At 44.0% G+C, this 121,896-nt stretch overlaps 2 protein-coding genes, 1 long non-coding RNA gene and 1 pseudogene across 4 annotated transcripts; all 4 read left to right on the top strand.

Annotated features, from left to right (window-relative positions):
* Positions 1-1,087: 1,087 nt before the first annotated feature.
* lrrc15 (leucine rich repeat containing 15) lies at positions 1,088-9,934 on the top strand. The gene is made up of 2 exons (XM_078564607.1): positions 1,088-1,345; positions 8,443-9,934. The coding sequence occupies exon 2, from the start codon at positions 8,447-8,449 to the stop codon at positions 9,932-9,934; it is 1,488 nt and encodes a 495-aa protein (XP_078420733.1). The 5' UTR covers positions 1,088-1,345; positions 8,443-8,446.
* A 447-nt stretch (positions 9,935-10,381) lies between these two features.
* On the top strand, positions 10,382-16,312 carry LOC144694262 (uncharacterized; annotated as a pseudogene). Its single transcript, XR_013579696.1, has 3 exons — positions 10,382-10,428; positions 10,581-12,491; positions 14,456-16,312. The product of XR_013579696.1 is annotated as an uncharacterized LOC144694262 (transcript).
* Positions 16,313-44,371: 28,059 nt separating this feature from the next.
* LOC144694261 (uncharacterized) lies at positions 44,372-102,093 on the top strand. The gene is made up of 5 exons (XM_078564606.1): positions 44,372-44,586; positions 51,688-53,157; positions 87,939-88,018; positions 94,356-94,368; positions 94,944-102,093. The coding sequence occupies exons 2-5, from the start codon at positions 51,692-51,694 to the stop codon at positions 97,675-97,677; spliced, it is 4,293 nt and encodes a 1,430-aa protein (XP_078420732.1). The 5' UTR covers positions 44,372-44,586; positions 51,688-51,691; the 3' UTR covers positions 97,678-102,093.
* On the top strand, positions 53,841-59,557 carry LOC144693825 (uncharacterized). The gene is made up of 2 exons (XR_013579606.1): positions 53,841-55,736; positions 58,609-59,557. It is a non-coding gene; the product is annotated as an uncharacterized LOC144693825 (long non-coding RNA).
* Positions 102,094-121,896: the final 19,803 nt, after the last annotated feature.

Below are 121,896 nucleotides of genomic sequence, written 5' to 3'. Positions count from 1 at the left end.
AGTGGACAACTTATAACAGCAAAAGATGAACATGTTTAGACTTAAGTGTGATATCTTTAGCTGCATATGTGTTTGCCAAACAAAGGCATGTGGCAGCATGTACTTTGGATGACATAAGCAACTTTATCAAGAGTTTTCAGAACTAGAGGATGCTCTATGCTTTTCTCAGTTAGCTACCAAGCAAAGCCCAGAGCAATGTCTTGACAATCAGAGTCATGCTGCCTGGTTTAACTTTCAAACATTGCTTGGCAGTTAACTGCCAGTCACAGTCAACCATTGCATCCTCCATGGCAATGCCTCTACCAATCAGAGTCAATTTGCCAACCAATTCAGCACTCTCTTCTTGTACAGTATATTTATGTACTGTACACTGTTGCTTCCCTGATATTGGTTTTCTTTTGCAAGTTATCCTGATGTGTGCAAGATGAAAAGCTTTGATGAAAAACATCCCTTTTTTCAGCAACACTCAAGTTCTGACTACCGAACGACAAGTTAGTAACTTTCAACACGAGACCCCAAAATTGGAACTCCTTAGTATCCTCAGTGTACAGTTTAATGTTGTCAAGCCACTTATTTTTTAACCTCAGGATACCTCCTACATGCCAAGCTTGGTAGTGTTGGTCTTCTACCAAGGTTTTATTATTTAGAAACAGTATAGAGGAACTTTTAGATAAGGCTGCACACCTGAGAGGATGCTTCCTCTTGTGGGGGAACCTAGAATTGGGGACAAAGTTTCAAAATAAGGGGTCTCCTATTGGAGACAGAGATGAGAAGGAATTTCTTCTCTCAGAGGGTGATTGGTCTTTGGAATTATCTGTCCCAGAAAGCAGTGGAGGTCAGATCATTAAATATTTTCAAGGTTGGGTCAGGCAGGATTTTGATCCACAAGTGAGTGGATAAAGGGTTACGGGGGCTGGCAGGAATGTGGAGTTAACGCCACAATCAGATCAGCCATGACCTTATTGAATGAGGAGCTGAATGGCTTACTCCTGCTCCTATTTTTTATGATCTAATGATTTTATGATCTTATGACCCACGCACTATTAGGTCATAATTCAGCCCAATAGCTCAGGGGAGGAGAGAGAGAAGAGGACACCATTTAACACCAAACTTGTGGTACAACTATTGATCAACATCTTTAGACAAAGGTGTGGTTCCTTTAATTACCAATGTGTTTATCAAACTAAGCCATGAGGCAGCATGTACCCTAAATGAAGCAAACAAACTTATCAAGAAGTTTCAGAACCAGAGGGTCACATGTTCTATGTTTTTCTCCATAGTGCGGACAGTAATTTGTGACAAGGCTGTTTGAATCGCTTTCTTCAGGACATTCCTCACTAACAAGGCAAGTTCCACTGTACAATATTAAAATGTATTAACGGTTGTTTTCTGAAAATGTTTTAAGTCTTTTGAATATTGATCTAGGGCAGTGGCTTGCAAAGATTTAGCTATTCAGACATATTTGTACATTGATTACCGCAAGGCTTTATTTTTCAAAGATAGATGTATTTAGCATGTTACGACCTGGTGAGGAGGGATTGAAGGGCTCCCCCCCTTTTCTCTCTCCTTGTTTGAGCACAACAGGTTTTTAAAAAAAGACATGGATATCTTTGCCAATTTAGTGTGCACCTAACTGTTTACGTGTTATGACCATAAAATAACTAGTTGGAAAGGTTTTCTTGAGTTTAACAAAGAAAACATTAGTTTTATTAAGTTAAAACTGACTGGGATGAAAATAACAAAGACAGTCTCCGACTTCCACACACACTCGAGGTTCACACACACAAATACAGGTTACAGAGGAGGGGGGCATAGATTTGGCCAAATTACAATCCATAAAAATTAAAAGAAATTCACAGATCATGGCTTGGAGACTCTGCCGGCTGCAGGCTGCAGGCCAAATCCGGTGCTGTCACTTTCAGTTCCGAGGTTGTTTAAAACTGCAGCTGGGGCTTTCTGTCCATCTGGAGATACTGCAGTGGAATTGAATTATTTCAAGCCCCGCTGGGATGTCCTGTAACCCCTCTCTGGCCGCAGGATGGGCAGCAACATGACCAATCCGGCTTGGGAGTGGGTGGCAGCGGTGGTCAGCGCCAATGCCCTTCTGAAGAGGACAGCCGCCCAGTGCCGTAAGAGGATGAATGATCTCCTCTGTTCCGCCAGTGTAAATCACTCTTTTCATCACTCTCAACTCACACACTCACAAACCCATCACACATCCACAGGGCCCTCACTCACTGCCAGTTCAAGGGACATCACCATTCACTCTCTCACGCACACCATTATTGTTCTCATCCTGTCCGTGGGACCACTCACCACCCGCACAGGTCAGGCACATTTATCACCTGGTCCATGACCCACAGCCTCTAATCAAGCCCCGAAGAAACCACCGAAGGGGAATCTGAAGACATCCTCCTCGAAGTTCCATCACAGCGCTCACCCACACCCTCCACCAAGGCAGACACACACACCTCGGCGGGACCGAGCTTTAGAGTAGCCTTGGGATTACAATCTGGTGAGCACATCACAGTGTCTGATCCACAGCAGGTGACGGCAAAAGGGACTTCCCAAGTCCTCGGCATTTGTAGGACTGCAGGAGGCCAGAAATTTGCTGAGTTCGAGTCAGCTGATGGACCTCTGGACTTGATCACGTCATGGTTGCTGCAGCCGCAAAGGCAAGCTCGGGAACATGAGGAAGGGATGTCCACTGCATTCCTCAGATTGCAAGGCATAATGGAGGAGTCCGTCCGCCTTCAGGCTGAGGTGATAGCACCGGCATGCCAATGCCCAAGGTCAACACTGGTAGGATGGTGGCCGCCATGGGGACCTTGGTCCAGGACATCGCTCCTGCACTGCTGCGTGGGCTCAACTCCATCGCTGATGCCATAGTTGGCCTTCAACAGTGTGTACGTGGGAGAGGTGCGGGGCAACTTGGTCTCACTCCAGCTACCCCTTCCCCTCACGGAGTCAGCCAGTGGCCCATAGGCATCCATAGGGAGGAGGATCAGCAGGTCCACGGTCCAGGCTCATCCATCCAGGTGACTCCAGGAATGTGCAGCCCATCCGAATCCCCTCTTCCTGTGACCTCAGCAGCTCCAACTCCACAGGCTGAAGAGGGTGCCACTGCCACACAGCAGGATCCCGAAAGCAGGCCGGGGCCCTTCAAGTCTCAGCCCTCCAGAGGACATCTGCCAAAGTCATCACAGACAGGGTGATGCAGTCAGCAGGCTGCCTCTATCTCCGTTGTGTATGCATGGGGAACCAAGATGTAGCATGTAGGAATGTTAAGGAGAATTAGTTGCACAGCCTGTGCATGGGTGTTAATCACTTGTACATACTGTTTACTATTGTCAATGAACTCTCAACAATGTCTCCCTGCCTATGGCTCCTTGTTCTGATAAGCAGGGTTCCTGTCACTCAGATGTGAAATCTTTCTGCACAAGATAAAGGAAGGTGTCTCAATCCAGGGCCTCTTCCCTGTGTTCAGTGCAGCTTTCAGACAAAAGTGATGGTCTGGCCTCCCTGGAAACATTACCTCAGCGATGCTGGTCATTGCTACCAGAATGTCGTAGGCAGATGCCACAAAGTTCTCTCATTCTCTCAATGTGCTCTCAGCACCATTAAGGAGGGGCTGGCCCCCATCTCTTCAGCATCTGTGACCACTGATGCTGTGCTCCAGCTCCTGAAGGGCTCAGGTTCTGAAGGCAGACAAAGCATCAGATGCTTCTAAAGTTTCATGACTGTGTCTCTACTATATGACCCTGATCACCGAGCGCAAGCGAGCTGCCCTCGGCCAGACAGGAGTGAGACATTCTCAGAGGCTATGTGTGAAGTCTTATGGAGTGTTCTACTGCATGTCATCATCATCCTCCTGCAATCAAGCGACTATTAAGGCCTCCACTGCATCTCCAAGACAGGAGCATTCTCACAGAGGTTAGTTGCGCTGCCATAAGCCAGACTGGATTCGAACGTTCCCAAATGCAATTATGAAGAACTATGGGGTCACCTCAGTGCATGTCAACATCGCCCTCCACAAATCTAGCAGCTATGAGGACATTCTGAGTGCGCCTGGCTTGTCTATCCAGTGCAAGGCCTCATCCCAATCACCATTGCTTCCGAGAACTTCCTCACCTTCATCCTCGTTGGTGTCCTCCACATCGGAGGAGACCTCCAGCTCCTCCTCAGCCAGCTCATCTCCCTGTTGGAGTGCCAGGTTGTAAAGAGCGCAGTGGACGATGATGATGCATGACACCCTCTGTGGTCTGTATTGCAGTGGTCCACCAGATTGGTCCAGGCACCGGAAACTGATCTTCAGCATCCCAATGGTTTGCTTCACCAAGTTGCGAGCTGCATTGAGCCTTGTTATACCTTCGCTCTGCTGCAGTCTGAGGCCGCTGCATGCGTTCCATTAATCAGGGCCTCTGCAGGTAGCCCTTGTCCCTGAGGAGCCATCCCTGCAGCCTCTGTGGACCCTGGAAGACTCCAGGGATCTGTGACTGTGATATCCCACAGAGGTCACCTGTGGAGCCCTGAAAGGCATAGAAATTGAGCACTGTGGACACTTTCACGGCCACTGGCACTGGATGACCTCCATGTCCCCTTGGTGCCAAGTGGCAGATGTGAGCGACCAGGTCCTTAGACATGAGCAGTCATTGGCAACACTGGTTCTCAGTCATTTGCAGGAATGTCAGGCAGCATCTTGAGTCCCTGGCTGTCACTGGGCGCTGACCAGCCACGGCTTGCTGTCGCTTCTGGGCAGCATGTGTAGGATCCCCAGCAGCCCCTTCTTCCTGAGGTTGCTGCTCCTGCCTTTGCACGGCCAGGCACCTCAGTCACTCTGTCCTCCGTCTCCTTCACTCTCTGTAAGCCATCAGGCATATATCTAGGTCATCAGTCTCCATGATCCTGATGTGGTTCTCCTGTGGCATGAAAGAGGGAGATGTGGTTAGCATGGGTGTACTTAGCACCTTTCTTGGCTCTGTGTGACAGCCCCTTAATGCTTCCTGGAGAGTGCAGATCACCCCTTGGATGGTCACAGATGAGTGCACTGCATGGCTGCCCTGTCAGCCTGTGACATAGGGGAGACAGCTCCCCTAGTGGGCAGGCTAGGAGCCTGACCCCAATCATATCACTGTGGCTGCGCCCGAACTGCCTAAGTTGCAGAGGAATGGTCATTTTGTACAGGTGTCCCAAATGCGTGGCCACTTCCCTCGCCTACTCTGCCCCTCTTGTGTGTGGGGTCCAATGCCACGGCAGCAGTTGCCCCCCCCACCCCCCCAGACAACAGGAACAGTCACCTCCGAGGCTGGGCAGCAGTTACCCCTGGACACAAACCATCCCCCACCAACAACAAGTCGCCTCCGAGTCTGGGCAGTTGCCTCCGGACACCACTCCCACCACCTCCCATGACAACAGTCACCTCCGAGGCTGGGCAGTTGCCTCTGGACACCACGCCCACCACCTCCCATGACAACAGTCGCCTCCGAGGCCGGGCAGTTGCCTCTGGACACCACCCCCACCACCTCCCATGACAACAGTTGCCTCAGTGGCAGGGCAGCAGTTGGCCACGGATGCCATACCCTCGCAAACAGTCACCTCTGAGGCCGGGCAGCAATTCATCCCAGCCCCCCAACACACCTGAAGGCTGCAAAGCAACAGGCGGCCCTGTTGAGCTGTGGAGAACGCTGCTGCTCACTTGCCTCAGTTCCTCCATAGTGAGGGCTGCCAAGTGCACGTCGCCTGTGAGCTGTTGTGAAACACGTCGACGTGCTTTCCCGCCGACGTGGCCGGACGATCTGGCAGGGGTCCAAGAGCCTGGCAGGATGGCCTTTTAAATATATGCAGCTGTATTCCAATGAGCTCCCTGACGACTGTCGGCAGGAAACGCGGCCCGCCATCGGCGGGCTGACTGGAAGATCACAACCTGCCTTCCTGCTGTCGTCAAACCAATCGTGCCATAGTGTCTGCGAATGCCACCTATCACGCCCGCTGCAAGTGGGCACAGAAAATTCCGCCCTTAATCACAGCTGGCAACCCTATTCTCATTAATTAGAAAACAGAATTACTATTACCTGTGTAGTTTATTTTGCAAAATACATTTGAATCATTGGTTAAAGAAGATTTCCTTAAATTCCCTATTGGATTTATTAGTGACAATCTTGCATCAATGGTTGCTAGTTTTGGAGTGGCCAGCAAGTGGAAACAGCTTCTCTATGTTTATCCTATGGGGAGATGGTTCCGTAGGGGTAATGTCGCTGCACTAGCAATCCAGAGGCCCAGGCTAATGCTCTGTGGACATGGGATAAGTACCACCACAGCAGCTGGTGGATTAATTAATCTGGAATATGAAGCTAGCCTCCGTAATGGGGGCCCAAATGGCTCTTGCTGTCCATTAGGGAAGGAAATCTGCCACCCTTACCTTGTCTGAGCTACATTTGACTCCAGACCAGCAGCAATGTGGTTGACTCTTAACTTCTCTCTGAAATGGCCTAGCAAGTCACTCATTTCAAGGGCAATTAGGGATGGGCAACAAATGCCAGCCTTGCCAGCAACACCCACGCCCCATGGAAGAATAAAGAATACAAAATCCTATCAAAGTCTTTCATAATGTTGGAGGCCTCTATCATGCCATCCCTCAACCTTCTTTTTCTAAAGAAAGGAGGCCCAGCCTGTTCAATCTTTCCTCTCAGTTCTGTTATCAAATTCACTTTTGCACTTTTATTAGCAACTTCTACGTGTCTCTGACACTATTAATCACCCCAGTGTTTGTTCTGACTGAGCCAGGGACATGCAACCTTGTCACTCGCTATGAAACCCAGAGCTCGAACTCCTCCAGTTGACAACATTTGCTGTACATGTAGTCGTTCAGGACACGAGATTCAATTACCAAATAGCAGGATGTGCATCCAAAAGGACTGACGGTTCTGCCTTGTCTTTATTTACTGAGCAGGAAAATGAAACTGATCAGAAATAATAATAATAATGACTTACTTAGAATTAAACTGACTTAAAACTTACCAAATTTAAAACTCATCAGACTTAAAAACCTATTAAATCACTAATTAAATTTTATAGTTTAACCCACTGGTCTAAGTTAGAGAAAATAAAACACAATGGTAATACAAATTAACCAGTCACCTACCTGTTGCCCACAGAAGAAGGCCCAGCACCTCATTTTAGGGGAATGACGTTTAGGCTATAAATGCTGTCCTTTCCAGTGTCACCTAGATTTTGAGAGTGAATAATAAATATAGAAAAAATTCTTTTGTTAAAGGCACAAAATAATTTTTGGATATTAGGCAAATCAGTTAGTAATGTTGAACCTGAGACTCCAAAACTGGAACACCTTACTATCCTCAGTGTACAGTTTAATGCTCTTCAACTACTTATTTTATCTCACTATACATCCTACATGCAAATCTTGGCAGCTTTGATGTTCTGACAATTGTTTTTTATGCTTTAAAAACATTATATGGAACAAATTCCATAAGTCTTCACACCTGAGAGGATGCCTTGTGGGGGCAGTGGAGGCTGGGTCATTGAATGTAACCAGGGCTGACTTAGGGATTTTTGATCTACAAGGGAATCAAGGATTACAGGAGACAGGCAGGAGAATGGAATGAAGGCCATGATCTTATTGAACAATGGAGCAGGTTTGAGGAGCTGATTGGCCCACTCCTGTTCCTATTTCTGATGGTCCTATGACCTCAGCAACAGGATGCAATTTTGTGTGAAGCTAGCACCACCTAAGGCCAGTCTGGACCTCTTAAGGGGAAGGTGCATTCTGGATGCAGCAGTTGCTGGAAGTGGCTAGGGGAGATGGAAGAGTTTGAGGAGGAAAAGGATTGGAAATAGCACAACATTGCAGGTAGTGGGCTTTAAGTTTCCCTAATGCAGCACTGGAGGCCTTGGTGTTGGAGGTCGTCAGAGGGGGAGAGATCATCTATCCACATGGGAGCAGGAGGCCTTCCAGACAGACACTGAAAAGGCAGTGAGGACAGTTAGGCTGCTTCAGTATCTTGGGGATTGTGAATAGAACTGAATACTTTCAATTGTCAGCAGCCTCCATTTAAATGGCGCTGATGGAGGGGGTGTCGTTCTGTGGCTGAACGCATGGTGATCTGTCCGTGTCTAAGGGTGGGTGTGCACTGGAGTGCTAAATGCAAAAATGACAGTGCTAATGACAAATCTGCATTACATGTTGACTGATCTTGTGTGCGCGCCCAATGTGGATGTCATTTTGGTACCATAGTGCCAAAACTATGGCGCTATAGAGCCGAATTTTGCAGTCTTTGAGAATGATCATGTATGGTATTATTGACTCCTTATAATTGTTACAGATCTGATTTGTGACTGAAATAACTTTCTATACGAGTAGCAGTCTGCTCTCTAAATCGAAATTATTTACTTTCTAAATGTACTTTTCATTATTTTGTTTTACAGGACAATGATTTGCACACATTGCTTGGATTTGCTATTTTTTACACAGTTGTATGGTTTTGCCATTTCTACTTCTGAATGTGAGTTTAATTTGAAAGGGTTGGTATGCAGCAAACAAAGCATGACAGAAATTCCACCGATTGTACAATCTAATACAACTCGGCTGCTGTTTCTCAAAACTTCTGTTTCTACAATAAGATCTGGAGCCTTTCAGAGTTATCCGGCTTCACTGACAGAACTTGTATTTAACTATAATCCATTAAGAACAATAGAAACTGGGGCTCTGGATGCTCTGACTCATCTCACGCACCTTGAGATTACAAGTGGTTCATTGGAAAGATTGAACCTTGGAATTTTTGACAACCTTATGCAACTGACAAATCTTTACCTGTCCGATAACAAGATCAAGGACTTGAACAATGGATTATTTGATAAACTTCTCAATTTAAGTGAACTGCGGTTGTTTGGTAATAAAATAAATGCCCTTCCTGATCAGATATTTGACAAACTTACACAACTTACAAAACTGGAATTGGGACGAAATCCGATAGGCAACTTTTCTCAGGAAATATTTAAAAAACTTTCCAAGCTCAGCATCCTCAGACTTAACGACAATCAGATTACAGATCTCCCGGAAGGTATTTTCGATAATCTCCCTGAATTAAAAGAGCTTTCTTTGAAAAATAACAAAATATCACATCTCCCATCTAGAATTTTTTCCAAACTCCTTAAATTAGAGAAATTGTACTTGGAGAACAACTCCATCACAGAGCTTCCATTAGGACTTTTACATAACTTGACGAATATAGCTAAATTGACGCTGGCATCTAACATGCTCTCAAGCCTTCCTCCTGATTTATTTGGATTAATGCAACGTCTCACTGAACTTTCATTGACTAAAAACAGACTTGCCACTCTTCCTGATGATGTGTTCAGTAAGCTGCCTAATCTAAAAAAACTGATATTGAGCAAGAACCAGATTACTCTACTTCCAAAGAAGGCATTCAATGGCATTAAGAATTTGAATGATCTTCATCTGCAAGAAAATAATCTTAGTGCCTTAGAAAAGGACATCTTTAAAAATTTACCCAAATTGAGAAGGCTTGACCTTGCTAAAAACCAATTATTAAATGTACCCAATGGAACATTTGATAGTTTGAGAACTCTAATTGGCAATGGACTCAATCTGCAGAATAATTCTTTGGTGTGTGACTGTCAATTATTGTATCTCAGAAATTGGATGAAGTCTAACGAAAAGAAAGTGAAATCTTATTCTCAGATACAGTGTCACGGTCCTGGTGATCTAACTGGACGGAGTATTGGGTCTTTAAGAGAGGAACAATTTATCTGCTTAACCACAACAGAGAAAAGCACCACTGCAGATGTTTCAACTTCTACCCTGACCACGTTGACATCTACTGCTATTAGCACGGTTCCAACTGGGAAAACTATACCACAAATTTCACCCGCTTGGCACCCCATCCACAAACATTGACTCCCTCCACCACCGACGTACAGTAGCAGCAGTGTGTACCATCTACAAGATGCACTGCAGGAACTCACCAACGCTCCTTCGACAGCACCTACCAAACCCATTACCACTACCACCTATAAGGACAAGGGTGGCAGGCACATGGGAACACCACCACCTGGAAGTTCCCCTCAAGCCACTCACCATCCTGACTTGGACATATATCGCCTTTCCTTCACTGTCGCTCAGTTTAAATCCTGGAACTCCTTCCGTAACAGCACTGTGGGTGTACCTACACCACATGGACTGCAGCTCACCATCACCTTCTCAAGGGCAACTTGGGACGGGCAATAAATGCTGACCTAGCCAGCGACACCCACATTTCATGAATGAATTAAAAAATTCCAAATTTTTTATTTTCTTGTTCCCTTTAACATCTGTTCCCCTCAACCACACTATTCCCAAACATAGATGCACTGGCACCAATCATTGTGTCCCACTACCTTGGCTGGGATCAGGTACCTCATACAGATACGGCCCTGAACCTAGCTTTGTCTTCCCGATCTGTGTAGCTCAGTTTGAAAGTAGATACAACATTTATCCAACTGGGCCATTGTGGTGAAGCCTCCAATATGTATTAACGTTCAACAAATTGACCAGAATTTAAAAGTATTACTGTGCTACACCTTGTAGACACGAAGATAACCAAGCTAGAAGAGAACAGCTTTGCAGGTCAAATATTTTTGAAACAACTTGAGCTGAATGGCAGTCTCCTGACTTGTGTTTCTGAAGGAGTTTTCAATAATCTTAACAATCTTAGTTCACTTATGCTGGCAAATCGTTTACTGGAAGTACTGCCTATTGGAGTTTTTCCACATACTGGTTAATCTTAAGCAACTTTATTTAAATATGAACAGGCTAACCACAATAGATCCAGGTCTATTTGATTACCTTATAAAACTTAAAGAACTTAATTTACATCAAAATAAACTACAAACCCCTCCAAATGGCATTCTTGACCATCTTGAATGTCTTACTAAACTGCATTTAGGGGGAAATGTACTCCGTGTTCTTCCAGCAAACATATTTGACAAGCTAAGAAATCTTCAAATTCTTAGACTATATGAAAATAGACTTACTGATATTCCTTCAGGCCTCTTTGATAAATCGTTAAATCTTACTGAGCTTAAATTTCATGTTAATAATATTAAAAATCTTTCTAGTGATGCCTTTTCTCAATTGCAGAACCTGGAGAAATTATTCATATCCGAAAATAGATTAGTTGAACTGCCACCAAGACTTTTTCATAGCTTGCCCAACCTTAATATATTGTCAATGTTTTCTAATGAACTAGTGCAACTTTCAGATAGCACATTTGGTAAAATGAAGAAACTGGAGAAATTATTTTTGTATGATAATCAGTTTGTCAATCTTCCAGATCATGTCTTCAGTAATTTGACTAATTTAAAATTGTTGGCCTTGAATCAAAACAAAATTGCCATCCTCTTAAAGAATAAATTTAGTGGCCTTAATGACCTTCAAGTGCTTTAACTTCATGAAAACCAGCTTTCTGTTTTAAGTGAGGATATATTTAGTAACCTGCGGAAACTGTGGTACCTCTCACTGTTTTCCAACCAACTTTACGCTCTTGCTGGAAACGTTTTTAAGAACTTGAATAGCCTGAACATCATTCAATTAGACAAGAACAGATTGCAAAATGTCCCACAAGGACTATTTGATTTCTTACCAAGTATAAAGGAAGTTCGTTTGTACAATAATAGTTGGAACTGTGACGGTTGGATTTCTTATTTAAAAAATTGGATTCTGGAAAACAAGGAGAAAGTAATTAAGCTCAATGAAATAATTTGTGAAACACCAATTGATTTTTATGGCCAGCCTATTCAAACATTACATGATAACCAACTGAGCTGCAATTTTTCTGTGCATTCCATCCTTTCAACAAGTCCAGCTACCAAGAGAACACAGCCCTCAACTAATTCCACTCACCAACAAATATTACCTCAAAAATGGACGCTTACGTTCAGGCAACCAAGTGCTCAACAGAACAGCATTGTTCTGAGTATACTGCACAATCAGAAACATTGCAAACATGGAATGTGAATGATGCATCCATTCAGACAGTCACAGATTCTATCTCCCAAACCAGCGAAGACACCTCTACAGAGCTCATGAGCTTTACAACAGTGGATGATCCTTCTACCGCCTCTGTAACCAACGGCAACTCAACACCTGGAACAATGCTTCATAATGAGAGAATGAAGAATATTAAGGACATGGGACATGCAAAAATTCCATGCAAAATCATTCTGTTTTTGCATATCATTCTGGGTGCCATACAGTTATGTCTTACAATTATTGTTTTCTATATTCTGTTTGTTGTTAGAAAAATCTTGCACCATCAAATGAATACATTAATTGTACCTGTTGTTCTTTTGAGACTTACTGAACATGCCCAAGATGAGAGTGAATAGATTTTCCTGGGTATGAATGAGGCATAACTTACCAGATGTTTGGATGAAGAATTCATATAACAGGCCTCCGCCATTATGCAAATATCATGGTAGGTGATGAACACAGAAAACTCATTCCCTTAAAAGCCACTTATGACTTCATTTAATGGTCAGTATAATTTCATGTTTTAGATGTGGGAAATTCACTCTTTTTAAATTTTGTTGACATAAAATATGGGTGTGTACAGTTGCCAAATCTGGTGGTGTAAGTTTAAGTATTTTAAGTTGGCAGATGTCAATGGAGTCGTTAATGCTTTTGTAATTGGCATTTAAAGCATTTTGCTGGAGACTTTTCTGACAGCAAATTTTTGCCCACTTAAAATGACAAAAGGTTTTGTGCCATTGGTTTTGGAACTGCTATTTTTACCCAGAAATTGGGAAACCTGTATGTATGAAAAAGAAGAACACAAGCAATGGAGGAATACTAAACAGGCACAATGCAGCAGAGGAATCTTAGAATGGTCACAAAACAGAAGGAGGCCATTTGACCCATTGTGCCATGCACGATCTCTGCCAGAGCAATTCAGCTAGTAACGCTCCCCCACCCTTTTCTGGCAGCACTTTGAAAGCCACGATTGAATCTGTAACTTTTTACAATAAACAGCTTATCCTCATGTCACTATTGATACTTTTGTCAATCACTTTAAATTCATGTCCTCTGGTTCTCGAACCTTCCAGCAATGGAAACTGTTTCTCTCTGCCAGCTCTGTCTAGATCCCTCATGATTTTGAACATCTTCATTAAATGCCTTCTCAACCTTCTCTTCTCTAATCTAACTATTTAACTGAATATCCCTGACCCTGGAACCAAGCTCATAAGTCTTTTCTTTGCAGGCCAATTGTAAATTTACATAATAGGAAATTTGTAGCCACAAAAGAAGGAAAGGCAACTTAGTAGTAGACAATAAATTATAGTAGCCAGGCATTGTAATGTTTCCTATGGTGCTGAATTAATTCAAAGGCAGAAAATGTGCATGCTGCTATCAGCCAGTAAGTATATAAAGAAAGACAAACTTGCATTTATATAGCACCTTTCATGACTACAGGACGTCTCATAGCTCTTTACAGCCAATGATGTGCTGTTGAATTGCAGTCACTATTGTAATGTAGGAAACACAGCAGCCAATTTACATTCAGCAAGCTCCCGCAAACAGAAATGTGATAATGACCAAATAATCTGTTTGGTGATGTTGATTGATTAATGGATAAATTTTGGTCAGGATAGCAGGGATAACTCCACTGCTCTTCCTTGAAATAGTCCTATCTGAGAGGACAGACAGGGCCTTAATTTAACATCTCATCCAATAGAAAGCACTTCCACCAGTGCAGAACTTCATCAGTACTACATTGGAATACGAGCCTTGATTTTTGTGCTTAGCTCCTGGAGTAGTTGTTGAACCCACAAAATTTTGAGTCAGAAGCAAGAGCATTACCAGATGAACCGCCACTGACACATATATGTATGATATAATTACTGTGGCATCATAAATTCCATTAATTGAATTAGGTGGCCTTGTGACCCCTGCTCCTCATCTGAATGAAGTTTGAGACTCAGCTGCTACAATGGACTACAGTATCTATTATTACCCTCCCAATGTTACATAAGACAGAGTTGGAGTTGCCTTGACATTTCATCTCTCAACCTGCTCTTTTCCAGTGAGGAAGGAGTGTAATTTTCACTCTACATTATCGGTCCCTTCATCCCTCCATCATTCTAATTCTCTTCCATATCTTTTCAACAGCTGCAATATCCCTATTATACTGCGGTGACCGGAACTGTACACAGTATTCTACACGTAGTTACATCAGTTATTTGTAAAGTAACAGGAACATCTTAATTTCAGCTCAATATTAAATTTTTATTAATTATTAATATTAATATTTTTAATATTTAATACCTCCTAATATCTGATTTGCTCTACTCTTTTCGGCCAGTGTTGTGATAACTTCAATTTATTGTTAATCAGGACCCCTAAACCTCTCTCATTTTCCATGAATCTTATTTTATTTTTCAGCATTCGTGAATACAAAGGCCAACACTTTACCCATGTGTAGTTTTTATGAGAAGTAGGTAACCAGTAACAGTAATCAGGCCAGAATGGGCTCCTTGACGAGTTTGATCCCCTTCGAGGGGTGAAGATGTATTTTCCAATTCCTCCCCCGCCTATACCTAGGTTTTAAGTCTTTTTTTGTCTCTCCCAGAAGATTGCAAGGCTCCAGCTGAGTGGAGAGTGTATATATTGTGGTACACAAACCATAACAACTGTGGGACAGGCTGGATTGACTAACCTGTTCATAGGTTCATTTACTGCTGTGGCCACCAATGCCAGATTCCTGCTTTCCAGACAGCTGTCATGATTGCATTATTTTAAAACAATAATTATGTGCTAAATGGAACATACGAGTGTCCTTTATGTTTATATTATGGAAGTGCTTTTATTATAGTAGTGGCTTATAGCTTGACATAGTGCTTCTTGCTCCAAAGGCAAGAGTGTGAACTGTGTCCATGACAGCCTCTTCAGATTGAGGTTGCACTAAAGCTCTGTATACTGGGTGCAAAAGCATTCCATCTACTGACTCTGAAATGGGTTCAATAAAAGCAATTGTATTATACCTTTAAAATCAGCCAGTTCGTTTTAATGTGCTAACTGGTTTATTTTAGAAGCCATTTGATGCCTGATTTAACTGTTTAATTTAGATCCAAATGAATTAAATGCCAGTTTAAATGAAGCTTCCAATTAAAATAAGTAATCTGCTCTTTGTTAGTATTGCTTTCTTAGAGTAGGTTTAATAATTGTGTTAAATGGAACATATGAGCGTCCTTTATGTTTATATTATGTAAGTGTCGGATTGTGGCAATTTCAAAATATCCAAATCGTCATGAAAATACGCTTTATGTTAAATATTGATTTTTAATCCATAGATTGGAAAACCTGAATTGAACTTTAAAAAAACAAAGACTTATTAAAGGAGAGACTAATGGTAATTTGAGCTCGCAGCTAAAGATGGCTACCACAATGTGCATCATTTTATATTGCACATTCCAATCCATCGTGATGGTGACAGCATTTCTGCAAAGATTCCTCAAGGACGATGACTTGGGGAATATGAGTGAACCATACACCCTGTCCCCATTAGCAAGGCATCAAAACAATCATCTGAAGTATTCAACTGGTGAAGACAAACCATGAAGCCTAATCACTTGGACAAAGGACGTTAGCTGAGAGGGGGTCCCAAGACATGAACTCATTGTGCTGTAATGGGAATGTCTTAAACCCAATCACGTGAACAATTGGAGGGGGAATCCCAGATATGAACTGATTAAAGTTGCAAGGGGGACTACACTAGGGACTAGCACATTTGAATCACCGGGTGATGGTCATGTGACAGGCCCACCTTTTGTGTGCTTAAACTTCTGCTTGCTCTGCAGTAAGAGGACAAGCAGCTGAGATGCTGACAAGAGAAGTCCTGACTGGGGTCCCTCCTTCCTCTCTCTCCAACTCACTTTGCAAGCTTGAAACTCTGTTTGCTGACTGGGACGCTCCCACTGCAGACAGAGACTTCTAAAAAGAATGTAACCAGTATTACTGTCTCCAGCAAATCAGCCATCCCTATCTGTAAATCAAAAGCATTGGGACCATCAAAAGAAAGTCACAAGAACAACGAATTCAACCTGAAACCAGCCAAATCACCAAACTACAGATTGTATATTCCTTTTATTTATATGGACTCTATTTTGACCAACCTATCCTTCCCCAATCTTTAATCTATTTGTGTGCACGTGTGACCTTCGAGTGTGTGTGTGAAAGTCGGATTGTATTTTATTATTTTACTTAGATTGGTTTAACTGTAATAAAGCTAACCTCTTTCTTTGTTAAACTCAAGAAATCCTATCCAATTGGTTCTTTTATGATCACAGTGTTTAAACCATGAAGTACTCAGGTGTCTTCGTACTGTCATGGATTTCTGGACTCTCAGCCAAGAATACATAATGAGGCTTGGCTGAGAGCTCAGAAACCCATTAGCCTATTGAAAGAACAGGGATGAAGGGTTGTTTTGGCATGGAGTTATGGCGAAGTTTCTCCTCTGTATGAAAGATGGAACTGTGCAAGGGAAGAAAATCAGTCATGACCCAGTTAAGCCTAACTAATTCTCCAAGTAAGAAAGTGGTTTGAAAGCCAGATTGACTACTGTTTTGGAACGAGTCAATCTATTTTTACATTTATGCAGTTTACATGGAGCTGTTTGTGAATTTTGTCATTTTCTGCTCAATCACATCCCCACTGCATATCTCCATGGGGTCAACAAGAGATTAATTTTCTAGTTAGTTATTATAAAATGGTGGCTATAATAATGTATCTGACTATGGTGCAAATTTTCAACATATTCCACTCTTCATCTCCCGGAGACTGGCCTTTGTTCCATGAGTTGAACTTAAGAACATAAGAAATAGGGGCAAGAGGAGAACATATGACCCCTTGAGCTTTCTCCAACATTCAATAAAATAATGGCTGATCTTCAGCCTCAATTCCATTTGCTGCCTGCTCCTCATATCCCTTGATTCCCCAATATTATGTATTCACCAGTATGCTATATACCTTAGATGCCTAATTTATCTCAGAGCAATGCAAAGCTGACCCTCATTTCAAACCCAAATTTACAAAACTTTAAAATATCTCAGAACATACAGGATTTTGATTACACCTTGTCTTAGCTCAAATCCCCAGGTCTTTTCTCTGTAAGCTTCTCAGTTCCATAAGCACTTTAGCTCAAACAACAAACTTAAGCAATCAAATAAATTTACATAGATCAGAGAACAGACCAAAACAATCAAACACAGATCAATCAAACCATTGAACACTACACTCAAAGAAACATAGAAACTAGGAGTTGGAGTAGGCCATTTAGCCCTTCGAGCCTGCTCCGCTGTTCTTTATGATCATGGCTGATCATCCAACTCAATAGCTGCTCCCAATTTCTCCTCTTACTCTTTGATCCCTTTTGCCCCAAGAGCTATATCCAACTCCTTCTTGAAAACATACAATGTTTTGGTCTCAACTACTTTCTGTGGTAACGGATTCCACAGGCTCACCACTCTCTGGGTGAAGAAATTTCTCCTCATCTCAGTCCTAAATGGTCTACCCCATATTCTCAGACTGTGACCCCTGGTTCTGGAGACCAAAAATCTGCTTATCTCAGCCTTAAATATATTCAATGATGGAGCATCCACAATCCTCTAGGATAGAGAATTCCAAAGATTGAGAATCCTTGGAGTGAAGAAGTTTCTTCTCATCTTCATCCTAAATGGTCAATCTCTCATCCTGACACTGTGTCCCTGTGTTCTCGATTCCCCAGCCAAGGGAAGCAACTTCTCTGCGTCTACCAAAGAGACCATTTAGAACCTTGTATGTTTTAATGATATCTCCTCATTTTTCTAAACTCCAGAGGGTATAGGTCCAATTTACTCAGCCTGTCATCATAGGAGAACACCCTCATCCCAGGGACCAATTTGGTGCTGATGCTGTCACTTGCACTCTTCCCTTTAATCACCTTGAAGCCTCGTAGCATCCTCTTCACCACAAACATTCCCACTTAGTTTTTGTCATCAGCAAACTTGGAAATATTACACTTAGTTCCCTCATCCAAATCATTGATGTATATATTGTGAATAGCTAGGGCCCAAGCACTGATCCCTGCAGTACCACACTAGTCATCGCCTGCAATTCCAAAAAAGACCCACTTATTCCTACTCTGTTTCCTGTCTGCTAACCAATTCTCAATCCATGCTAATATATTACCCCAATCCCATGTGCTTTAATTTTACACACTGACCTCTCACGTGGGACTTTATCAAAAGCTTTCTGAAAATCCAAATACACCTCATCCACTCATTTTCCCTTATCTATTCTGATAGTTACGTCCTCAAAAACTGCTGTACGATTGTCAAACATGATTTCCCTTTCATAAATCCATGTTGACTTTGTCTAATCCCGTTGATATTTTCTAACTGTCCTGTTATCACAATCTTCATAGTAGACTCTAGTATTTTCCCTACCACTGATGTTAGGCTAACTGGTCTGTAATTCCCTGTTTTCTCCCTTCCTCCTTTTTTAAATAGTGGGGTTAAGTTTGCCAGCCTCCAATCTGCCGGGATTGTTCCAGAATCTACAGAATATTGGAAGTTGACAACCAAAGCATCCATGACTTCCATGGCCACCTCCTTTCTGGGATATAGATTATCAGGCCCTGGGGATTTATTAGCTTTCAGTCCCATTAATTGCTCCAGCACTAATTTTTTAGGCATACTAATTTCCTTCAATTCCTCCTTCTCACTAGACCCTTGATTCCCTAGTATTTCTGGGAAGTTATTTGTGTCTTCCTCCGCGAAGACAGAACTAAAGTAATTGTTTAATTGCTCTGCCATTTCCTTGTTCTCCATTATAAATTCTCCTATTTCGGACTGTAAGGGACCTATTTGTCTTCACCAATATTTTCCTTCTTACATACTTATAGAAGCTTTTACAGTTTTCTTTTATGTTCCTTGCATGCTCTATTTTCTCCTCATAATCAATCTCTTGGTCCTCCTTTGCTGAATTACAAACTGCCCCCAATCCTCAGGCTTGCTACTTTTTTTTAGCAACTTTATATGACTCCTCTTTGGATCTAATGTTATCCTTAATTTCTTTTGTTAGCCATGATTGGGCCACTTTTCCTGCTGTGGTTTTGTGCCAGAAAGCAATATATAACTTGTGATGCATACATTAGTTCCTTAAATGTTAGCTATTGCCTATCCACTGTCATGCCTTTTAATGAAGCTCCCCAATCTATCTTGGCCAACTCGCACCTTATCCCTTTGTAGTTTCCTTTGTTTAGATGTAAGACCCTAGTTTTGGATCAGACCACTTCACTTTCCATCCTAATGAAGAATTGTAGCATGTTATGGTCACTCTTCCCTAAAGGACCCTGCGCAACAAGATTATTAATTAACCACTTCTCATTGCACAAAACCAAAGGTAGGATAGCCTGTTCCCTAGTTGATTCCACTGGTCGTACACACTCCAGGAATTCATCCACCACAGTATTATTGCTAATTTCTTTTGCCTAATCTATATGTAGATTAAAGACATCCATGATTGCTGTCACACCCTTGTTACATGCATCTCCAATTTCCTGTTTAATACTGACCCCTACATTATAACTATTGTTTGGAGGCCTATAGACAACTACCACTAATGTTTTCTGCCCCTTGTTGCTTCTTAGTACCACCCAGACTGATTCTACATCTAGATTTTCTGAGCCAATATCCTCTCTCACTATTGCACTGATTTCATCCTGAACTAACACCACCACACCACCTCCTCTGCCTGTCCTTACTAAATATTGAGTACCCTTGGATATTCAGTTCCCAGCCTTGGTTGCCCTGCAGCCATGCCCTTGTAATCACAATTATATTGTACCCATTTACATCTATGTGCACTGTTAATTTATCTACCTTATTGCAAATGCTCCATACATTCAGATACTGTACCTTTAGATTGACTTTTACACATTTATTTTTGTACTGTGGCCCTATTTGCTGCTAGCCTCTGTTTCCTCTGCCTTCCACATTTGTTTTCTAATTTTCTGTCCTTCATTTCTACCTTTGTTTCCCTCTCCTGTGTCTCCCCGCTCAGGTTCCCACCCCCTTGGCAGTCTTGTTTGAACCCTCCCCCACAGTACTAGCGAATACGGCTGTGAGGATATTGGTCCCAGCCCTGCTGGGGTGCAACCTGTTCAGCTTGTACAGGTCCCATCTTCCCCAGAATCAGTCCCAATGCCTCAGGAATCTAAATCCCTCCCTCCCAACCCATCTCTCCAATCACAGAATCATCCGGTCCATTCTCCTCTTCCTGATCTTGTTAGAATGTGGCCCTGGTAGTAATCCTGAGATTACTACCTTTGAGGTCCTGCTTTTTAATTTATTTTTTAACTCACTATATTCTGCTTGTAGGACCCTCATCCTTCTTATTACCTATGTCATTGGTATCGATGTGGGCCATGACCTCTGGCTGTTCACCCTCCCCCTTCAGAATGTCCTGCAGCCGCTCAGTAACATCCTTGACCCTGGCACCAGGGAGGCAACATACCATTCTGGTATCACGTCTGCAGCCACAGAAACGTCTATCTGTTCCCCTTACAATAGAATCCCCTATCGTGATTGCTCTCCCACTCTTTTTTCTCCCCCTCTGTGCAGCTGAACCACTCGTGGTGCCACAGACTTGGCTCTTGCTGCATTCCTCTAAGAAACCATCACCCCCAGCAGTATCCATAATGGGAAATCTGTTGGAGAGGGAGATGGACCTAGGGGACTCCTGCACTACCTGCCTAGTGCCTTCACTCTGTCTGGCAGTCACCTATTCCCTTTCTGTCTATGCACTCATTACCTGCGGTGTGACCACCTCACTGTATGTGCTATCCACAAAGATCTCAGCCCTGCAATTGCTCCAAAGTGACTCCAGCCGTTGCTCCAGATATGAAATGAGGATTTCAATTAGCTGCAGCTGGAGACACTTCTTGCACACGTGGTCACCATGGACACTGGAAGTGTCCTTGACTTCCTACGTCGCACAGGTGGAGCATTCCATTTGACTGAGCTCACCTGCCATGACCTTTAAATTACACCCTTTACTTTTACTTCCTCGAGTTCAGAGAGTATTAAGGACAATGGAAATATTCACTGAGAGAGATGACGAGCCTCTGGTTCCGGCCTTCCAACTCATGGTGGAGAGTCAGCAAGAGGCTGGGGAACATCTCACAGAGCTGATGGAAGCCCTCAGATTGGCAGATGAGTCGGAGGAGTCCATCTGCCTGCTCACTGATGAAGTGGTGCCCACAGGTGCACGCATGGAGGTCTCCATGGGGAGGGTGGCAGATGCCATGGAAACCCTCATCCAGCAGAACGCCCGGTTTCTGCCGGAGATGCTTGCAGACCTGCAGTCCATCGCTGTTGGTATGGGTGAGCTCATGCAGTGGCTATAAGAGAGGGAAATGACACACCTTGACATCCCTCCAGGTGCTCCTTCCCCTCAATGAGTCAGACCAGGGCACTCGGGCAGCCAAAGGGAGGAGGGGTGGCAGGTGGACAGCCATCCACTCAGGAGTCCCAGAGGTTGTCCGCTTCTTCCGAATCCCCTTTGCCTGTGACCCCTTCAACCTCGTCCTCTGTCACCGCCGAAGGAGCACCTGGCCCACAGGGGGGCAGCCAAAGTAAGCCGGGGCCCTCAGGGCCTCAGCTCTCCAGAGGGCGGCCACCGAAGTCATCAAAGGCAACAGGGTAAACAACTCCCCAGGCTGCCTCCACCCCTGCTGCGGTTGTCAGGGCAGCACCTCGATGTGATAGGCTTTGTCAAATCAAGAAAATTTGATCTCAAGTGGATTGACGGGTCGACACTGTCACTGTATTAGCTCAAAATATATTCACTCTCATTAAATAATGTTTGCTGTTCTCATCCAGCATCATTATCTAGTCTTTGTGAGACCTCCACCCCCACCCTGCACAATCCCCTCACCCCGCTCAAGCGCAGTGCAGCTGCACGCAGCTGGACCATGAGTATTTCTGCAGGGAGAAGTGTGTGTGTGGCTGGGCCTTTCAGAGCCTCGTGCAGGCACTCTGGCACACGGAGCCTTCCCCCATCATACTCATCTCACTGTCTCCAGCATTTTCAATGTTGCCTGCTGGGATTCTCTTTCAGTTGTCCGTCTGAGTTGACCTGCATCTCCGCCCACCCACTGACCACACTCCCATGCAGCACCTGTGCCCGTCCACCACGAGGCTCTGCTCACTTTCAATTTCACAAGGATGACAGTGGTCAGATTTCTGATCAGCTCCCCAACCATTTCCCCTCCCAGGGTCACCCATCTCTTTTCCTCCATAACAATAGACCCCCCTGCATAACCTTCGATCTCCCCACTGTCACCTTCCAGCCTGAACCTTTCTCATTCCAGGGTGTCCAGATGAACGTGCACATTCCCGACCTTCCAGAGAACCCAACCCCTGTCGACGTTGAACTGCCCAAACTCCTCATTCCTCCCCTCCCCCTAGGGTCCGTGTCAGCCTCCGTGTCCCGACCAACCACCCTCACCCTCCCTTCTACAGTTACCGACACACCCTCAACCTCCCACCCCAACAGCTCCCTCTGCCCCCTGTCACTCTAACCAGCCCCTTCTACCATGCCCACCCTGAGTTCACTCCCCAGGAGGTAGTCATTGATCCTGCCAACAGAAGGCATAGGAGAATTCTGGCCTTTCTCTCTCTATCCCACACTCTCTATCCCAAACTCACTCTTTCTATCCCACACACAGTCTCTCACTCTCTCTCCACACACACTCTCTCTCTCTCACATGAGTCTCTTCACCCTGGGATCTGCAGCCAGCCTTTTCCATCCCGGGCCTCTAGGCCAGACTGTTCCATCCTGGGCCCCGCAGCCACTGTTCCTCTGTGGTGCCCGCAGCCAGTCTGATCCTCTGTGGTGCCTGCAGCCAGTCTGATCCTCTGTGGGCCCCGCAGCCAGTCTGATCCTCTGTGGGCCCCGCAGCCAGTCTGATCCTCTGTGGGCCCCGCAGCCAGTCTGATCCTCTGTGGGCCCCGCAGCCAGTCTGATCCTCTGTGGGCCCCGCTGCCAACCTGTTTGTTCTAATTCATTCACGGTGTGTGGGCATCGCTGGCTGGGCCAGAATTTATTGCCCAACCCTAGTTTCCCTTGAGAAGGTGGCGGTGAGCTGCCTTCTTGAACCGCTACAGTCCATGCGGTGTAGGTACACCCACAGTGCTGTTAGGGAGGGTGTTCCAGGATGGTGACCCAGCGACCGTAAAGGGACGGCGGTATCGTCACGAGTTAGGATGGTGAGTGACTTGGGAGGGGAACTTCCAGCTAGTGGTGATCCCATCTATCTGCTGCCCTTGTCCTTCTAGATGGTCGTGGTCATGGGTTAGGAAGGTGCTGTCTAAGGAGCCTTGCTGAATTCTTGCAATGCATCTTGTAGATGGTACACACTCTTGCTACTGTGCGTCGGTTGTGGAGGGAGTGAATATTTCTGGATTTGGTGCCAATCAAGTGGGCTGCTTTGTCCTGGACAGTGTCCAGCTTCTTGAGTGTTGCGGAAGTTGCACTCATCCAGGCAAGTGGAGATTATTCCATTGCACTCCTGTCTTGTGCCTTGTAGATGGTGGACAGGTTTTGGGGAGTCATGAGGTGAGTTACTCATCGCACGATTCCTGGCCTCTGACCTGCACTTGCAGCCACAGTATTTATATGGCTAGTCCAGTTCAGTTTCTTGTCAATGGTACTCCGCAGGATGTTGATACCTGGGGTTCAGTGATGGTAATGCCATCGAACATCAAGGGGTGATGGTTAGATTCTCTCTTGTTAGAGACAGTTATTGCCTGACATTTGTGCGGCACGAATGTTACTTGCCACTTGTCAGCCCAAGCCTGGATATTGTCCAGGTCTTGCTGCATTTGGACATGGACTGCTTCAGTATCTGAGGAGTCGTGAATGGTGCTGAACATTGTGCAATCATCAGCGAACATGGTCACTTCTGACCTTATGATAGAAGGAAGATCTTTGATGAAGCAGCTGAAGATGGTTGGGCCTAGGACTCTAGTCTGAGGAACTCCTGCAGTAATGTCTTGGAGCTGAGTTAACTGACCTCCAACAACCACAGCCATCTTCCTTTGTGCTACATATGACTCCAACCAGCGGAGAGTTTTCCCCCTCATTCCCATTGACTCCAATTTTGCCAGTTCTCCTTGATGCCACACTTGGTCAAATGCGGCCTTAATGTCAAGGGCAATCACTCTCACTGTCCCATCCCCAGCCTGCAGCCAGCCTGTTCCGCCATGGGCACAACAGCCAGTCAGTTCCAGTCTGTTCCATCCCAGGTTCCTCCCGGGCCCTGCAGCCAGCCTGTTCCATCCAGGGCCCTGCAATCAGCCTGTTCCACCCCGGGCCCCACAGTCAGCCTGTTCCATCCAGTGCCCTGTAGCCAGCCTGTTCCATCCCGGGCCCTGCAGCTAGTCTATCTCCTTCCGCCCTCGCAGAATTCCACTCTTTTTCCCCACCACACTTAGCGACGCTGGTGTTTTTTGCTTCTCCACTCAGAGACAGTTTCTCTCCCACATTTCCTGTTGATAGGCACCCAAGTGAGCATCTCAGTAGCAAATGCAGAGTGATTATGTGATTGGCAGAGCAGTTTTTTGCCTAGTCTTCCACTCCACTTATTACCCTTCTGACAGGCATTTTGAACAGTGGCTCTGGGGGCCACATAAAATGGAATCGGGAGGGCACAATCCGGCCCACGGGCCATGCAATGGGCAAGTCTGCACGACAACAACTCACCAAAACATGGGCAAAAAGAGCCGAATTGAAAATAAAACATTCTGAAGGGTTTTGACAGAGTTGATACTGAGAGGTTATTTCCCCTGACTGGGGAGTCTAGAACATCCAGAACATTGTGGGGAGGCAATGATGTGGTGGTATTGTTGCTGGACTATAAACCCAGAAACCCAGGGTAATGTTCTGGGGACCTGGGTTCAAATCCTGCCATAGCAGATGGTGGAATTTGAATTCAATAAATCTCTGGAATTAAAAGTATAAAGATAACCGATGTCAATTGTTGTAAAAACCCATCTGGTTCACTCATGTCCTTTAGGGAAGGAAATCTGCTGCCCTTACCTGGTCTGGCCTACATTTGACTCCAGACTCAGAGCAATGTTGGTGACTTTTAAATTCCATCTGAACAAGGGCAATTAGGGATGGGCAATAAATGCTGGCCTAGCCAGCAACACCCACATCCCATGAATGAATAAAAAAACATTACGGAACAGCATCAGGATAAGTAGACAAACATCCACGACTGGAATGAGGAGTAATTTTTTCACTCAGGGTTGTGAATGTGTGGACTTTTCTACTCTGGATGATTGTGGATGCTCCATCATTGATTATATTCAAGACTAGGATAGATAGATTTTTGATTTCAGAGATTCAAAGCGTATGGGGAGCGGGTGAGAAAGTAGAGTTGAGACAAAGATCAGCCATGATCATAGTGATGGTAATGCTTTTGACTATCAAGGGACAATGGTTGGATTCTACTTTGTTGGAGATGGTCATTGCCTGGCACTTGCTTGGTACAAATTTTACTTGGAACATATCAGGTCAAGCCTGAATGTTGTCTAGATCTTGCTGCATATGGCATGGATTGCTTCAGTACCTGAAGAACATTATCTTAAGTTCTTATGATAGTACCTCCCAAAATCCATGATCTCAAGAGGGAAGGTACTCCCATAGTGTTTTTAGGTAGGCAGTTCCAGGATTTTGAAGGGTAAGCTAGAAGGATAAGAGCCGCAGGCATATGGGAACACTGCCACCTCAAAGTTCCCCTCAAAGTTATTGTAATGACTTGACGTACTGGACAGGTTTCTACTTGAAACATACAACTTAATTACAGAGCTCTTTTGGAAGCTACATGCTTGAACCAGGTCCACAACTAGAAAATTCGCCCCCGGATTACCTGTGCTTAGGGATCATTCGTCAAGAACAACCACGTCGCCCCTAATAGGCAGTACCTTCAATCACTACATTTCCTCCCCCCTTAGCTTTTTACATTTCCTATTTACGAAGAACATTTTAATCCACAACATATACATATATACATTGGTCAGGTGATTAGAGATTAAGTCTCTGAGGTGGTTTTCTGATTCGGTTAGAGTGGCATAGCTCTACCAATTTAAGCTCTCCCACTGGGTCGACATGATCAGGAACTGCAGCATCAGGTACATTATTAGAAAGTGGCAATTCAGGGTTAGGCAACTCTACAGAGACATCAGGTACGTTTATTCTAGGTCGACCTGTCACCTCTGAGACTAATGGTTTGACCTAAATTACAGGCGGAATAACTGGTCGTTGGAATGTCTCTCTACTCCTTAGATGATCCACGTGTTTTTGAACAATTTGGTCTTCCACTTCCACTTGGAATGACAAGAGTCCAATTTCTGAGGCAATTGCACCAGGAACCCAACTAGGTCCATTTCCATAATTCAGCATGAAAACTGTATCTCCTACAGTAAATCTTCAAGCTTTGCTATGAATATTGTGATTCAATTTTTGGTTACTCTGATCCTTCTCTACCTTCCCCTTTAAGTTTGGAAACACCAGACTTAACCTTGTATGTAGTCGGCGTTTCATCAATAATTCAGACCGCATCGAACCTGCAGTTGCACGAGGAGTTTAGAAAGTTGAGTTTCTAAAATACCTTCGGATAGATTCTTCATTCCTGATTCGAAAGTTTGCACAACTCTTTCAGCTAACCCTTTTGATGCTTGACGATATGGTGCTGTTTTAATATGTTTGATCCCATTTAAACTCATGAACCTCTGAAATTCTGTACCAGTGAAGACTGTATCATTATTCAAAACAATGGTAGGCCATGTATACTAAAACATTGACGCCGCTTTTCAATAGTTGCACTTGATGTTGGTGATCTAACTTCATACATATCCATCCACTTAGAATGCGCATCTACGATCAGTGAAAACATGGCACCTAAGAATGGTCCTACATAATCATTATGTAGCTTAACCCAGGGTCAACCAGGCCACACCCATGGGTGCAGTGGAGCTGAAACAGGCAATTTCCTTTGTTGCTGACACTGAAGACAGTGCTTGACCATGCTTTCAATGTCACTGTCAATGCCTGGCCACCAGACATAGCTTTGTGCAAACATCTTCATCATCGAAATGCCTGGATGCACAGTGTGAAGCTCTGTCAAGAATGATTCTTTTCCTTGCAAAGGGATCCCCACAACGAGATTCCATCTTGACAACTTAACTCTATCTCATGGGCATGGAATAGTCTTATCCCTTCAGACACTGGTGAATTTGACCACCCTTGCAATACAATGCCTCGGAAGTTTGACAAAATTGGATATCTGTTCATCCAATTCCTTATTTGCTTCACACACACAGGTGAAGAGTCTATGAAATTCAGCACAAGCACAACTTCTTGTGGCATTGGAGCATGTACAATGCTATCTGGTAACGGGAGATGAATGAGTGCATTCACGTTTGCAATATGGAAGCCAGGACGGTACATAAAACTATACTCATACGCAGATAATATCAAAGCCCGACACTGAATTCTTGCTGAGCTATTGGCAGAATGGCCTTATCCTCACTGAATGGTTTATTAATGGTAACCCATTAATAGTTTATGGTCTGACACAATGGTGAAATGTCCTCCATGCGGATACTGGTGGAATTTCTTCACTCCAAATATCATTGATGAACCTTCCTTTTCAAGTTATAAATAATCCTTCTTGGCTGCAGAGAGGGTTTTCGAGCCATAACTGATTGGCCTTTTGGAGCCTTCTTCCATTCTGTGTAACAGCACAGCTCCCACAACATAAGAAGACACATGGCAGGTTAATAGTAATTCTATTGATGGGTAATAATGTCCCAGTAGACATGATGAATGTAATGAGAACATAAGAACATAAGAAATAGAAGCAGGAGTAGACCATTCGGCCCCTCAAGCCTGCCCCGCCATTCAATAATATCATGGCTGATCTGCCCCAGGCCTCAATTCCTCTTTCGTGCCAGCTCCCCATAACCCTCTTAACTTTCACAATGGCTTCTTCTTGTTGTGAATTCCATGACCAACATTTTCAATAACAAGTGCGATGGCGCTGACACTGTTTACAAGTTTGTCAAGAAGCGGCTATAATAATTAATCATGCCAAAAGAGACTTGAGTTCAGTGACACTAGTAGGAGGGTGTGCCTCTTTGATAGCCCTGACTTTCTCCTCTACTGAATGCAACCCCATGGCATCCGCCCGGTGACCCAGGTAAGTGACTTCTGGCACTTGGAATGTACATTTCTCTTTCTTTAATCATACATTGGCCTCCAGAAATCTTTTTAAATCCTCCTCCAGGTTGGCCAAATGTTCAGCTTCCGTTGACCCTGTGATCAGTACATCAATGTATATTACTAACACAAAAACAAAAATAGCTGGTAAAACTATTACTACTCTGGGAAGTCCTGGCAACAGACTTTCCATGTCCTTTGGAAGATTGCACATGCAGATGATACACCAAAGGCTGGCGCGTATATTGGTGCAGGCCCTTGTGGGTGTTGGTACAGGCCCTTGTGGGCGTTGATGGTTACATACCCTCGAGAAGTGCTATCCAGCTCTAGCTGTTGGTATGCATGCCTCATGTCCAATTTGCTATAGGATTTGCCTCCAGCTACTTTTGCGTACAAGGATATTTATCTAGTTTAGCTGCAACCAATACCTATTCCCTGTACAATGTCAAAGCAGTAAAACTCCCCACAAATGCAAATAGTTTGATCTGGTTTCATCACAGGGACTATGGATGCTGCCCATTCCAAAAATTGGACTGGCTGGATGATGCCTCACTTCACTTAGCTGCACATTTCTGCATCCACCTTCTCCTTTGGGGCATAATGCACAGGTCTGGAATTAAAGATCCGGGGTGTCGCCTCCGAAGCTACATATAGTTTTGCTTTTACGCCTTTTATCTTCCCCAATTCTTCACAAAATACACTGTCATATTTCCTTAACAGTTCAAGAACTCCTCCTGGTTCTCACTTGAAATATTTCAGACCAGTTGAGCTTAATTTTTTGTAACTGGTCACAGCCCAGAAGACTAGGTCCTTCACCTGTCATTATGATCACTGGAATCTGGGCTGCCTGTTGCCTTTTGGACACAGGTACTGTGGTGATGCCCTTTACCTGTATGGACTGTCCAGTGTATGTCTTCAATTGTGCCGTGGTTTGCTTCAGATTCAGTGGCTAGGTACCTTCATTTAGGTATTAAAACTTGTGCTCGCCCACTACTGTGGTTGAGACTCCCGTATCCACCTCCATGACTAGAGGCTTCCCATTCACTTGAATGGTGACGGTTATTGATTCAGTTTTACTGCTTTGACATTATACAGGGAATAGATATTGGTATCAGCAGCTTCAAGTTCTGTTGTATTAATCACTTCAATCATTTTGGTCTGCTGTCTGCTGGGCTGTCTTGATTTCGCCCTGCATTGCTCTATTATGTGGCAGTAATGGCATTCTGCCTCCTTGAATCTGCAGGGGTCCGGTATGTGGTTACCCCCACATCTGTAACAGAGTAACCTCGGAGTCGCTGCTGAAGTGCTTCCACTAGGCCTTTTCATTTTTCAAGCAGCAGAGACTGTCACTCGCTTCACTGCTGTGTTTCTGGTTGTTGCGCCATGCCTAGCAGTAGGTTCCCACCCCGACTGAGAACGGCGCCATGTTGCACATTCTGTAAAGCCTGTGAGTCTTCGCAGCACTTTCCATGGCTAGTGCTGTTTCCATGGTGCGCTTCAAATCGACGTTAACTTCTGCGAGTAAATGGCACTGAATGGTGTAGCCGTGAACGCCACAAACTAACCAGTCCCACAACATGTCATTGAGTGTCTCCGAAGTCGCAGTGCTCAGTTAACTGCTTTAACTTTGCCATATAATTTGTGATGGACTCTCCCGGGGCCATTACCCTGGAGTTAAACTTAAACTTCTGCATTATTAGCAATGGCTTTGGCTGAAAATGCATCTTCACGAGGTCTACCAATTTGTTAAAAGATTTAGAATTGGCCACATATGGGGCCATCTGACTGCGGATGAGGTTTTATGTCCTGCTACCACAGACACTCAAAAGAATTGCTTTCTGCTTCTCTTCCGCATTTATTTCATTCGCCTTGAAATAAAAGCCAAGGTGCTCGACATACTGGCTCCAGTCTTCCATGGTCACTTCATAAGGGTCGATTCTGTCGAAGGGTGGCATGACTGGTGAGTATACTTTTTTTTCTTAAGCACTGGTGTACTCACATTCACAAGGCGAGGTGCAGCGTCGGAGCTATTTTACCCTCTTCGCCTAATGTAATGAACTTGATGTACCGGGGAGGTTTCTACTTGAAACAGATAACTTTATTACAGAGCTCTTTTAGAAGCTACATGCTTGAACCAGGTCCACGACTAGAAATCTCTGCCCCCCGGATTATCCGCGCTTAGGGCTCATTCGTTAAGAACAATCATGTGCCTCGAGCAGGCAGTAGAAAAGCTATACCTTCAATCACTACAGATATGCAGCATCCTGATTTTGGAAATATATTGCTGTTCCTGCATTGGCACTGGGTTAAAGTCCTGTAACTGGAAGGTACCTACCTAAAACACAATGGGAGTAGCTTCCCCCTACATGGACTACAGCAGTTCAATTAGGCAACTGACCAGCACCTTCTCAAGGATAATTAGGGATGGGAAATAATGCTGACCTTGTCAGCAATGCCCACATCCTGTGAATGAAAAAGAAATAGCAATCGGGATTGTTAATATGGGAAATTGGGAGAGTTCCCAAGTGCCCCTCTGAATGGTTTCATGGGCCAGAATTTCCAGCCCCTCCCACTGGCAGGATCTTCCATACCTGCCGAAGTCAATAAACGTTTGACTGGATTGCCGCAGCTGCCGTGGGGGAATCTGCTGCAGCGGGGCTGGAAAATTCTGGCCATGGTGTTTTATTGTTGACATCTCTTCTTTCTGTGAAAATGAGAAAGAATGGAGGTGGTCATAGAAATAGTGGACGCGTTGGCTGTCATCTTCCAAAATCCTGCAGATTCTGGACCAGTCCTGGCAGATTGCAGGGTGGCAAATGTAACCCCACTATTTAAAAAAGGAGGGAGAGAGAAAACAGGGAATTACAGACCGGTTAGCCTAACCTCAGTACCAGGGAAAATGCTAGAGTCTATTGTAAAGGATGTGATAACAGGACATTTAGAAAATATCAATGGGATTAGACCAAATCAACATGTATTTATGAAAGGGAAATAATGTTTGACAAATCTATTGGAGTTCTTTGACGATGTAACTAGCAGAATAGATAAGGGAGAGCCAGGGGATGTGGTGTTTTTGGATTTTCAGAAAACTTTTGATAAAGTCCCACAGAAGAGGTTAATGTGTAAAATTAAAGCATATGGGATTGGGGGTAATATATTGGCATGGATTGAGAATTGGTTAGCAGACAGGAAACAGAGAGTAGGAATAAATGGGTCTTTTTTGGAGTGGCAGGTGGTGACTAGTGGGGTACTGCGGGGACCAGTGCTTGGGCTCCAGCTATTCACAATATATATCAATGATTTGGATGAGGGAGCCAAATGTAATATTTCCAAGTTTGCTGACAATATGAAACTTGGTGGCAATGTGAGCAGTGAGGAGGGTGCTAAGAGGCGATTTAGAGAGGTTGAGTGAGTGCGCAAATACACGGTAGATGCGGTATAACGTGGGTAAGTATGAAGTTATCCAATTCGGTCAGAAAAACAGAATGGCAGAGTATTATTTAAAATGTGATAGATTGGGAAATGTTGATGAACAAAGGGACCTGGGTGTCCTTGTACACCAATCATTGAAAGCAGGCATGCAGGTGCAGCAAGCAGTTAAGAAGGCAAATGTTATGTTGGCCTTCATTGCAAGAGGACTTGAGTACAGCGGCAAGGATGTCTTCCTACGACTGCGCAAGGCCTCGGTGAGACCACACCTGGAATATTGTGTGCAGTTTTGGTCTCCTTACCTAGAAAGGATATAGTTGCCATCGAGGGAGTGCAGCGAACGTTCACCAGACTGATTGGTGGGTGGCAAGATTGTCGTATGAGGAGAGATTGGGCTGACTGGCCTTATATTCACTGGTGATTAGAAGAATGAGGGGAGATTTGATTGAAACGTATAAAATTCTGACAGGCGTGGACAGACTGGATGTAAGGATGATATTTCCTCCGGCTGGGGGAGTCTAGAACAAGGGGTCACAGTCTCAGGATATGGGGTAGGCCATTTAGGACTGAGATGAGGAGAAACATCTTCACTCAGAGGGTGGTGAATCTGTGGAATTCTCTACCACAGGAGGCTGTGGAGGTCAAGTCACTGAATATATTTAAGAAGGAAATCAATAGATTTGGGGGTTCTAAAGGCATCAAGGAGTACGGGGTGTGTGCAGGAGTACGGAGTTGAGATAGAGGATCAGCTATGATCATGTTGAATGGTGGAACAGGCTCGAAGGGCAGAATGACCTCCCCCTTGCTTCTATTTTCTACGTTTCTTTGTTTTGAAGTAGCCAATCCACCACTATCCCTTTCGACCTTTCTGTGGTTTGGACAACCAAAATGATTTGTGTGACAAATTGTTTCATTAGTTTCATTCTATGGTCTTCAATTTAAGTTGACACTTCTCATGGTGATATAATGGTCAAATTTTAAGTAGTTGTAAAAGGCCAGGTTCGTTATTGGTTGTTTCACTTTTCTCTTCTGCAGTACTTAAACCAAAAATCAAGGTGCTTAGACCGAACTGGGGTAACATTCTTAAGGTCCTGTTGCCCACGTTTCCATAGAATTTCCACTGAAATTACGAAGGATGATTAGGAAAAAAATATATATGAATTTAACCACAAAGATTATTTCTTTCAGAACACTAACGTATTTCTAGAAACTCAATGATAAGCAGCAACAGGGAAGCCTGTACAGAGCTGATTACAGTAAAGTTTTGGACAACATAATGGGTATGTGAGCTCTTGGTTACTCCACCCAAACTGTGTATAACCAAGCAATTTTCACTAACTTACTTTGCTATTGGGAATTCTGTCTGACAATTTAAAAGTAATAAGTTCATAAAGAGATTCCTGTGATCTATTTCATTTGAATATAAAGTGCAAATTTCACTTTTATTCCTTTGTTACAGTTTTCATGTGCATCTTTTCTCTAATCATAGTTTACAGTGGAGCAGCTTTATTTCATTTGTTGAAATTTAATTGTTGCACAAAAGAGCAACATTGTTATGTTATTATGAATAATGAATGCAACACTGCACCTCTTCAAATCTTCTAGTTCAGTATCAGAGAAATATACAGCCGGGCTTTGATTACGGCATTGGGCTTGTAACCCAGTGCTCATGAGTTCAAATGACAAGTTATGAAATTAAATTCAAGAGATCTGATAATTTATGCGCTATCACCAAAAGCAAAATGATCAGTTAGCTATGGTTTTGTCATAAAAACCCACAGGAAGGGAGCCTGAAACCCTTAGTATTCCCACACTACAGGCTGGATTTTTGTGGAATCGGGATGATGCTGGAGCCGTTGAAAAATGGTGGGCATACCCGATTCTGGGATTCCCGCCCCTAATCCCTGCTCCGGCAATTTTTGCCAGTGCGGGATACGGGTGCAGCTAATGAGCCTGCATTCTGCACTCCTGACCTGGCCTGTTCCATTGCGGAGTGGGGATCCCCTAGCTCCCCCATAATTTCATGACTCAGTCCGGCTTCTCCATGACTCGTGGTTCATGGCGCCTCAGAGGAGTCGTAAACCACAGCCTGAACCTGATATGTTTTGAAAGATAAGTTCAAAATGCCTTACCCATACAACCACTGCCACTTCCCTTGGTCCCTTGGACTTCCGTGGCAACTCAGTGCCACCTCACACCCACTGGCTATTCCTCATGGCCCCTCGTACTCTGCATGCAAACTCAATGCTAACTCATAAACCTAGCCACCCCCCTTGGCCCCTCATACCCCCATGCCAACGTATGCCCACTGGCCATTCCTTATGGCCCTTCAAACTCTCCGTGCCAACTCATTGCCAACTTATGCTCTCAGCCAATCCCATGGCCCCTCATTCTTTCCATGCTCACTCAACACCAAATCATGCCCATTCACTTGGTATGCAATATGTACATAACCAATGAACTATATAATAACAATAGCATCTGGGTTTCCATCCATCCTCATTATGAACGATTGGTTGAGAGCTCAGACTAATAAAAGCATTAGCTCAGCAGGAATTCTGTTTCCATAAATGAAGTGAATTGATGACTTTGCCTGATTGATGTCTTTAAGTGGTTATAATGAGCTATTCATTCTGTGACAAAAACAGAATTACCTGGAAAAACTCAGCAGGTCTGGCAGCATTGGCGGAGATGAAAAGAGTTGACGTTTCGAGTCCTCATGACCCTTCAACAGAACTCAAGTTCTGTTGAAGGGTCATGAGGACTCGAAACGTCAACTCTTTTCTTCTCCGCCGATGCTGCCAGACCTGCTAAGTTTTTCCAGGTAATTTTGTTTTTGTTTTGGATTTCCAGCATCCGCAGTAGTTTTTTGTTTTTATTCATTCTGTGATCTAATTTGTAAATATTGCAATATTTATTTGGACAAGATTATGAGGTGTGAAGTGGTTGAAGCCTCAGTTATTGGCACTTTAATAGTCTGTCTGTTTGAAACCTTTATAGGGTTGTAGGAAGAGCAGATTTTTTTTCAAAAACCATTTCTGAATGTTTTTTTTTTAACTCTCTCAACTTTTCGACATTTCCCATTGTTATTCTATAGCTCATTGGTTATGAACAAAGTGCATACTTGAAGAATGGGCATGGAAGGGAAATGAGTAGGCATTGAGTTGGCATGGAGAGTATGAGGGGCATGGGGAGTGGGTGGGAAGTGAGGAGAGTGAGGGTGCCTGAGCGGTGAGGGCTAGAGGGCCTAACTATCTTTATTACAACTGGGACAAAGTCCCAAGGAATCAATGTGTGCTTTCTAACTAGTCTGCCTCAGCACTTGTCTGTCACCGGGCAAAATTAAATTCAAAAGATCTGATAATTTATGCACTATCATCAAAAGCAAAATAATCAGTTAGTTATGGTTTTGCCATTAAAACAAGATCTGCTTTCTGGGTCAACAGGCCCGACTCCTTCGTGCACCTGCCCCCTACGAGTGAAAATTGTGAGAGTCCGGGGGCCTTTAAACTGAGGCAGTCCAACAAGTCGGGAAACTTCCTGACTTGAGTTATCCACCTCAGGAGCGAAATACCGGCTCTGCTTATCAAATCTAAACAACCTTCAAAGTGGCCTAGAAAGACATTTAATTATAAAGCAATCACCATAAAATAGAATTAATAGATGGACTTGGCAATAATCCAAGCGTTAGATCAAGTCTGGGAGAAGTGCATCCCAGTTGAAACTGTAAATTGCTCCCCACTAATATCTAGGAACCACTACCCAATTAATAATTTCTAAAATGTCCCATATCTACATATACATGCAAACCTAGTTAACATTGACTTATCATAAGGTACACCACCAAAAAATGAACTATATTGCTGTGCCTGAGCTTCATGTTGTATTTGTAAACCAGCCCCATGAGTTTCACATTCCTGAGCTTAGCATCTCTGCTGTCATGGCAAGCCTGGGTGCCAGGGACCAATCAAATGATGGGAAATACATAATTTGGATATGCATTGTTAGAAATATTTGTGCACTTAGTACAATGAAATAATGGTGCACAGTTCATTCTAAATCTAATTTACGGTATTAAAAAGTTTTTCGCTAGTATTGATGGAAGTTCATGCTACTGGGTTACAACTTGCCTATTTCATTTTGTTCATATTTTTAGACATGGAATAATAGGAACCTAATTGGAATTTGAGTTGAGAATTTGATACAAACAATGTTGTGTTTGATGTAATTTACAGTATGAACTACAGTGGAAAATTGTGATGCTTAGGAACATGAGAAGTTGACATCCCAAAAATACCTAAATCCAGTAAAATTAACAGCTACATTATAATGAGAGCGTCTATGCAGATTTTAAGCAGGATTTGCTGGAGGATGAAAATCACGTAATATTCAGACTGGAAAGTTTTGTCCATTTTGGGTATGTTCTTTGATGTCCAGTTTCTGGACTAACATGTTCACTTTTGCCAGATCATTGTCGAATGTTTACATTTCCTTCTTACCGACTATGAGAGTAATGAGTTTTAATTGACTTTGGACCTTTGACTGTGCTGACTTCGCAAGCACTGGCAGGAGCCATAGAACAGAGCAGATAATTCAGAGAAGTCAATGGAGCACTGGTGAAACTGACCATGGGAATGTTAGTGTTTAAATGTCTATTCCTTCCACTGGTCAGGAAACTGGTTCGATCAAGTAGATATAAAACTAATTTCTTGAATGTAGCTTGATGTTTCTTTTTTTTTTTGTCACAGTTTTTCCATTTTTACCTCTATTTCTTTTCGTGCAATGTTTCTGCTTTGTCTTCTCTCCCTTAATTCATCATTTATGCTTCCTTTTATAAAATTTTGTTTTCATCTGTTTCCTTCCCTCTTTGATATTTCTTCTCCAACTGCAGATTAGGAAGCCCTTTGCTGAATTCATACTTTCCACTGCTAAAAGTAGTGTTACTTACTGCTAGATTAAGTTGGATATCACAATTAAGGAGCTCACCAGCCAGTGTTAGGATTCCTCTGACACCTTACGTCACATCAACAATTTCCAGTTCCCTGGCCCCAACCGCTTCCTCTTCACCATGGATGTCCAATCCCTCTACACCTCCATCCTCCACCAGGATGGTCTGAGGGCCCTTAGCTTCTTCCTTGAACAGAGGCCCGAACAATCCCCATCCACCACTACTCTCCTCCGTCTGGCTGAACTTGTTCTCACACGGAACAATTTCTCCTTTAATTCCTCTCACTTCCTCCAAATAAAAGGTGTGGCTATGGGTACCCGCATGGGCCCCAGCTATGCCTGTCTCTTTATGGGGTATGTGGAACATTCCTTGTTCCAGTCCTACTCCGGCCCCCTCCCACAACTCTTTCTCCGGTACATCGATGATTACTTCGGTGCTGCTTCATGCTCTCGTCGGGGCCTGGAAAAATTTATTAATTTTGCTTCCAATCTCCACCCCTCCATCATTTTCACATGGTCCATCTCTGACACTTCTCTTCCCTTCCTTGACCTCTCTGTCTCAATTTCTGATGATAGACTGTCCACCAATATCCATTACAAGCCTACCGACTCCCACAGCTACCTCGACTACAGCTCCTCACACCCCGCTTCCTGTAAAGACTCCATCCCATTCTCTCAGTTCCTTCGCCTCCGTCGCATCTGTTCTGATGACGCTACCTTCAAAAACAGCTCCTCTGACATGTCCTCCTTCTTCCTTAACCGAGGTTTTCCACCCACGGTCGTTGACAGGGCCCTCAACCGTGTCCGGCCCATATCCCGCGCATCCTCCCTCACGCCTTCTCCTCCTTCCCAGAAACATGATAGGGTCCCCCTTGTCCTCACTTATCACCCCACCAGCTTCTGCATTCAAAGGATCATCCTCCGCCATTTCCGCCAACTCCAGCATGATGCCACCACCAAACACATCTTCCCTTCACCCCCCCTGACGGCATTCCGTAGGGATCGTTCCCTCCGGGACACCCTGGTCCACTCCTCCATCACCCCCTACTCCTCAACCCCCACTTATGGCACCTCCCCATGCCCACGCAGAAGATGCAACACCTGCCCCTTCACTTCCGCTCTCCTCACCGTCCAAGGGCCCAAACACTCCTTTCAAGTGAAGCAGCATTTCACTTGCATTTCCCCTAACTTAGTCTACTGCATTCGTTGCTCCCAATGCGGTCTCCTCTACATTGGAGAGACCAAACACAAACTGGGCGACCGTTTTGCGGAACACCTGCGGTCTGTCCGCAAGAAAGACCCAAACCTCCCTGTCGCTTGCCATTTTAACACTCCACTCTGTTCTCTTGCCCACATGTCTGTCCTTGGCTTGCTGTATTGTTCCAGTGAAGCCCAACGCAAACTGGAGGAACAGCACATCATCTTCCGACTAGGCACTTTACAGCCTTTCGGGCTGAATATTGAATTCAACAACTTTAGATCTTAAACTCCCCCTCCCACCATCCCCACCCCGTTTCTCCCCCCCCACCCCCCTTTTTTTTTCAATAATTTATATAGATTCTTCTTTCCCCACCTATTTCCATTATTTTTAAATCTAAAACTAAAACCTTGTTAGTCTGTCCACCCCACCCCCACTAGAGCTGTACTTTGAGTATCCTGTCTTCCATTCTTAATTAGCACTTTTCTTAGACAAATATCACCACCTTCAACACCTCTTTGATCCTTTTGTCTGTGACATCTTTTGATTATCTGCTCCTATCACGGCTTGCTTATCTCCACAATCACCACACCCTCAACTTCTCTCTTCCCCCCCCGCCCCCCCCACCTTAAACCAGTTTATATTTCTCCTTTCTCCTAACTATGCTTCAGTTCTGCCGAAGGGCCATGAAGGCTCGAAACGTTAACTAATTTCTTCTCCGCCGATGCTGCCAGACCTGCTGAGTTTTTCCAGGTAATTCTGTTTTTGTTTTGGATTTCCAGCATCCGCAGTAGCTTTTAGCTTTTTGTTTTTATCTCAGTGTTAGAATGACTTGCTTTAAGAGCAAAGGGATTATGTGACGCAACTTGATTTGACTCCAGCATTTTATTTGGGTGGCTCTCCAACCAGATTTGAAGCTTGGGAATGTCACTATCGCACATCCCAATATTTGCATGTCAGCTTAGCTCCTTCATTTTATTTTGCAGTACAAACACTTTGAGATTATTTGTTCATCAAACACACCAACAGGCAGTTCTTCCAGTCTGTTGTCTTCTGAATTCAACCTGCTAAGATCAGTCAAATTGCTAAATGCTCCTAAAATAAATTGAGAACCATAGTTAGCACAGGTTGACTAGTGCTGACAAATTTTGGTTTTCAGCACCATTGTCAAAGTATGTTTTATCTGTACTGCTTTTAGACCAATGCAGTTCATGGTGGATGCTTCCAGTTTTGTTACCAAGACTTCTATTTTGTGGGAAGAGATTATTAGAGTAGGACTTCAACAAAACACTTGAAAGACGATGCTGTTCTCAGCCCTAAGAGAGGCAGCTTTTGTAGTGACTGAAGAGCTACCTGAAGAAAAAGTTCTCTCCGCTCTTAAATGACACCCCATACAATTCTCATTACATTGGATATGTTTGTTAAGGAGGTCGACAGCGTGGTTCATTTGCCACTTGATACAATTGTGCTGGTCCCTCTTACAGTATTTCTGTACACCATTAAAATTTAATGCTAGTCAAGCATTAAGCTAAAGGGGGTCCTGTTTACATGGTACCTATGATAAATGACATATTTAACACAGAGGTATATTAGAATTTGATATTCAGGAGGAGTTCCCTCTATTATGGTCAAAAATAGAAGTTACAATTCAAGTGAAATTGAGACAGGTTGCAATAACTTGTCTGTAAATGAATTAATGGCTTGAGTCTGCAAATAATGTACAAATCTTTCATAGTACTGGTGTAATTCCAAAAATGCAATGTTAAGCAGCAACAGGAAGCCTGTACAGGGCTGATGACAGTAAAGTGACAGTTTGTACAGCATGATTTGTGTCTCCATTGCTTGCTGTGCGAGTTAACCGTGTAAACTCCACTTATTTTCACTAACTTCATTGCTGTTATGAGCAATTCCATTTGACAGTTTAGAAATGATAGATTTATGAAGAATTTTCTTTGATCCATTTTATGCGTTAATTCAAAATGTTACTTAAAATTTCTTCTTGCACTGCTCAGTAGCATCTGTTCTTCAATCACAATTAGCAGTTTTCACTTTTGAATAACTTCTTGTGAAATGATATAAAAGCAAAATGCTGTGGATGCTGGAAACCTGAAACAAAAACCAGAAAATGCTGGACATTCTCACAGGTCTGGCAGCATCCTTGCTGACAGAAACAGAGCTAAAGTTTCAAGTCAAGGACCTTTCTGCAGAAGTTAAGGAAGATAGAAACGTAATAAGTTTCGAACAAGTGAAAGGAAGGTGAGGGGTGGGTGAACAAAGGGAAATTTCTGTGGTGGACAGCAGGAGAGAATAACTGCCAAAAATTTCATGTCCAGGATTTTCCATTCGTTGGGTGGGCTCGGCAGGAGTGGGCGGGGGCAGTCACGGATTTCAGGTGGGCGGGCCAATTCACAGGGGTGAGCGGTGGTGCTGATCACTACCTGTGCGGGTGGGGGGAGGAGGGAGAGCCGGGTCCAGCGCATGCGCGAAAGGGTGCTTCAATCTCCCTGAGGCACGGTGCTACCTCAGGGAGTTGAAGCACTTTTTAAAAACATAAATAAAGACATGAAAAATTTAATGAAACATGTCCCCTCATTTGCCACTTGTGACAAGAGATGGTACATGTTTTTATTTTGAAAATAACGGCTTTATTTAATTAGTATTAGCTTTAGGAAACCTAACCCACTCGTGGATGAGGTTTCCTAAAAAAGGTAAAGTCCGCTTGGACTTTTCGCCTACCCGCCAACCGTAAGGTTAGACAGGCAGTGTAAAATGCAACTTAATTACCTAGTCAATGGCCTTAATAGACCTTTCAATTATCGGTCGAGTGCACCCGCCGAACAAAATATCGCGTGAGTTCACGATGATGTCGGGACACACGTGCACACGCCGACCGTAAAATTCTGCCTTATGGTATAGAAGGCAACGGATTGGTAATGGTTGTAGTAAAGAAACAAAAGATTTGTCCAGAATGGGTAAGAATGATGGATTAATGAACAACCATGTCCAAGAGCAAACATATGGAAAACAAGATAAGATTTGAAAATGTAAATAAAGAAAGCAGGAACAAAATGGGGGCCAGATCAAGTTTACTAGCCTGAAAGTGTTGAACTCTTTGTTGAGTCCAGGAGGCTTTAAAGCGTCTAACCGAAAGATGAGAGGGGGTGAAACACAGATTGGGTGTATGTAAGCACAACCCCAAACTTCCGTGTCTTACCATTTTCATTCTTCACCTTGCTCTTAGGGTGACATCTCTGTCCTCAGTCTGCTGCAGTGTTCCAATGAAGGTTAACGCAAGCTTGAGGAAAAGCACCTCAACTTTGAGTTTAGCACGTGAAAGGCTTCTGGGATCACCACCGAGTTCAACAATTTCACACTATAAACTCTGTTTTTTTTTGCATGTGCCGATCTTGATCTTGTTGTTCCCATATTTCCTTTTGGACACAGCTGTTCATTCTTCCGCCATTCACACTAATTCTGGATAAATCTTTTGTTTCTTTACGACAACCATCACCATTTCCTTCGCCTTCTGTACCATCAAACCTTTCGTCAGTTAATCTCTCCTGCCCTCTGCCCGATCACAGAACTTCCTACTTGTTCATCTTCCTCCTCCCCTCTTCCACTTGTTTGAAGCCTATTACATTTCTATCTTCCTCCAGTTCTGAAGAAATATCCATAACCTGAAACATTGGGCAGAATTTTGCCCGTGGCGGGCGTGCTCTGCAGGGCTGGCGGGGATGGTCAGGGAGCTGACAACCACCCGCGATCGACACCGCACTGCAATTTCACGCTGGCGGGCCAATGAAGGTCCGCCCAGTGTGAAACGCAAGCGGCAGTGCTGAGCGCTGCCTTTGCGGGAGCCGGGGGAGAAGTGAGATCCGGCCAAGCGTGAACGTCACGCATGCGGGCGAGTGAGCACTGCATAATCTCCCTGAGACACGGAGCTGCCTCAGGGAGATGAAGAGACATAAAAAATATATAAATGCAATAAAACGTGTCCCCTCATGTGACTCTCTCATGAGCAGGGACATGTTATTAATGAAGAATTTTTATTTGCATTAGGAAACCTCATCCCACCCTTAGATGAGGCTTCCAAAAAAATGCAAAGGCCGCTTGGCCTTTTCGTCTGCCCTCCAACCATTACGTTGGATGGGCTGCAAAAATTTTAATTTAATTGACAACTTAGTGGCCTTTACAGGCCTTTTAATTGTCGGCGGGTGCGCTGTGAGCTCCGGTCTGTGCCCGCCGATTGAATTATCGCGTGACTGAGCGTTGACGTAGGCACGCTCGGCCAACCTCGACAAGCGTCATTTCACGCTCGAGCATGTTGGGTGCGCGCCCGCCCGCCGAGCGAAAATTTCTGACAATAACTTTTGTCTCTGTCTCCACAGGTGCTGACAGACCTGGTGAGAATTTCCAGCATTTTCTGTTTCTATTTGTGAAATATATTAGTTCTTCAAAAGGAAAACATATTGTTACAGCTATTAACTGCAAGTCTGCACCTGTTTACATCAACCTTGTTCAATAATAGACAAATGTTTTGTCATACGGGGAACAGTAGAGCTGAGGGTCTGGTACTGGGCTGACAACTCAGAGGTCAGGAGTTCAAATGGAAATTTGTTAAATTCCATTCAATAGATCTGGTCATTTATGGGATATCACCAGAATAAAATGGTTATTATTGTTATTGTTTTATCATAAGAACCAAACACGGAAGAGGCCAACAACTGTGACAGGGCGGGAGTGGGAGGTGATGGTGACGGAAGGAGAGGGATGTGGTGATCTTTACATGCAATGCAGATACCACCACTTCAGGGTACAATTCCTGAGGTGGAGCGGAAGGAAGGTTAGGGGGGGTAGGGGTGGAGTCCTCCTGATGCTCTGGAATAACCTTTGATGGAAGATCTAAAGAAATCCTGGCTTTAATTCGACATCAAACTTCTGAAACTCACAAGCGAGAAATGACCTTTGGCACTGTAGAGGAAAGTTACCAAAAGGCGTAGTACCATATAGCAGAAACAATCAATGGGCTGCGTTTTAATGCTCCTACCAGCTCATAGATGTAGGAGGTCAGCAGTGCGTCAGGAAACTGGAAATTTCATCAGCCAATTTGTCGGTGGCTTTTTAACACAACCATGGCATTTGCTCTCATCTTCTAGGTTTCATGACCTGTTGGAGGTGGGCTCCATGCTGACCCACTGCAGCCTGTTTCTGCATCAATATTTAAAGAATCACATGTAAAAATGATTATGGACAATGCACAGGAAATATGACAAAACATACAGAACCAAACAGCAAAAACAGTTAATCTCAGGACAGGAGGGAAAGATAAGTGGACAACTTATAACAGCAAAAGATGAACATGTTTAGACTTAAGTGTGATATCTTTAGCTGCATATGTGTTTGCCAAACAAAGGCATGTGGCAGCATGTACTTTGGATGACATAAGCAACTTTATCAAGAGTTTTCAGAACTAGAGGATGCTCTATGCTTTTCTCAGTTAGCTACCAAGCCAAGCCCAGAGCAATGTCTTGACAATCAGAGTCATGCTGCCTGGTTTAACTTTCAAACATTGCTTGGCAGTTAACTGCCAGTCACAGTCAACCATTGCATCCTCCATGGCAATGCCTCTACCAATCAGAGTCAATTTGCCAACCAATTCAGCACTCTCTTCTTGTACAATATATTTATGTACTGTACACTGTTGCTTCCCTGATATTGGTTTTCTTTTGCAAGTTATCCTGATGTGTGCAAGATGAAAAGCTTTGATGAAAAACATCCCTTTTTTCAGCAACACTCAAGTTCTGACTACCGAACGACAAGTTAGTAACTTTCAACACGAGACCCCAAAATTGGAACTCCTTAGTATCCTCAGTGTACAGTTTAATGTTGTCAAGCCACTTATTTTTTAACCTCAGGATACCTCCTACATGCCAAGCTTTGTAGTGTTGGTCTTCTACCAAGGTTTTATTATTTAGAAACAGTATAGAGGAACTTTTAGATAAGGCTGCACACCTGAGAGGATGCTTCCTCTTGTGGGGGAACCTAGAATTGGGGACAAAGTTTCAAAATAAGGGGTCTCCTATTGGAGACAGAGATGAGAAGGAATTTCTTCTCTCAGAGGGTGATTGGTCTTTGGAATTATCTGTCCCAGAAAGCAGTGGAGGTCAGATCATTAAATATTTTCAAGGTTGGGTCAGGCAGGATTTTGATCCACAAGTGAGTGGATAAAGGGTTACGGGGGCTGGCAGGAATGTGGAGTTAACGCCACAATCAGATCAGCCATGACCTTATTGAATGAGGAGCTGAATGGCTTACTCCTGCTCCTATTTTTTATGATCTAATGATTTTATGATCTTATGACCCACGCACTATTAGGTCATAATTCAGCCCAATAGCTCAGGGGAGGAGAGAGAGAAGAGGACACCATTTAACACCAAACTTGTGGTACAACTATTGATCAACATCTTTAGACAAAGGTGTGGTTCCTTTAATTACCAATGTGTTTATCAAACTAAGCCATGAGGCAGCATGTACCCTAAATGAAGCAAACAAACTTATCAAGAAGTTTCAGAACCAGAGGGTCACATGTTCTATGTTTTTCTCCATAGTGCGGACAGTAATTTGTGACAAGGCTGTTTGAATCGCTTTCTTCAGGACATTCCTCACTAACAAGGCAAGTTCCACTGTACAATATTAAAATGTATTAACGGTTGTTTTCTGAAAATGTTTTAAGTCTTTTGAATATTGATCTAGGGCAGTGGCTTGCAAAGATTTAGCTATTCAGACATATTTGTACATTGATTACCGCAAGGCTTTATTTTTCAAAGATAGATGTATTTAGCATGTTACGACCTGGTGAGGAGGGATTGAAGGGCTCCCCCCCTTTTCTCTCTCCTTGTTTGAGCACAACAGGTTTTTAAAAAAAGACATGGATATCTTTGCCAATTTAGTGTGCACCTAACTGTTTACGTGTTATGACCATAAAATAACTAGTTGGAAAGGTTTTCTTGAGTTTAACAAAGAAAACATTAGTTTTATTAAGTTAAAACTGACTGGGATGAAAATAACAAAGACAGTCTCCGACTTCCACACACACTCGAGGTTCACACACACAAATACAGGTTACAGAGGAGGGGGGCATAGATTTGGCCAAATTACAATCCATAAAAATTAAAAGAAATTCACAGATCATGGCTTGGAGACTCTGCCGGCTGCAGGCTGCAGGCCAAATCCGGTGCTGTCACTTTCAGTTCCGAGGTTGTTTAAAACTGCAGCTGGGGCTTTCTGTCCATCTGGAGATACTGCAGTGGAATTGAATTATTTCAAGCCCCGCTGGGATGTCCTGTAACCCCTCTCTGGCCGCAGGATGGGCAGCAACATGACCAATCCGGCTTGGGAGTGGGTGGCAGCGGTGGTCAGCGCCAATGCCCTTCTGAAGAGGACAGCCGCCCAGTGCCGTAAGAGGATGAATGATCTCCTCTGTTCCGCCAGTGTAAATCACTCTTTTCATCACTCTCAACTCACACACTCACAAACCCATCACACATCCACAGGGCCCTCACTCACTGCCAGTTCAAGGGACATCACCATTCACTCTCTCACGCACACCATTATTGTTCTCATCCTGTCCATGGGACCACTCACCACCCGCACAGGTCAGGCACATTTATCACCTGGTCCATGACCCACAGCCTCTAATCAAGCCCCGAAGAAACCACCGAAGGGGAATCTGAAGACATCCTCCTCGAAGTTCCATCACAGCGCTCACCCACACCCTCCACCAAGGCAGAGACACACACCTCGGCGGGACCGAGCTTTAGAGTAGCCTTGGGATTACAATCTGGTGAGCACATCACAGTGTCTGATCCACAGCAGGTGACGGCAAAAGGGACTTCCCAAGTCCTCGGCATTTGTAGGACTGCAGGAGGCCAGAAATTTGCTGAGTTCGAGTCAGCTGATGGACCTCTGGACTTGATCACGTCATGGTTGCTGCAGCCGCAAAGGCAAGCTCGGGAACATCAGGAAGGGATGTCCACTGCATTCCTCAGATTGCAAGGCATAATGGAGGAGTCCGTCCGCCTTCAGGCTGAGGTGATAGCACCGGCATGCCAATGCCCGAGGTCAACACTGGTAGGATGGTGGCCGCCATGGGGACCTTGGTCCAGGACATCGCTCCTGCACTGCTGCGTGGGCTCAACTCCATCGCTGATGCCATAGTTGGCCTTCAACAGTGTGTACGTGGGAGAGGTGCGGGGCAACTTGGTCTCACTCCAGCTACCCCTTCCCCTCACGGAGTCAGCCAGTGGCCCATAGGCATCCATAGGGAGGAGGATCAGCAGGTCCACAGTCCAGGCTCATCCATCCAGGTGACTCCAGGAATGTGCAGCCCATCCGAATCCCCTCTTCCTGTGACCTCAGCAGCTCCAACTCCACAGGCTGAAGAGGGTGCCACTGCCACACAGCAGGATCCCGAAAGCAGGCCGGGGCCCTTCAAGTCTCAGCCCTCCAGAGGACATCTGCCAAAGTCATCACAGACAGGGTGATGCAGTCAGCAGGCTGCCTCTATCTCCGTTGTGTATGCATGGGGAACCAAGATGTAGCATGTAGGAATGTTAAGGAGAATTAGTTGCACAGCCTGTGCATGGGTGTTAATCACTTGTACATACTGTTTACTATTGTCAATGAACTCTCAACAATGTCTCCCTGCCTATGGCTCCTTGTTCTGATAAGCAGGGTTCCTGTCACTCAGATGTGAAATCTTTCTGCACAAGATAAAGGAAGGTGTCTCAATCCAGGGCCTCTTCCCTGTGTTCAGTGCAGCTTTCAGACAAAAGTGATGGTCTGGCCTCCCTGGAAACATTACCTCAGCGATGCTGGTCATTGCTACCAGAATGTCGTAGGCAGATGCCACAAAGTTCTTTCATTCTCTCAATGTGCTCTCAGCACCATTAAGGAGGGGCTGGCCCCCATCTCTTCAGCATCTGTGACCACTGATGCTGTGCTCCAGCTCCTGAAGGGCTCAGGTTCTGAAGGCAGACAAAGCATCAGATGCTTCTAAAGTTTCATGACTGTGTCTCTACTATATGACCCTGATCACCGAGCGCAAGCGAGCTGCCCTCGGCCAGACAGGAGTGAGACATTCTCAGAGGCTATGTGTGAAGTCTTATGGAGTGTCCTACTGCATGTCATCATCATCCTCCTGCAATCAAGCGACTATTAAGGCCTCCACTGCATCTCCAAGACAGGAGCATTCTCACAGAGGTTAGTTGCGCTGCCATAAGCCAGACTGGATTCGAACGTTCCCAAATGCAATTATGAAGAACTATGGGGTCACCTCAGTGCATGTCAACATTGCCCTCCACAAATCTAGCAGCTATGAGGACATTCTGAGCGCGCCTGGCTTGTCTATCCAGTGCAAGGCCTCATCCCAATCACCATTGCTTCCAAGGACTTCCTCACCTTCATCCTCGTTGGTGTCCTCCACATCGGAGGAGACCTCCAGCTCCTCCATCTCCTCCTCAGCCAGCTCATCTCCCTGTTGGAGTGCCAGGTTGTAAAGAGCGCAGTGGATGATGATGATGCATGACACCCTCTGTGGTCTGTATTGCAGTGGTCCACCAGATTGGTCCAGGCACCGGAAACTGATCTTCAGCATCCCAATGGTTTGCTTCACCAAGTTGCGAGCTGCATTGAGCCTTGTTATACCTTCGCTCTGCTGCAGTCTGAGGCCGCTGCATGCGTTCCATTAATCAGGGCCTCTGCAGGTAGCCCTTGTCCCTGAGGAGCCATCCCTGCAGCCTCTGTGGACCCTGGAAGACTCCAGGGATCTGTGACTGTGATATCCCACAGAGGTCACCTGTGGAGCCCTGAAAGGCATAGAAATTGAGCACTGTGGACACTTTCACGGCCACTGGCACTGGATGACCTCCATGTCCCCTTGGTGCCAAGTGGCAGATGTGAGCGACCAGGTCCTTAGACATGAGCAGTCATTGGCAACACTGGTTCTCAGTCATTTGCAGGAATGTCAGGCAGCATCTTGAGTCCCTGGCTGTCACTGGGCGCTGACCAGCCACGGCTTGCTGTCGCTTCTGGGCAGCATGTGTAGGATCCCCAGCAGCCCCTTCTTCCTGAGGTTGCTGCTCCTGCCTTTGCACGGCCAGGCACCTCAGTCACTCTGTCCTCCGTCTCCTTCACTCTCTGTAAGCCATCAGGCATATATCTAGGTCATCAGTCTCCATGATCCTGATGTGGTTCTCCTGTGGCATGAAAGAGGGAGATGTGGTTAGCATGGGTGTACTTAGCACCTTTCTTGGCTCTGTGTGACAGCCCCTTAATGCTTCCTGGAGAGTGCAGATCACCCCTTGGATGGTCACAGATGAGTGCACTGCATGGCTGCCCTGTCAGCCTGCGACATAGGGGAGACAGCTCCCCTAGCGGGCAGGCTAGGAGCCTGACCCCAATCATATCACTGTGGCTGCGCCCGAACTGCCTAAGTTGCAGAGGAATGGTCATTTTGTACAGGTGTCCCAAATGCGTGGCCACTTCCCTCGCCTACTCTGCCCCTCTTGTGTGTGGGGTCCAATGCCACGGCAGCAGTTGCCCCCCCCACCCCCCCAGACAACAGGAACAGTCACCTCTGAGGCTGGGCAGCAGTTACCCCTGGACACAAACCATCCCCCACCAACAACAAGTCGCCTCCGAGTCTGGGCAGTTGCCTCCGGACACCACTCCCACCACCTCCCATGAAAACAGTCACCTCCGAGGCTGGGCAGTTGCCTCTGGACACCACGCCCACCACCTCCCATGACAACAGTCGCCTCCGAGGCCGGGCAGTTGCCTCTGGACACCACCCCCACCACCTCCCATGACAACAGTTGCCTCAGTGGCAGGGCAGCAGTTGGCCACGGATGCCATACCCTCGCAAACAGTCACCTCTGAGGCAGGGCAGCAATTCATCCCAGCCCCCCAACACACCTGAAGGCTGCAAAGCAACAGGCGGCCCTGTTGAGCTGTGGAGAACGCTGCTGCTCACTTGCCTCAGTTCCTCCATAGTGAGGGCTGCCAAGTGCACGTCGCCTGTGCGCTGTTGTGAAACACGTCGACGTGCTTTCCCGCCGACGTGGCCGGACGATCTGGCAGGGGTCCAAGAGCCTGGCAGGATGGCCTTTTAAATATATGCAGCTGTATTCCAATGAGCTCCCTGACGACTGTCGGCAGGAAACGCGGCCCGCCATCGGCGGGCTGACTGGAAGATCACAACCTGCCTTCCTGCTGTCGTCAAACCAATCGTGCCATAGTGTCTGCGAATGCCACCTATCACGCCCGCTGCAAGTGGGCACAGAAAATTCCGCCCTTAATCACAGCTGGCAACCCTATTCTCATTAATTAGAAAACAGAATTACTATTACCTGTGTAGTTTATTTTGCAAAATACATTTGAATCATTGGTTAAAGAAGATTTCCTTAAATTCCCTATTGGATTTATTAGTGACAATCTTGCATCAATGGTTGCTAGTTTTGGAGTGGCCAGCAAGTGGAAACAGCTTCTCTATGTTTATCCTATGGGGAGATGGTTCCGTAGGGGTAATGTCGCTGCACTAGCAATCCAGAGGCCCAGGCTAATGCTCTGTGGACATGGGATAAGTACCACCACAGCAGCTGGTGGATTAATTAATCTGGAATATGAAGCTAGCCTCCGTAATGGGGGCCCAAATGGCTCTTGCTGTCCATTAGGGAAGGAAATCTGCCACCCTTACCTTGTCTGAGCTACATTTGACTCCAGACCAGCAGCAATGTGGTTGACTCTTAACTTCTCTCTGAAATGGCCTAGCAAGTCACTCATTTCAAGGGCAATTAGGGATGGGCAACAAATGCCAGCCTTGCCAGCAACACCCACGCCCCATGGAAGAATAAAGAATACAAAATCCTATCAAAGTCTTTCATAATGTTGGAGGCCTCTATCATCCCTCAACCTTCTTTTTCTAAAGAAAGGAGGCCCAGCCTGTTCAATCTTTCCTCTCAGTTCTGTTATCAAATTCACTTTTGCACTTTTATTAGCAACTTCTACGTGTCTCTGACACTATTAATCACCCCAGTGTTTGTTCTGACTGAGCCAGGGACATGCAACCTTGTCACTCGCTATGAAACCCAGAGCTCGAACTCCTCCAGTTGACAACATTTGCTGTACATGTAGTCGTTCAGGACACGAGATTCAATTACCAAATAGCAGGATGTGCATCCAAAAGGACTGACGGTTCTGCCTTGTCTTTATTTACTGAGCAGGAAAATGAAACTGATCAGAAATAATAATAATAATGACTTACTTAGAATTAAACTGACTTAAAACTTACCAAATTTAAAACTCATCAGACTTAAAAACCTATTAAATCACTAATTAAATTTTATAGTTTAACCCACTGGTCTAAGTTAGAGAAAATAAAACACAATGGTAATACAAATTAACCAGTCACCTACCTGTTGCCCACAGAAGAAGGCCCAGCACCTCATTTTAGGGGAATGACGTTTAGGCTATAAATGCTGTCCTTTCCAGTGTCACCTAGATTTTGAGAGTGAATAATAAATATAGAAAAAATTCTTTTGTTAAAGGCACAAAATAATTTTTGGATATTAGGCAAATCAGTTAGTAATGTTGAACCTGAGACTCCAAAACTGGAACACCTTACTATCCTCAGTGTACAGTTTAATGCTCTTCAACTACTTATTTTATCTCACTATACATCCTACATGCAAATCTTGGCAGCTTTGATGTCCTGACAATTGTTTTTTATGCTTTAAAAACATTATATGGAACAAATTACATAAGTCTTCACACCTGAGAGGATGCCTTGTGGGGGCAGTGGAGGCTGGGTCATTGAATGTAACCAGGGCTGACTTAGGGATTTTTGATCTACAAGGGAATCAAGGATTACAGGAGACAGGCAGGAGAATGGAATGAAGGCCATGATCTTATTGAACAATGGAGCAGGTTTGAGGAGCTGATTGGCCCACTCCTGTTCCTATTTCTGATGGTCCTATGACCTCAGCAACAGGATGCAATTTTGTGTGAAGCTAGCACCACCTAAGGCCAGTCTGGACCTCTTAAGGGGAAGGTGCATTCTGGATGCAGCAGTTGCTGGAAGTGGCTAGGGGAGATGGAAGAGTTTGAGGAGGAAAAGGATTGGAAATAGCACAACATTGCAGGTAGTGGGCTTTAAGTTTCCCTAATGCAGCACTGGAGGCCTTGGTGTTGGAGGTCGTCAGAGGGGGAGAGATCATCTATCCACATGGGAGCAGGAGGCCTTCCAGACAGACACTGAAAAGGCAGTGAGGACAGTTAGGCTGCTTCAGTATCTTGGGGATTGTGAATAGAACTGAATACTTTCAATTGTCAGCAGCCTCCATTTAAATGGCGCTGATGGAGGGGGTGTCGTTCTGTGGCTGAACGCATGGTGATCTGTCCGTGTCTAAGGGTGGGTGTGCACTGGAGTGCTAAATGCAAAAATGACAGTGGTAATGACAAATCTGCATTACATGTTGACTGATCTTGTGTGCGCGCCCAATGTGGATGTCATTTTGGTACCATAGTGCCAAAACTATGGCGCTATAGAGCCGAATTTTGCAGTCTTTGAGAATGATCATGTATGGTATTATTGACTCCTTATAATTGTTACAGATCTGATTTGTGACTGAAATAACTTTCTATACGAGTAGCAGTCTGCTCTCTAAATCGAAATTATTTACTTTCTAAATGTACTTTTCATTATTTTGTTTTACAGGACAATGATTTGCACACATTGCTTGGATTTGCTATTTTTTACACAGTTGTATGGTTTTGCCATTTCTACTTCTGAATGTGAGTTTAATTTGAAAGGGTTGGTATGCAGCAAACAAAGCATGACAGAAATTCCACCGATTGTACAATCTAATACAACTCGGCTGCTGTTTCTCAAAACTTCTGTTTCTACAATAAGATCTGGAGCCTTTCAGAGTTATCCGGCTTCACTGACAGAACTTGTATTTAACTATAATCCATTAAGAACAATAGAAACTGGGGCTCTGGATGCTCTGACTCATCTCACGCACCTTGAGATTACAAGTGGTTCATTGGAAAGATTGAACCTTGGAATTTTTGACAACCTTATGCAACTGACAAATCTTTACCTGTCCGATAACAAGATCAAGGACTTGAACAATGGATTATTTGATAAACTTCTCAATTTAAGTGAACTGCGGTTGTTTGGTAATAAAATAAATGCCCTTCCTGATCAGATATTTGACAAACTTACACAACTTACAAAACTGGAATTGGGACGAAATCCGATAGGCAACTTTTCTCAGGAAATATTTAAAAAACTTTCCAAGCTCAGCATCCTCAGACTTAACGACAATCAGATTACAGATCTCCCGGAAGGTATTTTCGATAATCTCCCTGAATTAAAAGAGCTTTCTTTGAAAAATAACAAAATATCACATCTCCCATCTAGAATTTTTTCCAAACTCCTTAAATTAGAGAAATTGTACTTGGAGAACAACTCCATCACAGAGCTTCCATTAGGACTTTTACATAACTTGACGAATATAGCTAAATTGACGCTGGCATCTAACATGCTCTCAAGCCTTCCTCCTGATTTATTTGGATTAATGCAACGTCTCACTGAACTTTCATTGACTAAAAACAGACTTGCCACTCTTCCTGATGATGTGTTCAGTAAGCTGCCTAATCTAAAAAAACTGATATTGAGCAAGAACCAGATTACTCTACTTCCAAAGAAGGCATTCAATGGCATTAAGAATTTGAATGATCTTCATCTGCAAGAAAATAATCTTAGTGCCTTAGAAAAGGACATCTTTAAAAATTTACCCAAATTGAGAAGGCTTGACCTTGCTAAAAACCAATTATTAAATGTACCCAATGGAACATTTGATAGTTTGAGAACTCTAATTGGCAATGGACTCAATCTGCAGAATAATTCTTTGGTGTGTGACTGTCAATTATTGTATCTCAGAAATTGGATGAAGTCTAACGAAAAGAAAGTGAAATCTTATTCTCAGATACAGTGTCACGGTCCTGGTGATCTAACTGGACGGAGTATTGGGTCTTTAAGAGAGGAACAATTTATCTGCTTAACCACAACAGAGAAAAGCACCACTGCAGATGTTTCAACTTCTACCCTGACCACGTTGACATCTACTGCTATTAGCACGGTTCCAACTGGGAAAACTATACCACAAATTTCACCCGCTTGGCACCCCATCCACAAACATTGACTCCCTCCACCACCGACGTACAGTAGCAGCAGTGTGTACCATCTACAAGATGCACTGCAGGAACTCACCAACGCTCCTTCGACAGCACCTACCAAACCCATTACCACTACCACCTATAAGGACAAGGGTGGCAGGCACATGGGAACACCACCACCTGGAAGTTCCCCTCAAGCCACTCACCATCCTGACTTGGACATATATCGCCTTTCCTTCACTGTCGCTCAGTTTAAATCCTGGAACTCCTTCCGTAACAGCACTGTGGGTGTACCTACACCACATGGACTGCAGCTCACCATCACCTTCTCAAGGGCAACTTGGGACGGGCAATAAATGCTGACCTAGCCAGCGACACCCACATTTCATGAATGAATTAAAAAATTCCAAATTTTTTATTTTCTTGTTCCCTTTAACATCTGTTCCCCTCAACCACACTATTCCCAAACATAGATGCACTGGCACCAATCATTGTGTCCCAATACCTTGGCTGGGATCAGGTACCTCATACAGATACGGCCCTGAACCTAGCTTTGTCTTCCCGATCTGTGTAGCTCAGTTTGAAAGTAGATACAACATTTATCCAACTGGGCCATTGTGGTGAAGCCTCCAATATGTATTAACGTTCAACAAATTGACCAGAATTTAAAAGTATTACTGTGCTACACCTTGTAGACACGAAGATAACCAAGCTAGAAGAGAACAGCTTTGCAGGTCAAATATTTTTGAAACAACTTGAGCTGAATGGCAGTCTCCTGACTTGTGTTTCTGAAGGAGTTTTCAATAATCTTAACAATCTTAGTTCACTTATGCTGGCAAATCGTTTACTGGAAGTACTGCCTATTGGAGTTTTTCCACATACTGGTTAATCTTAAGCAACTTTATTTAAATATGAACAGGCTAACCACAATAGATCCAGGTCTATTTGATTACCTTATAAAACTTAAAGAACTTAATTTACATCAAAATAAACTACAAACCCCTCCAAATGGCATTCTTGACCATCTTGAATGTCTTACTAAACTGCATTTAGGGGTAAATGTACTCCGTGTTCTTCCAGCAAACATATTTGACAAGCTAAGAAATCTTCAAATTCTTAGACTATATGAAAATAGACTTACTGATATTCCTTCAGGCCTCTTTGATAAATCGTTAAATCTTACTGAGCTTAAATTTCATGTTAATAGTATTAAAAATCTTTCTAGTGATGCCTTTTCTCAATTGCAGAACCTGGAGAAATTATTCATATCCGAAAATAGATTAGTTGAACTGCCACCAAGACTTTTTCATAGCTTGCCCAACCTTAATATATTGTCAATGTTTTCTAATGAACTAGTGCAACTTTCAGATAGCACATTTGGTAAAATGAAGAAACTGGAGAAATTATTTTTGTATGATAATCAGTTTGTCAATCTTCCAGATCATGTCTTCAGTAATTTGACTAATTTAAAATTGTTGGCCTTGAATCAAAACAAAATTGCCATCCTCTTAAAGAATAAATTTAGTGGCCTTAATGACCTTCAAGTGCTTTAACTTCATGAAAACCAGCTTTCTGTTTTAAGTGAGGATATATTTAGTAACCTGCGGAAACTGTGGTACCTCTCACTGTTTTCCAACCAACTTTACGCTCTTGCTGGAAACGTTTTTAAGAACTTGAATAGCCTGAACATCATTCAATTAGACAAGAACAGATTGCAAAATGTCCCACAAGGACTATTTGATTTCTTACCAAGTATAAAGGAAGTTCGTTTGTACAATAATAGTTGGAACTGTGACGGTTGGATTTCTTATTTAAAAAATTGGATTCTGGAAAACAAGGAGAAAGTAATTAAGCTCAATGAAATAATTTGTGAAACACCAATTGATTTTTATGGCCAGCCTATTCAAACATTACATGATAACCAACTGAGCTGCAATTTTTCTGTGCATTCCATCCTTTCAACAAGTCCAGCTACCAAGAGAACACAGCCCTCAACTAATTCCACTCACCAACAAATATTACCTCAAAAATGGACGCTTACGTTCAGGCAACCAAGTGCTCAACAGAACAGCATTGTTCTGAGTATACTGCACAATCAGAAACATTGCAAACATGGAATGTGAATGATGCATCCATTCAGACAGTCACAGATTCTATCTCCCAAACCAGCGAAGACACCTCTACAGAGCTCATGAGCTTTACAACAGTGGATGATCCTTCTACCGCCTCTGTAACCAACGGCAACTCAACACCTGGAACAATGCTTCATAATGAGAGAATGAAGAATATTAAGGACATGGGACATGCAAAAATTCCATGCAAAATCATTCTGTTTTTGCATATCATTCTGGGTGCCATACAGTTATGTCTTACAATTATTGTTTTCTATATTCTGTTTGTTGTTAGAAAAATCTTGCACCATCAAATGAATACATTAATTGTACCTGTTGTTCTTTTGAGACTTACTGAACATGCCCAAGATGAGAGTGAATAGATTTTCCTGGGTATGAATGAGGCATAACTTACCAGATGTTTGGATGAAGAATTCATATAACAGGCCTCCGCCATTATGCAAATATCATGGTAGGTGATGAACACAGAAAACTCATTCCCTTAAAAGCCACTTATGACTTCATTTAATGGTCAGTATAATTTCATGTTTTAGATGTGGGAAATTCACTCTTTTTAAATTTTGTTGACATAAAATATGGGTGTGTACAGTTGCCAAATCTGGTGGTGTAAGTTTAAGTATTTTAAGTTGGCAGATGTCAATGGAGTCGTTAATGCTTTTGTAATTGGCATTTAAAGCATTTTGCTGGAGACTTTTCTGACAGCAAATTTTTGCCCACTTAAAATGACAAAAGGTTTTGTGCCATTGGTTTTGGAACTGCTATTTTTACCCAGAAATTGGGAAACCTGTATGTATGAAAAAGAAGAACACAAGCAATGGAGGAATACTAAACAGGCACAATGCAGCAGAGGAATCTTAGAATGGTCACAAAACAGAAGGAGGCCATTTGACCCATTGTGCCATGCACGATCTCTGCCAGAGCAATTCAGCTAGTAACGCTCCCCCACCCTTTTCTGGCAGCACTTTGAAAGCCACGATTGAATCTGTAACTTTTTACAATAAACAGCTTATCCTCATGTCACTATTGATACTTTTGTCAATCACTTTAAATTCATGTCCTCTGGTTCTCGAACCTTCCAGCAATGGAAACTGTTTCTCTCTGCCAGCTCTGTCTAGATCCCTCATGATTTTGAACATCATCATTAAATGCCTTCTCAACCTTCTCTTCTCTAATCTAACTATTTAACTCAATATCCCTGACCCTGGAACCAAGCTCATAAGTCTTTTCTTTGCAGGCCAATTGTAAATTTACATAATAGGAAATTTGTAGCCACAAAAGAAGGAAAGGCAACTTAGTAGTAGACAATAAATTATAGTAGCCAGGCATTGTAATGTTTCCTATGGTGCTGAATTAATTCAAAGGCAGAAAATGTGCATGCTGCTATCAGCCAGTAAGTATATAAAGAAAGACAAACTTGCATTTATATAGCACCTTTCATGACTACAGGACGTCTCATAGCTCTTTACAGCCAATGATGTGCTGTTGAATTGCAGTCACTATTGTAATGTAGGAAACACAGCAGCCAATTTACATTCAGCAAGCTCCCGCAAACAGAAATGTGATAATGACCAAATAATCTGTTTGGTGATGTTGATTGATTAATGGATAAATTTTGGTCAGGATAGCAGGGATAACTCCACTGCTCTTCCTTGAAATAGTCCTATCTGAGAGGACAGACAGGGCCTTAATTTAACATCTCATCCAATAGAAAGCACTTCCACCAGTGCAGAACTTCATCAGTACTACATTGGAATGCGAGCCTTGATTTTTGTGCTTAGCTCCTGGAGTAGTTGTTGAACCCACAAAATTTTGAGTCAGAAGCAAGAGCATTACCAGATGAACCGCCACTGACACATATATGTATGATATAATTACTGTGGCATCATAAATTCCATTAATTGAATTAGGTGGCCTTGTGACCCCTGCTCCTCATCTGAATGAAGTTTGAGACTCAGCTGCTACAATGGACTACAGTATCTATTATTACCCTCCCAATGTTACATAAGACAGAGTTGGAGTTGCCTTGACATTTCATCTCTCAACCTGCTCTTTTCCAGTGAGGAAGGAGTGTAATTTTCACTCTACATTATCGGTCCCTTCATCCCTCCATCATTCTAATTCTCTTCCATATCTTTTCAACAGCTGCAATATCCCTATTATACTGCGGTGACCGGAACTGTACACAGTATTCTACACGTAGTTACATCAGTTATTTGTAAAGTAACAGGAACATCTTAATTTCAGCTCAATATTAAATTTTTATTAATTATTAATATTAATATTTTTAATATTTAATACCTCCTAATATCTGATTTGCTCTACTCTTTTCGGCCAGTGTTGTGATAACTTCAATTTATTGTTAATCAGGACCCCTAAACCTCTCTCATTTTCCATGAATCTTATTTTATTTTTCAGCATTCGTGAATACAAAGGCCAACACTTTACCCATGTGTAGTTTTTATGAGAAGTAGGTACCCAGTAACAGTAATCAGGCCAGAATGGGCTCCTTGACGAGTTTGATCCCCTTCGAGGGGTGAAGATGTATTTTCCAATTCCTCCCCCGCCTATACCTAGGTTTTAAGTCTTTTTTTGTCTCTCCCAGAAGATTGCAAGGCTCCAGCTGAGTGGAGAGTGTATATATTGTGGTACACAAACCATAACAACTGTGGGACAGGCTGGATTGACTAACCTGTTCATAGGTTCATTTACTGCTGTGGCCACCAATGCCAGATTCCTGCTTTCCAGACAGCTGTCATGATTGCATTATTTTAAAACAATAATTATGTGCTAAATGGAACATACGAGTGTCCTTTATGTTTATATTATGGAAGTGCTTTTATTATAGTAGTGGCTTATAGCTTGACATAGTGCTTCTTGCTCCAAAGGCAAGAGTGTGAACTATGTCCATGACAGCCTCTTCAGATTGAGGTTGCACTAAAGCTCTGTATACTGGGTGCAAAAGCATTCCATCTACTGACTCTGAAATGGGTTCAATAAAAGCAATTGTATTATACCATTAAAATCAGCCAGTTCGTTTTAATGTGCTAACTGGTTTATTTTAGAAGCCATTTGATGCCTGATTTAACTGTTTAATTTAGATCCAAATGAATTAAATGCCAGTTTAAATGAAGCTTCCAATTAAAATAAGTAATCTGCTCTTTGTTAGTATTGCTTTCTTAGAGTAGGTTTAATAATTGTGTTAAATGGAACATATGAGCGTCCTTTATGTTTATATTATGTAAGTGTCGGATTGTGGCAATTTCAAAATATCCAAATCGTCATGAAAATACGCTTTATGTTAAATATTGATTTTTAATCCATAGATTGGAAAACCTGAATTGAACTTTAAAAAAACAAAGACTTATTAAAGGAGAGACTAATGGTAATTTGAGCTCGCAGCTAAAGATGGCTACCACAATGTGCATCATTTTATATTGCACATTCCAATCCATCGTGATGGTGACAGCATTTCTGCAAAGATTCCTCAAGGACGATGACTTGGGGAATATGAGTGAACCATACACCCTGTCCCCATTAGCAAGGCATCAAAACAATCATCTGAAGTATTCAACTGGTGAAGACAAACCATGAAGCCTAATCACTTGGACAAAGGACGTTAGCTGAGAGGGGGTCCCAAGACATGAACTCATTGTGCTGTAATGGGAATGTCTTAAACCCAATCACGTGAACAATTGGAGGGGGAATCCCAGATATGAACTGATTAAAGTTGCAAGGGGGACTACACTAGGGACTAGCACATTTGAATCACCGGGTGATGGTCATGTGACAGGCCCACCTTTTGTGTGCTTAAACTTCTGCTTGCTCTGCAGTAAGAGGACAAGCAGCTGAGATGCTGACAAGAGAAGTCCTGACTGGGGTCCCTCCTTCCTCTCTCTCCAACTCACTTTGCAAGCTTGAAACTCTGTTTGCTGACTGGGACGCTCCCACTGCAGACAGAGACTTCTAAAAAGAATGTAACCAGTATTACTGTCTCCAGCAAATCAGCCATCCCTATCTGTAAATCAAAAGCATTGGGACCATCAAAAGAAAGTCACAAGAACAACGAATTCAACCTGAAACCAGCCAAATCACCAAACTACAGATTGTATATTCCTTTTATTTATATGGACTCTATTTTGACCAACCTATCCTTCCCCAATCTTTAATCTATTTGTGTGCACGTGTGACCTTCGAGTGTGTGTGTGAAAGTCGGATTGTATTTTATTATTTTACTTAGATTGGTTTAACTGTAATAAAGCTAACCTCTTTCTTTGTTAAACTCAAGAAATCCTATCCAATTGGTTCTTTTATGATCACAGTGTTTAAACCATGAAGTACTCAGGTGTCTTCGTACTGTCATGGATTTCTGGACTCTCAGCCAAGAATACATAATGAGGCTTGGCTGAGAGCTCAGAAACCCATTAGCCTATTGAAAGAACAGGGATGAAGGGTTGTTTTGGCATGGAGTTAGGGCGAAGTTTCTCCTCTGTATGAAAGATGGAACTGTGCAAGGGAAGAAAATCAGTCATGACCCAGTTAAGCCTAACTAATTCTCCAAGTAAGAAAGTGGTTTGAAAGCCAGATTGACTACTGTTTTGGAACGAGTCAATCTATTTTTACATTTATGCAGTTTACATGGAGCTGTTTGTGAATTTTGTCATTTTCTGCTCAATCACATCCCCACTGCATATCTCCATGGGGTCAACAAGAGATTAATTTTCTAGTTAGTTATTATAAAATGGTGGCTATAATAATGTATCTGACTATGGTGCAAATTTTCAACATATTCCACTCTTCATCTCCCGGAGACTGGCCTTTGTTCCATGAGTTGAACTTAAGAACATAAGAAATAGGGGCAAGAGGAGAACATATGACCCCTTGAGCTTTCTCCAACATTCAATAAAATAATGGCTGATCTTCAGCCTCAATTCCATTTGCTGCCTGCTCCTCATATCCCTTGATTCCCCAATATTATGTATTCGCCAGTATGCTATATACCTTAGATGCCTAATTTATCTCAGAGCAATGCAAAGCTGACCCTCATTTCAAACCCAAATTTACAAAACTTTAAAATATCTCAGAACATACAGGATTTTGATTACACCTTGTCTTAGCTCAAATCCCCAGGTCTTTTCTCTGTAAGCTTCTCAGTTCCATAAGCACTTTAGCTCAAACAACAAACTTAAGCAATCAAATAAATTTACATAGATCAGAGAACAGACCAAAACAATCAAACACAGATCAATCAAACCATTGAACACTACACTCAAAGAAACATAGAAACTAGGAGTTGGAGTAGGCCATTTAGCCCTTCGAGCCTGCTCCGCTGTTCTTTATGATCATGGCTGATCATCCAACTCAATAGCTGCTCCCAGTTTCTCCTCTTACTCTTTGATCCCTTTTGCCCCAAGAGCTATATCCAACTCCTTCTTGAAAACATACAATGTTTTGGTCTCAACTACTTTCTGTGGTAACGGATTCCACAGGCTCACCACTCTCTGGGTGAAGAAATTTCTCCTCATCTCAGTCCTAAATGGTCTACCCCATATTCTCAGACTGTGACCCCTGGTTCTGGAGACCAAAAATCTGCTTATCTCAGCCTTAAATATATTCAATGATGGAGCATCCACAATCCTCTAGGATAGAGAATTCCAAAGATTGAGAATCCTTGGAGTGAAGAAGTTTCTTCTCATCTTCATCCTAAATGGTCAATCTCTCATCCTGACACTGTGTCCCTGTGTTCTCGATTCCCCAGCCAAGGGAAGCAACTTCTCTGCGTCTACCAAAGAGACCATTTAGAACCTTGTATGTTTTAATGATATCTCCTCATTTTTCTAAACTCCAGAGGGTATAGGTCCAATTTACTCAGCCTGTCATCATAGGAGAACACCCTCATCCCAGGGACCAATTTGGTGCTGATGCTGTCACTTGCACTCTTCCCTTTAATCACCTTGAAGCCTCGTAGCATCCTCTTCACCACAAACATTCCCACTTAGTTTTTGTCATCAGCAAACTTGGAAATATTACACTTAGTTCCCTCATCCAAATCATTGATGTATATATTGTGAATAGCTAGGGACCAAGCACTGATCCCTGCAGTACCACACTAGTCATCGCCTGCAATTCCAAAAAAGACCCACTTATTCCTACTCTGTTTCCTGTCTGCTAACCAATTCTCAATCCATGCTAATATATTACCCCAATCCCATGTGCTTTAATTTTACACACTGACCTCTCACGTGGGACTTTATCAAAAGCTTTCTGAAAATCCAAATACACCTCATCCACTCATTTTCCCTTATCTATTCTGATAGTTACGTCCTCAAAAACTGCTGTACGATTGTCAAACATGATTTCCCTTTCATAAATCCATGTTGACTTTGTCTAATCCCGTTGATATTTTCTAACTGTCCTGTTATCACAATCTTCATAGTAGACTCTAGTATTTTCCCTACCACTGATGTTAGGCTAACTGGTCTGTAATTCCCTGTTTTCTCCCTTCCTCCTTTTTTAAATAGTGGGGTTAAGTTTGCCAGCCTCCAATCTGCCGGGATTGTTCCAGAATCTACAGAATATTGGAAGTTGACAACCAAAGCATCCATGACTTCCATGGCCACCTCCTTTCTGGGATATAGATTATCAGGCCCTGGGGATTTATTAGCTTTCAGTCCCATTAATTGCTCCAGCACTAATTTTTTAGGCATACTAATTTCCTTCAATTCCTCCTTCTCACTAGACCCTTGATTCCCTAGTATTTCTGGGAAGTTATTTGTGTCTTCCTCCGCGAAGACAGAATTAAAGTAATTGTTTAATTGCTCTGCCATTTCCTTGTTCTCCATTATAAATTCTCCTATTTCGGACTGTAAGGGACCTATTTGTCTTCACCAATATTTTCCTTCTTACATACTTATAGAAGCTTTTACAGTTTTCTTTTATGTTCCTTGCATGCTCTATTTTCTCCTCATAATCAATCTCTTGGTCCTCCTTTGCTGAATTACAAACTGCCCCCAATCCTCAGGCTTGCTACTTTTTTTTAGCAACTTTATATGACTCCTCTTTGGATCTAATGTTATCCTTAATTTCTGTTGTTAGCCATGATTGGGCCACTTTTCCTGCTGTGGTTTTGTGCCAGAAAGCAATATATAACTTGTGATGCATACATTAGTTCCTTAAATGTTAGCTATTGCCTATCCACTGTCATGCCTTTTAATGAAGCTCCCCAATCTATCTTGGCCAACTCGCACCTCATCCCTTTGTAGTTTCCTTTGTTTAGATGTAAGACCCTAGTTTTGGATCAGACCACTTCACTTTCCATCCTAATGAAGAATTGTAGCATGTTATGGTCACTCTTCCCTAAAGGACCCTGCGCAACAAGATTATTAATTAACCACTTCTCATTGCACAAAACCAAAGGTAGGATAGCCTGTTCCCTAGTTGATTCCACTGGTCGTACACACTCCAGGAATTCATCCACCACAGTATTATTGCTAATTTCTTTTGCCTAATCTATATGTAGATTAAAGACATCCATGATTGCTGTCACACCCTTGTTACATGCATCTCCAATTTCCTGTTTAATACTGACCCCTACATTATAACTATTGTTTGGAGGCCTATAGACAACTACCACTAATGTTTTCTGCCCCTTGTTGCTTCTTAGCACCACCCAGACTGATTCTACATCTAGATTTTCTGAGCCAATATCCTCTCTCACTATTGCACTGATTTCATCCTGAACTAACACCACCACACCACCTCCTCTGCCTGTCCTTACTAAATATTGAGTACCCTTGGATATTCAGTTCCCAGCCTTGGTTGCCCTGCAGCCATGCCCTTGTAATCACAATTATATTGTACCCATTTACATCTATGTGCACTGTTAATTTATCTACCTTATTGCAAATGCTCCATACATTCAGATACTGTACCTTTAGATTGACTTTTACACATTTATTTTTGTACTGTGGCCCTATTTGCTGCTAGCCTCTGTTTCCTCTGCCTTCCACATTTGTTTTCTAATTTTCTGTCCTTCATTTCTACCTTTGTTTCCCTCTCCTGTGTCTCCCCGCTCAGGTTCCCACCCCCTTGGCAGTCTTGTTTGAACCCTCCCCCACAGTACTAGCGAATACGGCTGTGAGGATATTGGTCCCAGCCCTGCTGGGGTGCAACCTGTTCAGCTTGTACAGGTCCCATCTTCCCCAGAATCAGTCCCAATGCCTCAGGAATCTAAATCCCTCCCTCCCAACCCATCTCTCCAATCACAGAATCATCCGGTCCATTCTCCTCTTCCTGATCTTGTTAGAATGTGGCCCTGGTAGTAATCCTGAGATTACTACCTTTGAGGTCCTGCTTTTTAATTTATTTTTTAACTCACTATATTCTGCTTGTAGGACCCTCATCCTTCTTATTACCTATGTCATTGGTATCGATGTGGGCCATGACCTCTGGCTGTTCACCCTCCCCCTTCAGAATGTCCTGCAGCCGCTCAGTAACATCCTTGACCCTGGCACCAGGGAGGCAACATACCATTCTGGTATCACGTCTGCAGCCACAGAAACGTCTATCTGTTCCCCTTACAATAGAATCCCCTATCGTGATTGCTCTCCCACTCTTTTTTCTCCCCCTCTGTGCAGCTGAACCACTCGTGGTGCCACAGACTTGGCTCTTGCTGCATTCCTCTAAGAAACCATCACCCCCAGCAGTATCCATAATGGGAAATCTGTTGGAGAGGGAGATGGACCTAGGGGACTCCTGCACTACCTGCCTAGTGCCTTCACTCTGTCTGGCAGTCACCTATTCCCTTTCTGTCTATGCACTCATTACCTGCGGTGTGACCACCTCACTGTATGTGCTATCCACAAAGATCTCAGCCCTGCAATTGCTCCACAGTGACTCCAGCCGTTGCTCCAGATATGAAATGAGGATTTCAATTAGCTGCAGCTGGAGACACTTCTTGCACACGTGGTCACCATGGACACTGGAAGTGTCCTTGACTTCCTACGTCGCACAGGTGGAGCATTCCATTTGACTGAGCTCACCTGCCATGACCTTTAAATTACACCCTTTACTTTTACTTCCTCGAGTTCAGAGAGTATTAAGGACAATGGAAATATTCACTGAGAGAGATGACGAGCCTCTGTATCCAGCCTTCCAACTCATGGTGGAGAGTCAGCAAGAGGCTGGGGAACATCTCACAGAGCTGATGGAAGCCCTCAGATTGGCAGATGAGTCGGAGGAGTCCATCTGCCTGCTCACTGATGAAGTGGTGCCCACAGGTGCACGCATGGAGGTCTCCATGGGGAGGGTGGCAGATGCCATGGAAACCCTCATCCAGCAGAACGCCCGGTTTCTGCCGGAGATGCTTGCAGACCTGCAGTCCATCGCTGTTGGTATGGGTGAGCTCATGCAGTGGCTATAAGAGAGGGAAATGACACACCTTGACATCCCTCCAGGTGCTCCTTCCCCTCAATGAGTCAGACCAGGGCACTCGGGCAGCCAAAGGGAGGAGGGGTGGCAGGTGGACAGCCATCCACTCAGGAGTCCCAGAGGTTGTCCGCTTCTTCCGAATCCCCTTTGCCTGTGACCCCTTCAACCTCGTCCTCTGTCACTGCCGAAGGAGCACCTGGCCCACAGGGGGGCAGCCAAAGTAAGCCGGGGCCCTCAGGGCCTCAGCTCTCCAGAGGGCGGCCACCGAAGTCATCAAAGGCAACAGGGTAAACAACTCCCCAGGCTGCCTCCACCCCTGCTGCGGTTGTCAGGGCAGCACCTCGATGTGATAGGCTTTGTCAAATCAAGAAAATTTGATCTCAAGTGGATTGACGGGTCGACACTGTCACTGTATTAGCTCAAAATATATTCACTCTCATTAAATAATGTTTGCTGTTCTCATCCAGCATCATTATCTAGTCTTTGTGAGACCTCCACCCCCACCCTGCACAATCCCCTCACCCCGCTCAAGCGCAGTGCAGCTGCACGCAGCTGGACCATGAGTATTTCTGCAGGGAGAAGTGTGTGTGTGGCTGGGCCTTTCAGAGCCTCGTGCAGGCACTCTGGCACACGGAGCCTTCCCTCATCATACTCATCTCACTGTCTCCAGCATTTTCAATGTTGCCTGCTGGGATTCTCTTTCAGTTGTCCGTCTGAGTTGACCTGCATCTCCGCCCACCCACTGACCACACTCCCATGCAGCACCTGTGCCCATCCACCACGAGGCTCTGCTCACTTTCAATTTCACAAGGATGACAGTGGTCAGATTTCTGATCAGCTCCCCCACCATTTCCCCTCCCAGGGTCACCCATCTCTTTTCCTCCATAACAATAGACCCCCCTGCATAACCTTCGATCTCCCCACTGTCACCTTCCAGCCTGAACCTTTCTCATTCCAGGGTGTCCAGATGAACGTGCACATTCCCGACCTTCCAGAGAACCCAACCCCTGTCGACGTTGAACTGCCCAAACTCCTCATTCCTCCCCTCCCCCTAGGGTCCGTGTCAGCCTCCGTGTCCCGACCAACCACCCTCACCCTCCCTTCTACAGTTACCGACACACCCTCAACCTCCCACCCCAACAGCTCCCTCTGCCCCCGTCACTCTAACCAGCCCCTTCTACCATGCCCACCCTGAGTTCACTCCCCAGGAGGTAGTCATTGATCCTGCCAACAGAAGGCATAGGAGAATTCTGGCCTTTCTCTCTCTATCCCACACTCTCTATCCCAAACTCACTCTTTCTATCCCACACACAGTCTCTCACTCTCTCTCCACACACACTCTCTCTCTCTCACATGAGTCTCTTCACCCTGGGATCTGCAGCCAGCCTTTTCCATCCCGGGCCTCTAGGCCAGACTGTTCCATCCTGGGCCCCGCAGCCACTGTTCCTCTGTGGTGCCCGCAGCCAGTCTGATCCTCTGTGGTGCCTGCAGCCAGTCTGATCCTCTGTGGGCCCCGCAGCCAGTCTGATCCTCTGTGGGCCCCGCAGCCAGTCTGATCCTCTGTGGGCCCCGCAGCCAGTCTGATCCTCTGTGGGCCCCGCAGCCAGTCTGATCCTCTGTGGGCCCCGCTGCCAACCTGTTTGTTCTAATTCATTCACGGTGTGTGGGCATCGCTGGCTGGGCCAGAATTTATTGCCCAACCCTAGTTTCCCTTGAGAAGGTGGCGGTGAGCTGCCTTCTTGAACCGCTACAGTCCATGCGGTGTAGGTACACCCACAGTGCTGTTAGGGAGGGTGTTCCAGGATGGTGACCCAGCGACCGTAAAGGGACGGCGGTATAGTCACGAGTTAGGATGGTGAGTGACTCGGGAGGGGAACTTCCAGCTAGTGGTGATCCCATCTATCTGCTGCCCTTGTCCTTCTAGATGGTCGTGGTCATGGGTTAGGAAGGTGCTGTCTAAGGAGCCTTGCTGAATTCTTGCAATGCATCTTGTAGATGGTACACACTCTTGCTACTGTGCGTCGGTTGTGGAGGGAGTGAATATTTCTGGATTTGGTGCCAATCAAGTGGGCTGCTTTGTCCTGGACAGTGTCCAGCTTCTTGAGTGTTGCGGAAGTTGCACTCATCCAGGAAAGTGGAGATTATTCCATTGCACTCCTGTCTTGTGCCTTGTAGATGGTGGACAGGTTTTGGGGAGTCATGAGGTGAGTTACTCATCGCACGATTCCTGGCCTCTGACCTGCACTTGCAGCCACAGTATTTATATGGCTAGTCCAGTTCAGCTTCTTGTCAATGGTACTCCGCAGGATGTTGATACCTGGGGTTCAGTGATGGTAATGCCATCGAACATCAAGGGGTGATGGTTAGATTCTCTCTTGTTAGAGACAGTTATTGCCTGACATTTGTGCGGCACGAATGTTACTTGCCACTTGTCAGCCCAAGCCTGGATATCGTCCAGGTCTTGCTGCATTTGGACATGGACTGCTTCAGTATCTGAGGAGTCGTGAATGGTGCTGAACATTGTGCAATCATCAGCGAACATGGTCACTTCTGACCTTATGATAGAAGGAAGATCTTTGATGAAGCAGCTGAAGATGGTTGGGCCTAGGACTCTAGTCTGAGGAACTCCTGCAGTAATGACTTGGAGCTGAGTTAACTGACCTCCAACAACCACAGCCATCTTCCTTTGTGCTACATATGACTCCAACCAGCGGAGAGTTTTCCCCCTCATTCCCATTGACTCCAATTTTGCTAGTTCTCCTTGATGCCACACTTGGTCAAATGCGGCCTTAATGTCAAGGGCAATCACTCTCACTGTCCCATCCCCAGCCTGCAGCCAGCCTGTTCCGCCATGGGCACAACAGCCAGTCAGTTCCAGTCTGTTCCATCCCAGGTTCCTCCCGGGCCCTGCAGCCAGCCTGTTCCATCCAGGGCCCTGCAATCAGCCTGTTCCACCCCGGGCCCCACAGTCAGCCTGTTCCATCCAGTGCCCTGTAGCCAGCCTGTTCCATCCCGGGCCCTGCAGCTAGTCTATCTCCTTCCGCCCTCGCAGAATTCCACTCTTTTTCCCCACCACACTTAGCGACGCTGGTGTTTTTTGCTTCTCCACTCAGAGACAGTTTCTCTCCCACATTTCCTGTTGATAGGCACCCAAGTGAGCATCTCAGTAGCAAATGCAGAGTGATTATGTGATTGGCAGAGCAGTTTTTTGCCTAGTCTTCCACTCCACTTATTACCCTTCTGACAGGCATTTTGAACAGTGGCTCTGGGGGCCACATAAAATGGAATCGGGAGGGCACAATCCGGCCCACGGGCCATGCAATGGGCAAGTCTGCACGACAACAACTCACCAAAACATGGGCAAAAAGAGCCGAATTGAAAATAAAACATTCTGAAGGGTTTTGACAGAGTTGATACTGACAGGTTATTTCCCCTGACTGGGGAGTCTAGAACATCCAGAACATTGTGGGGAGGCAATGATGTGGTGGTATTGTTGCTGGACTATAAACCCAGAAACCCAGGGTAATGTTCTGGGGACCTGGGTTCAAATCCTGCCATAGCAGATGGTGGAATTTGAATTCAATAAATCTCTGGAATTAAAAGTATAAAGATAACCGATGTCAATTGTTGTAAAAACCCATCTGGTTCACTCATGTCCTTTAGGGAAGGAAATCTGCTGCCCTTACCTGGTCTGGCCTACATTTGACTCCAGACTCAGAGCAATGTTGGTGACTTTTAAATTCCATCTGAACAAGGGCAATTAGGGATGGGCAATAAATGCTGGCCTAGCCAGCAACACCCACATCCCATGAATGAATAAAAAAACATTACGGAACAGCATCAGGATAAGTAGACAAACATCCACGACTGGAATGAGGAGTAATTTTTTCACTCAGGGTTGTGAATGTGTGGACTTTTCTACTCTGGATGATTGTGGATGCTCCATCATTGATTATATTCAAGACTAGGATAGATAGATTTTTGATTTCAGAGATTCAAAGCGTATGGGGAGCGGGTGAGAAAATAGAGTTGAGACAAAGATCAGCCATGATCATAGTGATGGTAATGCTTTTGACTATCAAGGGACAATGGTTGGATTCTACTTTGTTGGAGATGGTCATTGCCTGGCACTTGCTTGGTACAAATTTTACTTGGAACATATCAGGTCAAGCCTGAATGTTGTCTAGATCTTGCTGCATATGGCATGGATTGCTTCAGTACCTGAAGAACATTATCTTAAGTTCTTATGATAGTACCTCCCAAAATCCATGATCTCAAGAGGGAAGGTACTCCCATAGTGTTTTTAGGTAGGCAGTTCCAGGATTTTGAAGGGTAAGCTAGAAGGATAAGAGCCGCAGGCATATGGGAACACTGCCACCTCAAAGTTCCCCTCAAAGTTATTGTAATGACTTGACGTACTGGACAGGTTTCTACTTGAAACATACAACTTAATTACAGAGCTCTTTTGGAAGCTACATGCTTGAACCAGGTCCACAACTAGAAAATTCGCCCCCGGATTACCTGTGCTTAGGGATCATTCGTCAAGAACAACCACGTCGCCCCTAATAGGCAGTACCTTCAATCACTACATTTCCTCCCCCCTTAGCTTTTTACATTTCCTATTTACGAAGAACATTTTAATCCACAACATATACATATATACATTGGTCAGGTGATTAGAGATTAAGTCTCTGAGGTGGTTTTCTGATTCGGTTAGAGTGGCATAGCTCTACCAATTTAAGCTCTCCCACTGGATCGACATGATCAGGAACTGCAGCATCAGGTACATTATTAGAAAGTGGCAATTCAGGGTTAGGCAACTCTACAGAGACATCAGGTACGTTTATTCTAGGTCGACCTGTCACCTCTGAGACTAATGGTTTGACCTAAATTACAGGCGGAATAACTGGTCGTTGGAATGTCTCTCTACTCCTTAGATGATCCACGTGTTTTTGAACAATTTGGTCTTCCACTTCCACTTGGAATGACAAGAGTCCAATTTCTGAGGCAATTGCACCAGGAACCCAACTAGGTCCATTTCCATAATTCAGCATGAAAACTGTATCTCCTACAGTAAATCTTCAAGCTTTGCTATGAATATTGTGATTCAATTTTTGGTTACTCTGATCCTTCTCTACCTTCCCCTTTAAGTTTGGAAACACCAGACTTAACCTTGTATGTAGTCGGCGTTTCATCAATAATTCAGACCGCATCGAACCTGCAGTTGCACGAGGAGTCGTACAATAATTGAGAAAAAAGCATGAAAGTTGAGTTTCTAAAATACCTTCGGATAGATTCTTCATTCCTGATTCGAAAGTTTGCACAACTCTTTCAGCTAACCCTTTTGATGCTTGACGATATGGTGCTGTTTTAATATGTTTGATCCCATTTAAACTCATGAACCTCTGAAATTCTGTACCAGTGAAGACTGTATCATTATTCAAAACAATGGTAGGCCATGTATACTAAAACATTGACGCCGCTTTTCAATAGTTGCACTTGATGTTGGTGATCTAACTTCATACATATCCATCCACTTAGAATGCGCATCTACGATCAGTGAAAACATGGCACCTAAGAATGGTCCTACATAATCATTATGTAGCTTAACCCAGGGTCAACCAGGCCACACCCATGGGTGCAGTGGAGCTGAAACAGGCAATTTCCTTTGTTGCTGACACTGAAGACAGTGCTTGACCATGCTTTCAATGTCACTGTCAATGCCTGGCCACCAGACATAGCTTTGTGCAAACATCTTCATCATCGAAATGCCTGGATGCACAGTGTGAAGCTCTGTCAAGAATGATTCTTTTCCTTGCAAAGGGATCCCCACAACGAGATTCCATCTTGACAACTTAACTCTATCTCATGGGCATGGAATAGTCTTATCCCTTCAGACACTGGTGAATTTGACCACCCTTGCAATACAATGCCTCGGAAGTTTGACAAAATTGGATATCTGTTCATCCAATTCCTTATTTGCTTCACACACACAGGTGAAGAGTCTATGAAATTCAGCACAAGCACAACTTCTTGTGGCATTGGAGCATGTACAATGCTATCTGGTAACGGGAGATGAATGAGTGCATTCACGTTTGCAATATGGAAGCCAGGACGGTACATAAAACTATACTCATACGCAGATAATATCAAAGCCCGACATTGAATTCTTGCTGAGCTATTGGCAGAATGGCCTTATCCTCACTGAATGGTTTATTAATGGTAACCCATTAATAGTTTATGGTCTGACACAATGGTGAAATGTCCTCCATGCGGATACTGGTGGAATTTCTTCACTCCAAATATCATTGATGAACCTTCCTTTTCAAGTTATAAATAATCCTTCTTGGCTGCAGAGAGGGTTTTCGAGCCATAACTGATTGGCCTTTTGGAGCCTTCTTCCATTCTGTGTAACAGCACAGCTCCCACAACATAAGAAGACACATGGCAGGTTAATAGTAATTCTATTGATGGGTAATAATGTCCCAGTAGACATGATGAATGTAATGAGAACATAAGAACATAAGAAATAGAAGCAGGAGTAGACCATTCGGCCCCTCAAGCCTGCCCCGCCATTCAATAATATCATGGCTGATCTGCCCCAGGCCTCAATTCCTCTTTCGTGCCAGCTCCCCATAACCCTCTTAACTTTCACAATGGCTTCTTCTTGTTGTGAATTCCATGACCAACATTTTCAATAACAAGTGCGATGGCGCTGACACTGTTTACAAGTTTGTCAAGAAGCGGCTATAATAATTAATCATGCCAAAAGAGACTTGAGTTCAGTGACACTAGTAGGAGGGTGTGCCTCTTTGATAGCCCTGACTTTCTCCTCTACTGAATGCAACCCCATGGCATCCGCCCGGTGACCCAGGTAAGTGACTTCTGGCACTTGGAATGTACATTTCTCTTTCTTTAATCATACATTGGCCTCCAGAAATCTTTTTAAATCCTCCTCCAGGTTGGCCAAATGTTCAGCTTCCGTTGACCCTGTGATCAGTACATCAATGTATATTACTAACACAAAAACAAAAATAGCTGGTAAAACTATTACTACTCTGGGAAGTCCTGGCAACAGACTTTCCATGTCCTTTGGAAGATTGCACATGCAGATGATACACCAAAGGCTGGCGCGTATATTGGTGCAGGCCCTTGTGGGTGTTGGTACAGGCCCTTGTGGGCGTTGATGGTTACATACCCTCGAGAAGTGCTATCCAGCTCTAGCTGTTGGTATGCATGCCTCATGTCCAATTTGCTATAGGATTTGCCTCCAGCTACTTTTGCGTACAAGGATATTTATCTAGTTTAGCTGCAACCAATACCTATTCCCTGTACAATGTCAAAGCAGTAAAACTCCCCACAAATGCAAATAGTTTGATCTGGTTTCATCACAGGGACTATGGATGCTGCCCATTCCAAAAATTGGACTGGCTGGATGATGCCTCACTTCACTTAGCTGCACATTTCTGCATCCACCTTCTCCTTTAGGGCATAATGCACAGGTCTGGAATTAAAGATCCGGGGTGTCGCCTCCGAAGCTACATATAGTTTTGCTTTTACGCCTTTTATCTTCCCCAATTCTTCACAAAATACACTGTCATATTTCCTTAACAGTTCAAGAACTCCTCCTGTTCTCACTTGAAATATTTCAGACCAGTTGAGCTTAATTTTTTGTAACTGGTCACAGCCCAGAAGACTAGGTCCTTCACCTGTCATTATGATCACTGGAATCTGGGCTGCCTGTTGCCTTTTGGACACAGGTACTGTGGTGATGCCCTTTACCTGTATGGACTGTCCAGTGTATGTCTTCAATTGTGCCGTGGTTTGCTTCAGATTCAGTGGCTAGGTACCTTCATTTAGGTATTATAACTTGTGCTCGCCCACTACTGTGGTTGAGACTCCCGTATCCACCTCCATGACTAGAGGCTTCCCATTCACTTGAATGGTGACGGTTATTGATTCAGTTTTACTGCTTTGACATTATACAGGGAATAGATATTGGTATCAGCAGCTTCAAGTTCTGTTGTATTAATCACTTCAATCATTTTGGTCTGCTGTCTGCTGGGCTGTCTTGATTTCGCCCTGCATTGCTCTATTATGTGGCAGTAATGGCATTCTGCCTCCTTGAATCTGCAGGGGTCCGGTATGTGGTTACCCCCACATCTGTAACAGAGTAACCTCGGAGTCGCTGCTGAAGTGCTTCCACTAGGCCTTTTCATTTTTCAAGCAGCAGAGACTGTCACTCGCTTCACTGCTGTGTTTCTGGTTGTTGTGCCATGCCTAGCAGTAGGTTCCCACCCCGACTGAGAACGGCGCCATGTTGCACATTCTGTAAAGCCTGTGAGTCTTCGCAGCACTTTCCATGGCTAGCGCTGTTTCCATGGTGCGCTTCAAATCGACGTTAACTTCTGCGAGTAAATGGCACTGAATGGTGTAGCCGTGAACGCCATAAACTAACCAGTCCCACAACATGTCATTGAGTGTCTCCGAAGTCGCAGTGCTCAGTTAACTGCTTTAACTTTGCCATATAATTTGTGATGGACTCTCCCGGGGCCATTACCCTGGAGTTAAACTTAAACTTCTGCATTATTACCAATGGCTTTGGCTGAAAATGCATCTTCACGAGGTCTACCAATTTGTTAAAAGATTTAGAATTGGCCACATATGGGGCCATCTGACTGCGGATGAGGTTTTATGTCCTGCTACCACAGACACTCAAAAGAATTGCTTTCTGCTTCTCTTCCGCATTTATTTCATTCGCCTTGAAATAAAAGCCAAGGTGCTCGACATACTGGCTCCAGTCTTCCATGGTCACTTCATAAGGGTCGATTCTGTCGAAGGGTGGCATGACTGGTGAGTATACTTTTTTTTCTTAAGCACTGGTGTACTCACATTCACAAGGCGAGGTGCAGCGTCGGAGCTATTTTACCCTCTTCGCCTAATGTAATGAACTTGATGTACCGGGGAGGTTTCTACTTGAAACAGATAACTTTATTACAGAGCTCTTTTAGAAGCTACATGCTTGAACCAGGTCCACGACTAGAAATCTCTGTCCCCGGATTATCCGCGCTTAGGGCTCATTCGTTAAGAACAATCATGTGCCTCGAGCAGGCAGTAGAAAAGCTATACCTTCAATCACTACAGATATGCAGCATCCTGATTTTGGAAATATATTGCTGTTCCTGCATTGGCACTGGGTTAAAGTCCTGTAACTGGAAGGTACCTACCTAAAACACAATGGGAGTAGCTTCCCCCTACATGGACTGCAGCAGTTCAATTAGGCAACTGACCAGCACCTTCTCAAGGATAATTAGGGATGGGAAATAATGCTGACCTTGTCAGCAATGCCCACATCCTGTGAATGAAAAAGAAATAGCAATCGGGATTGTTAATATGGGAAATTGGGAGAGTTCCCAAGTGCCCCTCTGAATGGTTTCATGGGCCAGAATTTCCAGCCCCTCCCACTGGCAGGATCTTCCATACCTGCCGAAGTCAATAAACGTTTGACTGGATTGCCGCAGCTGCCGTGGGGGAATCTGCTGCAGCGGGGCTGGAAAATTCTGGCCATGGTGTTTTATTGTTGACATCTCTTCTTTCTGTGAAAATGAGAAAGAATGGAGGTGGCCATAGAAATAGTGGACGCGTTGGCTGTCATCTTCCAAAATCCTGCAGATTCTGGACCAGTCCTGGCAGATTGCAGGGTGGCAAATGTAACCCCACTATTTAAAAAAGGAGGGAGAGAGAAAACAGAGAATTACAGACCAGTTAGCCTAACCTCAGTACCAGGGAAAATGCTAGAGTCTATTGTAAAGGATGTGATAACAGGACATTTAGAAAATATCAATGGGATTAGACCAAATCAACATGTACTTATGAAAGGGAAATAATGTTTGACAAATCTATTGGAGTTCTTTGACGATGTAACTAGCAGAATAGATAAGGGAGAGCCAGGGGATGTGGTGTTTTTGGATTTTCAGAAAACTTTTGATAAAGTCCCACAGAAGAGGTTAATGTGTAAAATTAAAGCATATGGGATTGGGGGTAATATATTGGCATGGATTGAGAATTGGTTAGCAGACAGGAAACAGAGAGTAGGAATAAATGGGTCTTTTTTGGAGTGGCAGGTGGTGACTAGTGGGGTACTGCGGGGACCAGTGCTTGGGCTCCAGCTATTCACAATATATATCAATGATTTGGATGAGGGAGCCAAATGTAATATTTCCAAGTTTGCTGACAATATGAAACTTGGTGGCAATGTGAGCAGTGAGGAGGGTGCTAAGAGGCGATTTAGAGAGGTTGAGTGAGTGCGCAAATACACGGTAGATGCGGTATAACGTGGGTAAGTATGAAGTTATCCAGTTCGGTCGGAAAAACAGAATGGCAGAGTATTATTTAAAATGTGATAGATTGGGAAATGTTGATGAACAAAGGGACCTGGGTGTCCTTGTACACCAATCATTGAAAGCAGGCATGCAGGTGCAGCAAGCAGTTAAGAAGGCAAATGTTATGTTGGCCTTCATTGCAAGAGGACTTGAGTACAGCGGCAAGGATGTCTTCCTACGACTGCGCAAGGCCTCGGTGAGACCACACCTGGAATATTGTGTGCAGTTTTGGTCTCCTTACCTAGAAAGGATATAGTTGCCATCGAGGGAGTGCAGCGAACGTTCACCAGACTGATTGGTGGGTGGCAAGATTGTCGTATGAGGAGAGATTGGGCTGACTGGCCTTATATTCACTGGTGATTAGAAGAATGAGGGGAGATTTGATTGAAACGTATAAAATTCTGACAGGCGTGGACAGACTGGATGTAAGGATGATATTTCCTCCGGCTGGGGGAGTCTAGAACAAGGGGTCACAGTCTCAGGATATGGGGTAGGCCATTTAGGACTGAGATGAGGAGAAACATCTTCACTCAGAGGGTGGTGAATCTGTGGAATTCTCTACCACAGGAGGCTGTGGAGGTCAAGTCACTGAATATATTTAAGAAGGAAATCAATAGATTTGGGGGTTCTAAAGGCATCAAGGAGTACAGGGTGTGTGCAGGAGTACGGAGTTGAGATAGAGGATCAGCTATGATCATGTTGAATGGTGGAACAGGCTCGAAGGGCAGAATGACCTCCCCCTTGCTTCTATTTTCTACGTTTCTTTGTTTTGAAGTAGCCAATCCACCACTATCCCTTTCGACCTTTCTGTGGTTTGGACAACCAAAATGATTTGTGTGACAAATTGTTTCATTAGTTTCATTCTATGGTCTTCAATTTAAGTTGACACTTCTCATGGTGATATAATGGTCAAATTTTAAGTAGTTGTAAAAGGCCAGGTTCGTTATTGGTTGTTTCACTTTTCTCTTCTGCAGTACTTAAACCAAAAATCAAGGTGCTTAGACCGAACTGAGGTAACATTCTTAAGGTCCTGTTGCCCACGTTTCCATAGAATTTCCACTGAAATTACGAAGGATGATTAGGAAAAAAATATATATGAATTTAACCACAAAGATTATTTCTTTCAGAACACTAACGTATTTCTAGAAACTCAATGATAAGCAGCAACAGGGAAGCCTGTACAGAGCTGATTACAGTAAAGTTTTGGACAACATAATGGGTATGTGAGCTCTTGGTTACTCCACCCAAACTGTGTATAACCAAGCAATTTTCACTAACTTACTTTGCTATTGGGAATTCTGTCTGACAATTTAAAAGTAATAAGTTCATAAAGAGATTCCTGTGATCTATTTCATTTGAATATAAAGTGCAAATTTCACTTTTATTCCTTTGTTACAGTTTTCATGTGCATCTTTTCTCTAATCATAGTTTACAGTGGAGCAGCTTTATTTCATTTGTTGAAATTTAATTGTTGCACAAAAGAGCAACATTGTTATGTTATTATGAATAATGAATGCAACACTGCACCTCTTCAAATCTTCTAGTTCAGTATCAGAGAAATATACAGCCGGGCTTTGATTACGGCATTGGGCTTGTAACCCAGTGCTCATGAGTTCAAATGACAAGTTATGAAATTAAATTCAAGAGATCTGATAATTTATGCGCTATCACCAAAAGCAAAATGATCAGTTAGCTATGGTTTTGTCATAAAAACCCACAGGAAGGGAGCCTGAAACCCTTAGTATTCCCACACTACAGGCTGGATTTTTGTGGAATCGGGATGATGCTGGAGCCATTGAAAAATGGTGGGCATACCCGATTCTGGGATTCCCGCCCCTAATCCCTGCTCCGGCAATTTTTGCCAGTGCGGGATACGGGTGCAGCTAATGAGCCTGCATTCTGCACTCCTGACCTGGCCTGTTCCATTGCGGAGTGGGGATCCCCTAGCTCCCCCATAATTTCATGACTCAGTCCGGCTTCTCCATGACTCGTGGTTCATGGCGCCTCAGAGGAGTCGTAAACCACAGCCTGAACCTGGAATGTTTTGAAAGATAAGTTCAAAATGCCTTACCCATACAACCACTGCCACTTCCCTTGGTCCCTTGGACTTCCGTGGCAACTCAGTGCCACCTCACACCCACTGGCTATTCCTCATGGCCCCTCGTACTCTGCATGCAAACTCAATGCTAACTCATAAACCTAGCCACCCCCCTTGGCCCCTCATACCCCCATGCCAACGTATGCCCACTGGCCATTCCTTATGGCCCTTCAAACTCTCCGTGCCAACTCATTGCCAACTTATGCTCTCAGCCAATCCCATGGCCCCTCATTCTTTCCATGCTCACTCAACACCAAATCATGCCCATTCACTTGGTATGCAATATGTACATAACCAATGAACTATATAATAACAATAGCATCTGGGTTTCCATCCATCCTCATTATGAACGATTGGTTGAGAGCTCAGACTAATAAAAGCATTAGCTCAGCAGGAATTCTGTTTCCATAAATGAAGTGAATTGATGACTTTGCCTGATTGACGTCTTTAAGTGGTTATAATGAGCTATTCATTCTGTGACAAAAACAGAATTACCTGGAAAAACTCAGCAGGTCTGGCAGCATCGGCGGAGATGAAAAGAGTTGACGTTTCGAGTCCTCATGACCCTTCAACAGAACTCAAGTTCTGTTGAAGGGTCATGAGGACTCGAAACGTCAACTCTTTTCTTCTCCGCCGATGCTGCCAGACCTGCTAAGTTTTTCCAGGTAATTTTGTTTTTGTTTTGGATTTCCAGCATCCGCAGTAGTTTTTTGTTTTTATTCATTCTGTGATCTAATTTGTAAATATTGCAATATTTATTTGGACAAGATTATGAGGTGTGAAGTGGTTGAAGCCTCAGTTATTGGCACTTTAATAGTCTGTCTGTTTGAAACCTTTATAGGGTTGTAGGAAGAGCAGATTTTTTTTCAAAAACCATTTCTGAATGTTTTTTTTTTAACTCTCTCAACTTTTCGACATTTCCCATTGTTATTCTATAGCTCATTGGTTATGAACAAAGTGCATACTTGAAGAATGGGCATGGAAGGGAAATGAGTAGGCATTGAGTTGGCATGGAGAGTATGAGGGGCATGGGGAGTGGGTGGGAAGTGAGGAGAGTGAGGGTGCCTGAGCGGTGAGGGCTAGAGGGCCTAACTATCTTTATTACAACTGGGACAAAGTCCCAAGGAATCAATGTGTGCTTTCTAACTAGTCTGCCTCAGCACTTGTCTGTCACCGGGCAAAATTAAATTCAAAAGATCTGATAATTTATGCACTATCATCAAAAGCAAAATAATCAGTTAGTTATGGTTTTGCCATTAAAACAAGATCTGCTTTCTGGGTCAACAGGCCCGACTCCTTCGTGCACCTGCCCCCTACGAGTGAAAATTGTGAGAGTCCGGGGGCCTTTAAACTGAGGCAGTCCAACAAGTCGGGAAACTTCCTGACTTGAGTTATCCACCTCAGGAGCGAAATACCGGCTCTGCTTATCAAATCTAAACAACCTTCAAAGTGGCCTAGAAAGACATTTAATTATAAAGCAATCACCATAAAATAGAATTAATAGATGGACTTGGCAATAATCCAAGCGTTAGATCAAGTCTGGGAGAAGTGCATCCCAGTTGAAACTGTAAATTGCTCCCCACTAATATCTAGGAACCACTACCCAATTAATAATTTCTAAAATGTCCCATATCTACATATACATGCAAACCTAGTTAACATTGACTTATCATAAGGTACACCACCAAAAAATGAACTATATTGCTGTGCCTGAGCTTCATGTTGTATTTGTAAACCAGCCCCATGCGTTTCACATTCCTGAGCTTAGCAACTCTGCTGTCATGGCAAGCCTGGGTGCCAGGGACCAATCAAATGATGGGAAATACATAATTTGGATATGCATTGTTAGAAATATTTGTGCACTTAGTACAATGAAATAATGGTGCACAGTTCATTCTAAATCTAATTTACGGTATTAAAAAGTTTTTCACTAGTATTGATGGAAGTTCATGCTACTGGGTTACAACTTGCCTATTTCATTTTGTTCATATTTTTAGACATGGAATAATAGGAACCTAATTGGAATTTGAGTTGAGAATTTGATACAAACAATGTTGTGTTTGATGTAATTTACAGTATGAACTACAGTGGAAAATTGTGATGCTTAGGAACATGAGAAGTTGACATCCCAAAAATACCTAAATCCAGTAAAATTAACAGCTACATTATAATGAGAGCGTCTATGCAGATTTTAAGCAGGATTTGCTGGAGGATGAAAATCACGTAATATTCAGACTGGAAAGTTTTGTCCATTTTGGGTATGTTCTTTGATGTCCAGTTTCTGGACTAACATGTTCACTTTTGCCAGATCATTGTCGAATGTTTACATTTCCTTCTTACCGACTATGAGAGTAATGAGTTTTAATTGACTTTGGACCTTTGACTGTGCTGACTTCGCAAGCACTGGCAGGAGCCATAGAACAGAGCAGATAATTCAGAGAAGTCAAGTTAATCGTCCAATGGAGCACTGGTGAAACTGACCATGGGAATGTTCGTGTTTAAATGTCTATTCCCTCCACTGGTCAGGAAACTGGTTCGATCAAGTAGATATAAAACTAATTTCTTGAATGTAGCTTGATGTTTCTTTTTTTTTGTCACAGTTTTTCCATTTTTACCTCTATTTCTTTTCGTGCAATGTTTCTGCTTTGTCTTCTCCCCCTTAATTCATCATTTATGCTTCCTTTTATAAAATTTTGTTTTCATCTGTTTCCTTCCCTCTTTGATATTTCTTCTCCAACTGCAGATTAGGAAGCCCTTTGCTGAATTCATACTTTCCACTGCTAAAAGTAGTGTTACTTACTGCTAGATTAAGTTGGATATCACAATTAAGGAGCTCACCAGCCAGTGTTAGGATTCCTCTGACACCTTACGTCACATCAACAATTTCCAGTTCCCTGGCCCCAACCGCTTCCTCTTCACCATGGATGTCCAATCCCTCTACACCTCCATCCCCCACCAGAATGGTCTGAGGGCCCTTAGCTTCTTCCTTGAACAGAGGCCCGAACAATCCCCATCCACCACTACTCTCCTCCGTCTGGCTGAACTTGTTCTCACACGGAACAATTTCTCCTTTAATTCCTCTCACTTCCTCCAAATAAAAGGTGTGGCTATGGGTACCCGCATGGGCCCCAGCTATGCCTGTCTCTTTATGGGGTATGTGGAACATTCCTTGTTCCAGTCCTACTCCGGCCCCCTCCCACAACTCTTTCTCCGGTACATCGATGATTACTTTGGTGCTGCTTCATGCTCTCGTCGGGACCTGGAAAAATTTATTAATTTTGCTTCCAATCTCCACCCCTCCATCATTTTCACATGGTCCATCTCTGACACTTCTCTTCCCTTCCTTGACCTCTCTGTCTCAATTTCTGATGATAGACTGTCCACCAATATCCATTACAAGCCTACCGACTCCCACAGCTACCTCGACTACAGCTCCTCACACCCCGCTTCCTGTAAAGACTCCATCCCATTCTCTCAGTTCCTTCGCCTCCGTCGCATCTGTTCTGATGACGCTACCTTCAAAAACAGCTCCTCTGACATGTCCTCCTTCTTCCTTAACCGAGCTTTTCCATCCACGGTCGTTGACAGGGCCCTCAACCGTGTCCGGCCCATATCCCGCGCATCCTCCCTCACGCCTTCTCCTCCTTCCCAGAAACATGATAGGGTCCCCCTTGTCCTCACTTATCACCCCACCAGCTTCCGCATTCAAAGGATCATCCTCCGCCATTTCCGCCAACTCCAGCATGATGCCACCACCAAACACATCTTCCCTTCACCCCCCCTGATGGCATTCCGTAGGGATCGTTCCCTCCGGGACACCCTGGTCCACTCCTCCATCACCCCCTACTCCTCAACCCCCACTTATGGCACCTCCCCATGCCCACGCAGAAGATGCAACACCTGCCCCTTCACTTCCGCTCTCCTCACCGTCCAAGGGCCCAAACACTCCTTTCAAGTGAAGCAGCATTTCACTTGCATTTCCCCTAACTTAGTCTACTGCATTCGTTGCTCCCAATGCGGTCTCCTCTACATTGGAGAGACCAAACGCAAACTGGGCGACCGTTTTGCGGAACACCTGCGGTCTGTCCGCAAGAAAGACCCAAACCTCCCTGTCGCTTGCCATTTTAACACTCCACCCTGTTCTCTTGCCCACATGTCTGTCCTTGGCTTGCTGTATTGTTCCAGTATTGTTCCGCAAACTGGAGGAACAGCACATCATCTTCCGACTAGGCACTTTACAGCCTTTCGGGCTGAATATTGAATTCAACAACTTTAGATCTTAAACTCCCCCTCCCCCCAACCCCACCCCGTTTCTCCCCCCCCCACCCCCCTTTTTTTTTCAATAATTTATATAGATTCTTCTTTCCCCACCTATTTCCATTATTTTTAAATCTAAAACTAAAACCTTGTTAGTCTGTCCACCCCACCCCGACTAGAGCTGTACTTTGAGTATCCTGTCTTCCATTCTTAATTAGCACTTTTCTTAGACAAATATCACCACCTTCAACACCTCTTTGATCCTTTTGTCTGTGACATCTTTTTATTATCTGCTCCTATCACGGCTTGCTTATCTCCACAATCACCACACCCTCAACTTCTCTCTTCCCCCCCCGCCCCCCCCCACCTTAAACCAGTTTATATTTCTCCTTTCTCCTAACTATGCTTCAGTTCTGCCGAAGGGCCATGAAGGCTCGAAACGTTAACTAATTTCTTCTCCGCCGATGCTGCCAGACCTGCTGAGTTTTTCCAGGTAATTCTGTTTTTGTTTTGGATTTCCAGCATCCGCAGTAGCTTTTAGCTTTTTGTTTTTATCTCAGTGTTAGAATGACTTGCTTTAAGAGCAAAGGGATTATGTGACGCAACTTGATTTGACTCCAGCATTTTATTTGGGTGGCTCTCCAACCAGATTTGAAGCTTGGGAATGTCACTATCGCACATCCCAATATTTGCATGTCAGCTTAGCTCCTTCATTTTATTTTGCAGTACAAACACTTTGAGATTGTTTGTTCATCAAACACACCAACAGGCAGTTCTTCCAGTCTGTTGTCTTCTGAATTCAACCTGCTAAGATCAGTCAAATTGCTAAATGCTCCTAAAATAAATTGAGAACCATAGTTAGCACAGGTTGACTAGTGCTGACAAATTTTGGTTTTCAGCACCATTGTCAAAGTATGTTTTATCTGTACTGCTTTTAGACCAATGCAGTTCATGGTGGATGCTTCCAGTTTTGTTACCAAGACTTCTATTTTGTGGGAAGAGATTATTAGAGTAGGACTTCAACAAAACACTTGAAAGACGATGCTGTTCTCAGCCCTAAGAGAGGCAGCTTTTGTAGTGACTGAAGAGCTACCTGAAGAAAAAGTTCTCTCCGCTCTTAAATGACACCCCATACAATTCTCATTACATTGGATATGTTTGTTAAGGAGGTCGACAGCGTGGTTCATTTGCCACTTGATACAATTGTGCTGGTCCCTCTTACAGTATTTCTGTACACCATTAAAATTTAATGCTAGTCAAGCATTAAGCTAAAGGGGGTCCTGTTTACATGGTACCTATGATAAATGACATATTTAACACAGAGGTATATTAGAATTTGATATTCAGGAGGAGTTCCCTCTATTATGGTCAAAAATAGAAGTTACAATTCAAGTGAAATTGAGACAGGTTGCAATAACTTGTCTGTAAATGAATTAATGGCTTGAGTCTGCAAATAATGTACAAATCTTTCATAGCACTGGTGTAATTCCAAAAATGCAATGTTAAGCAGCAACAGGAAGCCTGTACAGGGCTGATGACAGTAAAGTGACAGTTTGTACAGCATGATTTGTGTCTCCATTGCTTGCTGTGCGAGTTAACCGTGTAAACTCCACTTATTTTCACTAACTTCATTGCTGTTATGAGCAATTCCATTTGACAGTTTAGAAATGATAGATTTATGAAGAATTTTCTTTGATCCATTTTATGCGTTAATTCAAAATGTTACTTAAAATTTCTTCTTGCACTGCTCAGTAGCATCTGTTCTTCAATCACAATTAGCAGTTTTCATTTTTGGATAACTTCTTGTGAAATGATATAAAAGCAAAATGCTGTGGATGCTGGAAACCTGAAACAAAAACCAGAAAATGCTGGACATTCTCACAGGTCTGGCAGCATCCTTGCTGACAGAAACAGAGCTAAAGTTTCAAGTCAAGGACCTTTCTGCAGAAGTTAAGGAAGATAGAAATGTAATAAGCTTCGAACAAGTGAAAGGAAGGTGAGGGGGGGGTGAACAAAGGGAAATTTCTGTGGTGGACGGCAGGAGAGAATAACTGACAAAAATTTCATGTCCAGGATTTTCCATTCGTTGGGTGGGCTCGGCAGGAGTGGGCGGGGGCAGTCACGGATTTCAGGTGGGCGGGCCAATTCACAGGGGTGAGCGGTGGTGCTGATCACTACCTGTGCGGGTGGGGGGAGGAGGGAGAGCCGGGTGCAGCGCATGCGCGAAAGGGTGCTTCAATCTCCCTGAGGCACGGTGCTACCTCAGGGAGTTGAAGCACTTTTTAAAAACATAAATAAAGACATGAAAAATTTAATGAAACATGTCCCCTCATTTGCCACTTGTGACAAGAGATGGTACATGTTTTTATTTTGAAAATAACGGCTTTATTTAATTAGTATTAGCTTTAGGAAACCTAACCCACTCATGGATGAGGTTTCCTAAAAAAGGTAAAGTCCGCTTGGACTTTTCGCCTACCCGCCAACCGTAAGGTTAGACAGGCAGTGTAAAATGCAACTTAATTACCTAGTCAATGGCCTTAATAGACCTTTCAATTATCGGTCGAGTGCACCCGCCGAACAAAATATCGCGTGAGTTCACGATGATGTCGGGACACACGTGCACACGCCGACCGTAAAATTCTGCCTTATGGTATAGAAGGCAACGGATTAGTAATGGTTGTAGTAAAGAAACAAAGATTTGTCCAGAATGGGTAAGAATGATGGATTAATGAACAACCATGTCCAAGAGCAAACATATGGAAAACAAGATAAGATTTGAAAATGTAAATAAAGAAAGCAGGAACAAAATGGGGGCCAGATCAAGTTTACTAGCCTGAAAGTGTTGAACTCTTTGTTGAGTCCAGGAGGCTTTAAAGCGTCTAACCGAAAGATGAGAGGGGGTGAAACACAGATTGGGTGTATGTAAGCACAACCCCAAACTTCCGTGTCTTACCATTTTCATTCTTCACCTTGCTCTTAGGGTGACATCTCTGTCCTCAGTCTGCTGCAGTGTTCCAATGAAGGTTAACGCAAGCTTGAGGAAAAGCACCTCAACTTTGAGTTTAGCACGTGAAAGGCTTCTGGGATCACCACCGAGTTCAACAATTTCACACTATAAACTCTGTGTTTTTTGCATGTGCCGATCTTGATCTTGTTGTTCCCATATTTCCTTTTGGACACAGCTGTTCATTCTTCCGCCATTCACACTAATTCTGGATAAATCTTTTGTTTCTTTACGACAACCATCACCATTTCCTTCGCCTTCTGTACCATCAAACCTTTCGTCAGTTAATCTCTCCTGCCCTCTGCCCGATCACAGAACTTCCTACTTGTTCATCTTCCTCCTCCCCTCTTCCACTTGTTTAAAGCCTATTACATTTCTATCTTCCTCCAGTTCTGAAGAAATATCCATAACCTGAAACATTGGGCAGAATTTTGCCCGTGGCGGGCGTGCTCTGCAGGGCTGGCGGGGATGGTCAGGGAGCTGACAACCACCCGCGATCGACACCGCACTGCAATTTCATGCTGGCGGGCCAATGAAGGTCCGCCCAGTGTGAAACGCAAGCGGCAGTGCTGAGCGCTGCCTTTGCGGGAGCCGGGGGAGAAGTGCGATCCGGCCAAGCGTGAACGTCACGCATGCGGGCGAGTGAGCACTGCATAATCTCCCTGAGACACGGAGCTGCCTCAGGGAGATGAAGAGACATAAAAAATATATAAATGCAATAAAACGTGTCCCCTCATGTGACTCTCTCATGAGCAGGGACATGTTATTAATGAAGAATTTTTATTTGCATTAGGAAACCTCATCCCACCCTTAGATGAGGCTTCCAAAAAAATGCAAAGGCCGCTTGGCCTTTTCGTCTGCCCGCCAACCATTACGTTGGATGGGCTGCAAAAATTTTAATTTAATTGACAACTTAGTGGCCTTTACAGGCCTTTTAATTGTCGGCGGGTGCGCTGTGAGCTCCGGCCTGTGCCCGCCGATTGAATTATCGCGTGACTGAGCGTTGACGTAGGCACGCTCGGCCAACCTCGACAAGCGTCATTTCACGCTCGAGCATGTTGGGTGCGCGCCCGCCCGCCGAGCGAAAATTTCTGACAATAACTTTTGTCTCTGTCTCCACAGGTGCTGACAGACCTGGTGAGAATTTCCAGCATTTTCTGTTTCTATTTGTGAAATATATTAGTTCTTCAAAAGGAAAACATATTGTTACAGCTATTAACTGCAAGTCTGCACCTGTTTACATCAACCTTGTTCAATAATAGACAAATGTTTTGTCATACGGGGAACAGTAGAGCTGAGGGTCTGGTACTGGGCTGACAACTCAGAGGTCAGGAGTTCAAATGGAAATTTGTTAAATTCCATTCAATAGATCTGGTCATTTATGGGATATCACCAGAATAAAATGGTTATTATTGTTATTGTTTTATCATAAGAACCAAACACGGAAGAGGCCAACAACTGTGACAGGGCGGGAGTGGGAGGTGATGGTGACGGAAGGAGAGGGATGTGGTGATCTTTACATGCAATGCAGATACCACCACTTCAGGGTACAATTCCTGAGGTGGAGCGGAAGGAAGGTTAGGGGGGGTAGGGGTGGAGTCCTCCTGATGCTCTGGAATAACCTTTGATGGAAGATCTAAAGAAATCCTGGCTTTAATTCGACATCAAACTTCTGAAACTCACAAGCGAGAAATGACCTTTGGCACTGTAGAGGAAAGTTACCAAAAGACGTGGAACCATATAGCAGAAACAATCAATGGGCTGCGTTTTAATGCTCCTACCAGCTCATAGATGTAGGAGGTCAGCAGTGCGTCAGGAAACTGGAAATTTCATCAGCCAATTTGTCGGTGGCTTTTTAACACAACCATGGCATTTGCTCTCATCTTCTAGGTTTCATGACCTGTTGGAGGTGGGCTCCATGCTGACCCACTGCAGCCTGTTTCTGCATCAATATTTAAAGAATCACATGTAAAAATGATTATGGACAATGCACAGGAAATATGACAAAACATACAGAACCAAACAGCAAAAACAGTTAATCTCAGGACAGGAGGGAAAGATAAGTGGACAACTTATAACAGCAAAAGATGAACATGTTTAGACTTAAGTGTGATATCTTTAGCTGCATATGTGTTTGCCAAACAAAGGCATGTGGCAGCATGTACTTTGGATGACATAAGCAACTTTATCAAGAGTTTTCAGAACTAGAGGATGCTCTATGCTTTTCTCAGTTAGCTACCAAGCCAAGCCCAGAGCAATGTCTTGACAATCAGAGTCATGCTGCCTGGTTTAACTTTCAAACATTGCTTGGCAGTTAACTGCCAGTCACAGTCAACCATTGCATCCTCCATGGCAATGCCTCTACCAATCAGAGTCAATTTGCCAACCAATTCAGCACCTCTTCTTGTACAGTATATTTATGTACTGTACACTGTTGCTTCCCTGATATTGGTTTTCTTTTGCAAGTTATCCTGATGTGTGCAAGATGAAAAGCTTTGATGAAAAACATCCCTTTTTTCAGCAACACTCAAGTTCTGACTACCGAACGACAAGTTAGTAACTTTCAACACGAGACCCCAAAATTGGAACTCCTTAGTATCCTCAGTGTACAGTTTAATGTTGTCAAGCCACTTATTTTTTAACCTCAGGATACCTCCTACATGCCAAGCTTGGTAGTGTTGGTCTTCTACCAAGGTTTTATTATTTAGAAACAGTATAGAGGAACTTTTAGATAAGGCTGCACACCTGAGAGGATGCTTCCTCTTGTGGGGGAACCTAGAATTGGGGACAAAGTTTCAAAATAAGGGGTCTCCTATTGGAGACAGAGATGAGAAGGAATTTCTTCTCTCAGAGGGTGATTGGTCTTTGGAATTATCTGTCCCAGAAAGCAGTGGAGGTCAGATCATTAAATATTTTCAAGGTTGGGTCAGGCAGGATTTTGATCCACAAGTGAGTGGATAAAGGGTTACGGGGGCTGGCAGGAATGTGGAGTTAACGCCACAATCAGATCAGCCATGACCTTATTGAATGAGGAGCTGAATGGCTTACTCCTGCTCCTATTTTTTATGATCTAATGATTTTATGATCTTATGACCCACGCACTATTAGGTCATAATTCAGCCCAATAGCTCAGGGGAGGAGAGAGAGAAGAGGACACCATTTAACACCAAACTTGTGGTACAACTATTGATCAACATCTTTAGACAAAGGTGTGGTTCCTTTAATTACCAATGTGTTTATCAAACTAAGCCATGAGGCAGCATGTACCCTAAATGAAGCAAACAAACTTATCAAGAAGTTTCAGAACCAGAGGGTCACATGTTCTATGTTTTTCTCCATAGTGCGGACAGTAATTTGTGACAAGGCTGTTTGAATCGCTTTCTTCAGGACATTCCTCACTAACAAGGCAAGTTCCACTGTACAATATTAAAATGTATTAACGGTTGTTTTCTGAAAATGTTTTAAGTCTTTTGAATATTGATCTAGGGCAGTGGCTTGCAAAGATTTAGCTATTCAGACATATTTGTACATTGATTACCGCAAGGCTTTATTTTTCAAAGATAGATGTATTTAGCATGTTACGACCTGGTGAGGAGGGATTGAAGGGCTCCCCCCCTTTTCTCTCTCCTTGTTTGAGCACAACAGGTTTTTAAAAAAAGACATGGATATCTTTGCCAATTTAGTGTGCACCTAACTGTTTACGTGTTATGACCATAAAATAACTAGTTGGAAAGGTTTTCTTGAGTTTAACAAAGAAAACATTAGTTTTATTAAGTTAAAACTGACTGGGATGAAAATAACAAAGACAGTCTCCGACTTCCACACACACTCGAGGTTCACACACACAAATACAGGTTACAGAGGAGGGGGGCATAGATTTGGCCAAATTACAATCCATAAAAATTAAAAGAAATTCACAGATCATGGCTTGGAGACTCTGCCGGCTGCAGGCTGCAGGCCAAATCCGGTGCTGTCACTTTCAGTTCCGAGGTTGTTTAAAACTGCAGCTGGGGCTTTCTGTCCATCTGGAGATACTGCAGTGGAATTGAATTATTTCAAGCCCCGCTGGGATGTCCTGTAACCCCTCTCTGGCCGCAGGATGGGCAGCAACATGACCAATCCGGCTTGGGAGTGGGTGGCAGCGGTGGTCAGCGCCAATGCCCTTCTGAAGAGGACAGCCGCCCAGTGCCGTAAGAGGATGAATGATCTCCTCTGTTCCGCCAGTGTAAATCACTCTTTTCATCACTCTCAACTCACACACTCACAAACCCATCACACATCCACAGGGCCCTCACTCACTGCCAGTTCAAGGGACATCACCATTCACTCTCTCACGCACACCATTATTGTTCTCATCCTGTCCGTGGGACCACTCACCACCCGCACAGGTCAGGCACATTTATCACCTGGTCCATGACCCACAGCCTCTAATCAAGCCCCGAAGAAACCACCGAAGGGGAATCTGAAGACATCCTCCTCGAAGTTCCATCACAGCGCTCACCCACACCCTCCACCAAGGCAGAGACACACACCTCGGCGGGACCGAGCTTTAGAGTAGCCTTGGGATTACAATCTGGTGAGCACATCACAGTGTCTGATCCACAGCAGGTGACGGCAAAAGGGACTTCCCAAGTCCTCGGCATTTGTAGGACTGCAGGAGGCCAGAAATTTGCTGAGTTCGAGTCAGCTGATGGACCTCTGGACTTGATCACGTCATGGTTGCTGCAGCCGCAAAGGCAAGCTCGGGAACATCAGGAAGGGATGTCCACTGCATTCCTCAGATTGCAAGGCATAATGGAGGAGTCCGTCCGCCTTCAGGCTGAGGTGATAGCACCGGCATGCCAATGCCCGAGGTCAACACTGGTAGGATGGTGGCCGCCATGGGGACCTTGGTCCAGGACATCGCTCCTGCACTGCTGCGTGGGCTCAACTCCATCGCTGATGCCATAGTTGGCCTTCAACAGTGTGTACGTGGGAGAGGTGCGGGGCAACTTGGTCTCACTCCAGCTACCCCTTCCCCTCACGGAGTCAGCCAGTGGCCCATAGGCATCCATAGGGAGGAGGATCAGCAGGTCCACAGTCCAGGCTCATCCATCCAGGTGACTCCAGGAATGTGCAGCCCATCCGAATCCCCTCTTCCTGTGACCTCAGCAGCTCCAACTCCACAGGCTGAAGAGGGTGCCACTGCCACACAGCAGGATCCCGAAAGCAGGCCGGGGCCCTTCAAGTCTCAGCCCTCCAGAGGACATCTGCCAAAGTCATCACAGACAGGGTGATGCAGTCAGCAGGCTGCCTCTATCTCCGTTGTGTATGCATGGGGAACCAAGATGTAGCATGTAGGAATGTTAAGGAGAATTAGTTGCACAGCCTGTGCATGGGTGTTAATCACTTGTACATACTGTTTACTATTGTCAATGAACTCTCAACAATGTCTCCCTGCCTATGGCTCCTTGTTCTGATAAGCAGGGTTCCTGTCACTCAGATGTGAAATCTTTCTGCACAAGATAAAGGAAGGTGTCTCAATCCAGGGCCTCTTCCCTGTGTTCAGTGCAGCTTTCAGACAAAAGTGATGGTCTGGCCTCCCTGGAAACATTACCTCAGCGATGCTGGTCATTGCTACCAGAATGTCGTAGGCAGATGCCACAAAGTTCTTTCATTCTCTCAATGTGCTCTCAGCACCATTAAGGAGGGGCTGGCCCCCATCTCTTCAGCATCTGTGACAACTGATGCTGTGCTCCAGCTCCTGAAGGGCTCAGGTTCTGAAGGCAGACAAAGCATCAGATGCTTCTAAAGTTTCATGACTGTGTCTCTACTATATGACCCTGATCACCGAGCGCAAGCGAGCTGCCCTCGGCCAGACAGGAGTGAGACATTCTCAGAGGCTATGTGTGAAGTCTTATGGAGTGTCCTACTGCATGTCATCATCATCCTCCTGCAATCAAGCGACTATTAAGGCCTCCACTGCATCTCCAAGACAGGAGCATTCTCACAGAGGTTAGTTGCGCTGCCATAAGCCAGACTGGATTCGAACGTTCCCAAATGCAATTATGAAGAACTATGGGGTCACCTCAGTGCATGTCAACATTGCCCTCCACAAATCTAGCAGCTATGAGGACATTCTGAGTGCGCCTGGCTTGTCTATCCAGTGCAAGGCCTCATCCCAATCACCATTGCTTCCGAGGACTTCCTCACCTTCATCCTCGTTGGTGTCCTCCACATCCAGCTCCTCCTCAGCCAGCTCATCTCCCTGTTGGAGTGCCAGGTTGTAAAGAGCGCAGTGGACGATGATGATGCATGACACCCTCTGTGGTCTGTATTGCAGTGGTCCACCAGATTGGTCCAGGCACCGGAAACTGATCTTCAGCATCCCAATGGTTTGCTTCACCAAGTTGCGAGCTGCATTGAGCCTTGTTATACCTTCGCTCTGCTGCAGTCTGAGGCCGCTGCATGCGTTCCATTAATCAGGGCCTCTGCAGGTAGCCCTTGTCCCTGAGGAGCCATCCCTGCAGCCTCTGTGGACCCTGGAAGACTCCAGGGATCTGTGACTGTGATATCCCACAGAGGTCACCTGTGGAGCCCTGAAAGGCATAGAAATTGAGCACTGTGGACACTTTCACGGCCACTGGCACTGGATGACCTCCATGTCCCCTTGGTGCCAAGTGGCAGATGTGAGCGACCAGGTCCTTAGACATGAGCAGTCATTGGCAACACTGGTTCTCAGTCATTTGCAGGTATGTCAGGCAGCATCTTGAGTCCCTGGCTGTCACTGGGCGCTGACCAGCCACGGCTTGCTGTCGCTTCTGGGCAGCATGTGTAGGATCCCCAGCAGCCCCTTCTTCCTGAGGTTGCTGCTCCTGCCTTTGCACGGCCAGGCACCTCAGTCACTCTGTCCTCCGTCTCCTTCACTCTCTGTAAGCCATCAGGCATATATCTAGGTCATCAGTCTCCATGATCCTGATGTGGTTCTCCTGTGGCATGAAAGAGGGAGATGTGGTTAGCATGGGTGTACTTAGCACCTTTCTTGGCTCTGTGTGACAGCCCCTTAATGCTTCCTGGAGAGTGCAGATCACCCCTTGGATGGTCACAGATGAGTGCACTGCATGGCTGCCCTGTCAGCCTGCGACATAGGGGAGACAGCTCCCCTAGCGGGCAGGCTAGGAGCCTGACCCCAATCATATCACTGTGGCTGCACCCGAACTGCCTAAGTTGCAGAGGAATGGTCATTTTGTACAGGTGTCCCAAATGCGTGGCCACTTCCCTCGCCTACTCTGCCCCTCTTGTGTGTGGGGTCCAATGCCACGGCAGCAGTTGCCCCCCCCACCCCCCCAGACAACAGGAACAGTCACCTCCGAGGCTGGGCAGCAGTTACCCCTGGACACAAACCATCCCCCACCAACAACAAGTCGCCTCCGAGGCTGGGCAGTTGCCTCCGGACACCACTCCCACCACCTCCCATGACAACAGTCACCTCCGAGGCTGGGCAGTTGCCTCTGGACACCACCCCCACCACCTCCCATGACAACAGTCGCCTCCGAGGCTGGGCAGTTGCCTCTGGACACCACCCCCACCACCTCCCATGACAACAGTTGCCTCAGTGGCAGGGCAGCAGTTGGCCACGGATGCCATACCCTCGCAAACAGTCACCTCTGAGGCAGGGCAGCAATTCATCCCAGCCCCCCAACACACCTGAAGGCTGCAAAGCAACAGGCGGCCCTGTTGAGCTGTGGAGAACGCTGCTGCCCACTTGCCTCAGTTCCTCCATAGTGAGGGCTGCCAAGTGCACGTCGCCTGTGCGCTGTTGTGAAACACGTCGACGTGCTTTCCCGCCGACGTGGCCGGACGATCTGGCAGGGGTCCAAGAGCCTGGCAGGATGGCCTTTTAAATATATGCAGCTGTATTCCAATGAGCTCCCTGACGACTGTCGGCAGGAAACGCGGCCCGCCATCGGCGGGCTGACTGGAAGATCACTACCTGCCTTCCTGCTGTCGTCAAACCAATCGTGCCATAGTGTCTGCGAATGCCACCTATCACGCCCGCTGCAAGTGGGCACAGAAAATTCCGCCCTTAATCACAGCTGGCAACCCTATTCTCATTAATTAGAAAACAGAATTACTATTACCTGTGTAGTTTATTTTGCAAAATACATTTGAATCATTGGTTAAAGAAGATTTCCTTAAATTCCCTATTGGATTTATTAGTGACAATCTTGCATCAATGGTTGCTAGTTTTGGAGTGGCCAGCAAGTGGAAACAGCTTCTCTATGTTTATCCTATGGGGAGATGGTTCCGTAGGGGTAATGTCGCTGCACTAGCAATCCAGAGGCCCAGGCTAATGCTCTGTGGACATGGGATAAGTACCACCACAGCAGCTGGTGGATTAATTAATCTGGAATATGAAGCTAGCCTCCGTAATGGGGGCCCAAATGGCTCTTGCTGTCCATTAGGGAAGGAAATCTGCCACCCTTACCTTGTCTGAGCTACATTTGACTCCAGACCAGCAGCAATGTGGTTGACTCTTAACTTCTCTCTGAAATGGCCTAGCAAGTCACTCATTTCAAGGGCAATTAGGGATGGGCAACAAATGCCAGCCTTGCCAGCAACACCCACGCCCCATGGAAGAATAAAGAATACAAAATCCTATCAAAGTCTTTCATAATGTTGGAGGCCTCTATCATGCCATCCCTCAACCTTCTTTTTCTAAAGAAAGGAGGCCCAGCCTGTTCAATCTTTCCTCTCAGTTCTGTTATCAAATTCACTTTTGCACTTTTATTAGCAACTTCTACGTGTCTCTGACACTATTAATCACCCCAGTGTTTGTTCTGACTGAGCCAGGGACATGCAACCTTGTCACTCGCTATGAAACCCAGAGCTCGAACTCCTCCAGTTGACAACATTTGCTGTACATGTAGTCGTTCAGGACACGAGATTCAATTACCAAATAGCAGGATGTGCATCCAAAAGGACTGACGGTTCTGCCTTGTCTTTATTTACTGAGCAGGAAAATGAAACTGATCAGAAATAATAATAATAATGACTTACTTAGAATTAAACTGACTTAAAACTTACCAAATTTAAAACTCATCAGACTTAAAAACCTATTAAATCACTAATTAAATTTTATAGTTTAACCCACTGGTCTAAGTTAGAGAAAATAAAACACAATGGTAATACAACTTAACCAGTCACCTACCTGTTGCCCACAGAAGAAGGCCCAACACCTCATTTTAGGGGAATGACGTTTAGGCTATAAATGCTGTCCTTTCCAGTGTCACCTAGATTTTGAGAGTGAATAATAAATATAGAAAAAATTCTTTTGTTAAAGGCACAAAATAATTTTTGGATATTAGGCAAATCAGTTAGTAATGTTGAACCTGAGACTCCAAAACTGGAACACCTTACTATCCTCAGTGTACAGTTTAATGCTCTTCAACTACTTATTTTATCTCACTATACATCCTACATGCAAATCTTGGCAGCTTTGATGTTCTGACAATTGTTTTTTATGCTTTAAAAACATTATATGGAACAAATTACATAAGTCTTCACACCTGAGAGGATGCCTTGTGGGGGCAGTGGAGGCTGGGTCATTGAATGTAACCAGGGCTGACTTAGGGATTTTTGATCTACAAGGGAATCAAGGATTACAGGAGACAGGCAGGAGAATGGAATGAAGGCCATGATCTTATTGAACAATGGAGCAGGTTTGAGGAGCTGATTGGCCCACTCCTGTTCCTATTTCTGATGGTCCTATGACCTCAGCAACAGGATGCAATTTTGTGTGAAGCTAGCACCACCTAAGGCCAGTCTGGACCTCTTAAGGGGAAGGTGCATTCTGGATGCAGCAGTTGCTGGAAGTGGCTAGGGGAGATGGAAGAGTTTGAGGAGGAAAAGGATTGGAAATAGCACAACATTGCAGGTAGTGGGCTTTAAGTTTCCCTAATGCAGCACTGGAGGCCTTGGTGTTGGAGGTCGTCAGAGGGGGAGAGATCATCTATCCACATGGGAGCAGGAGGCCTTCCAGACAGACACTGAAAAGGCAGTGAGGACAGTTAGGCTGCTTCAGTATCTTGGGGATTGTGAATAGAACTGAATACTTTCAATTGTCAGCAGCCTCCATTTAAATGGCGCTGATGGAGGGGGTGTCGTTCTGTGGCTGAATGCATGGTGATCTGTCCATGTCTAAGGGTGGGTGTGCACTGGAGTGCTAAATGCAAAAATGACAGTGCTAATGACAAATCTGCATTACATGTTGACTGATCTTGTGTGCGCGCCCAATGTGGATGTCATTTTGGTACCATAGTGCCAAAACTATGGCGCTATAGAGCCGAATTTTGCAGTCTTTGAGAATGATCATGTATGGTATTATTGACTCCTTATAATTGTTACAGATCTGATTTGTGACTGAAATAACTTTCTATACGAGTAGCAGTCTGCTCTCTAAATCGAAATTATTTACTTTCTAAATGTACTTTTCATTATTTTGTTTTACAGGACAATGATTTGCACACATTGCTTGGATTTGCTATTTTTTACACAGTTGTATGGTTTTGCCATTTCTACTTCTGAATGTGAGTTTAATTTGAAAGGGTTGGTATGCAGCAAACAAAGCATGACAGAAATTCCACCGATTGTACAATCTAATACAACTCGGCTGCTGTTTCTCAAAACTTCTGTTTCTACAATAAGATCTGGAGCCTTTCAGAGTTATCCGGCTTCACTGACAGAACTTGTATTTAACTATAATCCATTAAGAACAATAGAAACTGGGGCTCTGGATGCTCTGACTCATCTCACGCACCTTGAGATTACAAGTGGTTCATTGGAAAGATTGAACCTTGGAATTTTTGACAACCTTATGCAACTGACAAATCTTTACCTGTCCGATAACAAGATCAAGGACTTGAACAATGGATTATTTGATAAACTTCTCAATTTAAGTGAACTGCGGTTGTTTGGTAATAAAATAAATGCCCTTCCTGATCAGATATTTGACAAACTTACACAGCTTACAAAACTGGAATTGGGACGAAATCCGATAGGCAACTTTTCTCAGGAAATATTTAAAAAACTTTCCAAGCTCAGCATCCTCAGACTTAACGACAATCAGATTACAGATCTCCCGGAAGGTATTTTCGATAATCTCCCTGAATTAAAAGAGCTTTCTTTGAAAAATAACAAAATATCACATCTCCCATCTAGAATTTTTTCCAAACTCCTTAAATTAGAGAAATTGTACTTGGAGAACAACTCCATCACAGAGCTTCCATTAGGACTTTTACATAACTTGACGAATATAGCTAAATTGACGCTGGCATCTAACATGCTCTCAAGCCTTCCTCCTGATTTATTTGGATTAATGCAACGTCTCACTGAACTTTCATTGACTAAAAACAGACTTGCCACTCTTCCTGATGATGTGTTCAGTAAGCTGCCTAATCTAAAAAAACTGATATTGAGCAAGAACCAGATTACTCTACTTCCAAAGAAGGCATTCAATGGCATTAAGAATTTGAATGATCTTCATCTGCAAGAAAATAATCTTAGTGCCTTAGAAAAGGACATCTTTAAAAATTTACCCAAATTGAGAAGGCTTGACCTTGCTAAAAACCAATTATTAAATGTACCCAATGGAACATTTGATAGTTTGAGAACTCTAATTGGCAATGGACTCAATCTGCAGAATAATTCTTTGGTGTGTGACTGTCAATTATTGTATCTCAGAAATTGGATGAAGTCTAACGAAAAGAAAGTGAAATCTTATTCTCAGATACAGTGTCACGGTCCTGGTGATCTAACTGGACGGAGTATTGGGTCTTTAAGAGAGGAACAATTTATCTGCTTAACCACAACAGAGAAAAGCACCACTGCAGATGTTTCAACTTCTACCCTGACCACGTTGACATCTACTGCTATTAGCACGGTTCCAACTGGGCAGACTACTATACCACTAATTTCAACTTTTGGGACTGTCATATCAACTGCATTTACCACAGTTAACACAGAATTGATAACAGAACAGCTAAGCACCACAGTAGTTTCAACTTCTACGATGACCACTTGGGTATCGACTCCCATTTCCACAATGACAACAGCGATAGCAACAGAGCAGATCAGCACTCCATTGGCTTCAACTTCATCCATGACTACATCAACAGCTATCACCGGAATTACAACTGAATTCACAACAGAACTACCAACTACCACAGAAATCTCAACTCCTACTGTGACTCCGTTGTTATCTACTAATTGTACAACAAGGACACCCTCTACTCCAGAAAGTCCAACTCCTATGGGGACTACATTTTTATCTACACCCAGTACTACAACAACAACAGAACAGACTACTATTCCGGAAATTTCAACTTCTATGGGGACTACATTTTTATCTACACCCAGTACTACAACGACAACAGAACAGACCACTATTCCGGAAATTTCAACTTCTATGGGGACTACATTTTTATCTACACCCAGTACTACAACAACAACAGAACAGACCACTACTCCAGAAATTTCAACTTCTATGGGGACTACATTTTTATCTACACCCAGTACTACAACAGCAACAGAACAGACCACTGCTCCAGAAATTTCAACTCCTATGGGGACTACATTTTTATCTACACCCAGTACTACGACAACAACAGAACAGGCCACTATTCCGGAAATTTCAACTTCTGCTATAGAAATTATGAGTACAGCAACAACAAAAATTTTTACAACTGCCAGCATAACATTCAAGCAATCATTACCTTTTGTACTTCGTATACTTTCGTCATCCACAATGCCCTGGACCACATTGCTAGAGGCTAGGATTACACAGGAAATGGAATCACCCACCAATCCCAATATGGATACAACATATTATTCTACGTTAGTTCCACAGGTAGATACATCCACCACTTTCACTCCAATAACTCTTACTACAAACCCTCCAAAAAGATCAATGCAGGAAAGAACCACCTCAAATTCAGTTTCCAGTTTGAGTCCTGCCCAGACATCCAGTCAGAAAAATACAATCCCTTCACCTTTTGCAAGACAAGCAATGGTTACCTATGAAAGAGGAAATTGCAAGTTAATAGCACAATTATACCTCATACTACTATTGCTCCAAATAATCTTCACAGCCATTCTTCTGTGGTTTGAATGCAGCATTTACAATTCACTTTTTAATGGAAAGAGAAAGGAGCTCTCGATTATATTAATTAGGTTTTCGAGAAGATAATAAATCATTGAATAACAAAGCAAATTATTTCATACTTATCAAAATTCTTTTCAAGATAGCTACATTACAAAATGCTTGGAATTCAAATCTTGATTTGACAATTGACCTAGTGGGTAACAAACACTCTCTTTTATTTTACTGAAATAAAAAATTTTGTATAAGAGCTCCTAAATACCAATAGGTTTCATTGGAAACCTTTCTTCATGTTTTGGAGAATAAGGTGAAAGATTCTGTATTTACATTCAATACTTCATTTCCTATTCCCAAGACATAGAATTTCAAAGAACTAACAGTGCAGAAACAGGCTATTCAGCCAAATGAGTCTGTGCTGGTTTTTATGTTCCACATACTCCCATTCTATCTATCTGATTTCAGCCTTTCAGCATATCTTTCTACTGCCTTTTATCATTTAGTTTCATTTCAGCAGTGCCTCAGTTATTTGTCTTAACTGAGTCAGCATTCCACATTCTACCCAATCTCTATGAGGAGAAATTTCTCCTTTTCTCCCCTTTGGATTTATTAGTAACTATTTTCTATTTATGGATCCTAGTTTTGGATTCTCCTACAAGTGAAAGCATTCTCTTCCCATTGATCCAATATATTTTCTGTCCCTAGATGCTCTGCTATCACTTAGTTTAAGTAACTATCACTTAAGCTGCAGTATGTTTCCTATCACTGATTCCTAGGTTTTGTTCTGTCTTTTTTTTTGTATATAGGAACAACATTAGCTGTCCACCAGTCCTCTGGCATACCCCCTTCTCTATCAAACTTTTGTGCACATAAACTGGTGCCTCTGCTATCTCCTTCTTTGTTCCCTTGAGTATGATGCATATTATCTGGATATGGGGTTCTAAAGTTTTTCCAGTTTGTCAATTATTTTCTCCCTTTCTATCCTAACTGTATTTATATTGTATTTAGGGTGGTGTTTATTTCATTATCTTCTTTATTAAAATTGAGGTAGTTTAGCTGTTCAAATTTTCTGCCATTTCTTTATCATACCAGATGATTTGTGTCCCAGACTGCTGAGGGAGGCAAGGGAGGAGGTCGCAGGGGCTCTGACCCAAATTTTTAAATCCTCTCTGGCCATGGGGGAGGTGCCAGAGGACTGGAGAGCAGCTAATGTGGTTCCACTATTTAAGGAGGGTTGTCGAGGTAAGCCAGGGAACTACAGGCCAGTGAATCTCACGTCAGTGGTAGGGAAGCTATTGGAGAACATTCAGAAGGAGAGAATCTATCTCCACTTGGAGAGGTAAGGTTTGATCAGGGATAGTCAGCATTGCTTTATCAGAGGGAGGTCATGCCTAACAAATTTGATTGAATTTTTTAAGGAGGTGACCAGGTGTGTAGATGAGAGTAGTGCAGTTGATGTAGTTTATATGGATTTCAGCAAAGCCTTTGACAAGGTCCCACATGGGACACTTATAAAGAAGGCAAATGCACATGGGGCACAGGGTAATTTGATAAGGTGGATTCGAAATTGGCTTAGTTGTAGGAGACAGAGGGTGATGACAGGAGTGCTTTAGTGACTGGAAGCCTGTGTCCAGTGGCGTACCACTGGGATCTGTGCTGGGTCCCCTATTATTCGTCATTTATATAAATGACATAGATGACTATATGGGAGGTAGGATTAGTAAGTTTGCGGATGACACAAAGATTGGCCGGGTGGTTAACAGTGAGGTTGAGTGTCTTGGGCTACAGGAAGATCTAGACGAGATGGTCAAATAGGCAAATAAATGGCAGATGGAATTTAACCCTGAAAAGCTTGAGGTGATACACTTTGAAAGGAGTAATTTGACTAGGAAGTATTCAATGAACGGCATGACACTAGGAAGTTCTGAGGAACAAAGGGACCTTGACGTGTGTGTCCATAGATCTCTGAAGACGGAGGGACATGTTAGTGGGGTGGTGAAAAAGGCATATGGGACACTTGCCTTTATCAATCGAGGCATAGATTACAAAAGTAGGGAGGTCATGTTGGAGTTGTATAGAACCTTGTTGAGGCCACAACTGGAGTACTGTGTGCAGTTTTGGTTGCCACATTATAGGAAGGATGTGATTGCACTGGAGGGGGTGCAGAGGAGATTCATCAGGATGTTGCCTGGGATGAAACATTTAAGTTATGAAGAGAGGTTGGAAAGACTTGGATTGTTTTCGTTGGAGCAGAGAAGACTGAGGGGCGACCTGATCGAGGTGTCCAAGATTATGAGGGGCATGGACAGGGTGGATAGGGAGCAGCTGTTCCCCTTAGTTGAAGGGTCAGTCGTGAGGGGATACAAGTTCAAGGTGAGGGGCAGGAGGTTTAGGGAGGATGTGAGGAAAAACTTTTTTACCCAGAGGGTGGTGACGGTCTGGAATGCACTGCCTGGGAGGGTGGTGGAGGCGGGTTGCCTCACATCCTTTGAAAAGTACCTGGATGAGCACTTAGCACGTCATAACATTCAAGGCTATGGGCCAAGTGCTGGTAAATGGGATTAGGTAGGTAGGTAGTTCAGGTGCTTCTCACGTGTCGGTGCAGACTCGATGGGCTGAAGGGCCTCTTCTGCACTGCGTGATTCTGTGATTCTGTGATACCTTGAGTTCATCTTGTTCATCCTACACCTACTTTAATTTTCCTTATGTTTCTAGAAAATACTTTGTTCTTTTTATATTCCTTGAGTGTTTGAGATAGTAATTTCTCTTTGCCTTCCTTTTTTTTTTAAACTTCTCTTCTAAGTTCTTCATGCTCATTTTGTCCTCTTTCCTTTAAGGTCTAAGTACTCCTTACACATCTTTTTCTTTGCATTCAATTCTTCCTTTGGTTCTTTATTCATCCACAGTGCCCCATAATTAATTTGCTTGTCTTTATCTTTTAGTGGACCATAGTGCTCTTGAAATCTATTGATTACCTTTTTCAAGATTTCCCACTGTTCTTCTGTTCTTTTGTTTTTCAAGATTTTCTCCAAATTCACCTTCTTTAGTTCCACCCTCAATTCCTGATCATTTGCTCTTTTTCAATCTTTTATCTTAGTTTTGTCCTACTTAGCTCACTCTTGATCCTAGTCATGAAACTTACTATGTTGTGATCACTATGACTAAGATGTTCTCCTACTCTTATTTCTCTTATCTGTTTGGGTTCAGTACCCATTAAAAGATCCAGCAGTGATTCTTTTCCTGTTGTACTTCTGTACATACTGAGTGAGAAAGGAGTCCTGTGTACACAGTGAAAACTTGATTCATTTTTCTTCTTTCACTGCTTCTTCTTGCCAGTTTATTTGGGGTAGTTGAAATCTCCCATAATAATTATTCCCTGGTTACTACTAATTTTATAAATTTGCCCACATATTTCTTCTTCTAATTTTCTTCCACTATTGGATGGTCTGTAATATATTCCAATTAAGGTGATTGATCCTTTCTCAACTTCTAACTCAATCTATATGAATTTTAGAATAAAGAATTTACTATCTTACTAATATAGTAATAATATATTACTAATTTGTAATTTTGTAATTATTATATTAATTGAGAGGTACCTTTTGATCTGGTGTTTTTTTGTTTACTAGTTTAATTTGTTAAGTTTGGTGCATTAAAATACATTGAAATAAAGATCCTTAAAATACATTTTGTTGCAAAATTCCACCTATTCCATGAGTGCTCTGCCTGAAAGCCGGTCCTTGGCTCATATCTGCTGATGCTTCATCCTGAGCTGTTTCTCTTGACAGTTTTGTCAATGGTGTTTTGCCATTGCCTTCCAGCAGGGACAGGGTGAGGAGGCAGGTATCAAGTGTACCTCAGCCAGAACAGGATTTGAACCCGTGCTGTTGGCATTATTCTGAGCCACACACTAGCCATCTAAGCTAACTGGCTCCATATCTGCTGGAAAAGTGTCTTATCAAAACTGAAAGGTGCAATTGATGCTTTGGGGCATAATCTCCTCTTTACCCTTTGACATAAGCATCACCTGGTGGAGCTCATGGAGGTGAATAGATGAAGATGATTGCACGTTCTTAATTGGGCATGCACGATTTTCGAATTATTAATGTAAGTTTCAGGCAGCCTTTAATAAGCTACCTAAAAATGGCTGAAGTGGAAATATAAACCATTGAATTTATTATTCGACAATCTCTTGTTTGTGCTACTGAGTTACTTCACTGGTGTGTAATAAGACTCTGATTAGACTGTGGATCACTGATGTCACAATAGGGATTATTTTAAGATCCCTGAAGGCTGAATTTATTGAATGTGGTTTAGTTCTGGTGACAAGATGACACTAGCAACATTCATTAACGATTTGTTCACTGTGAAACTTAGAGCATCAGTGTGTGCATAGACAAACTGAACAGCATATGACATTATCAAGATGATTTCTGCTATTGTTTTATGGCCGTGTTGGCAGAGACAGACATTAAAGCTGGCAGAAAGCTGTGCGATATAATGAAACACCTAGTTTTTCCCTATTCTGCACTGTGTTCCACAACTTTTTTGTACTGGTTCAAGTTTCAGGTTCCACCCATAAACTGACCATGTCCCAGATCGAAAGTGCCAAATTTCGCCAATTGCGCCGGTTCGGGAATATTCTTCACATTTTGCTCACTTTCTTAGGCACACAGCACTAATCGACATGTTTTAAAAGTTTATTCATATCAAAGTTATCTAATTTACCAAGGAAATGACTACTGTACACCAATGAAACGATTAATAATGGGGAAGTGGAATTGGTAGTAAGTTTATATTTGATATGTATCTTCTGTTGAACATTAGGGCCTAATTTATGGTCTTTAAGATAAAGATGTGGCAGTTTTATTTGGGGATATTAAAACAACCAGATAGAAATGAGCTTACCTGCTGACCTGGTGTTAATTCGATGATGGAACAATTTCATCCTTTGGCAAAATATTAGAATTTTAAGCAGCTAGTTATATTGCTGTTGCTGGGTTAGAATTTTCATTTGGGGCATAATCAAAAAATATCATCCAAAACACACTTGAAATTGCGTTGTGTCATGCCCAGGGAAGGCAGGTGCTATCCATAAATTCAAACCTGGACTGTGTTCCTGTGGAAGTTCCTAGAATTGCCTGTTATATTTTTTAAATGGGCATTCACAAGGTAGCTGAGGTGGCTACCAAAGGGTCGCAACTTCAACACAGAATATCTCAAACTTCCAGAAAGCTGCCAATTGAATCATACTGGGTGGGGGTCTTTCCTTTGAATGCACATCTCCAGACAGCATTGCTCTGTGGAATTCACACCTGCCATTATTCAAAGTTTACTCCAAATACAGAATCAATGGACTTCTAGACTCTATGGGTGGAATTGTCCCAGATTTGCACTAAGTGCGGTAGCAGGCAGGAAAATGGACATTTACCCGCTGCCCACAATGGCGGCTTTTTGCACCTTATCATCGAAGTCCCGCCCCATTAATTATGAAGCCACGGGAAACATATGGTCTCGCTGGCCGGCGGCATCTGATTTGCCCGCCATGCCATTACCTCACTGCTTCCTTACGCAGGGCGCCATATTTAAACTTCTCAATGTTTGCAGCCCAGGAGGGCACCGGTAAAGGCATGGCCCCAAAAGCCAAGAAGAATGCAGCCCCCCGATTCAGTGATACATCCCTGGGATGCCTTCTGGACATTGTGGAGGCCCACCGCGATGTCCTCTACCCCTGGCCTGGCCGCAGAAAGCCCATCAGTCTCACATTCCAGCTTGTGTGGAGGTGGTCAGTGCCAACGCTGCACACAAGAGTTCAGCTATCCAGTGCAGAAAGAAGATGAATGATCTCATCTGTGCTGCCAGGCTAAGGCAACCATCTTATCGCTCTAAACTCTCACACTCCCAAGCCCATCATGCATTCACTGGCATCTCACTCACTGCCAACTCAAGGGACATCACCACTCACTCTCTCACACACACCCTCACATCTCCATTTGGCCTCATCTCCTCTGGAGACTGCCTCCTTAGCCCTCACCATCTTCAGACAACTTGCACAAATCAACATGTGCCCCCACACACACCCTGGGATACCCCTCTTCCCCGAGCAAGACCTAGCCCTGCAGCCATTGAAAAGCCACCTCCCCTTTCGGGTGAGTGCCCCTAAAAGGGATGTGATGCTGCTTGCAAAGCCTGGAGCTGATGACTTTGAGTGCTGCCTGAAGCAAGGTAGGCAAACAAACCTTGAAGTCCTGAGAAAAGTGCAGCTCGCCAGGTGCACGTCTATTACGTACAATTGTGAAACACCTCGGCGTGCAATCATGTTGACACGCCCAGATGATCCAGCTTGGGAGCTGATTCCAGTGTGCAAGGCTTATAATTAGATGCGAATATATTAAAATTACATTCCTGATGTTGGATGGCCAGAAACGCGGCCACCATTGGCAAGTGGAGTGGACGATTGCAAGCTGGTTTCATGATGGCGTAAAACCGATTTTTGGCCTTCTCGTCATATTGTTCATTGATGCCCATCATGATACCTGACAACAAAGGGGACTGAAAATCTAATGTCTCCAATTTTGCAACCTAACAAAAGAAAGCTGATAAGACCAGTTATCTACAAGTTAAGAGTGAGAGATCACCATCTGTCTCCTATTATGTATTGATGTCTTTGGACTTCCAAACCATTCTGGTTAGACAACACTAGTATTGGTCATGTGATTGAAACCAGTTGGAGATACTGAGTTTTGATCTAAAAGCCCAGGAAAGACCTGGGAAGTCTGCATAAAAACACCAGAAAGACAACAGCTGCAGAAAAGGCAGTGTCATCTTTGCCTTTTAAGAACCTGGGGGATGTAAAGCCTTTAAAAGCCTCAAAGCCTGATTCTTAAATCCAAATCCACCTGTAAAGAAATTGGACCTCCTGTTATGAAAGCCACAAGTTCCTAACTTCATGACCTGCTGAACATTCATCTCTTTGAAGGAATCCTACAATAATCCTGATATCCAATTCCAACTATCTGAACTTGTTGAAACTACAAATCAAGAGTGGAAAAGATTTCCTATTTTACTGGGTTGCAAACATTGTTTTCCTATAATGTGCTAGACCTGTGAACTATGAACTATTCTTTTGTTTAAAACGTGTAACAGTGCTCTATTCCCTTTAACTGTATTTTTTCTTGAGTGTATGCGTGCCTGAGTGCTGAGTGATTGATGTCACCTTTAGACTTGGGGTGAGTGTGTGAGTAAATAACTTTTATTTCTGAACCCCTGAAAGTCAGCTTCTGTTCTCTTAAATTGAGCAAATGCTAAAGGAGGCTTAGAAACACACGTATCTGCCTTTCTAAAACAACCACATTGATTGCAGACAGTAGGGGAAGGGAGTTGCGGGCTTCAGTTTATTGCTCCTCCCTTCTCCGTAATAGCTGATTAGGTTACTGTTCAAATTTCTGCTAAAAGGCATTTGTATAATCGTGAACACAACAGCTTCTATGAACCATCGTAATCTGGCAGAGTAATAGATTGTAATTGTTTCTTTTTTTCTATTAAAATATATTCCTTGATGCATTTAAAGCTGTAACCTGATGCCGTTTTATTAGTTCAGTTGGAACATGGTTTATCAACAAAAATAAACATTTTTAATAAGTATTCAATCCTCCACTTGTGAGAAACTGACTTTAAATCACTGAAAATAACTTGATTCTGAACCATTTGTTTCATTAGTGTGCACTGTTCAATTTCTTCATAAATTAAATATCATTGATGTGAAAACTCTTTTAAAACTTACTGACTCGTACCCATGTATTAGTTGTTATGTTCAGGCGTGGAGGGTTTGAATGGCTCCCCTCTTTTCCCTTTCCTTACTTGACTATGTCAGGTTTTCATTTTAAAAAGGATATGCTTGCCAATTCCACAAGTGTTTAACTGTTTCATGCTATGATCATAAAAGACACATTCAGACAGGTTCTCTTGATTTTTTTAAAGAAGAGGATAGATTTTAATTGTACATAACCCAGTCTGAGTAAAGAATAAAAACGCTCTAATATTCTCACACACACAAACACACACAACACGCACTCACACACACACTCCCCCCACACACACACTCACACAAACACACTCACACACACGAACACAAACCATGCACACACACACACAAACACACACGCACCATACACACACGCACCATACACACACGCACCATACACACACGCACCATACACACACGAACACCACACACTCTCACACACAAACACACACTCACCCCACACACACACTCACCCCACACACACACTCACACAAACACACTCACACACACGAACACAAACACATACCACACACACACACAAACACACACGCACCATACACGCACACACCATACACACACACACCACACACTCTAACACACAAACATACACACACACACACCACACACACTCACACACAAACACACACACACACACATACACACACACGCTTGAAGTTCACAAATGCACAAATAGATTACAGAGTGGGGAGGATAAATTATGTAATTTAGAGTCCAGTAAAATTAAAGGAGTATATGGCTCTTGAAGTTGGTTACTTGGCCGGCTTCAGGTTGAGCCCAATGGCCCTTCTGCTTTCACTTGGTACTCCTGCTGCTTTCAGCATTGAGGTGGCTTAAAGCTGTAGATGGATGATTTATCTGTTCTTATGGAGGCAACAGCGCTGGGTTGGGTCGCTTTTAAAATCTCTGCCTATGGCAGCTGGATAGTCCAAATCAGCAGACCAGGTGCAAAACTTGCCAGTTGGATGGAAAGAGGGAGAGGGAGAGAGAGAGATAGAGTGAGAGTGAGCGAGTGGCGAGGAACCCACTCAGGGTTTTGTTCCTTCAGTGCCTCAGTTGCTTGTCTTGTTCTGTAGAGAAAATAGGAACTTAAACACACAAGGATTGGTTTGCCTTCTCTCTTCAACTGCCCAGTGACCCAAGTATGGCCATGGCTAGTGTATTCTAGTTAACTTGATTAGATCATAGCTAGAAATTCCTCTCTTAGCCAGGGTCTTATTGTCCAAATGATTATGTCTAACAGGTTGTCTCCAACTAGTTGAGTACCCAGATGATTGTCTGTACCCTTTGCTGATAGAATTGAAGGTGGCCCCCATTCATCTCTTTCATTGTTCCTGGTACAGCTTTACAGACAGGTTATCTCCATTTCAATGATTTTGGAATGTAGAAGGTATAGTGATGCAAATGAACAGCTATCTTTGACTGTGGTCCCAACTCACTGGAATGTGGTTTTAGTCCTTTTTTTCAAAAAAAGAAATCAATTAGGGGTTTCCAGCCAATAAATTCAAAAACAATTTTTTTCACAACACAATGAAAGTGAATGGAATTTGAAGCACATTCATGAACCAGTACAATGGTTGGTATTTTATCAATTCCTGCTGGGAACATAGCCAGTTTATGGGTAGGACCTGATACAGGCAAATTGAATCTTGAATCAGTGTAAAAGGTTGTGGAAAACATGAGTCTAAGTGATTTTGAGTGTAATTCACTTACATTTAGAATCCTTTGATCCTTGATGTTGGCCGACTCTGCTTGGATTCTGCTGATATAAGAATTGTAAATCAGACACTTAAATCAGACAAACAGCACTGTGGTTGAGCAACATTTTAAACAGGTGAACAGCAAACTTTTTAAATGCCTCGAAATACAAGCAAGGTGCTGCAGGTGCTCGATATTGGAAATAAAAACAAATATGCTGGAAATACTCAACAGATCTGGCAGCATCTGTGGAGGGAAATGGGGTCAATGGGGTCAATGGGCAGAATCGTCCCAGATTTGCAGTAAGTGCGGTAGCAGGGGGTAAAATGACATTTTCTGGCTGGTTTTCATGCCGTATCATCCCAACCCCGCCACATTACTTATGCAATCCCTGGAACTATGCCGTTCCCATGGCAGACAGGTTCTTATCTGCCTGCTGTGCCATCACCCTTCCACTTCATCACACCAGGCACCACATTTAAAGTATTGCCGTGCTCAGGGCTTCCAGCCCAGGACTGCAGCAAAGAAGACATGGCCCCGACAGGCAAGAAGACTGCAGCCCTCAAACACCTTTTGGGCGCTGTGGAGACCCGCTGTGATGTCCTCTGCCCCCGCTCTGGCCGCAGGAGGGACAGTTATTTACCACCCTGGCTTGGTAGGCGATGGCAGCAGTGGTCAGTGCCAGTGCTGCACAGAAGAGGTTGGCCATCCAATGCAGATAGAGGGTGAATGATCTCATCCATGCAGCCAGGGTATGGCAACCATCTCATCACTCTAAACTCTCACACTCAAGCCCATCACACAGTCAGTGGCATCTCACTCACTGCCAGCTCAAGGGACATCGCCACCCATTCTCACACACATACTCTCATATGTCCTCTGGAGACTGCCTCCTCAGCCCTCACCACCTTGAGGTCACTTGCAAAGATGTGCCCACACACACACCCTGGGATACTCTCCTTCCCCAGTACAGCTCTTGTTCTGCAGCCTCTTCCCTTGCCTGAGGCCACTTCTCCTCCTTCCCCAAGCAAGCCCTAGCCCTACAGCTGTTGAAAAGCCACCCACATATGGCTGATCTGGTAGGTAGAGACTTACTCGTGAGCACCCTTGAAAGTGATGTGATGCTGCTGGTGAAGCCTGGTGCTGATGACTGTGAGTGATGCCCGAAGCAAGATAGGCAAACAAACCATGAAGCCCTGACTGAAGTGCAGACCTCCATGTGCACATCGCCAATGTGAAACATGTCAACTTGTTCTTCTGCCAACATGGGTGGATGATCCAGCGGTGGGTGGGTGGGGGGGTGGTGGGATTAGTCCAGCGGGATGGCCTTATAATGATATGCTGATGTATTACAATAAGGTTCCTGATGTCTGATGGTGGGAAATGCGGCCTGCCATCGGCGGGCTGAGCGAGCGATCGCAAACTAGTTTAACACCGTTGTGAAACCAATCGCGCCATATTGTCCGCTCACGCTACTGAACACACCCGAAACCGGCGGGCACGGAAAATCCCAGCCAATGTTTCAGGTTGATGATCTTTCCAAAGTCACAGATCTGAAATATTATTTCTGTGGGGTTGTGGAGTTTGGGGAGGTCAACCCCTGTCCTGAAAGAGGGAGCCAACCCTGCTCTGGTGGGCCCAGGGCAGTATTTTTTGGCAGCAGTCAATAGGCTGCTGAGGGGGTCGCATGGCGGCACACCCCCTAGCACCACCACTGGTGCCCTTGAAGAGCAGGAAGGTGATTTTTGAACGTTCGTGGGAAGGTAGGCAGACCCCAGTGATCAGGGATGGGGAAAGGGGGTTTGTTGGGCAATGAGAGTGCCTTGGGCTGCGGGAGGCTATTGCCACTGGAGCCGCTCTGTGAGCCATGGAGTGCCCATTATAGAGAGTCCCCTGGGAACCCACTGGGAGTTCATCACGGTTTACCTGGCAGTCTCTCCAAGTGGCAACAGGTCCTCCTACGACAGTTCTTTAAGTGGCTCAATTTATATTTAAAAGCCTTGTTTAGTTGTGTATGTAACTCTCTCACATGGGTAATTGAACATTTCAATTTATTAATCAAACTAAGATGAGGGAGAATAACCTTTATACTTTAAATTTCAGTTTATTCTTTATTTTTGATTTAAAACTCAGAGAGAGATATAAAAACGAATGCTTTGGTTTTAGTGCAATGAAAGTATAAATAAGATTTTCAAATCTGGAACCAACCATGTTAATGATTTGGATTGTAAATTTTGTAATTGGATTAAAATCCTTGCCCATTATCTCGGACCAGGTGTACAGTACACCATGTGCTCCATCAAACTTGGTCCAAGGTTCTCTTAATCACAATTTTAGAAGAAGTACTGTAAGAATTGCTTTAGATGTGTTATATGATTGAATGATACTAAAGGCAATGCTAATTTAACCTTGAAGGGTTATACAAACAAAACCTTGCCAAGGACAGAAGATGAGCCTTCAAGAGCACAGACCAAGAGGTGGCTCATTAAGGGGAATGTATATACATGTTGTCTTTTCTAGACATCAAAAGTCTTTTGTTAGAGAAGAGCCAAAACTAGAATATAAAGGAGTCACCTGACATGTCTAAGTGCCAGTGCTTCATTGACTTAGCGAAGAAAAAGAAAAAGAATCTTGTGGTGATTAACCACAAGAAAACTGAACTCTTTAAACATGGACCACTCAGATTGTTCAATGGAATCAGGGAAGTTTTTAATTTGGAAATTAATTGCATGTGTGAGGAGCTCATGGACCCCTTTATCACTCAGATTGAAACCATCTGTTCAGTTGCCTCTGCTACAATCCATCTTTCTCCTTTTACACCAAGTCAAGCTTCTCCAAGGTTCTCCTCTGTGAACTTATGTCTTTCTTGAATTCTTCTCTTATCTCCCTGTAGGGATTATGATTTAATTTAGTGTGAAATGTACCATTAAGAATAATACTTATTAGGCAAGATAACATGCTCCATAGTAACCAATAGCAGTCAGTGTAGAGATAGAGTTGAAGTGAAAGCACATGTGTAGTTGCTGCTAAGTATATTGTAAATAAACTTAGTGTTTCCAGCCAAGAAGTGTTTGCAGATAAACTCTATCATTAATAGCACAACCCAGCGACTTTAGAACAAACTGGCGACGAGGATAAAGCAGGTTTGAACTGAAGAAATCAGGTTAAAAAGAAATTGGCACTGTACATCTCCCAGTGATTGGAAGTAGCAAGCTCCTTCAGAATTGAAGAAGTTATCCCCTCTAAAAATGCCACAATTTGGGAGAATTGATCCTTTTGAACCTGCCACTTTGAACTCCACCTTTTAACAATAAAAACCCTTTCTTGGTACCAATTTTATTAGTAATATAAACATATTTCTTGATATCTGCTAGTTATGTGGTAGTTTTCACCCCACTTCTTGAATGCACTATTCAAAAAATGCAAATGCACTCTACCCCTCTGTTTACATCTCAAAACTAGTACACATCAAAGCACCCAGACTAGCTGGTTTTAATCCAATTAAGACAAACCCACAGACTAAACCTCTATTTTAAAAGAAAAATATTTTCCAATAATATTATATACATTAATAGCTTCATGACAGTGGTAGCAGGTGAAGGGCCAAGCCTCCTGAGGTGAAATTGGTTAAAGGAGATTAAGTTAGAATGGGTGGAAATTTCCCAGTTGAGAGCAAGTGGGCTACTTAGAAAGCACACCACCGTCTTCAAGGACGAACTGGGGAAAATCAAGGGCCTGCGGGCCAAGATTCATGTGGATCCGAAAGCAACCCCTCATTTCATGAAGGCGAGATAGGTACCATATGCCCTGTGAGAAAAAGTTGACATTGAACTGAATAGACTAGGGAAACTGAGTGTTACACAATCTGTTCAGTTCTCAGAATGGGTAGCACCCATAGTCCCCATCCTTAAACCCGACCAAAGCTTCTGAATTTGTGGAGACTACTGTCCTAAAAGGGCAACGCCTAATTTTAAAACAGTGCCCCCTAGTTCTGGACTCACCCACAAGAGGAAACATCATTTCCACATCCATCTTGTCAATACCGTTCAGGATCTTATATACTTCAATCAAGTCAACCTTCACTCTTCTAAGCTCCAGTGAAAACAAGCCCAGTCAGTCTAACCTTTCCTCATAAGGCGACTGGCTCATTCCAGGTATCAATCTAGTAAACCTCCTCTGAACCACGTCCAACGCATTTACATCCCTCTGTGCATAAGGAGACCAAAACTGCGCACAATATTTGAGGTGTGGTCTCACCAATGCCCTGTATATCTGAAGCATAACATCCTTACTTTTATGTTCAATTCCTCTTGTAAGGAAGGATAACATTCCATTAGCCTTCTTAATTACTTGTTGACTTTTCTGCTGACATTGGTATTTCCTTGCAAATTGTCCTGATGAGTGCAAGCCAAAAGGTTTTGACAAAAATAGTCTCTTTTTTTCGGCAAAATCAAGTTCTGTACTACAAAACGACCATTTGTTCTTCCGATTGTGTGACCATGTCTTGTAACTGTATGACCATAAACTGATCCTCACTATATTCCTGATCCTGATTAGTATTCTGCAATATCCATTTCAATTGAGACCTAGTATCTCCCATTTTCTTATTCGCTGCTGCTAAATCCATGCTATTCACCAGGGACATCCCCGTATTAAACGCTATGGCCATGTCATTGATCAGCCCACGTCTTTATAGCTGGGACTTGTCTTCCTTTCCTGAGCATGCAAACACCGAATCCTCACTATGGCTCTGTGACCATCACTATTCCTGGCAAAAAAATCATCCACCTCTTCCTGTATCAAGGCTTTCATCAGTCGCTGAGTTTTCCTCTTGCAGAACTGCAGCAGCCCCAAATCAATGCCCTTCAACACGATAGTGACCATCATGATACACCACCATACGGGCAGAGACAGTGACCAAGCCATTTACCGATCCTGCAGTTAAGGTGGGACATGACTGATCTTTGAGACCCATTTTCCTGGGAAGTGGTTGTTTGGGTTGAGTTCGAACATTTACTCCCACTGGGCTAATAGTCACACTACATCCATCTACAAATCTTACACACATATATCCCTTGGTCCTTAGCTCAAAAATTCATCCTAGAAAACACTTGTCTGTTTTCTCTCAATGAATTAACTATTCCTGTCTTGTTATAGGTTTGGGCTGTTTGGTTACTTCTGTCCTTCTGCAATCGAACTTCATTAGCCCTACACTTGATGCACAATCTGTGCCCCTTATACATTGTTATGGCCAATGCATGCAATGACCCATTGAAGAATGAGTCATAGGCTCATGTGTGTATTTACTCTCTCAGCTGAGGCCTACATGGTGTCCCATACTCAATCCTCATCTTCATGGACAATGGGAATTTCCTCTTGATTTCCTTTTTCCACCCTTTTGAGACATATCACTTGGTCCAATGCCAAACCTATACCATCCCTTTCCATTACCATCAAAGCTCCACTGAAGTGTAAATCCAACTCAATGTTTGGGGCCTTCAGTTCCGGCTAGTTATTGACCACTCTGGGTACGAGGCATTCGTAAAGGCATTGTAAGCTTATTAAGTAGAATCACTGTAGTACAATAAAATGGTACTTGACAAGGTGGTAGTCACAATCTGTTCTTAGGAACACCAACCTGGGATTCTCTGTTTGATTGGAGTTTTGTCTCTTGCTGTGTTCTTGTTGTTGCTGCGTTCTTGTTGACCATAGTCTAACTTTTCTCGGTTGTGAACGGAATACAGAATAGTTTCCTTCTTTATTCCCTTTTCCCTAACTGACTCTTGCCTTATTAGGTTATTTTTGTTTCAGCCGACTTGACTGATTTGCCATTAAGCAGGGTAAAATCTAATTTTAGCCAACCTAATTATTTTACCATTACTTCACTATCAACTTACACATTCATCCTGACCTTATACAAGATGTTTTTGTTTATTAAATAGGGGACCCTTGAGCTAATATGATTAAAATAGCACATTTCCTTATATTTGCTATTATCTCTAGTCATACAACTCAGTGGACTGGAAACATGCCATCCAACTCCTAACAGCCAGAATTTTTCCTTGACATAAGCTTTTACAACGGCTTGATATTTTCTTCCCACTGTCTCCATACATTGGGATCTTATATTGACTAAATTAATAAATCATGCCTCACGTCTCAAAATTTACTAATTCATAATTCCATATTAACCTACATCTTATCAAGAGTTCTAAGTACCCATGGCCATCTTCATTCCATCTCAAAGATCTGTAAGACAAGAAATAAAACTGGTTCTGTGCCTGTTGTCTCAAAGACCATAATATTAAATTATCCCCAGCACTATTTTTGCCTCTCTTTCTCCGTCTTTGCCTGGGCAAGGAAAAGGATGGGGTAGGTTTTGGGGGGCGGGGGGAACAAGAGGTTGTGTCCCATGCTGTTGGTGGATATTAGCATGAGGGATGGACATCATGACCACCCAGTCCAGGCCTCCCCACCCCTTCTTGCTGTTCAGGCGCTATGGGAGAGCCTTTTGGGGCTTTGTTCTTTCACTCTTTCTTCATTGTCATCATCCTGATATATAGGCTGATGATACATTATAGACATCATGGTTTCTTGTCTTTCTTCTCCCTGCCTCCCTGGTACAACTTACATTGGTTGATGTGGTACCATTTTACCCACTTGGGTAACTGGACAGTATATACCATGGAACTAACCTTATCTACTTTTGGATAAGGGCCCTTGTATAGATGCTCAAAGCACCTACTTGGGTGTATTTTCTTACCATAGCCTGATCACCAATGTCCTACTTCTGCAGCTTCTGTTGTTTGAAAAGCATCTTATTTTTCAGGTATTGTCTACCTACATTCACTGCTGTGTCCAAATGTATTTCCCTCAATATTCCATATTCCCTCACACATTGATCCTTAGTTACCTCCTTCAACTAGTTCTCAGTGATGGTAGAAACCGACAAATGAGTTGGGTTCATTCAGCATGCAGTCATTAACCCATGGGGACAGTCGCCCATAACTTGGCATGGAGTAGCCCGAATATTCATCAGGACTAAGGGGAGCACTACATCCCAATCCTTGGGCTGTCTGGTTCACTAGTGTCCTTTAGCGAAGGAAATCTGCTGTCCTTACCTGGCCTGGCCTACATGTGTCTCTGGGCACACAGCAATGTGGTTGACTCTTAAATGCCATAGCAGGCCACAGAATTCAAGAAGGCAGCTCACCACCACCTCTCATGGTAATTAGGGTTGGGCAATAAAATACCGGCCTCATCAGTGACGCCCACATCCTGTGAAACAAAAAAAAAATCTCCCACTCACCACACCACGAACTTCTGCTGCCAAGTGCACCACACAGCACTCCCTGGCACTCAGGACTCACTCCTAACATTCAGGTACTCCACCTCACACACACACACACACACACACACACACACATACACACACCTACCAATGCTGCCAACCCCACACCCACATCTCATTGCATCCACATACCTCCAGTTAGTCATCTACGTCAGGCACATCACCAAACACAGTGCTACATAATCACTGACATTCTGCCATCGGTCTTGTAGGGCAAGGTGACACACAGTAGAAGGGAGAAGAGCAGAGCTACTGGGGAACTGGGCACCTGCATCTTCTGAGCCCTACAGAGGAGGCACCTCTCTCACCATGTGGCTACCGACAATATGGCATTCAGTGCAGCTGAGAAACTTTGAGGATTATTCCTGTCTTACACTGCTTCTCAATTCACACTTCCCTCTCACCCCGCTATCTGGTATGAAAACAAAGATGTAGATGGTGTGACTATGACCCTCTTGCTTTCCACCCACCCCCTTCCTGCACTCCAACCCACCCCCTTCTGATTTTTTTAACTTTCAGACACCCAAGAGCTGTTGCCTGCCCAGCCATTGTATACCCAAGAGAGCAACACCACAGCACTGAAGAAATGGCCCAGTCGCTTGATCTGACACTCACTTTGATAAGGCTAAATTGAAGAGCTTCCACTTTTGCAATGTTTCTGGGAAGTACTCTAGAGTGTTTTTGGAAGAGTTATGGGGGCTTTGCTGCATCTCCACAGGTAGGGCACTAGCTTGGGCGCTACATGTACTTTGGAGGTTAATATAGGTTTGGGATCAGCACGTGGTGAGTCACGTGGGCTGCAGCCAGGCCAAGGCTTAAGGATGAGTTGTTTGCCAGACAGCAAGGTCACTGGTGAACTCTACTACATGGGACTCCAATGAGGACATTGATGGGGAGGCATACAGGAGAATGATGATGGGAATTCACATGGAGATGCTGGGTGCTTTGGCAACCAGCCAGAAAATCTGCTTTCGCTGTCAAGGAGCATAGAGAAGACTGGCTCCAGCTTGGCAGAGGCCATTATGAAGAACTTGTCCTATTTTCAGCCTCTGCTCCATTTCCCTATTGTGCAGCAGAGCCAGAGGAGCAACCCCCATACCTGTTGGAGCCTTTATGCGGACAGATCACCTATAGCTCTGCCCTGTCTGTGAGGTTACAGTGACATTTCCACAGCTCCTCTAAAGATACTCCAGAGTACTTCATGACATTTGCAATAGCATGAGTTTTTCAAATTCACCTTAACTGCAAGTTAGCTCCCTGGCACTTGAGTTTTTTTTATTCACATGCAGCTTGTGATCATCGCTGGTTAGGCCAGATGTTGCCCATGCCTAATTGCCCTTGAGAAGGTGGCAGTGAGCCACCTTCTTGAACTGCTGCAGCCCATGTGCTGTAGGTACACCCGCAGTGCTGTTAGGGAGGGAGTTCCAGGATTTTGATCCAATGACAGTGAAGGAATAGCGATATAGTTCCAGGTCAGGATGATGTGTGGCTTGGAGAGGAAATTGAAGCTGGTGGTGCTCCCATGCACCTGCTTCATTTGTCCTTCTAGGTGGTAGAGGTTCCTGGTTTGAAAGGTGCTGCCAAAGGGGCCTTGTTGAGTTGTTGCAGTGCATCTTGCAGATGGAACACGCTGCTGCCATTGTGCATTGGTAGTGGAGGGATTGAATGTTTAATGTGGTGGATGGGGTGCCAATCAAGCAGGCTGCTTTGTCCTGGATGGTGTTCACCTTCTTGAGTGTTGTTGGAGCTCCAGTTATCCAGGCAAGTGGAGGGTATTCCATCACACTCCTGACTTGTGCCTTGTAGATGGTGGACAGGCTGGTGAGTCAGGAGGTGAGTTACTTGCTGCATAATTTTCAGCCTCTGACCTGCTCTTGTAGCCATAGTATTTATATGGTTAGTCCAGTTCAGTTTCTGGTCAATGGTAACACCTGGGATGTTGATACTGGAAGATTTAATGATGATAATGCCATTGAATGTCAAGGGGAGATGGTTAGATTCTCTCTTGTTGGAGATGGTCATTGCCTAACACTTGTATGTTGTGAATGTTCCTTGCCACTTATCAGCCCAAGCTTGAATGTTGCCCAGATCTTGCTGTATATGGACATGGACTGGTTCAGCATGTGAGGTGTCACGAATGGTAATGAGCATTGTGCAATCATCAACAAACATCCCCACTTGACTTTATAATGGATGGAAGGTCATTGATGAAGCAGATGAAGATAGTTGGGCATAGGACACTACCCTGAGGAACTCCTGCACCGATGTCCTGGGACTGAGATGATTGACCTCCAACAACCACAACTATCTTCCTTTATGCTAGGTATGACTTCAATCGGTGGAGAATTTTGCTAGTGCTGGGCCCCTCTTGTAGTTGAACAACGAATCTTTAGTGAGTGGTGGACACATTTGTTGGAAGGACTTACATGGTCCAAATTAGGACAATGGACATCACATCAGTCACTAGGTCTCTATGACATCAGGATAGCACTGTTTTAACTGATTCCAGTGCACTCGGCAGGCACCTGCACAACTGCCTTTTTCAAAATGAAATTCCCTGCAGGTCATATTGGAAGTGGTTGGCAACATAGCACACAACCCTAGTCTTTGAATTTTTATTCATTAATTTTCACAATTGTATGTATTGTTTACAGAGAGTATTTTTCCCTGCAGCTTTGGTAAGTGTTCTAGTCTCTAAGGATTTCCTCTTTCACAGAATTAAATCGTGAGCTGGTTCTACCAGTAACTGTTCTCACTTCTTAGAGGAGGTGGTGACGTAGTGGTATTGTTGCTAGACCAAAGACCCAGGGTAATGCATTAAGGACTGGGGTTCAAATCCTGCCATGGTGGAATTTGAATTCAATATAAAAAAAATCTGGAATTAAAAGTCTAATGATGACCATGGAACCATTGTTGTAAAAACCTGGCTCACTAATGTCCTTACCTGGTCTTGGCCTTCATGTGACTCCAGACCCACGGCAATTTTGTTGACCCTCTGAAATGGCCTAGCAAACCGTTCAGTTTTAACAAACCACTACAAATTCACAAAAAAGGATTGAAACCGGATGGACAATCCAGCATTGACCTAGGCACCAGAACAACAACAGCAATCTCAGCCCTGTCGACCCTGCAAAGTCCTCCTTACTAACATCTTGGGGCTAGTGGCAACATTGGGAGAGCTGTCTCACAGACTAGTCAAGCAACAGCCTGACATAGTCATCATCAGGGAATCATACCTTACAGATAATGTCCCAAACACCACCATCACCATCCCTGGATATGTCCTGTTCCACCAGCAGGACAGAACCAGCAGAGTAGCGGCACAGGGAGTTTCCCTGGGAGTCCTCAACATTGATAATGGACCCCATGAAGTCTCATGACATCAGGTCATACATGGGCAAGGAAACCTCCTGCTGATTACCACCTACTGCCCTCCCTCAGCTGATGGATCAGTTCTCCACCATGTTGAACACCCCTTAAGCACTGAGAGTGGCAAGGGCGCAGAATGTACTCTGGGTGGGGAAACTTCAATGTCCATCACCAAGAGTAGCACCACTACTGACTGAGCTGGCCGAGTCCTAAATGACATAGCTGCTAGACTGGGTCTGCGACAGGTGGTGAGGGAACCAACAAGAGGGAAAAGCATACTTAACCTCAACCTCACTAACCTGCCTGCCACAGATGCATCTATCCATGACAGTATCGGTAGGAGTACCCACCGCACAGTCATTGTGGAGACGAAGTCCCACCTTCACATTGAGGATATGCTCCATCGTGTTGTGTGGCAATAACACTGTGCTAACTAGGATAGATTTTGAACAGATCTAGAAACTCAATACTGGGCATTCATGAGGCGCTGTGGGCCATCAGCACCAGCAGAATTGTACTCGGACGCAATCTGTAACCTCATGGCCTGACATATCCCCCACTCTACCTGTACCATCAAGCCAGGGGATCAACCCTGGTTCAATGAAGAATGCAGGAGGGCATGCCAGGAGCAGTACCAGGCATACTTAAAAGTGGGGTGTAATTCTGGTGAAGCTATAACACAGGACTGCTTGCATGCCAAACAGCATTAGCAGCAAGTGATAGAGCTAAGTGATCGCACAACCTATGGATCAGAAATAAGCCCTGCAGTCCTGTCACATACAGTCGTGAATGGTAGTGGACAATTAAGCAACTCACTGGAGGAGAAGGCTACACAAATATCCCCATCCTCAATGATGGAGGAGCCCAGCACATCAGTGCAAACGATAAGGCTGAAGCATTCGCAACAATCTTCAGCCAGAAGTGCCGAGAGGATGATCCATCTCGGCCTCCTCTGGAGGTCCCCAGCATCACAGATGCCAGTCTTCAGCCAACTCGATTCATTCCACATGATATCAAGAAACAGCTGAAGGCACTGGATACTGCAAAGGCTAAGGGCCCTGACAATATTCCAGCAATAGTACTGAATAATTGTGCTCCGGAACTTGCTTTGCCCCTAGCCAAGCTATTCCAGTACAGCTACAACACTGGCATCTACCTGGCTATGTGGAAAATTACCCAGGTATGTCTTGTACACAAAATGCAGGACAAATTCAACTAAGCCAATTACCATCCCATCAGTCTACTCTTGATTATCAGTAAAGTAACGGAAGGGGTCATCAAAAGTGCTATCAAGCGGCACTTGCTTAGCAATAACCTTCTCACTGAGGTTTGGGTTCTGCCAGGGCCACTCAGCTCCTGTCCTCATTACAGCCTTGGCTCAAACATGGACAAAAGAGCTGAACTCCCAAAGTGAGGTAAGAGTGACTGTCCTTGGCATCAAGGCAGCATTTGACCGAGTGTGGCATCAGGGAGCACTAGCAAAACTGGAGTCAATGGGAATCAGGGGGAAAACTTCCCGCTGGTTGGAGTCATACCTAGCACAAAGGATGATGGTTGTGGTTTTTGGAGGTCAGTCATCTCAGCTCCAGGCATCACTGCAGGAGTTCCTCAGGGTAGTATCCTCGGCCCAACCATCTTCAGCTGCTTCATCACTGACCTTCCTTCCATCATAAGGTCAGAAAAGGGGGTGTTCGCTGATGATTGCACATCATGACTCCTTGGATATTGAAGCAGTGCATGTCCAAATGCAGCAAGACCTGGACAATATCCAGGCTTGGTAATGACAAATGATAAGTAACATTCACACCACACTAGTGCCAGGCAATGACCATCTCCAACAAGAGAGAATCCAACCATAGCCCCTTGATGTTCAATGGCATTACTATCACTGAATCCCCCACTATCAATATCCTGGGGGTTACCATTGACTAGAAACTGAACTGGACTAGCCATATAAATACTGTGGCTACAAGGGCAGGTCAGAGGTTAGGAATGGTGCGATGAGTAACTCACCTCCCGACACCCCAAAGCCTGTCCACAATCTACAAGGCACAAGTCAGGACTGTGATGGAATAATCCCCACTTGTCTGGATTAGTGCAGCTCCCACAACACTCAAGAAGCTTGAACTCATCCAGGACAAAGCAGCCCACTTGATTGACACCACATCCACAAACATTCACTCCCTCCACCACCGACACATAGTAGCAGCAGTGTGTACCATCTACAAGATGCACTGCAGGGATTCACCAAGGCTCTTTCAACAGCACCTTTCAAACCCATGACCACTACCACCTAGAAGGACAAGGGAAGCAGACAGATGGGAACACCACCACATGGAAGTTCCCCTCCAAGTCATTCACCATATCGCCATTGCTTCATTGTTGCTGGGTCAAAATCCTGGAACTCCCTTCCTAACTGTATTGTGGATGTACCTACCATGGACTGCAGCGGTTCAAGAAGGCAGCTCACCACCACCCTCTCAAGAGCAACTAGGGCCAGCCAGCAAAGCCCACAACCTGCGAATGAATTTTTAAAAAAATGCCATTATTCATTAGGAATGGATTTTATAATCTTTCTGATTTTGCAGTGGCTGTTCATTGGGAATGAATCTTTCTGAGTTTGCAGAAATATTTCTATAATCTGTGAAAAATGTGCAAATCATAAATCAATAGAGTTCACAATAAATGCCAAAGAATCCTGACGTTAAATTTTTGTCATTTTTGCTTCCTAATGTGACTCTGCACTTTCTTGTGTTATTCCACACTTAGGGTGGAATTGTCTCAGATTTGTACTAAGTGCAGTAGTGGGTGTGTAAAAGCACATTTTACCTGCTGGTTGTGATGCCGGTTTTACAGACCGTATCATCCCTGAAGTGTTTTGTCACTTCTTAACAATTAAGAATACATACACACAGCTATTCGCTTCTGAACTCCAACTTCCTGTATAAAAAAAATAAGGTTCCTTTATTCTTTATTCTCCACCAGAGGGCAATATAGGGACTTAGCACACCCTTCTAGCAGGTTTTATATAACAATTCTTTTGAACTAAAACGTCCTTTTACAAAAGAGCATAAACATTAAACACAAACATCACATCTCCTCCCCCTTTAACCAGGAACAAATCAGTCAGGTGGTTTACAGATTCACTTTGGTCTATAGAGGAATGTTGGGTTAGATATCTCAGTTTGTTTGCTTAGGAATAGAAGGTTCTGCTGTTCCACTTGTTCCTGTTCAGGTTCAACAGTTGCAGCTACAGGTGCTACAGATTTGTCAGTTGAATCAAGTCGGGTTTCACCAACTGGAGCAGATATTTCGCAGAAATCTTCCACTGTGACTGGAGACCCCTGGAAATTTGGTTCCTTGGATTTGGCTTCCGTAATCTGGTCAGTGAGTTTCTTCCAGATTCTGCATCATAGGTCAGTGGTCCTCGATGCTTGCTGATTCTTCCCAGTGCCACTTTGGTGTCCCACAGTAATTCCGGACCCAAACAGGCTGATCCAGATTAAGCTCGAGCTGGTTTACTTGTGTCATGTGACCTTTTCTGATCAAGTTGCCTTGAACCAATCTTTCCTTTCAAATCTGGACACAGCAAATCCATTCTGGTACGCAGTCGTCTTCCAGACATCAGCTCAGCAGGAGATACGCCTGTTAATGAGTGTGGAGTGTTACGATACATCATCAAAAAGTTCTTCAGCTTCAACTTCCAATCTATTTGCGTCCTCTCCTTCAATATGGCCATTTTGAATGTCCGGACAAAGTGCTCCACTTCACCATTTGAGGATGGGTGGTATGAGAATCTGTTTGATCCCATTGTTTTTCAGGAATGTTTGAAATTCACATGATGTGAACTGTGTGCCAATGTCAGACACAATCTGCTCCGGTAATCCGAAAGTAGTGAACACATTCCAGAGAGCATCAATGGTCTTTGCTGAAGTAGTCGACTTCATGGGAATAACATGAGGCCACTTTGTGCAGGAAACCACCACAATCAGGAACGTATGTCCAAGAAGTGGTCTGGCAAAGCCCACATGGTGCCTCTGCCATGGGTGGTCAGGCCAAGCCCATGGAT

Source organism: Cetorhinus maximus, chromosome 19, assembly GCF_964194155.1.
Source record: "Cetorhinus maximus chromosome 19, sCetMax3.hap1.1, whole genome shotgun sequence".
Lineage (NCBI taxonomy): Eukaryota > Metazoa > Chordata > Chondrichthyes > Lamniformes > Cetorhinidae > Cetorhinus > Cetorhinus maximus.
This window is presented reverse-complemented; position numbering and strand designations above follow the sequence as displayed.

Bases quoted from the DNA above. Each gene is read 5' to 3' on its own strand.
- lrrc15 (XM_078564607.1), top strand. From the start codon at position 8,447: ATGATTTGCACACATTGCTTGGATTTGCTATTTTTTACACAGTTGTAT.
- LOC144694261 (XM_078564606.1), top strand. From the start codon at position 51,692: ATGATTTGCACACATTGCTTGGATTTGCTATTTTTTACACAGTTGTAT. The intron at 53,158-87,938 runs GCACCCCATCCA...ATATTGATCTAG, and splicing joins CCACAAATTTCACCCGCTTG to GGCAGTGGCTTGCAAAGATT.